This window comes from Mchenga conophoros, linkage group LG16 (genome assembly GCF_057382185.1).
Source record: "Mchenga conophoros isolate Kocher_MC1m ecotype Shallow Benthic linkage group LG16, M_conophoros_male_GT1.1, whole genome shotgun sequence".
Classification (NCBI taxonomy): domain Eukaryota; kingdom Metazoa; phylum Chordata; class Actinopteri; order Cichliformes; family Cichlidae; genus Mchenga; species Mchenga conophoros.
The window spans coordinates 21,540,001-21,684,179 of NC_140541.1; the positions used below are offsets into that span (position 1 = coordinate 21,540,001).

At 39.8% G+C, this 144,179-nt stretch overlaps 6 protein-coding genes across 13 annotated transcripts; 4 read left to right on the plus strand and 2 right to left on the minus strand.

Moving 5' to 3' along the window:
• Positions 1-467: 467 nt before the first annotated feature.
• On the plus strand, positions 468-33,924 carry mid1 (midline 1). 7 transcript variants are annotated; one of them, XM_085249363.1, is made up of 11 exons: positions 468-581; positions 21,774-22,495; positions 23,702-23,761; positions 27,583-27,678; positions 28,124-28,231; positions 30,485-30,633; positions 30,730-30,857; positions 31,480-31,623; positions 32,173-32,334; positions 32,425-32,632; positions 32,909-33,924. In XM_085249363.1, the coding sequence occupies exons 2-11, from the start codon at positions 21,830-21,832 to the stop codon at positions 33,255-33,257; spliced, it is 2,070 nt and encodes a 689-aa protein (XP_085105489.1). In that variant the 5' UTR covers positions 468-581; positions 21,774-21,829; the 3' UTR covers positions 33,258-33,924. The 7 variants fall into 7 exon arrangements, with proteins under 7 accessions (XP_085105489.1, XP_085105484.1, XP_085105490.1 ...); XM_085249358.1 differs by lacking the exon at positions 468-581 and adding an exon at positions 7,689-7,794; XM_085249362.1 differs by lacking the exon at positions 468-581 and adding an exon at positions 11,423-11,553.
• Positions 33,925-36,506: 2,582 nt separating this feature from the next.
• On the plus strand, positions 36,507-51,910 carry cog3 (component of oligomeric golgi complex 3). The gene is made up of 23 exons (XM_085248854.1): positions 36,507-36,713; positions 36,957-37,103; positions 37,204-37,265; positions 39,093-39,258; positions 40,296-40,370; positions 40,691-40,783; positions 41,784-41,909; positions 42,011-42,091; positions 42,178-42,221; positions 42,343-42,469; positions 43,102-43,193; positions 43,466-43,605; positions 45,636-45,796; positions 47,644-47,752; positions 47,845-47,963; positions 48,077-48,166; positions 48,781-48,901; positions 49,201-49,289; positions 49,415-49,549; positions 49,989-50,064; positions 50,174-50,301; positions 50,786-50,884; positions 51,051-51,910. The coding sequence occupies exons 1-23, from the start codon at positions 36,546-36,548 to the stop codon at positions 51,078-51,080; spliced, it is 2,478 nt and encodes an 825-aa protein (XP_085104980.1). The 5' UTR covers positions 36,507-36,545; the 3' UTR covers positions 51,081-51,910.
• A 1,681-nt stretch (positions 51,911-53,591) lies between these two features.
• LOC146556733 (endothelin receptor type B-like) lies at positions 53,592-70,632 on the plus strand. Its single transcript, XM_085248857.1, has 9 exons — positions 53,592-53,704; positions 66,121-66,867; positions 67,018-67,469; positions 67,595-67,707; positions 67,894-68,098; positions 68,306-68,446; positions 68,535-68,668; positions 68,904-69,012; positions 69,723-70,632. The coding sequence occupies exons 2-9, from the start codon at positions 66,711-66,713 to the stop codon at positions 69,888-69,890; spliced, it is 1,479 nt and encodes a 492-aa protein (XP_085104983.1). The 5' UTR covers positions 53,592-53,704; positions 66,121-66,710; the 3' UTR covers positions 69,891-70,632.
• Positions 70,633-80,096: 9,464 nt separating this feature from the next.
• On the minus strand, positions 80,097-83,092 carry cnmd (chondromodulin). Its single transcript, XM_085249344.1, has 7 exons — positions 83,011-83,092; positions 82,706-82,849; positions 82,001-82,141; positions 81,770-81,883; positions 81,484-81,637; positions 80,882-81,072; positions 80,097-80,324 (listed from the first exon to the last, which is right to left on the minus strand). The coding sequence occupies exons 1-7, from the start codon at positions 83,068-83,070 to the stop codon at positions 80,097-80,099; spliced, it is 1,032 nt and encodes a 343-aa protein (XP_085105470.1). The 5' UTR covers positions 83,071-83,092.
• Positions 83,093-90,748: 7,656 nt separating this feature from the next.
• pcdh8.2 (protocadherin 8, tandem duplication 2) lies at positions 90,749-94,931 on the minus strand. The gene is made up of 3 exons (XM_085250293.1): positions 92,270-94,931; positions 91,965-92,163; positions 90,749-91,670 (listed from the first exon to the last, which is right to left on the minus strand). Exons 1-3 carry the CDS (start codon positions 94,733-94,735, stop codon positions 91,357-91,359), a joined length of 2,979 nt encoding a protein of 992 aa, XP_085106419.1. The 5' UTR covers positions 94,736-94,931; the 3' UTR covers positions 90,749-91,356.
• A 26,689-nt stretch (positions 94,932-121,620) lies between these two features.
• Positions 121,621-125,327, plus strand: pcdh8.1 (protocadherin 8, tandem duplication 1). 2 transcript variants are annotated; one of them, XM_085249423.1, is made up of 4 exons: positions 121,621-124,056; positions 124,191-124,261; positions 124,539-124,684; positions 124,823-125,327. In XM_085249423.1, exons 1-4 carry the CDS (start codon positions 121,693-121,695, stop codon positions 125,149-125,151), a joined length of 2,910 nt encoding a protein of 969 aa, XP_085105549.1. In that variant the 5' UTR covers positions 121,621-121,692; the 3' UTR covers positions 125,152-125,327. The 2 variants fall into 2 exon arrangements, with proteins under 2 accessions (XP_085105549.1, XP_085105550.1); XM_085249424.1 differs by having other exon boundaries at positions 124,539-124,672.
• Positions 125,328-144,179: the final 18,852 nt, after the last annotated feature.

Consider the following 144,179-nt stretch of genomic DNA (forward strand, 5'->3'; position numbering starts at 1 on the left):
TCAGGAGCAGCTGCAGGGAGGACAGAAGAAGGTCACAACCAAAATGAGACTCAACAGTCAGAAACAAGAGAGCCCTGGCCCTGCAGTTTCAAGGTCGAGATTGATACACAGCTCTCTGCAGAGGAAAAATAGAGCTCAGTGGAGCTCATTAAAGTGTTAGTCATGCACAATCACTCAGTCCTCAGTCCTTTTTCTGTCATTTTAGGCACCAATTCTGGACCACTTAATATGCAGCTGCACTAACTGCTTTTCAGCTATTCGCCATATATCTGAAGCCATCTAAAGGAGATATTCCCTGGCTTGTTAAAGCAGTCGTGAGCACACGTAAATGTAAATGCTTCCTCTCTCCTTGTGAAATTTAACTTAAAATTAGAGGGTGTGCCTTGAAGTCAAATCTTGTGCTCAGTCACTTGCCAGTGCCAAGGTAATGTGCTGCATTTGCATTCCCAGGAAGGTGAGGCAAGAAGCTGTTTTGCGCTGACTTATGATTCGACTTCTTTGGATTTCGGTAACTTTAGCAGAACTGTAAATAACTGATGATGCCCAGCATTTCAGCTAATGGAAAAATGGATAATACACTGGTAAGTAAATGCAAGAGTTACACACGGCCCTAATGTCAATAAAAAAGAGGCTTATGGGAGTCATAGTCCTGACTGGGTAATGAAGTTTATTTCAAAAGAAAAAGAAAAAGTTCCAGATTAAAGGGATTAGCAGTGATTGCATTAAGCCTCTCATCTTAGTCCACCTCCACACTTGATGACCAAAATGTGATGGTTTAGATACCAACTGAGTCACTGATAAAACAAGCTTAAGCAGTTTTGTGCAGTTCTTGACTTGCTTTGCATTCTGAGCAACTATCTTCTGTGGAGGGGTTGTTTGAAGTAATGCTTAAAAGTTACTTTTCTAAAATTTTAATTTAACATCAATGCTTTCCAACTCAATTAATCTATGTCTGATTGCTATGATCGGGCCAGTATACTGAGAAAAAGTCTTCCCCTCTCCAGTTTGCCACAATCTCCGTGAAGCAATGCAAGAGCAGCCTGCAAAATCTCATTTCATTCTTGCCATCTGTTCTGCCTCATGTTCCAATTGGAAATAAATGTGATTAATATTTCCCCTTTTGAAACAGAGACCACACTGCACCTAGAGTAATGGATGAAATTTGTGTTTTTCTTTTTTTTTCTCATTCTGATGTTTGTATTCAAGTCCTATATACATGTTTGTCCCGAACAAATAAGTGCATGGACCTGAATTTGTTTGTGATGTCCGAAAAATTATATTACCAGCGATTCCTCTTCACTCCCTGGGTCTACAGGACACAGCAGAGGGATGCAAGCTGTATATAGGGTGGGACAAGGGCTCGGGTTCAAGTCAGGTCTTTGGCTGTGTTAGACTGTGAATGATTCATTGTTGAAGCTGCGGTTACAATACCTTTTGGGAAACAAAATCCAGTTTTCACAGGCAGTTTTGTTCAGTCTTCAAAATTGCGCAACAAACAGAAAACTGCGTGGCTGGAAAAAAAACCCCACTTCCATGCAACACCAGGCATCAGAGCAACCAGATGTTTTCCTCCATAGCTCATTGTTATCAAGCTTGTTTTATGGGACAACTACACACATACTGAATCTGTCTGCTTATTAGTATTACTGCCATCTCTGTCTCTCTTTTTTTTTGTCTGACAGTCTACTTGAGACTGTCAGAATGCCATTTAGCGGTTAGCATATGCGCAGAGATATTTCACAACATATGTTCGGTGAAAATATGTGTGTGTGAGAGTGTGTGTGAAAGACATGTGACTGTTAAATTTAGACGGGGAACTATTTTAATAATTTCCAACTCCTTTCACCTCTGTTTATGCCCTCTTACTTCTGACTAGCTGCAGTTTGCAAACACAATATTTGCTTTAAGTCTGAGCTGTGTGTCTGAGATGACCATATTAAATATATTGTCTGTCTGTTATTTGAGCCAAGAGAAGAAAAAGCTGAACTGGAGAGTTTAGAGCACTTTGAAGCTAGAGCTTTGGGCTCATAGGGATTACTTGAAAATGTGACTCATGTTTAATATGAGCATTCACCACTGCAATGTAAAAAAAAAATATATATATATAGATATATATATAGATAGATAGATAGATAGATAGATAGATAGATAGATAGATAGATAGATAGATAGATAGATAGATAGATAGATAGATAGATAGATAGATAGATTCCATTTAATATGTTTATTTTTAATCATAGTCTTATATGTAATCCTTATTTAGGTGGCAAAAATGGGGGGTGGGGGGGTGGGGTGGGGGGGGAATCTAATTATTTTCTGGTAAAAGTGATCAGTACCAGAAAATGTCTTGAAGAGAAAGTGGTCATTATCAATACTCTGCAGGGCAATTTAAAGCTCTGTTTAATTCCCCTATGTACACAGGCTGCACGCAGGCAAAGCTAGTACACACAGAGTGTAGAAAACATGTTAAAACAAGCTTCAATTATATATAACCTTTCTTTGTTATGAATGAAAGAGGCTGCCAGCAGTTAATGATTAGGCAGAGAATGGACCGTGATAATTACTTCAAAAATGTCAGTGTTAAAGTGCAAACATCCAAACACCTGGTAATATGACTGTGTGCCAATAAAGAAGCCAAGCTTTTAATCAGCACCCTTTAAGGTTTCGCACTCTCGTCTCAAAGATGACAGGGAGCAGCAGCTCCGAGGCGAGTTTTCTCTGCAGCTTTTTTTTTTATCGCCGTGTCCTCCTATTTCCTTCTAGACGATTTTTTTTCTTTCTTGTCGTCTTGGTTGCATCCTTATTCCCTCGGGTCTTCATTTTCAGATATAGCAGATTCTAGTAATGTGCTATCTCATATGTTATTCAGTTTGGCAGTCATTTGATGTATAGGATTTGTGGAAATACTGTAGTAATCATCATGGGGAACTTAGCAGCCAGCTAATAACAACCAATACCGCCAGATACACTGAGCCAAAGCTACCAGACACTTACAAACACAGCAACAAATAACAAACGCCAACACTGTCAGGCTATAAAATTGATTTTTAAGCTCTTCCAGGTTTGATTGAGGTGCTCAGTTTGTAAACAGTCTCTATTCTGCTCTCTTCCTTAAACATAGTGAAAATACAAACAAAACGAGTTTGAATGGGAAAACAAAGACAGCCAACGTGTTTAACAAATTCTATGTTAATACTTATTTTATTCCTAGACTACAGGATAAAAGCCATGTTCCCTCGCTCCTAAGCCTATCTTTTATCAACTGTAAGCTGCTAACAAGTGCCCATTGATGATAGTTTTCTTATAAAACATGAAAACAAACATCCATTTATTTTCTTAACCGCTTATCCAATTCAGGGTGGCAGGGGCACTGGAGCCTATCCCAGATGTCAAAGCACACAGGGCAAGATTATTCATCTAAAGCCAGTCTAAGTATAAAGCCAATTACCAATTATAAGAATTACCAATTAACCTAACAGGCATGTCTTTGGACTGTAGGAGGAACCCAGATTATCTGGACAGAGCCCATGTGGACACCAGGAGTACACATTAACTGCACATAGAAAGGCCCCAGCCACTGAGAGGATTTAAACCAAGGATCTTCTTACTGTAAGACATCAGTGCCAACCACTGAGTCACTGTACTGTTAGTTAGTTGTACAGTACTGTACTGTAAAATGTCTTGAACCACCCCTAAATGGGAAATAGATCCAGGAGTGCAGTATGTGCAGTATGACCTCATTCATGTAAACTGTTTGAGTAGTCTTCAGTCTTTTGTTCCAGTGATCCCACACTGCTTCAGTAACATTGCTTGGATTCCAGAGAGCTCAATCCATGACCTTATTGGCATTGTGTCTGAGGTCATTGCTTAAGATGGTATTGCATGGTGAATGAAAATCTGATGGTATTTTACTGTGTTCCCCAGTGGTGCACGCCAATGGCTGAAATGCACCCCGAATGATGTCAGAGCCTGCACCGTGGTTTACAGATGGCTGTATACACTCACTGTTTTACATCTCGATTGACCTCCAAACATATATATCAGTTGATTTGAACAAAATAATTCAAATTTGGGTTCATGGTGCCATCAGATGTGCTCCCACTGTCTTTCAGTTTAGCTCTTTTATAAATTAGCATAGTTCAGTCTTTGCCACCCTTCCACTGAGATAATTTCTGATGAAGCTTCAGAGAATAGTAGATGGATCGACTGCAGTTGTTGGTGACAAATGCAATTTTATGCCTCTCAAAATGTGTTATTTTGGTCATTTTATTCATGGATTCAACTAAAGAAACAGGATACAACTATTACTAACAATTACTAACAAAGTACATAAAGATGCAATTAAAAATTGTCTCTTTGCTAACTTGCCTGTTATGTGCAAAACTGGTTCATTCATTCATTGGGTGCCCTTTTTTATGCTTGACTGAGATATAGGTCAGTGTTCAGTGGATTAACAAACAAACAAAAAATACTCTTCTTCTGAAAATGGTCAGGTACAAAGACTGGACTGAAAATGAGTGGAAAAGCAACCAATGTCTAAAGAAAAGATTTGAAATACCTTTAAAAAGCCTTTAAAAGCTGTTGCTTAAGACCACTCTAAAAATGACCAGAAATCCTGGGTCCTTCGATGCAAAAAGCTCAATACTAAAATGTAAATGTTTTTATTTAAATTATTTATTTATTTCACTAAAAATATGATTGTGGCATCTTTTATCTTGATCCGAAACATTCTGGCATTTTATTCTCAAAAGGCAAGCACATTAGCTCCTCTTTAATCCTATACTGCTGGTAACCTTAAAACCAAATTTTCAGCAGTATGAAACACCATCTCACACTTCAGGTGTCTCATACTATGTCTGATGCTCCACAGTAAATGTTCTGCATCCCTGCCCACTCACTGCTATATTCTGGAAATTTGGTGAAGTCATCAAACTGTATTCTGCTCAAAGAAATCATAAAGGTGTAATCATCCCACCTCAACAGGTGTGTGAAAAGTCCCTTGTAATTCCTATAACTTTTTCCTGGTTTCATCATATGTAGGCAGATCTAGGGAGTCAGCTGGCCTGTGGAAAATGCTCTCTTATCATAAAAGCACACAAATAGTAGATGTTTTCAAAGTAGATTGAACCTTTCCCCCTTTACCAGCTTTATGATGATTCTAACTATTCAAATATTCCATCAGTCCACCAGGCACAGTTAGATCAATTCACTACAGAGAGCCTAAACTTAGTTTTAAATATTTAGTTACGAGACTCCAGTTCAAAATTCCTGAACATCAACACAGGTTGGAACAAGAATCCGTCCCAGCAAAATTTTCCACCTCTAATAAGTGCCACTTTCGTACAGGAAGGGTAATTATAAGAGAATGAGGTGCTAATCAGAAGATGGAAGCAATGACAGATGGAAAGAGTGAGATTTAAATGGTGTGCCGGTTCGGGGAGCAACTCATTCATCAACTCTGTTAGATGCTGAGTTAGCTGATGAGCTGTCAGCTTGATCATTCTGTGTTCTCCATCGTGATCATGGCAGAGTTAACAAACTCTGATCATGTTCATCTCATCCTCGACCGAGCATCAACCTTTGCCTTGTAATCCAGCGCTTACAAAAGCTTCCTCTTGAAAGCACAAAGTCACAGTGCATGTTACACAGACAATCAAATCAGTCTGATGTGCCACAGTCGTCACTGAAAACCTCATCAGAGGCGTCTCGATCAGATCCAAGATTTTCAAAAAAGGATCATTGCTGTTAAAATCACCAACAGGCAGATGCATCATAAGATTGAAAACTCAGATGACTTAGTAAACATATTCAGAGCAAGAATTCAGTCTATGTTCTGCACAGCAGAATATATTACATTATTATACTATATAGTAGTAGCAGTAGGTAACAAGAGAGGGCATAGAGGGCTATCCTAAAATGTTCATGCTTTATGAAGTTTTTATCACAACATGCTGATGTCCGCCTGCTTTTATAACAACACGGTGATGTCTGACCTTTAACCTAAGACCTTGAAGCATTACTAAAATTATGTATTTTTATTATCTTTCATATTATTATATGATTGGAGCAGAATTGCCTGAAATCTTTGGCTTCTATAAGCTGTAAAAACTTTAGCTTTTAGGACATAGTCATGCAGTGTGTGATTATTTCAAGAACTTTGGCATGTTTGTGATGTCGTAGCGCGTCAAACTGAAAAAAGAAAACGTGTGTTCTCTCCTTGCCCTTATATATCATATATTACACTCGATATGGATTCTTGAAATTTGTTTTCAAGAACAACTTTGACCTTGGGCACTAACAATGAAGGTCATGGTTAAATTCTTTTAATTGACATAGCATGTCCCCTAGGCCTAGTATATTGTTCGAAGGCGATTGATAAAAAGTTGTTTTTACTGATTTTCACATATGGTGTGAACCTGACTTTGACCCATTTTACCAAAATTGAATCAGCTCGCACTGTTATTGGTATCTACCATAACACAACATTTTTAAAATGACATCTTAAAACCGTGGATGTTAGCCTCACCTTCACACCATCAACAGGTCAAAGTATAGGAGATGTGGTTGCGTTGACAGATATCAGTCCTTTGTCCCTGCCTTATTTTTTAGGTTTTCCCAAATCCTTTTCTATATGATACACAACCTAACCGAACACTTCCCCCAAAAACTAAAGCGACTCTGACTTTATTTGAACTCCTACATGATTTGTAACTTTCCTTTCTCTGATCCAAAATAACCTGCGTAGGCTTGCAGTCTTAGGTTTCTAAGTTTCCTCTAAGTGGCAGCTTCCAGAACTTTCCAGTCCATTTTTCAGTTTTGTTTTGTGTGGCCTTTTTTTAATTACTTGACCAGATCCTAGCCACACACGCTTTAAAATCTCTACCTCAGTAGAACTGGGTGAAGAAAAGCAAGGTTCTCTCTCTGTTTTTTCTTCCTTCCTGTTATTCCTTTTCCTTACAGCACCTTGTTTGACATGTGCGTACTGTGAATGTTAATACTCAGTGATTTTATTATGAGTTGAAAAGTGAAAATTTCATAAGATAAGGTGAGGTCTAGCTCAAACCCTTGACTTTTTCTTCCTGCTTGAAAGCCGTACACCCAATTCCTCAAATATGATCTCATTATTGCAAGTATGGAATTGTGTTTTGAGACTGACTCATCTATCTCAAAGGATGAATTCTCATTATGGAGGAAACCAATTCTCTCTTGCTTAATAGCGAGAACGATTTTTTTTTTTTTTTTGCCTTTGCTGCTGGCTGCTGCAAATCCTTAAGCTTAAAACTTATTTTCTCTTCTTGCCAACACAAGCCACCCATGGTGAAGAAGTAGATCTCTTTATCAGCATTGTTATGATGCTGATTTACACTATATCTGGTCACCCTTTACACTCTGTTTTTGAAAGCTGGAATGCTACTCATTAACGGCCATTAATATCATTGCCACTATCTTAATGGACCAAGAATAGAGTCCACAAGCTTTTGGGTTAGGTTGGATTTTCAAGATAATCAGTGTCTTTAATGCCAACTCATCAAAGGGTTAAGTTTCTTCTCAGGAGCTTTCCGTGCTCCTGTGCAAACCTGTACAGCAGATGAGAAGCAGAGTGAGTGTCAGTGAGGTATGTGTAGGTACACACCCCAAATGAAGGGGAGTATACATGCAGACAGAACACCTTCAGCCTTCTGTCTCCTGTTTTACCTCAGGGGAAGTACCAGCTGCCTGACAGTAACACTCAGTTTTAGCCTAATATTTATTCACCAGACAGAGACACATACCACTGCAGCCATGGGGAAGCAGGTAAGATCTGTTAAAGAAACACTTAGTGGGACTGGATCAAGCGACTTTAATTAGTGCTGAGTCTTGACTTTAGATTTTGTTTTGTTTTTAATTGCATGACCAGTGCTAATCACCTCAAACTGAACAGCAGGGAAATTGATTAGCACTGTGCTAAGTCACAAAGGGTGAAAGTTGGGGCCTTTATCCTTTCGTAAAAGGTTTCTGGCAATTTTTTCAGCTGTTCCTTGGAATCTGCTATAGTCTACATAAGAAACTTACACACTGCAGTCTGCACAGTGAAGGAGAATACACGCATGGATGCACAGGATTGCACAAACAGGTTTGCATAAGAAGAAGACGTAAGACACTAAAAGTGTGGGTTGTTTGTGCTTCTCAACATAAAAGTTAATTTAAAAGGGAGGGAGGCCAGATATGTTGTCTTAATATGAAGTTCACTCATGCGTGCACATGCATCAAATCTGCTGACAACTGAACAAAACAACTGTTGGTAAATTATTCAGCTGGCAAAAATAAATAAATAAATCTTTTGCTATTCACAGGAAGAAATGTGGTGCTAAGGTTTTGTGCAGTTTTGTGTATTTTTCCTGGATCGCTCATAAGTTTCGACGAGAGGCATTTCCCTCCCTCAAACTTTTATTTTGGTGGGAAGTGAAGCAATGCCATGTTGTTTCAGACAGACCAGAATGTGCAATTGTGCCAAATAACTGCGGATAGGGAACTCTGGTGAATTCATTTAGGATTTTAGTACTTTCCTACATGCAAGCATCTGGATCTGTTTTTTCTCTGAAACACCCTGCTTGCTACAGTTTTAAGCGACCGAACTATTTCTTAACATCAATCTTTTGTGCCTGAGGTATTGAATAATAATCATATTATAAAGACACAGAAGAAGATAGCTTGAATGTATTATTATTCCCCTGAGTGCTTTGGATGTCTGCTGATTTTAATATATGTTTTAAAACTCCCTCTCGCCTTCATTATATAGCTCTATTTCGTCAGTCCTCACTCCAAATGATAAACAAAACAGTCTCCATCGGCTCAGCAGTGCCAACTCCATCAGCTGTGAATTCTCTGCGCCTCGTTGTTGTGACAGAGCGAGAGCTGATGCTAGGTCACTCTCATTGTCAGAGCCAATAACTGTAAATGGGAATGGGGTCTTGTGGGGAAATGGGGCCCGTGTGATTGTAATGTGTGCGCATGCATGTGTTTGGACTCGCTGCACAGTGCAGCTGAAGCATATCCCTCTATCAGTGATACCTCTGCAAATGTTCATCCAGTTTAAAACCTTGAAGAATGCGCTTCACAGGCCAGGGTTGAGTAATGTGTCCTAAACTGTCTCGAAGGAATGTTTTGTTGACATGTAGATGGAGTGTAAGGGAAGGTTTTTTGTAGGGCCGCACCAAGCCAACATATACAGCGGAGCAGTAACACCTCAGTGACAGACTGTTATGTGTACGTTCTCTACACGACGGCGGTTATCATGGTCAGTGCTAAATGAAACGGCGACGGTAGTGTCAAAATTTAATTTAACCCGCAAAGATAGTGTGTTGAAAACATCGCTCAGCTCAGACGCAGCTGACCCAGATCACAACAGCTGCACTTCTGCTTTTGGCTCCAACAGTCTCTATGAACGCATGAACACAGTGCACCAAAACAGATGTTCAGAGCTCCTCAAGCATATCCTGGCGTAGGATGTTTGAGCACAGTGGCACTGTGTCTTTGTTTCTCTAACGGAGAACTGGAGAACAGATAAGTGTTAAACCTCTTCACTGGAGAGTAGACGGTACACTTTTATTCCTTCCTGTGTTGGATAAGTACTGTCTTTAATTGCTGCCTCTTGTGTTTGTGGGGGTATTTAGCTCAATGCTTCACTATCTTTGATAAGATAACTCCAGTGTTGTCAGTGAGAGTATAATGATAAAGACGTGACACTAGTTTTAGTGGGTCCCTCAGAAGCTGGAAGCAATTACAGATTCCTCCAAGCAGCAAGAATGTAGCAGGCGTTCACCATGCACTCTTTCAGAAAGATACATTTTTGTCAGGAAAAATAAAAAATAAAATAAAATACAAGCCACGACTTTCAGGCCTTGGGGCTGTGGTGTGGACTAAACATAAAACATGACCTTACTTTTCCAAAAAAAAGGGGGGAAAAAAATCCTCAGTGTTTCAATTCAATGAGAAAGCACCAGACACAGTAGGCTTTGAACAACGCAGTATAAGTAGTTTCCTCTGTAAATGATATATGAACGTTTCCTTTGTTCTTCCACTTTTTTCTTTTGATCCCTTGTCATAATTTTCAAAACTTCATGCTCATCATTTCAGGGTGGAGTGTAGTAAATATACGCTTTATACGTGCCGAATAAGGTTATTACTATTCAAACATTAACAGAGTCTCTTAAAAGCGTTGCTTTAAAAGCACTAAACAGACATGCTCTGTAGGGAATCCCTTAAAATATGCCTGTTTATGTCAATATTTTATAATAAATTCAGTCCCACCACTTAGGATCACAGCATGTATTCGTTTGATACACTATAGTAGAGAGCAGAACAGGGCTGATAATTGATTCTGTTGCTGGCATAACTGAACGTAGCATCAGCGAAGCCGCAGAAAACTAAGAGGACAAGAATCATTTCTAGGTCACGGCTCACAGCGGCTCTATACGTTCTGCCAGTCTATCATAAAGCACAGTGAATGTGCGTATGTAGATGCTGGATCTTCTACAGTTTATATCCTTAAACCTCCTACACTCTAAAAATGAAGACGTGCAGATTTTCTTTGAGATACCAGCTTAAATTGCACAAAATAACACCTCCGTTGAAAGCTGAAGATAAACTGCAGTGAGTGTTAATTGGCCTGGTACTAACGGGCTCGTTCATTTGGTTGATGTTTGGATTGATTGTGTGTTGCTTTGTTGTGGGCATCATGCCTTGGGGATGAAAGCAATTAAAGTGTTGAACCTTTGCCATGGCGGGGGCAGTCTACGCTTTCATCTTATTGTTTATTGGCAAAATGAGAAGTGTTTTGGACTGTCCTAGTTAGGAAAATAATTATTGCTGCTTAGATCACTGTTTGCACTCAAAAGGACAATCTGGATGCCAAAGCATGCGCTAACTCAATTGGGCATGTACATTCAGACTTTAATTACCGTCATTTCTGAAGGCTTAATGGCAAACATAACATTGTAAAGATATTCTCCTTTGTGTTGCCTTTCACTTGCATGTGCTCTATGAGGTGATGCATGCCATTTAGTGAGCAGACCTTAACAATTGTGAGGATGTATATAGCTGTGTATTAAAGCCAGCCATGCAGGATAGCCCTGGAGACTGATCCCATCTGTTCAAGGCCTGGCTGCTTAGTTAGAAACTCATCAAAATGTGGTCCCCCTAGGTTTGTGGACCCCCCTTTGTCTCTCCATTTGTTACCTCTTTGTCTCATTGCTGAGAGGGTGGGGTGCCAGGGGCAAGAGCTCAACCCCGGAATAGGGGAGGGGTTGGTGGCATTAATGGAGACAGTATCCATGAAATAGCCCAGTGGAAGTGACGCTTCCTGGACATGTTATACGCTTGCATGAGCATACGGCTGGGGTTGGGGTAGGGTAGAGAGCTTTACCAATGAGGGAGGGAGTGTGGAAAGAGACTAGCCAGGATGCTACTGTATGTTTTGTTTAATTTCCCATGTGCTGCTGAAAAACAGAGCTGAGCTGTCAGTGGGAGTTGCATCTTACTTCTGCGTTTTTGAAGATTATTCTGCTATACCATGTAAGTCAGATTTACTTGTTACTGTTTGGCTGCTAATGAAATACCCTGACTCTTTAATTAGTCCTGATGCTTTAGTGAGCATTTCTCATCATTGTCAGAGCATTGTTTGGAGCATATGGTGTCTGTCCTCTAGTTCCAAAATGTCACCTTAAATTTTATTCTCTGTTTAATGTATATTTAAGAATTTCTTTGTTAGGTATGAAAGAAGTTTGAACTTGGGAAAGAATAAACACCAAGATGAAACATATGATGATGATGATGATGATGATGATGCAGTTTAAAAATGTCTGCTCATTTGTTCACTTGGATAGATCCTGTTTTTTCCCTCATCAAAGTTTATGTAACATTCAATTTCACAGCCTATTTTTTTCTAACTTCTTATCTGCTTTTTCAGGAGGGTATTTCTAGCCCTTTTCAGGGCTTTCCCCCCCCAATTTATAGAGCTTGATGTGCCAGCCATCATCAAGAGAACTGCCTCAGGCTGTAAATGGCCTTATTTAGTGAGGATGAATATTCATTTGTTTAAATAATTATTCCAGCCATGCTGTTATTTATTGATAAGGAAATATATGGGCGCTATAATATGACCTTTTTTTTAATTCTAGTAAGATTACACTAAGAAAACAGTTCACAAAAGGTCACATATACAAATGCATTAACAAAGGATAACCAAAATTGCTTCTGTTACTCCTCAAACATCTGGAGTCCAATTTGATATCAGCTTGATAGAATGAAACTGCCAGTTTATATTTCAGTCATGTTGATGCATTATGACATAATCCGTGGTAAATATTTGGATTTATACAGTTTATTATATCTGCTTTTAGTGGAAAGCAGAGCTACTAAGTAACAAGAAGATACCAAAATAAATATGGATCAATTTGCTGGACTTGAAAGCCCCTGAGAATTTGTGTGTTAACAAGGATCAGATTGGGTTTCCAGTGGGTGAGGTGGGGACAGTTGTTAAAACCACAGCCCAGACAAGTTTTATATTTATGGGATGAGTAAAACAGAAACAGACATTTTTCCACTTCGCGTTTATTACAGTTCAGAATAGGGCGTGACTTTAGACTGACCCTGAAGTAGCAAGTCATTTTCATCTTTAAAAAGCACTGGCCGCAAATGTCAGGATGACTCTAATGTCCTGAGTTTTATTGCCTTTTACTGCCCTAATAAGATTCTCAATATGAGAGCAAGCAGTGAACTAATTATTCTGCAGACAATTTGTGGATATATATATAGTACTCAGAGCAATAGCACTTTCCTGCTGATTTTCTTGCTGTTGGAAATTATTGAAAAGGTCGTGTGCATCTAAGGACTGATATGAGGAATACCTTTGCTGTGTTTTGCACCCAGACTTAACTTTAGCATTATTATTGTTTTCTGCTCCCAGAAAGAAGAGAATGTAAGGAAGGAGTGTTAAAAGAGTGCTAAATTCTCAGGAAATAATAGCTAGCTTGTTTAGCAAGGTCCTTTTACAGACTTTCTGGTCGCACAGTCACATACAAATAAAATATTTTAATTGTAATCACCAACTGGACAAATTATTTGTCCAACTGCAACAAGAAGTCAAGAAGAAGTTCAGTGACTCACATTAGCGCAGGTAAAGCTTAACAGCAAGCTAGCAGCCTTATTGGTACTAGCTCGCTGTACCACCCAGAACAGCCCTGCCATTAATTTTAAGCCATAAAGTGAATTATTTAAAAATGATGCCATAAATGTGTTTATTTCTGCTCTTTGGTTTGGGAGCCGGCCTTAAAATGCCACTAGGTTTTTGTGACAGTCATATTAGCTTCATCTTTATATGCCGCTTGGTAGTTTTTTATGTATTAAATTGATTTGTCCTGTGACGTTTCACATCCATTAGTATGTTAGTTACATGGCCATAGGAGTCACCCGCTTAATTTGCCTTTTGTTTCTCAATTTAGTCATGGTCACCGGGAGGAGAGCGACCTCTCTCAGGTATTGTTGTCTCGCTAACAGCGTCTTTACACATTTTTGCTCCTTACAAAACGTTGCAGACTTTAGATTGGCATGGGTTGCTGGAAGGAACTGGACAGTGACAGACAGCAGTAGGCTTGACTGAGAAACAAACAAGCTGTGAAGAGAGAGCTGAAGGTTTGCCAGTGAAAAGATTAGAGTGGCATTTGGCTGGAGCGCCAAGATGCACCGTTGCTCTTGCCACACTGTCATGGCAACGGAAGCTTTATACTTGCCTCGCAGTCCCCCCGCTGAGTGTCCAGACTGTACCAAAGAGTCATTTAAAGATCCTGGGATTATTTGTGTTGACAGTAGTTAGCCGTTTACAACATAAATTACATTTTCCTGAATTCAGCTGCATTAAATAGACATTTGCTGCCCTCTTTGATTATTCATTACCATGGCTTTACATTCTTTTGACAGGTGAATGAATAAGACGCAAAAGGTCTATTATAAAAGAGCATGTAAACTTCGCTGAGCATCTTCACAATTCAATCTATCCCAGAGCTCTCATTTGTCATGCAGAGCACCTCTGTTCCCTGGTGACCAATCAGGAGTTCTTCCCTGTTGGCTAAAAGCACCCCCTTCACTGCCTCATCATCATTTGTGATTGACAGCCTCCCACAGGAAGGAGGGGGCTTATTTACCTCCTTGTGTTCTCATGGGACTAAGTTAATGATCCCAGCCAACAAAATAATACAAAGAGGGAAAAGCCTGAGAAGTCGGCGCCTGGTTGAACCATTTGGAGCAGTTTCGACTTCTTTTATAGAGGATTAGAGAAAAAGAGGCTGTGTGAAGAGAATTTCAGAGATAGCAGTGAGACAGATGAAGCAGCAGAACCCAGACAGAAAGTGGGAGCTGAAGGGAGGCTTCTGAGGAAAGCCGGTGTTTTGAGAAAAATCCCTTCCTGGGCTTTATTTCTGTATTCATCTGTCACCCTGGCTGTGAACTGTGTGCTTGACTGAGTAACAGACAGCGAGGTAAGGCGTGATCTGTATTTCCAGTGGATGACACTTTAAAAGCTGTTTAGGTTTCTTTTAGACTTTGGAGTTTGGCTTTGTGTGGAGTTTTAGTGTGCTAAATTAAATACGGTATTCTGCATATTTTTTTTGTCTGCATGTTTGAAATGTAGATATAAAAATGTAAACAAACATCAATGGTGATTTTATGGCCCAGTGAATTTTTCTGTGGTGCTCAGTTAAATATTTTTGCACTTTATTGCATGCTTCCACACTGCACATGGTGCTGACCTAACTGCAGCTGCAGTTATGATGCATTTCAACTCATTATTTGAGTTAACATATATAAGAATCTAAGTGTTTTTGTCATTCCCCTACATTTCTTTTGATCCTTTTTTATACTGAAAAATAAGATCTCACTGCTCCTCCTCCGGGGTTTTGGCTTAAAGTTAATCCAAACCAAGCCATGCCTTATATATTGTGGTTTAACCCCACAACATAAACGTCTGCTTTATATGGATGCCATTTAAAAAAAGAAGAACAAAAACCACTCTGACCTTATGTTGTTGACAAGGTTGTTGCAGGTAATGCCCTGCCTCAAAAGTAAGCTCGAATTCAGTGCTAATAAACGGATCAAACTTGATGTTATCAGTCTCACTATTTGGATGCCAATCCTGTCAGCCAGCACATGTTTGCGTTGGAAGCGTTTCTGTGAGACTGGTGAACAGATGCCAACAATCTGAGAAAACTTTCAACAATATCTAAGTCAGCTGTCGCAGCCACATTACATTCCTGTGTGTTTCCATTTCAGTGAATGTGTTCACAAGAAAAAAAAGGAAGAAAGAAAAAAAAGGTGTTATTGCTTTAAGAAATAAGCTTTCTTCTGAGCGTTTTCCAAGCTAAGATAAAGTAACCTTCCTACCTTGAGCAATGTTATCAGCATCAGCATTGAGATAATGAAGATAGCAATTCTTAATAGTTATATGGCATAAATGACTGACAGTCTATTAATATACCTCTGCTTAGCCATGATAGCATTTGCAAAGTGTCGCTCTTGTACTTTCTGAACAGTTGATTAATAATTGATTACTGTGTTTCATGAGGCACTATTCCATTTGGCTCCATTGAACCGTGACTTAGGCGTGAAGCTGCATTATTCTAGACTAATTTTAGCAGGGTTAACTATAAAGCATTGCAAATTTTGGTTTATATTATATGCAAATCTCATCGTACGAAACATGCAATGAATCTGAAATGAATCTGTTTATTAATGCAGTGCATGTTGTTTTTGTGGCATGCAGCTCAGCTATTTGGGGGGAAAAATCCATTGGAGGATGACAGCAAACCTCTTTCCGGAGTTATGGTAACACCCTATGCTCTAACAGTTCCGAGAGACAGACCAAACCAGTGAAAGGCCTGCCCCTTTCTTATGATTGGCTATCTCAACAATTTGCAGCCCACTACTTGTAGATGGGATAGGTGCAGTTCTCAGTGAGGGAAGAGAAAAGGGTGGTAAGTTTTGATCTTCCTGCTGTTTTTTCAGTAGGCTAGAAGGAAAGAGTTAGTGTCAGAAACTCACAGAGATTCAGGGGGCGAGTGACTTTGCTTAAAGTTCAGACCGCTGCAGTGGATCAGCTTGGTAGAGCCTAACTATCTGCTTGTTTATTGCTGTAATCATGTGGCAGGTAAGTCAGAGGGTCATTCTTAGCTCTGTTCACTGTGTTTCTGTGCCTCTGTATTTTTCTACCAAAACAATGAGTCATATGTTTCTAAGCCTGTAGGCAAGGATCTGTGCAAGAGCTGAGGTGGTTTGGCCTTGTGGTGCTCACAGATTCCTTCATGTTATGAAGTGTGGGTAGAACTTGTGGAATAAGATGACTAACTTGGAGGGCCAACAGGGATTTTGTAATTAAAAAGCGTCAAAGAGAGTGGGAGCAGACAAAGTCGATTTCCAGTGTTAAAGCAGCAATTCAGTGTAGCATTTCCTAAAACACACACTTTTACATGGCCTCTGCCTGAAAGAATATATCTTTTAGCCTTATTTTCTTTTCTCCCTCCCTCTCTCTCTCTCTCTCCTCCCACTTCCCTTTTTTTTTCCAACCCTTGCTCAGACTTAGAGATCCACTGCAGCACTGAGGAAGATAAAGCCACTCTTCCAACCACAATCTTGTGGCCTCGTGACCTACAAAATACCATTTACGGAGCTGATAAGATAAAGGATACAGACATTTTCCCTCTGCAAAATCTATCTCTATATATATTTATATAGTGTGTGTGCGTGTTTGTGCGTGCATGCGTGAGCCCATTTGCATCAGCCCTGCATACATAAAAACAGAGCAGAGCTAATGAAGAGTGAAGCTGAGTTATTGCATTTGAGTCTGTGGTTGCCCCTGTTAATAAGTAACTTATCTCATTCACTTGAGGAGGAATGTTAGACATCTTCCCACCAGAGCACTGCTTCTGATCACTAGTGTGACAAATAGATATCAAGCTGTCACCATGGTAACTCACGAGGTCTTTTTATAATGTATAATAATTAGAGTTTAGGAGAAGGAGCTGCAAGTGGTGGACGCTTTGGGAACAGAAGTATTAACTGACTATTAAATTTTTACACGTTTCTTAAGATTGCAGTTATTTTTTATTTTGGTGGGAATTTATAGGTCACCATTTAATTTCAACGTCAGACCGGACACTGTGCTTGCTGTAGTTCACAAATCAGCCACACGATGTCGCTCTTTGAATGTTTTCCACAACAGTTAGACTCATTCTTGTTGAATGACGTCTGCAAACTGGTTGTCCTTGCACAGGGGACAGACGGTAAACAAGAGCAGGTCTAAACATTATTTATGATTTCAGCAAAAACGTGCAGATTGAGATAGATCCGAAGTGAATGAGACATTTCTTCTGTGTGGACGTTTGAGTCACAAAACCACAGCTGCATACTTGGAAAGTCACATTTTCTAAAGTTCCTGTGGTGGTGGAAAGGATACAGTGTTTCCCCGCTGATGCCACCTGCCAAGCCGCCGAGAGGAAATGAGAGTTTGGTGCAACTTCTGATGTTGACCGGGATGACCTGTGTCAGTAAACATGCAGAGAAGTGACAGGCAGGAAGAATGAACATATTTCAGCTGACCTCTACACCTCCGTTTCCATTTCTTACGCTGTGAGAATGCCATTGCTAACATTAATTGGACCTGGTTTCCAGCTAAAGCTTTGTTTGCACAGCCACAACACCAAAACTTATAACGCTGTTATTCTTCTCCGTGCAGTTGTGCTTGACAGATGCGTTTTGAATTCAGTTGCCGAAATATTTAGATTTGTAATTAACTTGTCCTCCGTAATCATTTAAATAACAGCATTTGTAGCCCTTGGTCAGGGCCAGTTCCCATTAAGCTAATCTCAGTAATGTGTGCAGCTGCACATCAGGTAGATTTGTCAGTCTAATCAGCTGATTTGTGCTGCTGCAGCTGTAAATCATATTAGGCCAGAGTGGGCCGCTGCTGAGCTGGCTGCTTCAGGGAGCAGCAACAGGCCACACATTGGTCACAGCTACGCTGTGAAGACAGGATTATAGATAAATATGTTAGGTGTGTGCCCCAGGAAGGAAGACAAAGAGCAATCACACTCTTTCAGACTCCGAATACAGGGTTCAGAGCTATCATTAAGGGCGATAAAAGACCATAACCAAAGGGATTAGGCAGTACTTGAACAGGAAATTGTCTTCATATCTGAGACTTTGTAATTGTTTCATCTCTTAGTGACCCATTAGGCAACTTCCTAATCAAATAAAATTACACATGTTCAGTTAATACTTCAGTTTAAAGACAATCACACATTTAATTTCTTATTTCCCATACCTGTGATTCTTTGGATACCATACCCTAAGCATCTTCCTCAGTATAGAGTATGAAGAGAAACTGTCAGCTGAAAATGCTGCACTTATCCAAAAGCAATCAGTTTGCCAAACGTAGCTGTTAAAGTGATGTATAGAGTCAGATGTTTTTGTACAAGGTTTTATGTAGTATTCTGGTTGTATGGTCGTATTACTCTCCAAATTTAAGGTCTCATCTTATTTAACCATTATTGTTGAGAGAACTGAACTTTGGATCTCATTTGTTTTCATATTTAATGCTTTATGGTCTCAAAGTATGTAACTTCATAACACCAGAATACTCCCATAGCAATATTATATCAATACAATGTCTGTCATTATTAATGCATGTTCCAATTGGTGTGGATATGTGATATAACCTAATACAAAAATCCCAAAAGGTAATGAAATTTTATGTAGGCAATGTTACAATGCCCCATAGACAGACAGTAAGTACCAGAATTTGACTGTTCCCCTTTTTCTCATTAAATGGGAACAGAAGTCAGAATTTTGCCTTACACTTGTGAATACTTTGGTAAAGAGCAAAAAAAAAAGAGGTTATTTTTAAACTTAACTTTGAATCTTTTCAGTCATCAATGTGCATTTTTCTCCTGGTTTCCCTAAGCGCTGTTTATTCAAACTGATCAATTCTCTGTGCGATCTTATGATAGACACCAAATTCCCTGGCAATACCAGTGACATTCCAATATGTATCTCGCAAGCAATGTACCTTCTACCCAGTCCTTTGTACGAACTGTAGCATGCCTTTAATAGTTATAGTGTACCTCTCTCTCAGAGAGAAAAGTCACCCTGGGGACTCTTTTGATTGACAGAAGAATTCAAATGGAGCGCAGCAGGGGTGTGTCTGGAAATAGAGGCACATGGTAAGCAGATGGTACCTCAGTGATTCCCACATGAGGGCCAGCTGGTACAGACTGGAATGTAGCACATAATGTTAGAAAGTGCCAGTCTTTATTTGTAATTGTATGGCAGATTCTTCGTGCCTCAGCATTTTTTTTGCTGAGCAACTTTACAGTTATTTTGCAGCCTGTAAAAATCCATTGCATCAGATTTGTTGCATATTAAATAACAATGGCCTCAGAGAGGAGGGATAACAGACTCCGATAGATGGTGAACCAGCGATTCCACATAATTTTCTTGACTGGATGCTGCGGGAATCCCAAACCTCTGTCCCACATCACAGATGAGTCCCGCTGCCTCCCGGGCTCCTTCTCATCTGTGTTTGTGTCTTCAGCCTTTCTTTTTGAGTCTCCGGTGGAATTGCCAAGTACCTCAGCATTGTGCTGCTTGAAGCAGAGGTACAGTCACACAAGGGAACCTGAAACTGATCCGAACGCTTTGAATTTCTGAATGGGCAGGGCTGAGGGGACACTGACCTGCCTGTGAGGATGTGAGCTAGGGCTCTACATGATACTGTGCCTCTGCTTATTTGCTGATTTTGACTCTCGCTCTCTTACACGCGCACTCTCTCTTTCTCCCTCTCTCTCTCTCGCTGTTGCCTGCTCTCTCTCTCTCTCTCTCTCTCTCTTCTTCCAGTACTGGCCTGAGCTCCAGCTGTAGGTGGAGCTGGCTTTCCTGGAATTGTCGGGCAACTTTTCCTGTTGTGCTTGCTACCTCTTGCTCAATCACTTGCTTAATGACAGCTCTGCTGCAGGACTTATGGGGCTCTGAAAACTTGTGCCATCTGGATGCATATCTCTACAAGCATGCTGGAGTTAATGACTGGTGCATTTTGTGGTATAAAGATATTTTCATGATTCGAGTCAGAAGTTCTCCTTCAGCAAAAATGTCTCGGCAGTACAAAGTGGGGCGAAATCCATCGGTGGGTAAAGTAAACTGTGTATGAATGGGAGCACTTTCAGGAGTGAGTAATGTACTTGGGGCTGTAACGCACTTTGCAAGGGCTCTTTGCCACAGTGTTGTTTTACAAGCTTTTTATAATGTGTGGATATTTTATACCATAAGCGATGACATCAGAGGATAAGTGTCTTTTTGCTTTGTGTTTGTCACACAAAGCCCTTTATTTAGTTTGTATTTAGGGCATCCTATTGAAAATAACAACTCGCAAAAGCATTATGTTTATCCAGTTGCTTTGCTAAAAAAAATATAATGTGTGATTTTGTCTTTTCTCTTGCTGCGGAAAATCTAACAAGAGGATGAAATTTTGAACAAGAAGTTGTTGTTTTTTTACCATGTTTTACTATCATGTTGTTACCCTGTAGAGGTTTATTTGCTTTAGTACAATGCAAAAATGACTTCATATCATCTGTAAAGTTAACATAATATAGTATTGTTATTAAATAACATTTGTTCCTGAAAGCATATTTTGTTCACACCAGAGGGGTTTGGACAATGGAGCGGTATCCCTTGATTCTCAATTTCTAGGCACCTACATTTGCTGCTTTGCCTTTAAAGAACAAAATAGCACTGAAACAAAGGCCCGCAGATGCATCAGAGTCACAAGAGACACGTGCAACAATTGCTTCTTTTCTTGTGCAGTACAGTGGGATCGCTGAATGTCTGCGAGGATTTGAATAGAATAGAAAGAACAAACCCAGGTTTGTAGCTCATAGGTAATTGCTGTATCCTCATAACTTCAAAAGGCTACTTGTGCCCGACTGTCCTGATAATGAGCTTTTGCCTTCTTCACACATAATGAGTGGAGGTAGAGAGTTCACATAGAAAGACGCTGTGAGCACAGTGTGTCCACTCGCAGCTGGGGTGTCTGACTGGCCGGGAACAAAGGCTTAGTGTCTGTGATGGTGTGTAGCCCCAGCCATCAGCAAGCAGGCCAATACACTTCTGCTTGGCTGAGTTGTCAGTCCTCACTGGCCTGCTGGCCTACGGGCTACAGTATAGACAGGCTAGACTATTCCTGTGCCAAATTAAAAGGAGCTGCTGCTGCATTCTTTAAGTTCTCAGTTGAGCCACACAGACCAAACTGAAAGCTGATACATGTTTATGTATTATGTGCAAACACGTGTTTTTGCCCGAGAATTCTCCTGCTTGCTTGTTTTATTTTTCCAGTATTCTTCATTTCCATAATCAGATATCTCTTACAAATATTTATGTAATAAAATATTAATGTTTTTTACGTTCAGTCGATTTCTGGTGCATGCTGAAACTCAAGTAGAGATGAATAACTTTGTTTTTATTATCATAAATACTGGTAATTAGATCGGGTATGCGTAATGTGTTTTTTATTGTTCCTTCCAAAGAATATGTTGGATTTGATTGTGGACATTAGGACTCCAGCTAACTATTGTTTCTCCATCAGTTAATCTCAGAAAAATAACTTGATAGAAACTAATAAGCAACAGTCTATCATTTTTTTAACCTTTGTCGCTGCTGCTAGCATTTCCTGATTTATTTTTGTGTCATCTTTACAGATAGCTGATCAGCTTCCCTGGATTTCGCTGAACATCCCGCTTTGTTTTGCTTGAAAATGGAAACGCTGGAGTCTGAGTTGACCTGCCCAATCTGTCTGGAGCTTTTCGAGGACCCACTGCTGTTACCCTGCGCTCACAGTCTTTGTTTCAATTGCGCCCACCGAATCCTGGTCTCCCACTGCACCCCCAGCGAGCCAATTCAGTCCATCAGCGCCTTTCAGTGCCCCACCTGTCGCTATGTCATCACCCTCAATCAGAGGGGCTTAGAGGGACTCAAACGCAACGTCACTCTGCAGAATATCATCGACCGCTACCAGAAAGCTTCTTTAAGTGGACCCAACTCTCCTAACGAGACTCGGCGTGAGCGAGCCGTCCCTGACAGCACAGCCATGACGTCCCCCTGCAACCGGGTCCAGTGTCAGTTCTGTGAACAGGACCCTCCACAGGATGCCGTGAAGACTTGCGTCACCTGCGAGGTGTCATACTGCGAGGAGTGTCTCAAGGCCACCCATCCAAATAAAAAGCCTTTCACGGGACACCGTCTAATCGAGCCCTTGCTTGACTCACATCTACGAGGGCTTATGTGTCTGGAGCACGAGGACGAGAAGGTCAACATGTACTGTGTGACGGACGAGCAGCTGATCTGCGCATTGTGTAAGCTAGTTGGCCGACACCGAGACCACCAAGTCGCAGCCCTCAGTGACCGATATGACAAACTCAAGGTAAGAAATAATTTTAGAGAAGCTCAGGGATTTAGGACACAGTGAGAACAGATTTTTCACTAATGTTACCAGCACATAATTGAGAGACGGTTTCTGAATTTTTCAAAAACCTCTTTCAGCTTCTCAGCATGACAGGTTGGCAAGCTGATAATGAAAATATTGAATTTCCACATTATGATAAACTTAAGTGGGCTTTTTGCACAGCTCGATTTTGGCAACGCACAAACACACAGAGATAAATTAAGAGTATTGATTACAGGAATGTGAAACTAAATCTCATCGATTTATTTTTTAAGTCGTTTATCTGAAACAGACAGTCAACAAGAAAGTACTCCATGACGGATTTGCTACTCGAAAAATACAGATGATTTACAAGAATAAGTGCAATAATACTTCGCAGTTCTAGTAAGAGAGATAGAAGGGTGTTTTTGTGAAGCAAGTTTAGAGTTGAGTTTTTCTGTAGCGAATTAGCAAACACTACAAAAGTTCCTTTATTCGGCATTGTGAAATAAATAATTGTACGAAATGACTTCCTCTCTAAATTACGCTTAGCGATAATGTGTTTACTTTGAAGCTGTTTCCCACTTGGCCAGTCAGAGACTGCTTTCACACTTTTAGGTAGTACTGCTCATTGTCAGTAGATGGGCCGACATGAATAAGACATAAGAAGATGCTGTTTGCTGGAGTATAAAAGGGCGGTTTGGCTTTTCTTCACAAATAAGCTTCTATCATAAAAAAACTAGCTTAGGTAGGTGTATAAAGTAACTCGCAAACTCAACAGGATGATTTTATCGTCCACTATAAGCCAGTTGTTCCATGGAACTTTAACACAAAAAAGAAAGTTACCATACACAAGGGAACATCAAACATTTACTGTTTTAATTTGGGAAAGTCTTAAACTCGGCTGCAAAAAGCTTTTCAGTTCAGTTAAAGTTCACCTTAAAGTTTGTCTGCATGGCATAGGCTGCATAACAAAAAAAGAGCACCCTTATTCTTTTCACAAAACACTCCCTTAATGCATGACTCACAAAAGGATAGTTTTATGTATCACACGCAGCACTGAAAGCCTTTTTTGTCCCCATTCCTTTCTTTCACAATGCTTGGTCACAGTGGAAGTGGGATATAAACAATCTTTTTGCAACATATTGGGAAGATAGGACCAGCCTTAACCTCTCTCCTTTGTTTGATCGTGCTGTCATTGTGCAGAAATCTCCCGGCCGCTTTCTCTGTGTGGGGCGTGATCATTCGTTCCAGGAGGCAGAGCAGGTGATCAGCATCATTTCTTTAATTACACATTCGGGGCAGATTTACTGCGTAGATCTGCCTGGACCTGAATGTAACTTTTGAAGGGATCGATTACCAAATCAAGACCAGTGAAATGAAAGTGAAACGCTAGTTGCAGCTGGTCTGCATAACATGAAGTAATGAGGCATGGCAATATGGCCTGGATGGTTATTAATGCTAGAGTTAAAGCACTCAGCATTGTGAGCCTGGTGTGTTTTAATTATTTCACGAAGTAGTTAATGTGTGCTGTGACATTGTTACTTCCCTTTTAATGAGAATAAAATCCTGCAGATGTTTGCAGACATTAGGATTGTGGGTGAATTAAGGCGAACCGAATCATTTTCATCCTCTTGCAGACTGTTATAAGCAAAGGTCTATTTTCTCTCTTGAAAAACATTAACCAATTACCTTTTTCGGTATCCTATCGCCGTATCTCATATTTTACTATTTCATGTGTTTACTCTTTTTTTCCCCCTTGATGCACATGCACTGTTAGTTGCATTGTTAGCCCAAGTGAAAGAGGAAATGACAATTTTCAACAAAGAGAGAAATAGTTTTTTTCTCATGGCATAGGACAGGACCCAGGTGGCATGCAGCTTTGCTTGTTGATAGTTGTTGGCTTTTTTCAAGCACATGTTTATAGCCACAGTGCCTCACATTTCTCGCAAATTCCCAGACAAAGGGATACTGGTGACTTGTAAAGGCACACATGTGCGTCTTTGTGTGCGTGTCTGTGTTTCAGCCTTAATTATGTTACATGATCCCAGTTAAATAATTATAAATCTTATATATCCATGTTATATTTTCTTATATCGCTGCATTCCTATTAAAGTCATAGGAAAGGCAGAAGCATTAAGGAAAACCCCCTTTTTTGCCAGATAATCACAGAGCTTATATGTAAACATACGAAACAGTCATGCAGACGTTGTAAAGCTTGAGCTGATCAAACCAGCTAGATTAAAACCGTGGGAAGAAACCCATGTAAACACGTGGAAAACAAGAGGAGGAAATGAAATTAAGACCCAGGACTACTCTATAACGAGGTGACGGTGGGATACTCAACCACAGCGCTGAAATATTTATTTTCAGTGATAGTAGGAAATGGATAAGTTACATTTTCTTCATTTCACTGTTATGACCTTGTGCGCGCCTAATTAAAAAGAGATTGCACTCATGTATTCCGCAGGTATTAGTTTCACCTCTTGACTTTGACGTACGCCTCGCATGTTCTCGTGATATAAATTTCCAAACATTGTCATCAGAGAACTTATACTAGAACAGCTCGGTCGCACACAGTATGTGGGTACTTTTAAAGTTCTATAAAAATCAAACCAACTGATATTTAATGTGGTATTTTTTGTGAGGAAAAAAAATCTGCATCATTACAATCAGTGTTGGAAAAGTTCTTTTTGAAAGGTTATAGAATAAAGACTACTAGTTAACCTGTTCAAACATAAATATGATTGTATTAATTACTAACTTACTACATTTGATGTCTTCAGTAAAACTAGTTCAAGTCCATTGCATTTTGATTTAGAAAGCACTTTCACAGCTGGTGAAGAAGCTTTATTCTGTTTAGTGTCAAAGCCTGTTTCTCATTTTAGAAGGAAACCATTGTTGAATTTTTAGCAATATCCAGCCCTGAGAGGCATTCTTGTTCGCCAGCGTGGTCACTCACTTTGGTGTGGTTGGCTGGTCGCAGGCATAGCAGGCTCGGTTGCTTGGAGCAGTACGCATTGATTTGACATTTGGCAGAGAAGAGGTGGTTTAAAACTAAAACAAGAACAATCAAAAACAGCATTCAAGATTTCATATTGCCACATGAATGGAGCCTGTTAAGATGTAGAGGCAGCTGACCTGCTTTTTCTGGAAATCTTCCAAGGCAGGACTAAAGTGAACAATGAAAAGCAAAAAATGGATTCTACTTACAAGCTCATCAAAAAGTAATTAATAAATGTATAAGTTGATAACTTATTACAATTGCATCTATTTTTGATTCATTTACTTAAATACAGCACAGATTATACACATGTATGTATACACCAGAGTTACCACACACACTATGGTACAAATACAGTTACGGTGTTCTCCAGCAAAGTAATGCAAAACACGGCCTGTGTTGCTCACAGGATGAGGAGTCGCACAGTGAATAAAATTTCTAATGTTGACACAGGATAAAAGTCTGAGTCCTGACGTTGACCTTTCAGGACTCTAAGAGGAAGGAAGAGAGGCCAGCCAATGAAAAGGTGTGGAACCAGAAGCTTTCCCATACAAAAGGAAGCCACTATTCTTTCCTCTCATCAGATTTAAATGATTTTAGGAAAGAGACCTCCATTAGACAGAGCTGTCTAAACATGTGAAGAATATTCACGCTGCAAGAGAAGTTATTTTAGCTTAATTGAAAATGCCTGTACAGCAAAAAGTTTCGCTGAGGTGATTTTACTTTGTTGTTTTTAACGGTCATACTGTATTTTGCTGTATTCACCATCAGCTGAATATCTTATGTTTCGTACACCACTTAGGAGGTTTCAAAGCCGCCATAACCTGGACCTGCAACGGATCATCTGAAATGGCTTTCATCACATTTTCTTTTCCATATAAATAAATTATCTTTGTAAGAGCAGTAAAACAGAGGCTCTGCTATTTTAGTACAGTGACTCACACACCTTATGAAATCACAATGTGAGACTGAACTAACATGACAGAGCCTCTCCCACCATCTATTTGCTTTAAATCTTTGCAGGCTTCTTGTGCTTGTTTGGTCTCATCTCAAAGTATTTGTGGGTTCTTTTTTTCCCTTTTGAATAAAGGGATGTTAGTCAGAGTTATATTTTTGTGATTAGTGTTTATGGTTCTCTACAATAATTTCTTTTAAATCAATGTTTTAGGAACCAGGTGCTATAGTTACAAACAGTGAAATTCAAAGGCAGTTTGTAACTGTTTGACTGTAAAATTTCAGATCCATTCACATGTATTGCTGAAGACTTAATAATAGATTGAAATACGTTGTTCTGCTTGTATTTGATTTAGCTGGAAATGCAGGTTTATTTTATTTTAATGTCTGGTGTCAGTTTTTTAAATGATGCTAGTATAGAAGTACTTTTAACTGCTTTTTTTCCCTAATGGGAAATTTGTAAATCATGGTCCAATTTGGAATAAAATAGAGATCATGAACACACTATAATTGACAAGTGGCTACAGCATGGGTGTGCAGTATCCTTAGTTTGCAGTCTAAATCTGTCATCCATATTTGAAGTTACAACCTTCTCCACCCATCTGCTTTTGGTTTTGCAAGACCACAGTTTTGTTTGAATTGAAATCATTTTAATATAATCATGCATTAATCTTTTACTTCCTCTGAATAATGCTTATAATATTAGACATTCTGTAATGTCACAGGACACCATCATCATGCTGCCCGATTATAGTAAGAGCTTAAGTTCGAAACATCACCCTTTGATCTGACTCGGTGATTAGCACACCCTGGGTTCAGTTGTCCAAATTACTGGCAGATGCTCTGCTTAGCTTCATGGCCTCAGTGGGCAGTATGATGGGATCTTTGGCACAAAGCTAGGACTTGGGGGGGGGGGGGGGGGGGGGGGGGGGCTCACACTGATCAGAGCCCAAATCTGGCCACTCATATCCAGGGGCAACCTTGTGTGTCCTCTCACGTGCTCATTACACTTGATATGGTCCTTATGTTCCTATTCACCTAACTCTCTTCCAGGATTTATTCAGCTGTTTACAGTTTGATTGGGGAGGCAGTGTATAATGAAATGTTCCCTTTCAATTTTGTTTTGCAGCAAGCCTTGGATTCCAACCTCAGCAATCTAATCAAGAGGACCAGTGAGTTGGAAAGTCTGATGGGCAAACTTATCCAAACCTGCCAACATGTGGAGGTGAGGTTATTTGTCTGTTCCTTTCAGGTTGGGGGTTTTAGCTTTCCCGGCAATCCGTGGGCAACAACTCATTAAATTATTAACACCGTGATGAATTACTGTATCCGAATGTGGAATTGTATCATGTCAACAAGACTGAGTGCTCATTACTCACAAGCTCAACAATTATTGTTAAATGACTGCAAATTTGGTATTTTAACAGCATGTGTAAGCTAAATATGAATTTATTTATGTCTAGATATAAATAAATAAATATGTATAAAGTAAATAGCATGTGATTCATTGAAAAGCCTTTCAAATAAAGGATTAAGATACTGCATTATGTCAGTTATCTCAAAATGACTGTGCTTTAAATGAATATATGTGTATGTGTGTGTGTGTAAACAAGGACAGCTGATTGCAACTCTGCTCTAATGTATGTTACCTGTACCCCTGTTTTGTCTAGGTAAATGCATCGCGACAAGAAAACAAGCTGCAGGAAGAGTGTGACCTGCTGATTAATATCATACAGCAGCGAAGACAAATCATAGCTACCAAGATAAAGGAGGGCAAGGTACCGTTTATCACACTTTGTATCTCGATAGCTTTTGTTTGTTTGTTTATCACCTCGTCCATGTTGATAACCTTGCTTCTTCACCCTAGGCTGCTGTTCTTATTAGAATACAGCAATAACAAATCACAGATGATGGGTAAAAAAAAGACTCTTCACACGTCTACTGCTCAAAGGGAGAGTATGTAACGCACGAAGGACGCATAAGTGATGTAATGCAACGTCTACAAAGGAAGATAAAAAAAATATGAAGAGTTAAACATATATGTATTGTCTAATACAAATCAGCAGTAGGAAAAGCATTGTAATTGAAAAAGCACTGTACAGTAGTTTAGTATTAAAAACACTATGATTTACTGTATTAATGATGTCCCAGGGATCTTCCAGGAATGGTGATACTATCTTCCAGAGAACTGATTGGTCAGTGGAACTGATTGGTCAGTAGGCAATGATTTCATGCCTGCTGATCTCTAATCTTTAATATAACCTGCTCTAGAGGCAAAAAGTGAACTGCCTTTATCATAAAGCAAACCCATGGTAACCCTGAAGTTACCTGGATAAGCCAAAATCAGGCTTTCACAGTGTAGGCCTCTGATTTGACTGGTGGCCAGTGTTAGCTAATGTGGGCAGACACATACTGCTTTGTAATCTGTACTGATGTTAGTTCTCTAAATGTGACATTTGGCTCCATCTGGACACATGTTACACTACATAAAAGCAGGTCTTGATACATAGTTTGATTTCCAGGCAGCATAAACTTTTGTATAGTTCTAATAATTCATGGAGGAAGGTTGACATTTTTTCCGGTTTCTGGTGACCATAATGGTTCTCAGAAGTGTTTTCTTTGTTAGTAGCAGGGACTTTTCCTGCCAAGAGGAACCGTGGACATCAATAAAACAAAACAAACAAAAAAAAGTGAACATTAGCTAAACATCAGCTATGCAAGCAACAATTTTTTACAGTCTAACAAATTTGCAATGCATGGAGAAATGAGCAGTCTGTGAAGTGTTTGGCTTATTGAAACTCACACTGTGTTGCAAAGTAGAGAAAAAATAAAGAAAACTGAAACAGGATTATGGGAAAGTGAAAGTAAAGGAACACAGAAAGCGTGGATGGTGCTGTAGCCACCACTGGTCAGCTATTAAGTCCCTTCAGAGTTCCTATTAGCCATGTAAATGCAAACAGAAGGCAGGCCCTGAAAATGTGTTGTTCTCAGCGGGTAGCTTCTCTCCCCTGCCCCCCAGCAATCACCACTGGCTTTTCAAAAGCAGCTTTTATCAAAAATATACAAATAGTAAAACGTAGCACACATTACCGTGATGTTTACTGTTTCCTGCTTCACATCTTATTGAGTATTCAGTCAAGCTGCCTAACAGTGGGGCTGTTTTAGCAACTGACTGAGAAGAATCTTCAGGGAAAGAACAAAAAACATATGTGGCAAAGAGACATGCTTCAAGAACTAAAATGTAATTGCTTGCTATCCTGTTAATGTGAACAATTATAGGGCAACAAGCAAATATATTTTTGCCACTGTTTAGGAAGATTTAGGCACAAAAACAATTTACTTGGCTATGTTAAGGTTAAAGAATACAATATAGAATAGTTAAAAGAAAAGCTGACTTTGGATTCTAAAGAGAAAACAAATTGCAGTTCTCTTCTGCAGTGTGGACCTGTGTTTCAACATATTGATGGCCACTTATACTGACGAGAGTTTATTGCTTTGTTTTGTCCTCAGTATCAGGAGCGGGTGTCCATAATTTTAATATGGAGGTGTTATGCCTCTTGAATGGTTTCCCTTCCTTTTCCCCTGTCCGCCTTAGAGAAGCGGGAGCATGCTGTGCCATGTTCAGTGTCAGACTAAGATGAGTCTTGCTTCCTGTGATGGTCCACTCTGGAGGGGGCCTCTTTCCTTCCACACCTCATGGCTCATGACACAGGTTGTGAGGTTGCTTTCAGCCACTAAGCCATTGAGCCACAGAGGGGGGTTAGAAGGGTCTGGTTTCTATGACAATACTGTGTAGGATGTCTCATGAATACCCCTCTTATGCAAGTATTGCTTATAAAACAGGTTGTAGGACAGACTCTTGTGACTATGACACTACTGAAAAATCAGAGTTTTTTTCTCCCCAGCAGGATTTCCTTATTGGCAAAGTGAAACCCAATTTTACATTGGATAAGTTGCCGTCTCATAGGTCATGCATCGGTTGGTAGTTTACTAAGCTATTCATCTGTCTGCATATCCTATTTTCTGCCCAGTCTGTGAGGCTGAGGAAGCTAGCCCAGCAGATAGCCGGCTGCAAGCAGTGCATTGAGAGGTCCTCCTCGCTCATCACCCAGGCTGACCAAACCCTCAAGGAGACAGACCACGCTCGCTTTCTTCAGACAGCTAAAAGTATCTGCGAGAGGTGAGACACCAGCGAAAGGCAGACACGGGAACAAACAATAGAAACTGTGTGTAAAACTGTCGCCACATATTAATGTTAATATTTTCTTTGTACCAGAGTGTCTATGGCAACAGCATCCTCCCAAATCCTGTTACCAGAAATTAACCTGAATGACACATTTGATACTTTTGCTTTGGACTTCACAAGGGAGAAGAAAATGCTAGAAAGCTTAGATTACCTCACAGGTGAGTCGGGCCACGCATGTTAAGCACAGAGCATTTAATTGTTTGAAATGAATCCTCCATGTAAATTACTATAATCTGTTTGCTTGTTTAGTACCGCCTGATCAGTTTCCCCAAAACTTTCTTTTTCATACGATTTGCCGGCTTCCTTTATTGAAAGATGCACTTAAAATGAACCACAGCTTATCCGTGAATTATGGATTTATAAAATTACAGGCTTCGGCAAGCATAACAGCGGTGAGTTCATATTTAAACTATGTGATTGTGAAGGAGTGGCAGAAAACTAAAAAGCTCATATAATTTACAGCAATAGTTTTTTTGCTGCTGAATGAAACAGGTTTGATTGTTTATGCACGGCTCCTGTTGTGCACTGTGAATTTAACTCAGCGTGGGGGATGTAGCTGTAATAGCTGGAGGAACTCCAATATAGATTAATTACACTTGTCAGAATAAAGGACACATGCAGACACTCACACAAACACACACGTGCATACACACAAAGGGCTGGTGCTGTTTATCCATCACTGGTCTCTGTTTGTTATTTTGATGTTGTGTGCAGAATGAAATCAACACTGCTTTCATTATTTTCTCTGGGCAACATTTACCTTTTGTTTTGTGTTTGAAGCGCCAAATCCACCAGTAATCCGCGAGGAACTCTGTACAGCTTCATATGACACGATCACGGTTCACTGGACATCAGATGATGAATTCTCTGTTGTATCATACGAGCTACAGTATGCCATCTTCACCAGCCAATCTAATGTTGTCAGTAAGTCCATATGTTGTTTTCTAAAGGAACCACAGTCAAATGTTTGGGGTGGAAAACACGATAGTGGTGGGATTTGAAAAGGATTTCTGAGAAAGATTTTCAAATAGTTCGAGGGGGTATGCTACAATATCCAAACATAATATTGTGTTTTAGCTGCTGGAGTGGAGAGCATTGTCCTGGCTCTCGTGGGTAATGAGATGTTTCCAAAATGCACTGTAATTTTTGCTGCATCTCAGAAGGGAAAGGAAAATAACAGTCAGACTGGATTTACATCCAGATGCACATCGTAAGCTGGATATTATCTCGAGGTTGAAATAAAGAGCAGACTGCTCGAATTGATCGCCCTAATTAGCCACAACATGCTCGATCAAGCATTTATTCTTATCTGCCTCAGCGCTCGAGCACACTTGAGTAGCAGTGCAACTATACTTGATGAATTAAAAATAGCAGCCTTAGATTGAAAGAGTTCATGTTGTTATACTGTGTTGTCTCACTCCTTAGTTTAAACTTAGTAATAATTCTCATGGTGAATTTGTGCTTTGTCTATAGGTTTGTGTAAATCTGCTGATAGCTGGATGATAGTACCAAACATCAAGCAAAATCACTACACGGTGCACGGACTCCAGTGTGGCACCAAGTACATTTTCATAGTGAAAGCAATAAACCAGGCTGGAACCCGCAGCAGTGAACCAGGGAAACTCAAGACAAACAGTACGTCAGCAGCTGTTCAGAAATGCTTGTGTTACTAAATAATTATTAATACTTGACAATTGTAATTAATACTTTTTTTTAAATCGTAAGGTCAGCCATTCAAACTGGAACCAAAGTCTGCTCACCGGAAGCTGAGGGTGTCCCATGACAACCTGACAGTAGAGAGGGATGAGACATCGTCCAAGAAGAGCCATAGTCAGGACCGCTTCTCCAGCCACAGCAGCTACGGTGTCACGGGAAATGTCTACATCGACAGTGGGCGCCATTACTGGGAGGCTCTGATTGGGGGAAGCACATGGTAAAACATTTAAGTTCGTAGCATGGCTCACAGGTAGTTCAGTGTCAGACTCCTGGTTGGCTGGACTCAAGACTAAACAAAGATAGGCTCGCTAGTCATTGGATAGATTTCCATGAAATTTGCTACATTGCTACAGTTAGAATGTCTGCTCTTATTTCTGCTTAAGTCTGTAGATGTATTGTTTTTATGTAAGCGTGAATGATGTTTCAGATTTAGAATGTTACTACTAAACCTGTATTTATGAAATGTAATTATTTCCTCTCATTGGTTACGCAGGTTTGCAGTAGGAATTGCGTACAAGTCAGCGCCGAAACACGAGTGGGTCGGCAAAAACTCAGCCTCCTGGGTAATGTCTCGCTGCAACAACTCATGGGTGGTGCGTCACAACAGTAAAGAGATTCCCATCGAGCCCTCGCCCCACTTGCGGCGTCTCGGGGTGTTGTTGGACTATGATTCTGGATCTCTGTCTTTTTATGACGCTGTTGGTTCTCAGCACTTGTATACGTTTGACATTGACTTTGCTCAGCCAGTCTGCCCTGTGTTCAATGTTTGGAACAGATGCCTAACAATCCTGAGTGGACTGCCTATCCCCGATCACTTAGAGGGAACAGACTACAATAACTGATAAACCTGCCCCGTCTTTCCTGGATTTTCTTTTTTGTATCCAGAAAGGGACTTGATAGTGTGCACCTTTGAAAAAAAGAAAAAAGGATACAGTGACATTGGTGTAGATTTCCAAAACTAATCTGAGCTATTTAATAAATGTTTTCTTTGCTTTGCACATTTATGTACATTACTCTTTTGGTTGGTGACAATTCCAAATTCACTAGCTGGCTCCACATTTTTTTACATTCATATTGCACACTCTTTTATTAATATACTTTTAAGGAAAATGGCGAATTTTTAATGACATCTATTAAGGGGGCTCATATGTTTGTGGAAGGTTGATTTAGAGGCCATTGGAAATTTTGTGTTTTTGAACTTTTTTAAGTCGTAGCACTTTGATAAAGTTGTCATTATAATATAAATGATTACTTGTCAATGTTTCTAAGAAAAAAAAAAACATGTAAATGCAGGATCTAAGAATAATAGTTAAGAACGGTTTCACTTTTTTTTTAATTCTAATAAGAAATCAGTCAATTCAGGGGTTTTTATGTATTTATTTCTGAAAATGTTCTAGTATCTCGGGAATATTCATCTCCTCATTATAGCCGTTTTAAAATGGATCTTCATCATAATTATGCCATTTTAAGTTTCTCTGACAAGATCTAATAAAAGTGACTTCGCATGATTATTTGCGTGACTATCCTCCTTGTGTCATGAATAATGCAATCCACAAATGTGTTTCAGTAGGGCTGTCACCAAAGCAGATTTGGACAGGATAATAGCATACTGAAAAACAACTGACAACAAAGGATTCACTGCAAGTTCTATAGAAATTTTGAAGAAAAGAACAATTAATTTTTTAAAAATCTGTGCATTGACTTTTCTCTCTCTTTCTGACTGACTGATAACCCCCCCCACACACACACACACACACACATATATGTATATATGTATATAAACGCACCATTCTTTACAATTTTGTAAAATGTGTGCCTCCTATAATATATCTGCTTTTCTACCTCATTTAATCATCAGTAACAGTACATTGTAACTTAACACAATGCACCATCATTTATTTTTGAGTTTTATTTTAACATTGGAATGCTTTTTTTTATGAAAAGATAACACAGCCATCATAAAGAAAAGTGTCAACGTTGCTTTGCAGGACTGACTTTAACCTGCATTGAGCCACAACACAATTTTTGACAAGATTTGCTCTGACATTTCGTTTTGTATTGGAGTAGCGTGGCTTGAATTCTGCAGCGTTTCCTTTCAACAAAGTACAAGAGCAAAAAAAGAAAAAAAAAGAAGATCTGAACTCTCTGTGACCTCCCCATGAGACACCCTGCAGACAAAGCCATAATAAGTGAGCACTACCTCCTCCATGTAATGTCACCAGAGCTTGATTTTGTGATGTGTTCATTTTTTGCGTGGGAAGAAATACTTGAAGCTATTTGTGAAGAGGATCTAGTCAACCAGAAGTATACTAAATGCTACACATTGCCAGTTGTCACTTCACCTCCTCAATTAAAAAATAAATCGTTAAATTAAAATTAATTATTGAAATTTGTCAGTAGATTTGTTAGCTGTAAAATAAACAGTGGTATTAAAGTTCCTTCCTGTTAAATAGTAACATTTAACTTAAGGACAGTTTTTTTCTACTGATTAAAAAAAAATAGTAAAACCTGCTAAGCTTATATACATCAACTTTAGTAAAGAAACGCTGTAGCATGAAAAACACAAGTAGACACATTATTGTTTTTACTTTTACTTCTGCATGAATAAATGGACGCAGACATAGAAGAGTTAACGGAGTGAAAATATCCCGGAGCCTGAATTTTTGTCTATTAAAAATGTTTCCCAGGGCTCCACCTGCTGGATTTATTTATTTTTTTCTGTGATAGATTGCTGGGTGCCATTTTTTGTCCCGCCCACAAATTCCATCTGCCACGTTGATCTGTTTGTTTTGTGGTGTTTGTTTAGTAAAACCTACAATGGGCCTTCACCATAACCTGGATGATAGCTGAAATTTCTGGTTAGGCATCTAACATTTATTTATTTATTTATTTAACGATCAAAACCAGCTATGCACGAACAGTTACTTTCAAGTGGTTCTGTTATGACCAGTACATGCATACACACACTTTTCCCAGAGAAACAAAATGCAATAAAACACACAAACAGGAGTGTTCCCAAGATTTTTTGAAATGAGGTGGCACTGGGGGACCAACAATCAGCTGGCAGGGGGCATGAGAAAACAGAAAATTCTATGAGAAATAAATATCAAACCACATCACTAAAAGACAAACTGAAAATTCAGCACATTAGAAAAACTTTAGTTGTTGCCTTAATAAATGTGCATTGGATGTGGGTGACCCTTGACCATGGAACTGAAACAAAACATTAAACACTGAGTCCCAAGGTAATGGAGCTCACAAATTGCAGTCTGGTTGCAACCATTAATGTCTATTGTTCTGCTGAGTGGTAGAATTAAAGACAGATCTCCCATTATTCCTTTGTTTTATGTTAACCTGTGCAAGGTAAAAAAGTAATGTTAGGCAGTGGACCAAGTCACTGTGAAGTACATATATGAGTCAGTTTTTTATTAGCACACCCTTATTATTCAGTTGCATATCGTTATATAGCTGTATTACGATAACTCACTGAGGAGCACAATACTGTTTTTCCTCAAAAACAGATGATGGTGTTGCAATGTTATGACAACACAGCTTTGGAGAGGTGACACAGGAGGCCCAAAACTGTAGCCACGTCCTTGAACATGAGTAGTTATAACTTCTATCCCTCCCTCCATCCATCCATCCCTCCATCCATCCATCCATTTACTTTCCCTTATACAATTCAAGGATGTGGAGCTGGATGTCTGGAGCAGCTAATCCCCACCTGGCAGCAGGGGTGCATCCTGGCTGGGTAGGTTATCAGAATCCATTACGGACAGAAAACCTCAAATTCACTGTCAAATCCACATCTAAACCAGTTCAGGAGAATGTCTTTGGACTGTGGGCGGAAACTCATATGATAATATCTTCCATTGTACCATTTTGCTTAATAACTCGTTTTTTTAATACTGAAAAAATGTCATTTTGTAATTTAAAAAAATGAAGACAGAGAAGTTCTGTATATTATCCTTTTCATGCTTTTAAAATATATTTGCAAAAGTGTTTTAAGACACGGAGCGAAACTCACCATCGCAGTGGGATCACCGACCTCTTTATCAAGCCCCGCCCACACTCCCGGAACAGGAAGTACCAGCGCGTTGCTGCTGACGTTGGTGCTGTCTAATCTAACGATGGCGTCCACAGATCAGTCCCTCTTGGACTTAACAGATAAGGAAACCCGGGAGAAACTGTCGCTATGGGACCGCCGTGCCGATGCCACGGCTCCCCTCACGGAGAAACAGATGGACTCCGTCCTGGAGATCCGAGCCGCGGCCGAAAAGCTCTCTGTGCCCTCTGAGGTGAGCTGGAGCTCTGGACTCTGCTAGCTAGCTAGCAGTGCTGCTAACTTACTTTCTAAACGCAAGTGATGTCAAATAAAAGTCGAGGCTGCCACTGTATGACCTTAATTCCCCCTTTCATTACGTTACAAGTTAATTTATCTGGCATGTATGTATTTGTGCTTCACCACCTCGTCAACATGTCCAGGTAGTTAGCTTGAAATCAAGGAGCTTAGAAATAATGAGCCTTGTTTTGTTTTGCAGCTACCCATTGAAGACTTGTGTAGCTTGTCATCTAGATCCTTGCAGTCCCCTTTCACTGCGACTGTTCCCGATTCAACAGAAAACATCCTGCTCAAAGGATTTCAGATGCTCAACATGGAAAACAATAGAATAGAAACTGCACAACAGGTGTCTGACCCAGTCAGCTTTAAGCAGTTATGCACCCAATCAGATTTATCATACCTTAATAAGATGCATGGGTGTAATATAATTCCTTTTTTTTTTGTAGTTTTTTGCCTGGTTTGCCAAGCTGCAGGCAAACATGGGCCAGGACGAGAATGCAAAATACAGGTATGTAAATCTTATACTCCTCTGTAGTGTCATGCTGTGTGTAGGGCTGGATATTGATAAGATTATATACAAGTTATAGGCTGGATCCTTTACCAGTTGTCTAATTTATTCCTGATCAGCTTTCCAAAAAGATAGGCCTTAATAGGTCATGAATCAAGTTATGTATTAGTCTCAAGTGTACAGTACAAATAACCTCACTGAGGTTCGCATATGCTTCACTGCCATGTGTTTTTCATAAATTTTAATATTTGGTATTGCTCTGCTCCAGAACACCAGGCATTTTTTTGTTTTCAAACCAGCTCTTCATCTAAATAATCATCATTGCATGTCTAAAATCACAATTTTAGTCACCCATCATGCTTGGATTGAATTTTCCCTAATATCGGTTTTCCATCACTTTTATATCAAGAAATCTTTTTGCTTGCTCATCGCTGACATAACCTAAATTTGGTGGAAAAAATTAGAGATGAAAATGTAAAACGTGCATCTTCAGTGAAATTCTGGCCCCCTACCCAGCATGTTGGCCATAAGCTCAGCGTTATTCTCTGCTCTGCAAAAATTCTGGACAATGTGCACCAGTGCTTCCAAAGCTGCAGATTCATTTGGTGTCATTTTTCTTTTTGAACTTGTCACCGAGTATCCGTTCAGTTTTCTATCCAGTCATTCTCGTTGTTGACTAATTGGAAAATAATAACTTAAAAAAAAGAACATATACATGAACCAGCAAGTGAAATTTGTAAAGGTGTTGGTGAAAGTGCTTGTTGAACAGTGTATCAGATGTTTGCATTCTGAATCAGAGAAACACATCAGCTTTGATTTAAAGGCGTTATTAAACATGCATAATTCTATTTGCAAGGTTCAAGCTTTCTGTTCGGTCAGACAGTCAGATTTATGTTCACCAGTCATGTTTGAGAAGACATTTGCATGCAGCTTAATAGTTGGTGAGGGCAGCAAAAGAAGAAACGATTGAAATGAGATTTCTAACCATCGGAGATACTCCAACAGTTTTGTTTTTTAAAATCACTTTTTATAAAAGAACTCATTGGCATTTTTAAACAATGACTGGCAGACTGAACAGGAAGGTTTGACCCGGATATCCACTAACTCTGCGAAGGCCAGCAGACAATAGCCAGAGGTTTTCCAGATTGTGTGTGCGTTGACTGGGTGTTTGTTTAGAGGAGGACAAGGTCAAATTACATGTTTTTGAAAGAATAAATCAGAATCAAACATGATGCTCTGTGATGCATCCATCCTTCGTCTGCTTATCCAGTTGAGGGTCGTGGGGGGTTGGAGTCGATCCATCCTACTGTTAAAGGCAGGGTACACCGTGGATAGGTCATTAATCAGGTGTAACACACAGAGACAGATAGCCATTTAAGCTCACATTCACATCTACTGTCAGTTTAGAATCACTGGCCTAACGCCATGCGGGAGGAAGCTGGAATATCCAGAGAGAACCCACGCAGACAGATGTGTGACGGTGCTAAACACTGCATCACCATTCTCTCCCACCTCTGTGCTTTATAAAATGCACCATCATACACTACTCACTCAGTTTTCAGATCTCTTAATTGCAGCAAAGTTGTTTCAAGAGTAAAATGAATGAAGTAAGAAATGACAGCTCACAGTGTGTGCTGCTTTCACATATCATCAGGCATGCGCCGCTGTGTTAGTTTCACTCAGCCAAAAAAGTGCAACCATCAAGTGTCACCTTACTGTTGCTGTTGTCAAATCTTCTAAAGCATGAAGCCAATATTTAGCTTCAGTGCACTATGCTGTCAAAGTTGAATGAAAGGAAGCAAAAGATAATGTCTGCTTTCCACTTAGGAAAACCAGAGATGATCTAAACTGCTACCAGGAACACTGTGATGTTATACTAAAAGATGTCAACACAGCTCTTGAGCACTTGGATTCCCTTCAGAAACAGTACCTGTTTGTGTCCAATAAGACTGGCGCCCTACATGAGGCCTGTGAACAGCTTCTTAAAGAACAGGTGAGATGCGCACGGGCACATCAGACTGTGAGCACTTTCCTTTATTAAAATCAGAAGATCCCTGGTAATCAGAAATTGTATGTACTTTGATGCAATATAAAGCATATATAATTATTAAATAAAGCCATTTTTGGTGTCATTTTGTAAAGATTATTCTTATTTTAAGTTAATCAATATGTGCTTGAAATACTGATTTCCTGCTTTAATTCAAGTTGTTTTACAATAAAATTGTATTAACTGTTTATGAATTCAAGTCAAATTTATATGAAGTCCCCAGTTTTCAACATTAATTGAACACTCACAACTGCCTGAGAAGTAATTTCATGGCAAGATGAAGCCTGTTCCCTCGTTATTTCATGACAAATGAAGAAGATAAAAAAAGCTGTTTTAAATTTGTAATTAAAAGCTTTTCAAAGGAATATGAGGATGTCAGAGAGATGATGATGATTCAAGGGAGGGAGATCATCGTTAGGATAAAAAACAAAACAAATGAACCTTCCAGAAAAATAACATCATCTTTGGAAGTGGTCAAATCAGCAAACTGGTGCATTCTTAAAGATAATGAATGCACTGGCCAGCTCAGCTATGCCAAAGAGCCTGAAAGACCACAGAGAACTAAGTGCGTGATGACAGAATTATTTCCATGATTAAGAAAAACTACTTCAAAATATCTAACCAAGTCAACAACACTCTTAAGGTGGTGGATGTATCATTGTCAAGGTCTACAAAGAAGAAAATGAAATTATGGACTATACCAAACCAGGGATGGTAATAATTGTTTCGCCGTTCTCTGAGGAATAAATTAGTACATTGTTGAGTCTGCTGTTAAATGTCTTATAAATGTGTTATAAACTCGAGCTTTTTGCTTTTTGTTCTTTTTTTTCCCCCCACAAGTGTTGGAGATTTGTGCTCAGGCTCGTAGAGACTGGACTGTTGTTAGAAGCTGAACTGAAATTATTAAGCTTCTTATAGCATGATTTTTATTATCTATTTTTGCTTGTTTTAACAATGGTGTTTTGTTTTCTCTCTGTTTGCAGGCAGAACTTGTTGACCTGGCAGAAAGCATACAGCAGAAACTGTCATATTTTAATGAGTTAGAAAACATAAACACGGTAGGCTGTGTCTGTTTGTTTGTTCGTTTGTTAAATGACTAAAACTATGCACTGAAATATGTTTAACTGGTTATTAGATATAGATTTTATTTTCGCACTCAGTTGCTGTAATTTTAAATAAGAAATTATTCTCAATTTTTACATCTTGAAAAATAAGACGAAGTAAAATCTGTAGTTTCTTGTTTTTTTTCTAGATATAGATTTAATTTTTACTGATCTGAAATTATGAATAACACACATAGCAGTGTTTACCAAAAACATTTTTTTAAAATTATAAAAAAGTATTAATTAATTAAAATCGAATGTCTTTGCCTTTGCAGAAACTGAACTCGCCAACCTTGTCTGTAAATAGTGAAGGTTTTATACCAATGCTGTCTAAGTTGGATGACTGCATTGAATATGTTTCATCACATGTAAGTACATTGTGCTGTCAGTTTTGCCTTTGAAGATCTCGTTTTACCTTTTTGTAGGAATATCAGGGATAGAGTAATCAGTAATCAGAAGGATGTGACATTTTTGTTGGAAGCGAATTTCCTTTTATGTAGTGAATGCACATTTACAGCGTGTGATGGAAAAGTTCTGTAAAAAGATCCATTAAAATCAAAAACATGCCCTATATTGTGTTAAAGGTCTTATTCTTTTACACCTCTAAAGCATTTTTAGTGCAGATGGTATTTTTTACAACTTTTAGTGGAAGTCTTGTTATTGTCCCTTGCACTTGTGATCTGGACCTCTACCAGCGTGTCAAAACTGCAGACATTGTTGCTGGGAGACAAATCTCATGAGTGGTTCTGATGGTGAGGGAAAATTGTTTTGGTATACCTCCAAAAAAGTGCACTGTGAGCCATCCCGCCGTGCACAATACTTTAGATTGTTTCCTCAAAATGTTCTCCGTCAGACACCTCAGGATGTTACAGTAGAACTCGGCATTGATAAAATTTATGTTGAGCAATAAGCTGCCTTCAGGCTTGGACACTCAGGAGTCATCAACTTAAAAAAATGCTTGCTCATACCCAGAGATCCAGATGTCTTGATGAGCCTCCAGATGAAATCATGTTGAAACAGGAATTTGTGCTTCCTCTCTGTGTGAGTTTGAGGTCCAAAGTGAAATTGCAGAGTGCACAGTGCATGTGGTCAGAACAGGATTTACAGTCTAGAAATAGCACCATGGACACGACCAGCAAGGTGACCTTGAGCGCGTCAAATCTTTTGATTATCATGGAGGTGCTCTCAGAACACTTTAATCACACCTCATATGCTCAGTGTACATTTACAGTGAGTAATCGGGCACCGGTGAGTAATCAGGGATGTAGACAAGGGGGTGGGGATCAGGGAAACGCAGACCAAAATGATAACCTGTGATAACTCCAGAATGAATGATGTTTAACACTTGCTTATCTCTTTTCATTTCAGCCAAGTTTCAAGGACTATCCTGTTTATTTGGCCAAATTTAAACAATGTCTCTCTAAAGCTATGCATTTCATGAAGATTCACATTGTAAACACTATGCAAAACCTCACAAGCCAGTTAACAAAAAGGGTAAGTAAGCATTCTGTTTTTCTTTAGTGCTATTGACCACTGGTACACACACTGTATGCGTTTAGTGGAGTTTAATTTTGATTTCTTTTTGACTCCCACAGGATCCAATGGGTTTAACTAATGCAGACAACGCCTTTACCCTTTACTATGTAAAGTTCAGAGCAGCTTCACCAAAAGTTCGGGTGAGTTTAACGTTCTGTTGCCTGCTATTTATGCAGATCATAATTTTCTACAGTAAAAATCAAAATTTCTTTTTTCCCCTCTTCAGTCATTGATTGAACAGATAGAGCAGCGAGCAGAGAAGATTCCAGAGTGAGTATTTCTTTAGAAAAAGGCAGTAGTGGCAGCGGTAGCATTAACCTTTTATAAATGTATATTTTGTTATAGTTAATGTGCTAAATGAAGTCTTCTATATTTATATTTATGCAAACAGATACCATCAGCTTCTTGATGAAGTTCATCAGTGTTATCTTGATCAAAGAGAGCAGCTCTTAAGTCCCTGCATTACATCCACCATTACTGACTTGACCAGCCAGAACAGCAAAGACCACTGTGCTTTGGTAAGTCTACTTAAAGGCTGGAATGGCTCTTTAGATATAGTAAGGTGACATTTGAGTTTGCTAAGAATGGACAGCTTGGGGCCCTCTGGGATATTTTCTGCACTGTGTTGAAGCACAAAGCTGTGCACATTATAAATGACCTTAACTTGAAGTTGTGAACAGCAGGGGTCCAGAGATTTCTCCTGTTTTATTCAGAAGTGGATTGCTTTGGAGACTAGGTGTTGTCAGTGTATCCCTAGTCATCCATAACAGTGCTGATTATTACGCTTTGTGTCTGAAATTTTAATAGACCCAAAAATTGGCACAATAAAAGTAAAACTTTTTTCTTTTAGTCATCTCCAATTTCATACTTCCGACAAACCCGATCCAGTTTTGAAGCCTGCAAAGGTTCAGTATTTTGACACTATCATGGCATTTGAAGCACTTCTCTAATTGGCTTGATGGGGATGCTATAATTAAAGCATTTCATGCAACAGAACGTCATAACAGCCGCACCATCTGCTCAGGTTATGCATCTTGTTAATGACTGCTGTAATAGGTGGCTGTATCATTTATGTGTGTTTGCTTGTTTGAGGTGAAGCCAAAGTATTTGCAGGCAATACAGCATGTGATCATTATGTGTATTTGTACAGGTTCGCAGTGGCTGTGCCTTTATGGTTCACGTGTGTCAGGATGAACACCAGCTGTACAATGAGTTCTTCTCCAAACCTACACCTAAACTAGAGTGAGCGGTATTCACATTAGTGTTTAGTAGCTCATGCAGGAAATGTGTGTTTGTTTAAGGTGTGGCATTTTAAACAGAACAATAGGCATTTCCAGTTTTGCTTATTATGTGCAGTGTTATGACAGTTTGTATTGTAGTTTAAGGGCTTTTTTTGCATATTTAAATATCGAAATGCCATTACTTAAGTCTTTGATTCTGCCAATGGAAGCTTAGACAGAAAGTATCGCATATGTTTCTTACAATGCATTGAAACAGTTTTTAATATCTGACAGTGAGCTGCTGGAGAAGCTGTGTTTGTCCCTGTATGATGTCCTCCGGCCTCTGATAATTCACATCATCCACCTGGAAACCCTGTCTGAGCTCTGTAGCATCCTCAAGAATGAGATGTTGGAAGATCATGTTCAAAATAATGGTATGTTGGAACTTGGTTCCTTTTTCTTCTTTCTGTAGGCGATTATTTGACTTGCACAGTCATGAAGAGAAGTTAAAAAATAAATTCTAAATTCTGCCAGCTCATCAATATTTCTGACAGTCTTCTTCAGTGCCACATCTCATATCACAACATGTCAGCTGAGTTATTGTCAGGACTCTTTTTCAGCCACTGTTCTGTGTTGTTGATTGATAGACTTGTATCTTGTGGATCGATGTTTTTGTTGCATCACCCAATATTTCTTAAGCTAGAGTTCTTGTACTGCTTGGCTGAAATTCTCCCATAAAATTTAAAATTTCTTTCAAATAATTGCAAAGCCTCTTGGCTCCTGCTCAATCACACTCCACAGTTGGGATGAGGTTTTGATATTGGTGTGGAGTGCCTTTTTTCTGTCCTAACACAGCAGAAATGTTGTGCAGCACCGAGGCAAACTTGAGACATGTTTCTTTTTTTAAAAACTCTTGAGAGCAGTGGTATTTTTTTTTTTGTAGTGTTCTTTCATTACCGTCATTTTCATTTACTGCTTTTCTTCTTATGGACATGTGATCAGAGACAAAGCGAGCTGTGAGTGAGGGTCCTTGGGTCCTTTTTCACATTGTGCTTTTGGCTTGATTTTTGCCAGACACCCACTCCTAGGTAGAGTAGCAACAGACCTGATTTTCTTCATTTTGTGGTGAGTTTGATAAACTCCCAGGTCTGCAAAATTCTGGGATAATTCTGGCTGGATTTGTAGAGTTGATTGATATTGTTTAGTTTCCTGACACCGACCCAGCTTTTAAACATAGTCAGCAAGTTTTCAATAGGGTTGAATTCAGGGCTTTTGGAAGGCCAATCCAGAAGCTCAAGTCTAGGCTGCTCTATCCATTCTGATCCCAGTTTTGATGTGTGTTTGGGATCATTGTCCTGTTGGAACACCCAACTTTGTCCAAGCTTCAGTCATCTAGCTTTTGATTTGAGGTGTGAAGTTGAAGTTTGAAACTTTCCAACTTGTATAAATCTATAATTCACTTTCTTAGATCGTCACTGGGTTTCACTGGACCTTTCCATTTTGTTTCGGGGGTTTTTTGTTATATCTGTCAGCCCAGTGAGAAGTGTCAAATAAATTCTTTTTATAGTGTTAAAAAGAAACTGACAGTTGTAGTCAGTCATGATCCCAAATAAGAAATTAATATCACTTGGCCTTGATAAGTTAAAAGACATTGTAGAACCTTCAGTACTACCTATTAAAAGACACTTATGTTTAGTTTTGAACCTGTGTGAATGACAGAAAATCCAAATAAAGGTGTTTGCTGTAAAATCACTCCACCCCACCTCCACCACACTTCAAAGAAATCAATAAAAGCCCCAAATAAATTACCATGAGAGTAATGCCCATGGTGAGAGTATGGAAACATCTGACCACAACTCTACATCCTGAACTTACTATATTAGTATTTTAAACTTTTTAATATTTGAAATATTAAAAACTATTTGACGTTTTAATATGAGCGCCTGCATCATTCCAGCTGCATACTGTGTATCTATCTTACAGACAATAATTAAAAGTATTAAAGATCCCCTTTAATGAAAATCCACATTGTTAAAAACGGTAAATTATTTTAAAATTACAAATTAGGTGCATTTATTAAATGAGATGTATTGTTCCTCACAGAGCTCGATTGTATTTGTTGCGCTATCGAGGCACTGCACATGGATGTGTAGGCGAACGGAGGCACAGCACACTTTCTCGAATGGATTAATGAATCATAGCAAATACATTTCAGAGCAATAATCAGCTATCGCTGCAATAAGTTTATCATCCCATGGAGGAGCTGCAAGAGAAGATAGGATTTATTTGAAGCTTATGGGGCAAAGAACAACTGATTTTCCCTTTGTGCGAGACCAACACATTTTAAATCTTTTTACATAATATTCAGGTTATAGTTCAGACCCTAAAGGGACTTGTATTTGTTGAATCTTTTCACAGCAAAGTAGTGGTTGAACTGTAAACTGACCTGCGTGCTTTCATGCAGCTGCTCAGCTGGGGGCCTTTGATGCCGTTGTGAAGCAGATGCTGGAGGACGTTCAGGAGAGGCTGGTCTATAGGACTCACATTTATATCCAGACCGATATCATAGGCTACAAACCAGCTCCAGGGGATCTGGCTTACCCTGAAAAACTGGAGATGATGGAGGTAAGGTTTTTATATGTTCCTTTTTAAGATCTCTGTTATGTAGTTTTGCAGGCAAGCTTTAAGGGATAATTTGGTTTGGTTCTTATTCAAAGGCAGTGGTCCAATCCAAATATGTGCCCTAAGACCTAAACAGTTCACCTAGTATGTGATTGAGTGTTAAAAGATGCAATTGCTCAAAATATTACGAGTAGGAGTAAATAAGACTTTTGACATGTCTTATTACTTTTGTAGTGACCAAACATGTTATATACTGTTGTTGGTTTGGGACTTTATACTTTTTTTGTCTTAAGAGTAAAGATACTTGAGAAATAACAATAACTTGAGGTTAAATTGGTTCCTTTGTGTTTGTATAACTTTGTCTAAATCTTCTGGAGCTCACCTAGTTGGTGCTTTGATGTCTGGGTAACATCTTGCTGAGTGGGGACTTTTTTTTTTAAACACAGTGCTAACCTTTGGCATAAAGCTAAATGTATCTCTCCCTGTAATTTATGATATTTTTGCCACTTAATTTTCCATTAAAGGTCTATTTTTAAAAAGGTTTTGGTGGAACTGAAGTCATTATTAGTCATTAACCATCTGTGCCCTCCTCAAAACCACCAGTCAGAAACAGTCATTTCACCTTGCAGAACATAGGAGTTACCCTTTAAAACATCACAGCTGAGGCAGCTGTTTTAGCTGCTGATTGGAAAGGCCTGTCTAACAAAAAGAGGTGTAGAGGTGAAAGTATTCCTGAATACGGCATGCACTTTAACTGATACAATTTTTGGGTTAGCTGGCTGAAGCACATTTTGCTGCTGATGTCTTTCACAGCAGTAAAGTGCTTTTGCTTCCTTTTTTTTGTAGGGAATACGCTGTGAATGAGTTCCTCATACAACGTCCTTTCAAAGAACCAGAACTGTCATTCTAACTTATAAATTCTGTTATGTGCTGTGGTGTCATAGTATATACTTGTCCCTCTACATATGCTTTTTTTAAATAAATAAATACTGCTGTAATACTTTCAGCTTCTATGCAGTTAGCTGCTATGCAACCTCGATGTAATTAGTGCTGCAAAAATAGTATTTTCATATACTGTGTATGTATTTTATTTATTTCTTTTTTTATTGTTGATACACTAGTTTAAATTATATGTCAGTAGAGTGTTTTTTCATACGCACCATTAGCACTGTCTGCAGGTCCATGAAAATATATTTTAAGTGTGAATTTAAGCCTTAGAAAACTTAAGTTTCATGAATGTCTGAACGTGTTGTTAAATATGCCTTTGAATTGTTACTAATGTCTTAAAATCTTCTAATGTCTTGCATACATACACTTTCTCAAACTCACACATTCTCTGATATTTCCTCTGATATTTATGAGTCTTTTTGTCTCGCTTCTTTGACTTTTTAAGTTTTATTTTATGTTAAACTTTCAAAGACCCATAGATTTCTTCTGTAGAAGAGACATCTAACGCTTTCTGTCTGCAGCTTCATAATAAGTTTGAATGTTTTAAGCTGAATTATGCAAATTTATTACTGTGGAATTTCTTTGGTCTTGTGAATACTCAAATGCCGTTAGATATGCCTTTGAGTCCTAACTTTTATTTAATGACTTTTAAATGTTTTGCACCTACACTTTTTTTCCCCATTAACATCAGATCACCCTGATGTTCTTAGTATTTCTTAGATGTTTATCTGACTTCCTGTTTGTATACAAACTTGTTTTGCAAGTAAAATTTTATATTCATTTAGCCTTTTCGAAACCCGTGGGCCTCCCGTTGAAGCAAAAGTGGAAGAACATGACTTTCCAGAATCTTAAAATGTTCCTGCCTACCAACTCTCGCGTTTTACTTTCCCTGTCTTCAATAGAAAATTGCTCAGAGCTTGAAGGAAGAGCAGATGAAGCAGATGTCACAGGAGTCCGTTTTTTCTGATGTACAGCTTGACGATTCTAGTGGAAGAAGAAACAGCAGCGCTGGTCTGTGTTTCCAGATTGTGACACTAGCTTCCTGACAGTGTTTGGTGTTGCTGTCATTTATTGCCCAATGGCTTCTCCTCTTTTGAATATAGGCAAAGTAGAAGCATCTCGCCTCCAGACATCCGTCTCTCCTGCAGATCTGCATGGCATGTGGTACCCTACCGTCAGACGAACACTGGTTTGTCTGTCCAAGCTCTACAGATGTATTGATGTGAGTTCTTTGTGTTATTAGTTGTTGTTTTTTGTATGGAAACGTGTACAGCGTTTATTTTAACGCTTTTAAATTTCTTATTCGTGCATTTCCAACTCTTGGTCTTTTTCCAGAAAGCAGTCTTCCAGGGTTTATCTCAAGAAGCCTTATCTGCCTGCATCCAGTCCCTGCTTAAAGCTTCTGATATCATCCTTAAAAACAAGGTTGGCATGCAGCGTAGAGTATGCCTTTGTATTTCTTCTGAGCTTTTAAAATTGCATTTTTATTAAAAAAAATAGTCTGGAAAGTGCCTTTCTTTTTACGTAGTAAATAAGATGTGGTCCCCGCTAATGAAAAATTCCTTCAGGCTACAAGATCCTTAACTAAAGCAGCTGGGATGTCATTTAAAGTTTATTTTAATCGGTACTTTATTATGCTCCACAGAGTGTTCAGCAGACCATCCCTTATTTATGGGCTTCTCTCACCTTCAAATTTGCTGTCAATATCTGTGCTAACTGGCCCATTTCAACCTAACGCTTTAAATTAAAGCAGCAGCATCAGTCTCAGAGGACACATTCCCACCCCTTGTTGATGTCTTTTTCCAATGTTTTAGTTGCTAGTTGAGCAATAAATGATTTCAGATGCCTTTTTCCCCCCCTCACAGTAATATGTCTCTTTCTGGCTATGGTTAATCAGCAGTTATTAATTAGGCATATTCCCTTATCGTCACTGAGCCCATGCTTTTTATGTTCTCTGTAGTTTGGATAGTCATCAGATGTCCTTTTGTTCTTGGCTGCCTGCAGTGTGGATTTTACCGTGTGCCTTTTACGTTCTGTAGACACAAATAGATGGGCAACTTTTCCTGATCAAGCACCTGCTGATAATGCGTGAACAGATTGCCCCATTTCACACCGATTTTGCCATCAAGGAAATCTCACTGGACCTGAAAAAAACGCGAGGTAAGATAATTAAAGGTGGAGGGAACATTGACGTTCAGCTCCATAAAGCCACTCATTACATTTTCATGCTCATTAAGCAACTTGTGCCTATCACATGCACCGGTGGCAACAATTAATGTGGAAATTGTAATCCAACACTATAATGTACATTAACCAGTGGCACACAGGGCAGATTTGCTCCCCCATCACCCTTCTCATAGTCAGTAAAGTATTACATGTGGCCACTAGAGGGCAATCTAATTCTGCACCAGCACAGATTTAGCGTCTCTTCTGTTTTTTCTTCTTTTTTTTTGGTTAAGATGCTGCCTTCAAAATCCTGAACCCTAAGGCTGTTCCCAAATTCTTCCGACTTAACAGTCACAACGCCATACTTGAATTCCTGTTGGAGGTAGTGTTTTTTTTTCTTCACCTTTTTTGACTAAATATACCATACACTTTATGTACTTTGATAGCACCCTGCCTGAGGGAAATGCCACTTGATAGTCCTAAAGCCTTTTTCTCTGTGGCCCCCAGGGAACACCAGAGATAAAGGAGCACTACATTGACTCTAAGAAGGATGTGGACCGACACCTGAAGTTCAGCTGTGAGCAGTTTATTCAGCAGCAGACTCAGATCTTTGTGGGGAACCTTGAGGAGTTTCTCACCAAGGTAACTGTTAGAGCGAAGGCAGAGTTAGCCTCAGGCAGCAAAGGCTCATCCTGACCTTCATTTTTTTCAGCTTTTACCTTTTACAAACATTATTTGCTTATTCAGTGATCACTGAAGGTCTCGGCACTTAACTGACAAGCGAAGATAAAATGACAGTTTGGTTTTTTTTCTTCATCGAGAAAATCTAATTCAGCGTGTGTATATATGTGTTCTTGTGCTTTGTGTTCTTTAACTGCAATAATTCTACCAGGTAACACACTGCCTATGCCTTCTTTCTACCTACCAGACTCTGTTTTGTGCTATTATTTATGTAAATACCGCTGTGATTGAATTAGTTTAAATGGCAGCAGACCCTCTTGTGCTTGTTTTCTTACCATAAATGACACAATTTAAGCCTTTTCAAATTTTTATGTTTTACCTTGGCTGCGTCTGCTTTCAGGTTGCAGCTCTTAAAACTATGGCCATCCAAGGTGGTCCCACGTACAGTATGTCTCAGCAACCTTGGGCACAGCCAGGTAAGATTTGTCTCAGGAAATGCCATAAGCATCGTACTGTAATTCATCAAAACCTGTATAGTAAATGCTAGAGGGCATGTCAGTGTTTTTTTTCTTTCTCTCTTTTCAGCAAAGATCAACGATATAGTGATGGCTACCTACCGCGTGATGAAGAGCAAGCTGCCAAGCACTTTACAGAGCATGTCCTTGTACTTGGCCAATAGAGACACAGAGTTCATCCTTTTCAAGCCTGTCCGGGTGGGTGGCAGCAAACCAAGGATATAGCATGTTACTACATGAGTCACTTTCTTTTTAAGCCATTGTTAAAGCTCGAGGAATCCAAGAATCCTTTAAGACTGTCTTTACAAAGCAGGGATATTATGCTCCCCAAGGTCCAATCAGCAGTTTTTAATAATATAAATAACACTGTATTTGCATGTATCATTTTTCGAGAGCTATAGAAAAAGGTCACGTTTGAAATCTACTTTTGGAATGACTCTTGTTTAAATTTTGGCTTTTAGATTGTGCCTTTAGCTGTAAGTTGTTAGTGAGATTGAACTCTAATAGAGAAATCTTTGTGCTGCCTGTGTACTATTCGTCAAGGTGCCAGGTGAGGCTGAATGAGAGAGAAACAAAATTCAGCGGTTGACATGGAAACAAGATAGCGAGGGGACATAGGCCAGATGGAAATGCGGTTTTAATTTCCTTCCAGCACTCAGTAATAGGATGGCTTTTTCCACAGAATAACATCCAGCAGGTATTCCAAAGACTGCACGCTTTGCTTCAGGAGGAATACAGTGGAGAAGACCTTCAAATCATTGCATGTCCATCTATGGAGCAGGTACAGCACTGTGGGATTAGCACTGCCTAAAGGCATCTGACTTAGTTTTAATAACACTGCTGCAGCATCCAAAACTGCTGAAAGCAACTTGAGTGAAGAAACATTAAATAAGGTATATCAGCTAAGGCACGGTGAGCACTCATCATTTTTCACGGCTCTCTTTCAGATTAACCTGCTGCTGTCTGTGAATAAGTAATGTGGGGTGTAAGGATTCTGATTTAACTGCCTCTGGATAGTGATGGGCTGCTCCAGCGCCGGCCATGACCAGGAGCTTTGAGGTTGAGTGGGCGAGATGACCAGATGACTGCACCTGAGCTGCATGCTGGACCAGGAGAACTGAACCAACAGCAAAAAAAAGAAAAATCAGCACAGGGCCAAAGAATTTCCTATAGAAACTCAAGTAGCTACAAGTATGAAGGGGGTTCAGGTGAAGTCTACACACAAACTGGGAAGTGGAGATTATCCTGTGGGTTACTGAGTTGATCATTTTGTTTGACTAAAATTAAATGTGGTGTTGGGGGTTTTAAGGTTGCTTTGTTGTAGAACAAATCCACTTTGAAAAGGGCGGATTTGTGATTACAGTTGCATCTCTCTGTACACCAAATTGAATTTGCACACTCTGTGATGGTGGGGTGCAGGCAGCGGCGCTTCAGGTGCACGAATGGAGCCACTAAGCAGTCGCTCATCAGCGCAGGTAGCTAACAGCCAGTAAAAGGGGCTCACATTCAGAGCTCCCTTGAGTGGTTTGGAAGGGTAAGAGAAAATGCTGCAAAATGTTTTATTCATCTATTTTAAACTGTAAGAGTCTTTGTAACACAGTTAACAGAAATATGATGACCTGTAGTACGTGTGTCTCAGATCCAACAAAGTTTTCCCCTCTAATCAACGCAAAATCCAAGCAGCTGTTTTTTCACCTCCTTACAAATTGTTTTCTTATTTCTATTGCAAGTGTGTAAAGACAATGGAATGTTATGTTTTATACTTTTTCCTTTTATAACTAAGTTTATTAAAACAAATATACTTCTACTCTATCACAATAATAGACTGTTGGGAGCTGTGCCCTGCACATGACTTGTGGGTATGTTTCCTGCAAGGTAACAAAAGTAACAGGACATTATACATGTAACTTTTGCGTAGCTCTGTCCGATGTAAAATGATGTGTACAGTTATTATATTTAAGGACATTCTGATTTAAAAAAAAAAAAAAAAAAAAAAAAAGTTGATGATCTTCGGCTCGTTTTATAAAGCTCTTTGTCACTGAATTCAAATTCGGAGCACACTGCAGCTTTAGTCACTTCAAACAAATGAGAAACTGCCATTCAAGGACATCATCGGCTTTAGGGGGTCTTCTTGGCAGACCGTTGCTGTTTCACTGGCAGCTGCCGTCTTTCCATGTGAGAGATGAAGCTTTGCTGGGGCTTGACCTTCTGTGGACTGACAGGCTTTTGATAGGTGATGAGGGACTGGATGTTCTGGAGCAGGACATTGATCTCTGCACTCTTCTGCTGCAGATACCTCTGAAGCATGTCAGGCTCTGGCAGCATTAGACCTTTGCCTTGATTCAGCTGCAACAGCAAGGCAGTAGAAAGGAGAATCAATGCTTTGGTCTAAAATTAGGTTTGCTCTTCGTATCTTGTATTCCTGCAATTCCTAAAAAACTATAATAATAACACAAGCCACACTAACTTACTTTCAGTTTTGTCCAAAGTTTACACTGACTTTATCAGTGTTTTGGATTGAATGCAGTTGTGTTGGGCAGAAGTGCTGTCACTGTGAAACACTACATGATGCTTATTGTCAAGACAGCTCCGGTGTTTTGCTTTTGTTTTGTTTTCCTTAAAATGTTTTGAGTTACTACAGTACGTTCCTCCACATGAAGTCAGATTTACCCTTATAAAGAGAAGCAGCGGCTGAACAATAAACCCCTCAGGGGTCTTACTGTCTCTTCCAGATCGTTTGTCATTTCCTTCTGCTGCCAAGTTTGTCAATAATTGAACAGTGAAACTTGAAATTCTTCAACAGAAACATGCTGAGAACAAAACAGAATTTAATTATATAGTAAAATGCTCATTTTATACCAATTACATTTCCACTATGAAGAAAAATAGGAAAAATATTATAGAACCAATTATAGCCATCTCCTTGGTAACCAGTAACCTGTCCTAAGTTGCTTCAGTGTGAAGCTGCTAATTTTTGCCTTTAGAGGATCACACATAGAAGACCATTCAGCTGTCAGAATAGCTGATTTTATATATATTTATATAGTTAAGGCTGGTAATCAAAAGGATGTGCGATTGTTTGGTGAATCTCTGATCTTCAATTAGATATACACTAAAGACTCACATGAATTTTCTATCTGAAAATTTTTTTTTAAAATGTTTCGTAAGTGGTGCAACCCCTGATGAGCCAAATTTATTCATCAAAGAAGAACAAAATTAAAGGAACACACAGAAAACACATCAGATCTTAATGGGGAGAAAAAACAATATTGACTGGGTAATGTGTTAGGAACAAAAGGATGCCACATCATCTGATGGGAATGAAAATGAAAATGGGTGTGTTTGATTTCTACAGAGAGCAGAAATCAAACACACCCAAAAAATTCAAAGTGAAAAAACGATGTAGTAGTCTACTCCATGTTACAAAATGGAACTCAGTAGTTTGTATGGCCCCACATTCATTGTATGTGTATTGTGTGCATGCCTGACAGCGTCGGGACGTGCTCCTAAAGAGAAAACAGATGGTGTCTTGGGGGATCTCCTCCCAGGTCTGGACCAGGGGACCACTGAGCTCCTGGAGAGTCATTCCAGCTGCTGGATGGTAAAACATAATGTCACAGAGGTGCTTTGTGTTCTTTAGATTTTGCAAGCATGGATGCCAGTCAACAGTATCTAATCCTTTATCCAACTGGAACTTTCTCCATACTCTCTTCACATAAGACTGGGCTTTGTTATGCACTTGGAGAAACCCAGGACCTTCTGCACCAGGTTCTAAGCATATGGAGAATTTTTATACATGCAATCAGGACATAGAGGTCTATGCATCCCTCCAGCCATCACACTGGTCATGCTGATCGATATTACAGACAGCATAATGTTCTCCACGGCTTCCTTGGAGCCTTTCACGTCAGTCGCATATTCAGGGTGAACCTGCTCTCATCTGTGAATAGCACAGGGTGCCAGTGGTGAACCTGCCAATTCTGGTATTCTATAGGAAATGCTAATTGGGCTCCACAGTGCTGGGCAGTGAGCACAGGAGCCACAAGAGGAGGTCAGGCCCTCAGGCCACCTTCATGAAGTCTGTTTCTCATTGTTTGGTCAGAGACATTTTGTGCCTCTGGCAGTGCTCACTTTGTTCCTCCTTGCACCAAAGACTGCTGATGGGTTAAGGAGCTAGAGTAACTGTCTTGTGGAATCTCCTCCATGGTTTTGGGATCGCTGGAAGTCACAACACAACCTTCTGGCAATGGTTCATATTGATGTGCGTTCTTGGAGGAGTTGGACCTGTGTGTGCTTCCTTTGCAGTGTCGAGGTAATCACCTCATGCATAGAAAGGTAATACAAAAATGTAATGTTGGAAGCCACCAGAATTGTTAGCAGTACTGACCTTTGATCTATCTACACCGCTGGGTCCCCATCAGCCACATTTTCTTCAGCAATAACTACCGCAGGCTTCAGGAAATCCTCTGATATCTCACAAGCTGCCTTCTTCACAGAAGCAGTCGTTATTTATTCATTCACTCATTTTTATTATCATTTGTTTGTTAGAGAGGCAGAGAAGAGCGTTTTGGTAAAAATCTAAGCGGAAATGTTTTTATTTTAAAGGCCACGAATCTGGATTGATGTTTTTTGAGCTCTTGTCTTTTAAGAGTAATTTCAAATGGTGCTTGATTTAAGATTTTATTTATCCAGGCAGACAAATCCAAATTATTCCAAAAGATAAAGAAATGGAGGTGATTTAATTCTAATCTAACAATCATTGTTTGGTTAAAGCAGACTCAAACAGAACTTCTTGGGATACCTCATGTCTTTTAGTGAATTTGGATGGTTGGGTCACAGAGAATGACTGAGAGGACATGCTCACACCGCAAAAGCACTAAAATTTGACTTATTCAGCCTTGATAGCTTACTTCTGAACCTGAATCACAGGCTATTGGCATTGTAGCTTACATAAGAGTGCTCCAATCGAAAGCTGCCAAATCCAAATTCAAAACTTGGAGTAAACTCCAGATCTGCTTAATGTATCACTGAATAATGGGGGAACAGGCTTCACCTGGCTATAAAACTGTTAGTCAGTTGTCCGATCATCTTTGAGGCTCTGAAATAGTGCACGATGTATAAAAATGGTTGTCTTTTCTAAATGGCTAATGCATTTACTTAGGTTAAACCCGATGGATTAAAGCTGAAAGACTTATCCAACCCAGTTTACTGTGTGAAGCTCAACTGAGGCTCATTGTTAAGTCACAAATTCACTAGGTTCTAAACAAAGTAGTGCTCATATATCAGAATTGGATATTTGATGTTTTAAATTACCTCTGTTTGTTTGATATCCCCAGTAATCGTAACTCACTGCTGCACACAGTGACTTCTGTGAGCAAAATCACTTATTTTCACTTCAGTCAGTTTTTATTTATCATGAGCTGCACACACACACACTCACACACACACACATTCTTACCTCTTTTGGGTCATTGCTGTTGACTATCAGATCGCTGGTCACCGGGGGTTTCTTCAGCGGCTGGCAGCACTCACATCAAATGTTCAGCACGGTCTGCGGCAATGCCTCTGATCCACTTGACGTTGGGGGTCTGAAGACATTATTTGAATAGATGCTTTTCATTCTCTTCTCTCTGTCTTTGTCTCTAAAAGACACTGTCAGAAACACAGCATCTAAATATCCCAGCAGCTAATGAGGTATTCAAAGACAGGGTCGGAGACGGACACATTTTAAAACAAGCAAAAGCCCCTACAGGCAAGCTTTGATGCAAAAAAGAAAAAGAAAGAAATGCACACTAATTGCATGGTCCATAAATGAATTCACATTTATAGCAGGGGATGAAAACCAGCAGTTTAAAAGTAGTACTTTCTTGCATACCTTGTCCAGACTAGTTAGCAGCTCATTCGTTTCTCGTTGGCAGGCTGGAGGAGCTGGGGGAGTTTCCGTGCTGAGCAAATCCAACACTTCATTATCTGGGGATATCTCCACCTCAGATTTCGTGTTTTTAGGAACACTCTGAGGAGAAAAAAAAAAAACAAAGACACTTCATAATTTATTAAATTCTTTGAGGTCTTTAACTTGTGCTTCATGAATAAATCAAAACCGTGAAACTCGGTCTCTGGATACCATGTCATATCATCTTTCACAAGATAAAACTTACACTGTGACAAGGATAGACAAGGCTCTGAAAACCCACATTCAGTATTTCTTTGGCAATAGGAAAAAGATCTCTGAAAAACACAAAAAAGCCTCCGTGTATGCTAATTGTATCAATTCACCATTTATTTCTCGACTCTCCAGAAAAAAAGGGTGTTTTTAAATGTTGGTTTAATAGCATAAAACACTAGAATCTAGCTACACTAGGCAAATTAGACAATTCCTCGAGAGATTATTGTTGTAAACATTCTCCGTAGTATATATCCTGATTATAACCTTCCTTTTTGTACAAATGTTGATTTTTTTTTCTTCTTTCTTTTGTTGTCTCCATCTCACTTGATTTGCCTAGCGAGTCAGGTTTTTGCATCATTACTGTGATACTTTTGGAGATGCGCAGAGAAACCACAAAAAAAGGAAGAAGCAGACACAGAATGGACGGATAAAAACAACAATTTTCACCGCTAGTGTAAGCAATTGTGTCTATAAGACACCACAACAGGGAAAAAACTTTACCTCAAGTTCTTTAAATCCTACCTCATCTTCTGTTTGATCTCTCCTGTTCTCGCCACAGCCATTAGTGTACAGGACTGTGCACAGTATATGGTGTGGATAAAAGCAAAATCAAAAGCTTTACGGACTTTAGATGTTTAGAGTCTTATCCATCAAACAGGTACCATTAGCTTGGTATATTTGATTGGTTCCAAATTCATCCTGCTGCATGACAACAAGGCAAACACGCAGCCAGAGACATAAAAGACTATCGTCAGTGACAAGCAAAACAACGAAGCATGCAACAGATGGTATGATCCTCTCAGAAGTCTGATCTTAATATCTACTTAGTAGGAAAGAACACAAAGAAACTAAGCAACCGAGTCAGTCTGAGTGGGCCTACCGTCTTCAAAAACCATGTGCATATACAACTAAAGCACAACAACTGCATTATTCTTAAATTAAGATAATTAGTAGTGTCTTATGTGTAATTAAAAGCTAACATTTTAGTTAGAATACACTGCCTGGCATGTCAGTGTGTAAGATTTTTCTACAGTGATACATTTTTCATTTACAATTTCAGTGATTTGCACAGGATATGCCAGTTTCACTACATGCTGAACACTTTTCCAGTTATTTATATATACTGTATATTTAAATATAACATGTGATAGTATGGATCCAGTTTGTTGTGCATTTCCAATGACACTGAAAACCTTGTTAAATATACTTTACACTACTGTACTTAATCACGCTCATGCCAACAAAGCAGAGGAGGGAAGAGCCAAAAGAAAAAGACATTGCTACCAACATTTTTGCCTCAGCGCTGTGTTGTGTGTCATGATCCGTACAACTTGGACAAGTTAACACGGCGTTATGGTCATGGTTAGTACATGCCATTTAAATCTCTGGGGAATGTGTTAATTGACACATTGACAGTTTTTATTAGCGGGAACAGGAGGTTGAGATGGACGTGGCAGAATTGATGATGCTGAGCTTTTCACTGGGAGTGACCTGGAGGGACAGGATTAGACGTGGGTAGACCTGAGCTGTTCTTCTGACAATTTCCCTACAACTTGTCCTTCTGACAGCTCAGGTTGAGTGGATTGGTGACAAAGTAAGAGCGGTAATGTTGAGATGGGTTGGACATATGCAGAGGAGGGATAGTGGATATATTGGGCAAAGGCTGTTGAATATGGAGCTGCCAGCCAGGAGTAAAAGGGGACGAGCACAGAGAAGGTTTATGGATGTTGTGAGAGACGAAATGGCGATTTCTGGGGTGGTAGAAGAAAATGCTAGTGATAGCAGGAAATACAGGCAGAAGATCCACTGTGGCGACACCAAAAGGGAACAGCCGAAAGAAGAAATGGTCAAAATCAATCTTCAATTACTGAAAAAATAAGTTTCATTTTAACAGAGTGAAAAAAATGCAACGAATTTGAGACTCATCTATTTTCAGTGTACATTTACAGGAATGTTTTGACACAACATGTATGGTAGTATGGAGACTGAAAAGTTTATAGTTGCCTCACAATGTATGTATTGGGATGCTACGGACATGATTAATTTATGAAAGGATTTCTACAAGTTTGATTTTTATATGCTCTGCACCAAAAACAGCCATCCCTTATACCTTTCTAGAAAGACTCCTAGATAACAAATGAGATGAAAAAAATGTCAGAGAGGAACCTAAGTGGATAGCAATTATGATGAAAATAAAATCTTTAGTATTTTTTTGTTTATTAACTTTAGAGAAATTGCACAAGACTGGCAAGTATGACCTATTAAGAATTAATTCAGACTGACTCACTACAGCTGGGCAGACAGAGCAAGAGTGCATGCAGTTTAACCATTTCATATAAATTAGAAATAGCATACAGAATGTGAAAAAAATAGTATTGCGATGTGTCCGGCTGAATGGTAACGTATTAGCAGTCAACAATTTATTGCAAGATGACCGGTTGTTATCTGTTATGTTTAAAAGATTTCGTATAAATGGCGAATAATTCATAGAGCTAGGAAGAACGAGGAAAGACAGAATGGACTGTGTTTACCATTTAATGTGTGTGTGTGTGTGTGTGTGTGTGTAGCTGCTGATCAAATCTTTTACAATCTGAATGCAACCGTGAATGACTTTGCATCATATTATTCAAACAAATCTGAAATAATGCAATGCTGTAAAACGCCATCGCTGCCATAAAAGAGGCGAGCTTTTTGCCAATTCTGTATTTCTCTCTTAATTTACATCGGCCTTTATCTTTCCGGGTCACTTCTCCTTCTCCATTTGTTTGTTAAACCACTGCATCTGGGGAAGGAAAATGTAATGTGGCTTAATGTGGTGCAGATTTGCAGAGTGGTGGAACTTGCAGGTCTGCATCAGGCCAAGCAGAAAGTAAGTCTCTGTGCTTGTCATTTGGAACACTGTGCTCTGGCTTTTTATGATTCTTTAGAAACGAAAGACAAAAAATGCTTCATTAAAATCAAAATGACACATTATCCCTTTTCAAAATTATTTTTCTTTTCTTTACAACTAATGATTATCATGAATGGCTGCTCTGATATACTGCGTGGTTTATAATGGAGGCTCCCGCTGTATATTTTTCACGTATAAGAGCGGCATATCAAATCATCGCAAGCACAGTTTGTAGTGCATAAATTTACCATTAACAACTTTAAGCTTTGACCTCAGATGAAGCTTAATATTTCCATGATGTGCGAAGGTGAAATAGGTTACGTGCATTTTTAGGGGGATATGCACACACACAAACTGATGTGCAGCCCAAGAGTGAAGGTGAGAAGCTTGAAGGGAAGGTTGCATACTTGTGGATAAAAATACAGCCAATTCCTGCACCTCCTCAGATCTCCGGTCTCACCAAAGCAGAGACCTCTACCAGGGGTCAGATTCAACCTTTAAACATACCACAGAGATTAGTGAGGCAGCTGGTCCAAAGGTCTTTAAAGAAACCTATCAAAAAAACTGCAGGTTTGAATTGGTTTTCAACATTAATTTTATATTTGGTTAAAAGGAATAGTTTTACATTTTGGAGATCGCACTTCTCCTCTAATAAAATAAATTAGATGAAAGCTTAGGTAATCTTTTACTGAGGTCATATACCAGACTATTTATGTGGGAGGAAGTTTTACTACATTTGGAGACAGGAGGCAAGTTGCAACTAGTATTTTACTGAGATGAGCTAAGAAGCTGCATATTTGCTATAAAGACAGGAGAGTGGTATCCATCTGCACATCTTCTTCTAATTCTCCACCACAAAGCAAATATGTTTCTTAAAATGTCAAACCATTACCTCAAGGCCTCATTTTTAGAAAGCCCTCTGTTTAAATCCATTTCATAACCCTTATAGAGTAACAATTACCATATCATTCCACTGGGATGATAGTATGTGGAACAGCTTTTATTTTGCAAAAATGCCTTTGATGCTGGGCGCTACGTCCTTTCTACCAGGATTATGTAAGTGAAGTCAGCAGCTTCTGCGGAAGATATTATAATGGCTGCTTTCCCAGAAGGACAGCTTTGTCTATTAAGGATCATTAACACTGTGCAAACCTTTTATCAAAGGGAACAAATGTAGTCTCTCATTTGTACTTTGACCTTGTCCTTGATCGTCCACTTTCAGCACTGCTTAAAAGGATGCAAAACATTATCCGTTCCATTCACGCATAAGGTCAGAAAACATTTCCCACTTTTGTGGAACTTCTTAATTAGCCTGCCTCCTTTAGCTGTGACACGAAGCCAAATAAACACAATCGGCTCAACACTTTGGTCTGCCCTCCTTTTCCGAAGCGTACAGAGCTTTTTGAATTCTGCAGTGATGTCCTTTTTTTTTTCTTCTCAATTTTGCCACAGATGATCAAACACATATGCTTTAAGATGGAACACAACAACAGCAATGTCATTACAAATGCATGAGCATACCTTTGGATCATCATCATCTGTCTGTTCTTGTAGACACAATGTAAACATGCTAGTAGTAATTTTTGTTTTTAAATATTACCCCAGGGATGAGGCTCATCAATGATCTTTTTTGACATCCATTTGAAGAGTTTGTTTGATCTTAATACAACCTTAAGAAACAAAGGATACTATCTATGTATTCGTATCATCTCCATGGGAAGCATAAAAGACCACATGCTTAATATTGCTGTAATTTATCTTGAGAAGTCTCGAGGTTGCATACATAATTATACCTTTGTACAAGTCTTGGGTTTTCTATGGAGCTTCAAATGTTTCAGCCTACTTAAAAAAAAATACAAAAAAATCTGCAGATAGGGGGAAATAGTACTCTGGTGTTGCCAGAAAACTGTACCAATTAGAATTATTAAGGAACCTTTCAGGTCTAGTGTTGCTAAGTGCAGGGCCAAATGAGTAGGGTTTAATGTAGTCCAGCTAAATCTGTGTGGACCTGGCAACAATCTGTTACATCTTATCATATTGCGAGTTTGGAGCTATTAAGTGCCAATTTCTTTCTCAGATAGATTCTAATGGGAAGGAAATTGCAAGAACTACAATTAATTCTATAGATAATGCTTTCAAAGCTTCTTAAACAGTTTTACCTCTCCCTATGTCCTACATTCCTATGGCCTATAATTTCATGATCAAATTGGTTGGTTCTGGTAGTTGGGTAAACACTGATGTCTTTTTTTTAAATTAAATGTTTTTAAATGACTGCTTCAGTATCCCAAAAGGACTTTACATATGATTTTTACTTACAACAGCTGAACACAAATAGTGGCGATAGCAATCCATACCAAAACAAAAAAAATATGCGGAAGAAGACAATTTGCCAGCTACACAATTCAAGCTTCTCCACTAAATAAATATTAGTAAACTCGACTAATAGAACCAAAATAGGACTGCCAAAAACAGCACTGCCAGAAACTCCCAAATTAACTAATAATTAATAAACAACAATGAAAAAGCAACTGAGGGATAACACCGTTGATGGACTTAAGGGAGAAAGAGAAAGAGAGAGTGAACCTTGCCCACCTTCATGCACCAGCTTCTCTGACTACATATAAGAGTGCAGTCAGCTTTCTGCTGCCAATCATTACTTGGGATGACTCAAAGAGGAGAGAGCACCTTAATAAGGATGACAGAAAATCAATGATGATATCAATCTATCTATCAGTGATGATAGATGTGCTGGTGCGCTGAGGCATGTAACAGGCAATCACTTCTTCTGCGAGAAAAACCTACAGTACTGTAGGCTTGGATAACTTGGAAAAGAGCTTTTTAAATTTACTCTGGTTATCTGGTTGTCTAATATTGATGTTTTATGATCTGAAACATGTAAGCGTGACAAATATGCGAAACAAATACATAATAATAAAAAACTTATGTTGTATCTGCCGCTACCTCTCCCACATGTTTGGACCCAGAGCTGAAGGGGGTGGCTGGACCAAGACAGCTAGAACCTATCGCTAGGTAGAGCTAGCTGGCCATAGATAACCCTGAACCCTGAGTTGAATATGTGGAACTGGATAGATGGATGTCTCTCCATCTGTCTGTCACTCTGTCCATCAGTCCTCGGTGGCACTAAAGGTTCAGGAAACTGCTGGGGTGCTTTTGTCTCATGGGACACTGTGTTCCTTTCTCTTTTGCCTTCTACCACCATCAGACTTGTCGTCAATGAAAGATATCAAGTAGCTTAGCACAGACAACACAAGACAGTCAAAGCAGCCACTGATTTAACAACGGTCTTATTATTTTATTTAACACACTGAAATGTACTGGGCAGCTTACTAGATGCCAATTAATGTTGTTTTAATTTATATAGAGTTTTGTTTTCATCTTAAAATATAAATTAAACACCAAATGCTACTGAACATCTGGATTTTGTGCAAAAACTTTATTTCTTATTGTTTATATTGGTATGCTGCCTGTCTTGTCTTCCTTTTGACTAATCGCTTTGCCATCATCACTCTCAGCAGTGACAGAACCATTTAGTTAAAGAGGTCGTACGTCACATTTTGTTAAGCTCTTGTTTTGTTTCTTTGTTCAAATTACTCTTTAGACAAATACTGTGCGATACTGAGGTGCGGAAATAAGGTTATTTGATTTTAATGGGCGTTTTTCCGGCAACAGTTGGACAACATCATATTCAATAATAATTACAAGACTTGTCTTCATCTCTGGTTGCTGTGGGTTCATGTGTCCGCTGACAAAAATATCTGTAATGAAATGAGTTGGGATGAGTTGGGGAGGGCGAGAGAGCTCCCTCAGATTGTAGTCACGTCCATTCTGTTAACATCCAGAGGCCGTAGTGGTGCAGTTATAGAACGAGGAATGTGCAGCTTACTTTTTGAGTAAAGCACTGTTAGAGTGGAATAACCACAACGTGGTGATTGTGAAATTAATTTACCCTATTTTTGTGTAAGAACTGTAACCTGCCCCAACAATTGGGGAGGTTTTGGTTATGCTCTGAAAGCTTCCTACAGCCACTCGTACAGTGGGCATGAACCCTTTCTTACCAGGTGAGTCAGTCATTCTGTAAATATTATCAGAACCGGAGTGCTTCCCATTTCATTGACTTTTAATTAACAAAACTACATCCACACTCTAAGAATATGCCTCTTTTTCTAGCAGTTGCCAGTAGTTTTTTTTTTTAAACTTTTTTCATGGCATAGATTCAACAGGGTATTGTATTGACGTCATAGCATTGTACAATTTCTGCAGACTTGTTTACATCACATCAATGATGCAAACCTCCTGTCTCACCACATCCTAAAGATGCTATATTGTATTTGAGACTGGTGAGGTGGAGCCCACCATGATCAACTCACCATCATGTTCAAGAAACTAGTTTAAGATGATTTGTGACATGGCGTTTGTCTTGCTGGAAGCAGAAGACGGGTACACTGTTGTCATAAAGGGATGGACGTGATCAGAAGCAACACTCAGGCTGTTTTATTTAAATGATGGTACCAAGGGACATAATAGTGTGCCCAGCAAAAGCCTGAAATGTTGATACAAGCCTGGATCTTTGTCTAATTCTGACCCTACCATCTGAATGTTGCAGGAGAAACTGAGGCTTGCCCAGCTTTGGTGAGTCTTTTGCTTATGTAGTCAGTCTCCTTCATAGTTTAAGGTGTTGTGTAATCAGAGATAATCTTCCATATATCTTGGTTGTGTTGACGGTTTAATTGAGATACAGTTGAGTTACTTCCTACTAGCTCACAAACATTCTGGCCAGTCTCCTCTGACCTCTGACGTCACCAAAACATTTTCCTCCAGAGTATTGTCGCTCCCTGGATGTTTTCTCATTCTCTGTGAACCTTAGAGATGATTGTGTAAGAAATTCCCAGTAGATCAACAGTTTGTGAAATATTTATACCAGCCTGTCTGGCACCAACAACAATGACACATTCAAAGTCACCTAAATCAACTTTCTTCCCCATTCTGACGCTCAGTTTGATTTTCAGCAGGTCATCTTGATCCTGTCTACGTGCCTAAAAGCACTGAGTTGCTGCCACATGAATAGCAGATTACATATTTGTGTTAACGAGCAGTTGAACAGGTGTACCTAACAAAGTGGCTGGTGAGTGCATGTGAAGGGCTAATAGAAGTGCTGGCAATAGACAGACTGAGGGGGAAAAGGGCCATCTTTTTTAGATTCAACACCTGGAACCAGCAGCAAAAAAACTGATTGATAATCACCTCTGCACCTCTGATATTATAGCCACCACATGCAGCTATTACTGTGGGGAAAAAGCCATCACTGTCATTACCAAGTTTGTTTTGGCCTGTATGCTAGGAAACAAGAATGACCCACACGCTTTTCATCATCTGTCTCCTAACTCTGCCCTTGCAGAGGAATCTGGCAGTGGTGACAGTGGTGATATCTGATGCATTAATATACAATGTAAGCAGTGCTTTAATGCTGGTGGGCACTTTTCGAAAAAGAAAAAAAAAGGCTCTATATATAGAGAGATTTGCAGTTTATAAATAAAATGCAATAATCTCATGACGTTTACAGTGTCTTAAAGCAAATATGAAGAAAATTGTATAAGATATCATATCAAATGTCAACGTTTTTTTTTTTTTTTAATGATTATTATTATAAAAAATGGTGTTGGTGAAAAAAGTGCTAGAAAAGAAAAGTTGGGTAACAACAAAAGGTGAAAAATGTACAACTGTCTTTGAAAGACTGTGTTGGCAATTAGTTCATTTTAAGAACATAATTTCTCAGTTTAAAAATGTCAGTAGTTACCATCTAGGTTCATAATTTTATTTCAAGATTTCAGGAATGCTTAAAATATCCACAAAACCACAATACTGAATGGCTTTGCTGTTAGAGCCATCAGCCAGAACTGCATTAATAACAGCAGCTAATTGGGGACACTGTCCACGTTCACCTCTGCATGCATCAACGGGATTCTTCAATTTCCTTTTGAACTACACAAGAGAGAAATAATTAGGATTTTGACAGCTGTCTAAGTCATGAGATCCAAGAGGGGGCTGGAACAGGTGACCCAATCTTACATACATACTGATGACACAGCTTACCTTGACAGCTGAAAGAGGGGCTCTGCTCCACCCACTCCCAATCTGTGTGTGTTTGAGTACTCATCAGAGTGATAAATCTTCCATCCAACAAACAAACCTTCATGAACTCTGGTGGAACTGAAGAAAACAGCGATGGGAGACAAAAAAAAATGCTTCACGAGAGCAATTTTATTCAGTATTTTTGGTGGATAAGCTACAAAAGAGCTTCTTGCTCACATGACTTACCTGCTGTGATAAGCCATGTAACCGAGGCTGCAATCTGTAATAAACCCAAGCATTTTGGTTTCCAAATTAAACTGTGTCCAGTGCAGATATGCAGCTGCGGTAATGGTGGGTTTGGCGAGTCATTACATCTGACAGCAGTGGTAGGGTTTGTCAGGTAAAAAGCTCTTTAGCCAAACCGACCACCAAGATAACCGTCATATCCATTAAAGCACAACTGAGGCCAAAGACCAAAAAACAGCTGGTTTCAGATCAGTTTTACCAGCAGTTTGACTCAAAATGGAGTTAATTAAAGTGACAAATGAAACAGAAATGCAAGGTGCTGTGTTTAGAAGTCTTTACATATTACCATAATTACTTCTATGGGTCCTGCATGAAAAAGATACCAAAAAAAATGTTGTATTTATTTGGAATATACCGAAAACTTAGCTGCGAACAGTTGTCACAGTCTTTTATTCTCAATTCACTTCTCATAATCTGTACTTCTTGCAAAAAAACATGCCAGCATGTAGTTTCCCAAGGTCATCTGTGAGCAGCGAGGTACAGATTTCAATGTTGAAATGAGTAGTTGTCAAGTATGTTATTAACAGTGGGATCTTTCTTGTCGTCACGTCTCCTGCTCCTCCAGGCTCTTCAGGTTGTCGTTAGACTGTCGAGGGGGAGAAGTCACCTTCACCGGGACCCTCAGGAGAGGCAGAAGCAGTAACTCTGGTAGGACTGAGACCGAGTCATGTTTTCAAATTGATATGTGTCAACTGAGGCAAAAAAATGTCAGCTGAAACTCTCTAAATGTTGTAGTTAAAATTTGCATCATTTTCGTTATTATTCAAGTGCGTTTGCCTGTCAGTATTTATGCATCAGGCTCATGTACATCCAAAATGTAATATAGCTGCAGAAGATATTTTTCCAGTTCCCATTGCATTCATTAATGATGACTCGATAGAGTGTGACTTAGTGATAAAGGCTTTGTGGCTCTAAGCAAAGAAAATCTCTTGCTTCACTAAAATAGACATTTTGCTACATTTAGATTTTGTGAGGATATGTCAAATAAGATAATGGACAAGTTTTAGTAACAGAGGGAAAAACTGTAACACAATATCCCTACTGAAGCCTATAAAATGATCTCACTCTGCGATAGCAGACAATACACTTCAACACCATCCTTTCATTCAGGGTGATGCATCAAGGGAAGTAATTACAGTCACTACTGACAGATCGATGACTAATGCTGACAACAGTACCTTAGTCTATAAAACCCTGATTTTCCTCAGCCGGGTTATAGCAGGCAACAAAGAACCGTCCTTTGTATTAAACATACAGCCTGTTTATTATTACAGAGACTATCTGCAGGCAGTGTGTATGTGTTCATCTGAAGGTAAGCTGGCAATCATAATCAATGCTATTATTAATATTTTTTCCCTTTTAAATAAATAAAAATAAGTTAAATGAATCATTTACATTGCACTAAATCGTAAAGCTAATTAGCTGTGCTGATTATAACAGCTTTCATTTTTCCATTCCACAGTTGGCAAAAAGGCGTTTTTGAGGAATTTTACAACAATGTGGATTTTCACTCTGGTTCTGTTTTTGGGAAATCTTCTTGTCGGTGAAACGGCCAACAACCAGGACTCAGAACCATCTCCTGTAATTGAGCTCTCTGCAACAACCTCCCCTGGTTTTTTAATACTGGAAAAGGAGAAATCCAACAGCTCAATTCATCCACCTCAAGTAGCAGGACCAAATACATCACACCCTCCTATGTGTTCAGAGTCAGCTGGAATCAGAGTCACCTTCAAATATGTCAATATTATAGTTTCCCTGGTTGTTTTCGTTGTTGGAATAGTCGGGAATTCCGCCTTACTTCGAATTATCTACGTAAACAAACGCATGAGAAGTGGCCCTAACATTCTCATTGCGAGCCTTGCTTTGGGAGATCTAATCCACATTGTGATAGACATTCCAATCAACGCTTACAGGGTGAGTTATTTACCACATGGTGTGCAATTATTGTTTTCTTTTCTGCACTTAATTTCAGCTGGAATTGATTGTGGGTGTTTTTCTTTTTTTAAATTGCCAAAAATGCCCTTTTGTTTTTGTTGCAGCTCATGGCAGAAAATTGGCCCTTCGGTTTAGTACTTTGCAAACTCATTCCCTTCATACAAAAAAGCTCTGTTGGAATTACTGTGTTGAGCTTATGTGCCTTGAGTGTTGACAGGTAAGGAGATAAACAGCACTGTCCTGTGCCCTCCAAGAAAATAGTGTTCCGTGCCTCCTATCTGTATTTCATCAGGCAGACAGATTTATTTAGCATTAGCCCTTGAAATGTTCTTGAGCTGAAAATGCATCATTGTTACAGACAAAAAGTTCCTCAAGCCATAACATTTTCTCATTGATTTTACAGATACAGAGCTGTTGTGTCCTGGAATCAAATCAAAGGCATCTGGGTTTCAGTGTGGACAGCAATTGAAATAGGTCTGATATGGGTTATTTCTATCCTGCTGGCTGTCCCTGAAGTTGTGGGCTTTGATATGATAACAATGGACTATAAAGAGAAGCGTCTCACGATATGTCTACTACACCCAATGCAAACCACGGGGTTCATGCAGGTAATGTAATTGTCTTCATAACATTTAAGTTTTCATGTCAATTGTCAAAGATAACTAAAAAATGTAACAATTATCATAGTTTTTCTTCTGTCTTCAGCCAGCAGATGCAAAGTACGCTTGTTTTCAACCTACACGTGTGTCAAATATTGTTTCTTGAATGGTGCTCTCGCATCCACGACTGATAGCCTTGTCGTGTTCAACCAACAGATTTATAAAGCAGTGAAAGACTGGTGGCTCTTTGGCTTCTACTTTTGCATGCCACTAGTTTGGACTGCAGTGTTCTACACGCTGATGACCAGGAAAATGCTGAGAAAAACTGAGACTACATTATGCGAACACATCAAGCAGGTAGCATTGTGGTTTTTGGCAGATTTTGCATCATTCTGGCAATGTTTCCTTTTTAAAGCTTATTTTGATCATGTCCTTTCTTTTGAAGAGAAGAGAAGTTGCAAAAACTGTCTTCTGCCTGGTGATTGTGTTTGCACTCTGCTGGTTGCCTCTGTACCTCAGCAGAATCTTGAAATTAACAATTTATGATGAAAAAGATCCTAATAGGTGTCAGCTGCTGAGGTGAGCACAAAGTACTAAGAACCTTTAATTTAAAGTTTATATATATATATATATATATATATATATATATATATATATATATATATATATATATATATATATATATATATATTATTATTATTATTATTATTATTATTATTATTATTTTTTTTTTTTTTTTTTTTTTTTTTTTTTTTCTGCTGTTCACTGGCCAGCCTATGAGCTTTCCTGACATTTTCTGACAACTCTTTTTCAGCGTCTTTCTTGTCCTTGACTATTTTGGCATAAATATGGCATCCCTGAACTCATGCATCAACCCTATTGCATTGTACATTGTCAGCAAAAGATTCAAGAGATGCTTTAAGGTAAGCGTCATGCTCTTATTGTTATTCTTATAGATGGCACTATTTAGTTTAAATAAATTGGGTATATCTTGAAAACATATTGGTCCACATTGTATGAGCTATCAGGGGTGTCATTAAGGACATATGGAGTCATGTCTGTAAAATAGCCAGACTGCAGCAAGTAATAACCTGAGGGGGTAATAAGTGAAAATGGTCTGAGAAAAAAACACATCATCAGACACTTGGCAATCTACCAGACAGTTGGTCACTGAATCAAAGTGACGTGCTATAAAAGAAGAAGAAAACATCACTTCAAGGCAATTTTTAAGGGAAAAAAAAATCAAGAGCCTTTATTGTACCACAAGTTCAGAAGAAGATACCTAAAACATTCTTTCATTTATTTTATCTATACTTACATTTTTTTGCACTGCACAATACATGGATTTCTTTCTTCATAGCAACATATTTTGTTTAATGTAATATTTATGAAACACCCAAAGCTGAAGCTTGCTTTAAACAACTGTCTTTCCAGACTACATTTCTATTCCCGATAAGGTTTGCGCTCTCTGAATTAATGAAAACTCAATCTGTGGATCATTAGCGATTGCTTTACTGTAGATTTGGACAGGAAATACTTCACATAAAAACGTCATAATAGGCAGTTTTTGCCAGGTGAAGCTGATGGGAAATGTTTGTTGTCCTCTGACCAAATTTTCCGGGTGGTCCTTCAGGCATGTCTGTGCAGGTGTCTACCTCTTCAAGCTGTTGCCCATGACGAGATGCAGTCTGTTTTGAAGTCCAGAATGCAGGATCAAGCCTCAGAGCAGAGCTGCAACATCAAAGCTCACAAGCAGACTCCTGTACCTGAACCTGAGCAGGAGAACACCTTACTGTGCTAACAAAACTCACTTTGAAAACACTTTGTGAGATTGTCGATATATCTTTATTAAATATACATGGCCATCAAAACAGCTACAAAGGCAGCTCTATCGGCAGCTCGGCAACCTTGACATGCCATCCTAATAATATAAAATACCTTCTGAATAACATGGAGCCCTGTCTTTTGTAATGCTGTCGTCAGTTGAACATCTGCTTTGGCATGAGCAACCTGGAGTCAGACTGTTCAGACTATTTGCCCTCGAGGCTTGACTCACTCCCTAACATTACATCAGATTTTACCTAGTACCTATCCTGTATCATGCATCACAGTTCTCAAATCACTGTTTTGGGCACGATGTTAACCTGGCACCCATCAACAGAAATCTTGTCACGGCTTAGTGCCTGCATATATATATTATCTTAATTCTGTTTCTGGATTCTGGAAAGACACTATGCCAGAGGAAATTAAGCGAAGGGGAATTCAGAATTATCATGGTGGGTTTTATGAGGTACGGTGTATTATTATCTCATACTATTTACATATCTGTTAACTTTCATATGCCGCACATCATTTCAAGAGTTTATGGCATTCTTTTCCTGCATGAACCTTGAGAAATATATCAAATTGGTGCCACAAGTAGATTTCGTCTCCACTACTGAATGACTGATTGATGGTGGCCTATTTTTAATGCATTGTTAAATGTGTAATGCATGGAGACACTTTATGAAAGACCTGTGAGTGGGGGAGAAGAAAAACGAAGATGACAGAATGAGGTCAGGAAGAGAGAGGGATTGGGGGGAGTCTGAGGGGGGCACCTGATAGGTCTTCCTGTCACAGGACAAGGCAAGCACAAATAGAGTGCTGCTCTCCCAGCTAACGCTGTATCAGTCTGCAGAAGTGTCTCGACGCTGTGTGCTGGAATGCCTATTAAAAGTTTATCTCGTGTAAGTAAACTTGACTGTTTGCAAAAATGGAGTCGTTTGTTTGAATAAAAGCTTCTGACTTCTTGTTATGCTTTGTGACGCTTATACAAAAGAGAGGTGCATACTGATCAAAGAAAGCCTTTATCTGAATGCTTTTTATTTTTTTGAACTGTTGTATACACCAGCGAAAATAATAAAAACAGTGACAGGTTAAATGAATTACAGTGATTATCCTATATAATCATAAGCAATATTTTTTAAACTGTCCATAACTGGAGTTATGAAGCCACAGGCTGAGTGTTTTTGCAGTTGCCATGTTGGTGTTTTGAACAGGACATGACAGGTGATGGGTAAAATCAGTGTTAAACCGAGGACACGACGCGCTTATTGGTTAAGGACTTGTCAATCACAATCACAAGTGACTGACAAGTCCTCTTTGGCTAAGGGCTTGTCAATCACAAGTCCTTAGCGAAAGAGCATTTCCTGGATTATCCTCCTGTCTGATTCTAACAATGGCATTACAAAATGAACTTCATGTTTTATTCAATATGACCTGAAACTAGTGACTGAGCCAATAAAGTCATTGGAAAGTGTTCACTGAGGTCATAGAGCTGTGCTGTTTTCCAATATCTATCCAGCTCGTCTTGTTTTTGTAAACAAAGGAGTCGCCCCTTGCTGGACATGAAGAAGAATGCTGGCTTAAGTCAAATCTCCTTTCAGACCTTTGCTACAGTGCCACCCCCGTAAAAATATTGCCAGGAAAAAAACGCATCACAAATAATTAATAATTTGCAAAAATATAACTTGCAATACAAATAAGTACATTTTGTTTATATAACATGTGTGGTTGCCTTCACGTGTCTGCCAGAATCGATTTTCTACTCAAACTTCACCACGTTATGTGTTATGAATAATATAATTATGTATCGACTTGCTTGTACGGACAGTGGTCAAAAAGGACAGACTGAAAGTTTTTCAGTAATAAGGGTCTGAGGGTGAGTTTTATTTGAAGCTTGGAGTTCAGCCGTCGGGGCGCAATTTTGTGCATCCGTGACCAATTGGCGTTTATGGATTTCCTTGTTTATTGCCTTGTTTGAGAATTTGATTGGACAATTTAACATCACACATCCTGACAGCACAGGCACTCTTGTCTTGTAGAGGAAGAAGAGGCACTCGCTAGCTAGCTAGGATGGCAATTTCGAGTGCTGCTTGTGTTGAAGTGTTCATGTTTATTTAAGATTTGTGTTTTTAAAGGTTTTTTTTATAGCAACGGTTTAAGAAATATTACTATTGGTGTCAGATTTGTGTTTTTTTCCCCTTATCTGTAAGATGCTTTACATTGTCCTGTCTGACCCAACTGCGCCCCCACCAATATTTTTACCTCCACTTATCACTGGGGTTAACCACTGGAAGCTGCATCTGTTTTAATTTATTGTTTTTTTAAATTCTGTTGTTATAATGCAAAGCTCTGCTTGAAAACCGTGTGTCCTTGCATGTCAGAACCAATGGTGATAGCAATTATTGTGGACTGAAGCAAGACCCCAAACTCTCAGTGTGCAGTTTAAAAGGTTTATTTGACAGGAATTCAAATATAACAACAAAGACTTGCAGCTGGGGGATTATGGTTCTCCACACAGGAAGTGACTTCTGTCAGAAAGACCAAGGAGGTTAATCCGTGTTGCTGGTAAGTTCTGAAGCCTTTAATGTTTGAACTGAATTGGATTCTTACTTGAGTATTCTAAGCAAAGAGGCAGTGAGGAAAGTGACCGGCCAGGAGGCAGGTGTTGGTGGAGGGTTGAGAGGCAGGTGAGTAATTCCACAATTCCTTTGTGGAGGAGCGGACAAGTCCAGAATATCAGGTAAGTATTTTCCACAGGGGGAGAGCTCTTTAGTCAGCATGATGATGTTAGCTCAGGCAACTTTTAGTTTTTTCTCTCAGTTTTCCTTTTAATTATTTGACTTTTTCTATTTGTTTATTATTTATATCCTATGTGTTTTTATTATTTAGTTTCAATGTACAGTACTTTGTGTCAGCTGTGGTTGTTTTAAAGTGCTCTATAAATAAAGATGGGTGGATGGGGTGGAACCTGGACATCAGAAAGCCTGATTTTAACAATCAAACAATTATAGTCTGGCAAAGAATCAAATCCTGAGGTGGTCCTTAAATACTGTTGAGTGATGATCAGATAAGAAGCAAGCACATTGGCTGAAGAGCAGGAAACCAGTAGGCACTGCCAGCAGGAGCCCAGAGTTTACTCTGCCCCCCTCCACCTGAGAGAAGAGGAAAGAGCGTGACGAGAGAGAGAGAGGGAGAGAGAGAGAGAGAGAGAGAGCAACAAAGGACAACAACCCTGACCATTCTTGGACAGTGACAAGACATTCATACGGCCCTTACTTTGATATGTGTCACTCACCTGAACTTTGTTGCATACTTACCAATTAATTCACTGAACTGGTCTCAAAAGTCCCCAGATCACAGTCCTTTTAAGCATCCTTGGAATGTGAATGGAGCAGCTACCCAAAGGACCCAAAGGATAAGTTGCCAATGCCCTGATTTCAGACAATACGAGACACCACCAGAGGTCACCTGTCCACACCACAATGGCTCAAAACTGAGTTTAATGTTGATCATCGAGTATCTTATATATTTACACTTTTGTGAAAGCCTGCAGTTTAAAGCTTTGTGTTTGTTTTGTAGTCAGGCAAGAGACAAATGAAAAGTTTCGGCATTTACTCTAAAATTTCTGTTTAAAATTCTGAAAACTTAATTACATTGGCACTGGTACCAATTAACTGAGGTCAGCATCCTCCTGTTTGTGCTAATTTTTATTGCCAGCTAACCGAAGCCAGATCTGTGCACTGTAGAACAACTGCTCCCTAACGTTTATTCCGAGCAAAATGCCGTCTGACTATTTTTTCTCTATTTACTTTTTCTTTATCCGTCTGAGGAAATCAGTCTACAGGCTGTCAGAAAAAGCCATGTAAGTCGGGAAAGTACTTCTTTTTAAAAATCCATTAGCACAATATAAAAGTTAAAACATAAAGGTTTGACATCCTTACACACAGAACTTTGAAAATAGAAAAAAAAAATTTTTTAACAGTGTGTTCCTTTAATATTTCTTAATACATCACATACATTCAAACCAGCAGGCTGTCATCATTATGTGTCTAATCAAATAACTATGAATACTAGAATAAATCAATCAAAAATTAGAATCAGGTTTCGATTTTAAAGCCGATTAACTTCTATAATATTTTCTGTTGTCTATGTGCAAAAACATAGAGCATCAGAAAAATGCTTATTTAGACTTATTTCTTGTAATCTTTGAAGATCACCTCATTTTTAAATTGCACTTTATTAGAACCATCTGACTCAAAATGTGTTTGTTTGTGATTAGAGATGCCAAAAATATGCTTCAAGAGAACAGAGAAAGTAACGTACACGCTTTTCAGCCCACGCTTTTCATGCATCTCTTTCTGTTCTGACATAAGAGAGACCGTGTCTCTGAGGCTTTGACTGTTGGATGCAACAGCATTGGACAGGACACAGGAGTTCAATATGCTCATTTATACTGAAGCCAATTTGTACAGTTTTTGATCTATGGCCCACATTTTTAAATCACTCCTGTCTGGGTCTCCTGTTTCTTCTTACTTTATGTTTTATGACCCCCTCAATTCCACATACCTTTCTATAGCAATGGATTTGCCATTATAATTCATCATTATTTGTACTGGTAGCTAACTTTAGGGCGATGAGGTTTGCATATATGCAGTAGCACACTCAATCAGATGCTCCTGTCAAATGCTAATTTGTGTCCAAAGCTGTCAAATGCTCAACTCTCTTTTGTTAATGTAAACGCCAGCAGATAATTAACAAATGGGCCATTACTATCATTTCCCAGCAGTAAACGCTCACAACTGCCAGATGACACTGACACAATCAGGCTCCGGTATCCAGAGGAGGGTGACGTCAGTGTCAACATCAACCGGAGAGCACGAGTCTCAGACCTTCTTTAGTAATCTCTGTGCACACACGGCTCAAATATGGCTCCCCACAGTGCTTCCCAGACTCCCCAGACTGTGAATTTAATTAAACAGTGTGAAATTAATTAATCAGTGGGGTGGCAGGTAAAAGGACTTCTCACTGGAACTGCTCACGCAACCAAGACAGGCATTTCATGTGTGCTGACAGTTATTAATTTGCTGTATGTTTGATTATAATGTTTCTATATAGAGATGCTGAAATTCCGAGAGATTAAAAGAGCTTGGCATGGGAAAAAAAAGTCATGCAAATTATCAAAATAACAGCTCCCGAAAATCAAAGTGTAAACCTGTGTTTGATCTGTTCTATCAATTAATTAAAAATTTCAGTTCTGTATAATAATGTGGTGCAAATTAGATGGAAATGAGATAAAATATTCATTTAGTTATCTGGGGAATCTGCCTGGAGGGCTTTTTAGTCTTCAGTCTGGCTCAAAATGCTGTCCATATGGCAATTATGTACAGTAGTGTTGCAGGAGGATTGGTCTGATGCCTACTGGCAGAGAGGAGCCTGCCTGTGACAAACTGCTGCTAGGATCTGATGTGAGTTGAGGGAGATAATGAGGCTGTTGTAAGCCTTAAGTATAGAGCCTGCCCCCGGGGTGGCATATCTAAGTGCTCAGGCTTCTTCATTGTTGCACGTGCTGCTGAGGATTAGAAACACATTTACTTTTTTCTTCATAAACTTTGTCAGTACTTCCTGCAACTCTTTAGACAACTTCTGCTTTCATGTGGAAAGCCTCTTGACATTGCTTTGTGGAGGAGCTTTTTTTTCTTTTTCTTTTTTTTTGTGGTTTGTAGATGTGAAGTCTTGATTTGATTCTGCTTTGAGCTATCTATAGCTCTTTTTAAGCACCCCACCAGAGAATGTGAATGTTCTGGGGTACATCCTACGGTGACTGAAGTTGAGACAAACGGCATATTTCAATTGAGAATCTTTTTAATATTTATTACATTGGCATGGCATTTCAAATTAAAATTTACTGACAAGGTAAAAAATGTGATATGGGTGAGGTGGTTTAATTTATATTGTTGATTATACAGGATCCTCTCAGGGAGCCCGTGCCTGCTGTGATTTAATGATACCTGCCCACCTCTTGTGAGAAACATCCACTGCAGGTTGGATGCCTCCACCACCGCACTAACTGTCACATATATACAGCGTGTCCCCAGGAAACCATTGGTGCAAACTCCAGCACTGTGTCCAATTTAGACCTACAGCACACTACAGGTTTTCTATTTGAGTGTAACAGGGACACCATGCAACCAAGTGCAATACACAGAAAAAAAGAAAATCCCTGCAATGTGTGCAGAGTACTCGAGTGACCCAGGAGAATTGCCGTAATGTTTCATTACATAGAAAGCAATTTGTGGAATGCAGGCAAGTCTGCAGACATTATTTACAGACATTAACTTACTGAAATAAGCAAGACAGACTTCTTTAGACAATATTAGCAGGCATTTAATTAATAGCCATTCGGGAGTTGCATAGGAGAGTGTCTTGAAAGAGAGGGAGAGAGGCAAGCAGACAGTGTAGCCAATGGCAAGGAAACTTCAGAGAGACCTACTGGGCAGAACTGCAAGTGGTCACTCAACCATGGGATTAAAAAGCATTTAAGCCTTGTACCAGGACACCCCAACCCCCACTTCATCCAGCCGTGTATATCTGACCATTCAGGAAAAAAGAAAAGACAAATGTTTGGAGCCTGGTGCAAAACTGTGGGTTACAGGTTTTTCACAACGCCAGCATCTATAAATGTATTGCGGTGCCTTCTTGGAGAAAAAACATAATGAGCCAGCCTAAAAGGGTTTCTGTGTTCTGGTTAAGGTGCAAAATGGGCTGTCACTACTGTTTATTTCATTCGTGTCTGCATGTAATGAAAAAACATGCAATCAAATGTAGGACACGTTGACTAGAGTGGTTCACTTCACACTCCTGTTCACACTTCTAATGCCTCTTGGGTAACAACTGGCAATTTATGACAGGCTATTGACATATTTATAGGGGGCTCTAGTGAGCGCACGGGCTTGATTAGTACAAATCCATGCAGCAAACTAGCTGGGTTTCCCAAAGTGATTTTTTTTTTCAGTTCAATTTTGGTGCCAAGAGGATGTTGGAGAAAAAAAGCTTTTGATTCGGTGATCACCAGCGCACCACAGCACCCCACCTGCCTATACTTGTTCTGATGGGCAATGATGAAAGCGCAGGTGGACGCGAGAAAGCTCCCCTCCCTCGTCAGCTACCGACTCCTCATCTCTGTGGTTTCCTATTAGCACAGGAGTGGAGGTTTGCAGTCTGGCTGCTGGGCACAGTGGGTCAGTGCTCACAAAGCTCTGTTTGTTCCCTGGCCTGCAGGGCTCCCAGGGTAAGCTTGGCTCCAGAGGGGAGACAAACAAAAAGGCACCACTGTCTCGCACACTGAAGTGATCTCCAACACATTCGTCTTTTCTTCACAACAGGGGTACATTTCTCTTCTTAGGAGAGGAATGGCAAAAGGAAACAAGTTCTTTAGAAACAGGGCCTGAGGATAACAAAACTGCTGTTGTTCTGAGCTATGTATTTTTCTCAGTTTAAATGCCATTTTGAGTTGTTGCTTGTAATATATATATATATATATATGTGTGTGTGTGTGTGTGATACATACATATATATGTATATATATATATATGTGTGTGTGTGTGTTTTCTTTGGTTGTCATTTCTATTTGTCTAGCTTTTTATTGAGCTACAGTATCAACACATTCTGAGTGAAACCAGTGGAAAATGACAAAAATACCATGCACATCGCCTGCTGTACCTCTGTCTGTAGAAAGCCTATACGTATTATCTATTGCCGCATTGAACTATAGCAGGTGGAAACAGTACACAAAAAGGTTCCTCCTTTGATTAATAATTTCAAGGTGTCTTTTACACCCGTATGTGCTGTCTGCCTGTGATTTCGAAGGATGAAATAATGTGCAGGATAGTCTTACAGCTGCCGTCAGGTCAGACATTACTGTTGTGCAGCAATCTGCAGTCCAAGTATAACTCCATTATTGAGGAGACTTTAAAATGGGAGCTGTGTGACACACAGCGGGATGATTTAGTTTAATGACCATGGCAGTGACAGCACTGTGATGGAAATTGGACTCCCCCTGCAAATTTACATCACTTGAGGGTAGTTGGGGCTCTTTTAGCGGCTGCACTCCAGAGCACGAGCCATCAGGAGGTCCTGGATATGTCATGCTTGTCACCTTCCTTTAAGTGTATCTGTAGACGTGGGAGAGGGATTAATATTATATTGCCTACGGAAGCACAGAGGCCGTCTTATCAGCACTGCAGATGTGATAAGCACCTCTACCCCCATGAAAACCAAAAAGAAGGAAAAAAATCTCCAAGCAAAAAGACAAGCATCTCTTTGTGTTGTTTCCGCACACCGCTTCTGAGTTTCAATGCAGCTTTAGTGGCAGATATGGTGTAATTTCACATCTGTTGTAATTTGATGTGCCTGGATCAACCTCTGTGAAATCGTCTTGATCACAACATGGCTCCTCTCAATTATTTAGAAAGTGGGCATATGGCTTTAGAGATACTAATCTCATTTCTTTTGATTTTTGAGGTATTCGGAATAGGATACTACACCACAAGTCCCAGAAAGAGGTACTAAAAAAACAGTTTCTGTGATCATGTTTTCTGGAGGCTTTGCATTCTGCCTTTTTTCATAGAAAAAAAATATTTAATAAAGAAAAAATGTCACTTTTATGGAAACATTTTCCATCATTGCCATGACACTCATCTCACATTAGTTCACATCAATGCAGATGTCAGTGTGCACAAATTGTATTGCCCTCAAACTGATTCTGAGCTGTGAATGGAAGTTATGGCAACCATTGCTGTCACTTCAGTTTTATCAGGAAAACATGCAGTGGAACCATGGTAACAACATGTGACACAAAAAGCATCTACATCAAAGCCAGCATATACTGTAATTAGAATTTATTGAAGCCTGTCAGAAAAGGTATATGATCTGCTGAGCCTTTGGATTCAGTCCAGTGCCTTCCATTAAACACAGTACAGTGCATTAAGCCTGGTCATGACACGATACAAAAATGAATGCACTGATTTCTGAATCCGCATCTGCAAATAAGAACATTACATGTATGCATTTCCGAATAATTGTATCTAAAAAAAAATGTAGCATTCCTATCAAGATGAAAAACTTGTCATGTATAGTATACGATCATTGGCCACTTAGGTACATGCATTCAGCTGCTTTGTGCTAAAGAAAATTTCTAATCAGCCAATAGTATGGCAACAATGGTCAAGATGACCTGATGAAGTTTAAACTGACCAGTGACTTTGAATGTGGTATGGTTGCTGGTTACAGGTTGGCTGGAACTGTTGATCTACTGGGAATTTCCTACACAATCATCTTTAGGATTTACAGAGAAGGGATTTTTTTTTAAAAGCGAAAATGTCCAGTGAGCATCAATTCTCTGGGTGAAAATGCACAACCTGAGTCTCTGTTTCTGCTGATACATTCGGATCATAGGGTCAGGTGTAAGCACACATGAAAGCATGGATCTATATTGCCTTGAATCAATGGTTCAGGCTGTTGCTGCTGGTGATGTAATGGTGTGGGGGATGTTTTTTTCACACACTTTGGGCCCTGTAGTATCAAATGAGCTTAACTGATCAATTAAAGACCAGAGCCTACCTGGTCTTTAAATGCCAATCTCTTTATCTTTATCTTTCTTTATCTTTTAATAGCTGCTTCCAATAGTATAACACCCAATGTCGCAAGGTTAAAATCATCTCAATATGTTTTCTTTTTTTTTTTTAACTGAACAGTACGTTTACTCAAATGGTCTCCACAGTTACCAAATCTCAATGCAATAGAGCAACTTTGGGATGTGGTGTAACAGAAGGGATCACGGATGTGCAGCCAACAAATCTGCACAAACTGTATGATGTTGTCATGTCAATATGACCAAAAATATTTTAGGAATCTATGCCATGAAGAATTAAGGCACCTCTGAGGGCAAAAGAAGGGTCAACCATGTACTAGTAAGGTGTACCTAATAAAGTGGCTGGTGATGGTATATATGCTACAATAAAAATGGTCACATTGAAACACTTTGCATATCACGCTAGCAGGCATAGCTTTCTGGTAGATGCTAATAAAAAGAGAAATCTGATATTTGTGTGCAGATCTGAAAAAGAAGCTGAGCTGCAAAGCACACATGTGCACACACATTTGCTCACATATGTTGTGTGTTCTTTTACACAACTCCAAAAATGCGTGCCACCCACCAGCGACAAGGCATGATGACTCGACAAGCTACCTGGCACCCTCTGTAGTTGTAAGGCCAAGGCCAGTAGCCCCGCAGAGGCTCACACACTTTCTGGCAGTGAGTGTAGCTGCGTTGGCATTCGGAGCAGCAGATCCCCTGGTGGTCTAACATGGTGTCAAAGGTCAGGGCGCTTTCCTCTCCGGCCCCTCTGCTGCGCTGCATTTAAAGGAACCAATGTTGATTTTTAATAGCAATCGTGTTTAAGAAAAAAAAAAAATATATATATATATTTTTAATATTCATTTGCAATTCAAATGTTTTGAAGAACTTCTCATCCTCTCAAGTATGTGACTGCAGTTCTTGAAGGCAGCATGAATTTTTATAACCGGTGGGAGTTTTCACTTCAGTTCATAAGTTCATCAAGTTGGAACGGCAGATATTACCCAAGTGACCTGTAATTACAGCTGCCAGTATGACACCTTAACAACAGCAGCAGTAAGTATGTACCTCCTACAGCCAGCAGAAATACAGGAACCACTTAAACACATTTCCACGCCTTGAACTTCTATCAGTGTGAAAATACATTTAACAAGGCTGCCATCTTCAGAGTCCTGATGTAGTCCTCTATTAAAGTGTTGACAAAACAGAGTGACGTAAATTCATAATGAGCCTTAAAGGGTTGCTTCAAGGCTCTATATAAGCTTCTTGATCAAAAATTCACCAACTCTTGAGACTTGTTTACCATAAACAGCACTGTGGATGAAGAGACTCACTTGATAGGGGTTTTCGGGGTTGTCTGCTGACCCCACAGCTGACTGCGCCCCCTCCTCCTCTTCTTCCACAACTCTGGAGGTGTCATTCTCTGCGTGACTCACCAGGTCCCCCTCCTCGGCAGCTGCCTCAACCTCCTCCATGTTAAACTGCCGCTTGGCTCGATGCGTGTCTCTCTTTTTCCTCTCCCCATCTGTTAGAGCAGTCGCAAGAGGCAAGAGTATTGGGTCAACATACACAGGAAGCCATACATGTCCTCAGAGCTCAATCCTACATAGCTGGAGCTGTCTCAGATGTCTTGAATAATTAAATTAGCAGCAGTGATATCAAGCAGTCTTGCATATTTCAAGATCATTCTTTTTTAATACAAGACTCTGCGAGTCTTTTTTTGGTGTTGGGCTCTGAATGTGGTGTATGTTCAAGATGTTCGAGTGCTTTTCCAACTTCTAAGACAAGACTGTAAATTTTACAAGTGTGTCAGCAGATAAGCAGGGCAAACATAACTAAGGTTTTAATAAGCAATGAGCAACATGCAGATTGATCGAAGGCCAGTCTTCCTAGATTATGATGCTGTGTACAGCAACTAAACAGAACAGAAGGAAACCTTTTAGATATGTCGGTCTGAGCCAGTAAATGGGAAGCTCCTCACAAAGATCCAGAATTTTCTTGCTCAGAAACCTGGTGTCCTTCAGCGGCTGCTCTGCTGCAACCCAAATAAGGAACTCCTCATCAAAGCTCACTGGCATTAATTCATCTGTCTGACAGAGGGCGAAAAAAAGACAGACAATGTCCTTGAATTACTTAGAAGGAAAAAGAAATTTAAGCTGTAATCTCTCTCCTTTTTTTTCTTTTCAATATACAACGGTCTGTATCAAGTAGTTTGCACGTACCAGGTCAAACATCACCATCTCTTTGTCGTGAGCTCCCATGGGAGGAAGTTTGGCTTTGATTTGGGATTTTATATAGCACTTGTCTCCTCCAAAGAAGCGGATTCCAGTCACTCCCTGCACCAAATCACAGAGATGCCATGTTTACACTCAAGGCTTTGCGACTTTGCTAAGCACACAGAAGGTCTCAGCTGAGCTACCTTGGGAAGCGAGAACAAGGACAAACTTACTCACAATTTGAAAGTCATGAATTTCCACAGCTTCCTCAGCTCCACTCCCGGTTTTAAATCTCTCAAGATTGTTGTCAGAATCAATTTCCATGGAGCCCTCCCTCACCTCCCCGTTGATGTTCATACTGTAATGAACATTATAAACCTGGCAGCATTCAAAGTGGGATGTTAAAATGACTGATTAGTCGAGTTATGTAAATGACACAGTAGCGAACACGAGAGAAGAGAGATAGAAAACAAGCTTCACGTTGCTTGTGTTATTCCCCAGCACAGTCATCAGTCACAAAATCCTCTGTAGTTTTACCACACTGAGAATTTGAGTAAAGCACCACAGGAGATGCTGTTACAGACCTTGATGGGGATGTTTGCCCTACAGGTGAGCTCATTAGTACACAAATAAACATTACACTATTTCTTATAAGATGGAAATGAATTCCAGGATCAATTTATGTAGTTTCTATGTGTTGCAAACAAAATTAAAGATGCATTTTTACAGTCCGAATTGTGATGGTTGTTGACGGCGCTTCCAAGAGATTAATATACATATCACAGAGCTGAAAACAACCATGCCCATTTAAATTTCCATCATTAAAGGATTCTGAAAAGTACTCGTGGCGTGCTCCTCACCAAAAGCATCCCTGTCACATTCACTCACAGATATTTGTTATTGAAGGGGCAATGCAATAACTACCTTTTTTTCAACGCTTACATTTTTATCGCTCCCCTTCTGCAGATAGAGAGTAGCCACGGATGCACACAACATTAAAACTGCACCAACAATGACAACCACGGCTCCAAATCTCAGGGGACGGCTGAGTGTAGCAGAGGTTGGTGTGCTGCAGGTGCTTTGTCCCTGAAAGTTCAGAGTAAGCAAAGTAAGAAGTGACACACACACTGAGCCAGGACAAGAGAAACATCCCTGGAAAGCTTTAGGTTTTCCTTAGTCGACAGCTTTATTAAAATGTCACAGATGTCAGTTCTATTTCTAATAAAAAGCTAATAAGGTTTCCTTACCGGAGGCCTGCAGTGCTCAAAACACCAAGATCCACAAGTTGTATTTTGCACTTTTTCCATAATCTCTCTTATTGTGTCTTGTATGAACCGTTCTCTGCTTGCTTCTCCTCCGAGAATAGGTTTGTCCACCAGAAGAGTTTTTTCTAGCCCTTAGGTGTGAATGACGTAGAGTTAATTTACTTCACTTGAGCAAAATTCTTCATCTGACTGTTACCTGTATTTCCATATTGCTCAAAGCAAGGTGGCCACCCTGTGGTATCAAGCTAAAACAAGGCTTAAGCAGCTCTGAGTTCACGACAGACGGACTGGTGCCGTGTTTTATGGACAGGGATGCAATTGTTGGTCAAAGGGATGTTATGTGACCTTTGAGTCAGTGATTGTTTGGAAAAGAATATATAACCTGTCACGACAGCTACAGATGAGGGACAGATTAAAGGAGGGAAAAATGCCTTAAAGTCACTCAGTCGGGTGTTGGTACACTGTGTGACACCACAGTTGCATCAGAATTCCTTTGTGTTACAGGTTTAAACGAACTTAAAACACCTGAGTTTCCTAACGTGTTTGCAGCCGGTTATAATTCTAGACAACGGGGAGTAGCAATTTTAATACATAAAAATGTTAATTTTACAGTACTCGATACAGTTATAGATCCAGAGGGTAGATTTCTAATTATTAAACTATCAATATTGAACAAAAAACTATGTATTGTTAGTATATATGGTCCAAATGTTGATGAACCCTCATTCTTCCACGGTTTTTTTAGTGCACTCTCTGAGCACCTTGATTGCACACTCATTCTTGGCGGTGACCTCAACCTTGGACTAAATGAAGAAATGGATAGGCTCAACACAACAGGAACTCAGCGTAATTGGCAGTCCACAAATATAATCAAACAGTATATGAACGACTTTGGTCTTTGCGATGCATGGCGCTCTCTTCACCCCACCAGTAAGGAATATACTTTTTTCTCGCATGTTCATCACTCTTACTCTCGTCTGGATTATTTTTTGGTCAGCAGCTCACTGCTGTGTGACATTTCAGACACTGAGATTCATCCTATAGCTGTCAGCGATCATGCTCCTGTATCTTTAACACTAATGCACAAGAATAATACTACGCCAAGTAAAAACTGGAGATTTAATATATCACTACTTAAAGATGAAGTCTTTATTAAATACTTTAAAAAGGAATGGACTTCATATTTAGACTTTAATGACACTCCCGGAATATCTGCTTCTGTTCTATGGGAAGCAGGGAAAGCTGTGATGAGAGGTAAAATAATTTCTTTCTCATCACACAAAAAGAAAGAAGAAAACAAAAATATTCAGGAATTAGAAAAAAACATCAAATCACTAGAAGAAGCCTACGCGTCCCACCAAGATCAGGAAACATTGAACAAAATATGCAAAACAAAACTAGAATTAAATGAAACTATTAATAAAAAAACACAATTCCTTATACAAAGACTTCGCTTGCAGAATTTTGAACACAGTAACAAATCAGGTCGATTTCTAGCTAACCAGCTAAAAATAAATAAAGAAAAAATAACTATATGTGCTGCTAAAGATTTATCGGGGAACACAATATATGATCCTGGAAGAATAAACAACATTTTTAGGGACTTCTATGAAACTTTATACTCACCACAAATAAACCCATCTAAAAATGAAATTGATCTGTTTCTTGACAACGTAACTCTTCCAAAATTACTAGACAGTCAAGCAATGGAACTGGATTCGCCACTGACGCCAAGTGAACTCCAGGAAGCCCTGATAAGTATGCCCAATAATAAGGCTCCAGGTCCAGACGGCTTCCCTGCAGAATTCTACAAAGAATTCTGGACAATTTTGGCACCAGTATTCCACAGCATGTTGCAGGAAATCGAGGAAAAGGGCAGACTACCACCAAATATGAATTCTGCCAACATTAGTCTCCTGCTAAAACCAGGCAAAGACCCTTTATTTCCCTCAAGCTATCGTCCAATTTCTCTTTTAAATGTAGACCTTAAAATAATCTGCAAAGCTCTCTCAAAGAGATTAGAGAAAATGACCCCCCTCTTAATTCATCCTGACCAAACTGGTTTCATAAAAGGTCGGCACTCCTCAACAAACACTCGTAGATTACTTAATTTAATAGACTACTCATACGATAAAAACATCGAAGCCATAATATTATCTCTAGATGCAGAAAAAGCATTTGACAGAGTTAATTGGAAATTTTTATTCGCAACTTTACACAAATTTGGTTTTGGAAACTCTTTCATAAACTGGATAAGAATATTATACAATTCCCCAACGGCTCGTATCAGAACAAATGACCAGACATCCTCCAGCTTCTGTCTCCTGAGGGGCACCAGACAGGGATGCCCACTCTCCCCTTCACTTTTTGCAATTTTTATCGAACCTCTAGCAGCAGCATTTAGACAGGCTACAACAATTAAGGGCATAAAATGTAAAAACATAGAACATAAAATCAGTCTCTATGCGGATGATGTGTTGCTTTTTCTGCAAAACACACAAACCAACCTCTCTGAGGTAATTACTCTAATAAACTGGTTTTCAAGAGTTTCAGATTATTCAATTAACTGGCCAAAATCTACAGTTCTCCCCATTAACTGCTCCTTCCATAATTCTTCCTCTGCCCCACTGCAATCCGGAAATATTAAATATTTAGGTATTAATGTCTCTCCTAAGCTTTCAGACTTAACTAAACTAAACCACATCCCACTTCTAAAGAAAGTAGAAGGCGATCTGACTAGATGGAAATCTTTACCCATATCACTCATGGGAAGGGTCGCCACTATAAAAATGATGATCTTGCCAAAAATAAATTACTTATTTTTGATGATCCCTAACAAACCATCACAAGATTGGTTCAGATCTCTGGATTCATATATTTCCAAATTCCTTTGGAAAGATAAACCCCCGCGTATTAGCTTAAAAACGCTACAAAGAACCAAGGATAGAGGAGGATTAGATCTGCCTAATTTTCACCAATACTTCTTAGCCAACAGACTTCAGTTCATCTCAGAATGGTTAAAACATACCTTCTTAGTTGAGCCCTGGCTAGATGTTGAACAGGCACTATGCAAGGATCTAGAGATTTCAGACCTACCATTTATTAGCTCAAACATCAAAAGACATGAATGCTTTAAAAGTATCAACATCAGCTTTTCTCTAACAGCATGGTGGGAGTTTCTAAAAATAACGGAGTCTTCATTAATCCCATGCAAACGTACACCTATCTGGAATAACCCTGACATATTACAAAACAATAATATGATTAATTTCCCAGAATTGAGTTGTAAAGGAATTAAATACTTAGAACATATATTAGAGGGAACAGAATTTATTCCATTTGACAGACTAGTTGAACAATATGGGATCAACAAGACAAGGTTTTTAGAATATCAACAAATTAAATCCATAGTAAAAAAGAAATTTAACCTCAGTCAAGTTGAATTACAAACACCACTAAGTGCGGCACATTTTCTTACTCTTAAATCCCCCAAATTATTATCTAAAATATACAGAACACTTTCTAAATTAGATGAATCAATATCCCTTCCTACTGCAAAGTGGGAAGCAGATTTATCAGTCAACCTAGACCAAAACTTCTGGTCTCAGATTTGCTTAAAAACTTTTAAATTAATTAAAAATCCCAGTCTGCAATTAATACAATACAAAATACTTCATAGAGTGCACTATACAGGTCATCGGATGTTCAAGATGGGCTTTACATCTTCCAACAACTGCTCACACTGTCAAGGCAATACACCAGACAATTACATCCACGCTCTTTGGTTCTGTCCACCAGTGCAAAAGTTTTGGCGCGAGATATGTGAAGACTTATCAAAGTGTCTGAAATGTAACATTCCAACTTCCCCCTTAGTGTGTCTACTGGGCAGCTTAGATAATGTCACTTCAGAAAAGAATATAGCCCATATGATCTTCACTGCCCTATGCATAGCCAAGAAAACAGTCCTCATGAACTGGAAAAATAAAAATAATCTTAATTCTAACCAATATAGAAATTATCTATTAGATTACATTAGTCTTGACACAGCCTCTGCCACCACATCAGATCAATTGCTCTGGGCCCCTTTTATCAGCTCCATCACCTAGTGGGGGTGGGGGGTCATAGTTTGGTCCCGCCTTCACTGTTGTGATTGGTGAGGGGGCAGGGACAGGCTTAGGGCGTCGGGGGGTTCCCCGGAGACATCTTCCTTGGGGGGCTCAACCCGGGGTAGCGGTCACGTCCGGTTGGGGGCTCTGTTGGCTCTCACGCGGCTGCGTGCAGCGGGGCTAGGGGAGGGTCTGTGCTGACGGACGTGGGTTACTGACCTGGCAACCTGGCTGCCCCTGGGTGGGTCCGGGATGGGCGTGAGGTTCTGGGGGCGCTCCGTCTCTGGGCTGGGGCCCGGGCCGGGCCTCGGGGGCTTGGGTCCTGGTTGGTGTGTTGCCGGGGTTGTGGGCGGGTGGGTGCATGGGGGCCCGGCCCTGGAGCAGGGTGCCGCCGGTGCGTCGAGCCGCCTGGGGGGCTCTTCAACTGGTGGGGGGGATGGTCACATCTTGCAGGAGCTTTCTTCTCTTCAGGAACTCTCTGCAGGAGGGGGAGATACAGGAGAGGTGGAGGAAGATCTCAGCCTGGGCGTTTACCGTCTTATGTAGTCTGGAAGATGTGTGGATGGTGGGGTGGGTGCAGTTTTCTCTGTGGTGGGGTTGGGTGGACTGTCCAGGGCTCTGTGGAGCCGGAGGGCGCTACTGCACTGGGCCCCGGTCTGATGGGCCTGGGCCCCCCTTCCCTGGCGGGTCGCGGAGGGTGGGAGTGCCTACTGGGGTCAGCGGGGGAGCTGGCCCCAGGGAAGGGTTACCTGCCCCTCCCTTCCTTCCCTCCCCATCTCCAGCTGCCTCCCTCTTCCCGCTCCTCCACAACCACCCACACATGCAGGGCCTTGGAGTGGGGGTATGTCACCAGGGTGCAGAGGAAGCTACCCCCCCCCCCCCCCGTCCCCTGTCCCCTTCTGGCTGCCTCTGCCTCAATTTTATCCCACAACTTAGACATTCACATTATTCACACTCTCATTACACATACATATAGGATCTTGGGGGTGGGCACAATCACGGAGTCCAAATTACCATCAGGGTGTATACCTCACCCCTGACGTCGTTGCCCACCTCTCAATTTTAAATACACTTAGTCATTGAGGGCTAGCAGGAGGGACCATGCGCTTACCTGCTGCTCCTTGGCAGGTAGCTCCATGCCCTCCTGGGTTTTAATTGCACCTTAGAACACATATGCATCAACACTACAATGAGCGGGTGGAGGGAGGTTTGGAGTCTTCTCCCACCCCCATTCTCTGCGGCCTGCTGGAGCGGGAGGGCTAGTAGGAGGAGTTGGCCGTCCGACTGCGGTCTGGGGTGTGGGGCCTCCCTGCTGCTGCGGAGTCGGGGTGGTCTGCCTCTCCCCACCGCAGGGAAAAGGGTAACACCACCTGGGTCTGGGTGCAATTCCCCCCTCCAGGGGCAAGGGTACCTAGACCCGGTTTGTAGAGTACGCTTGGGGAGTGTGATTGTGTATACAGCGTCTCTTTATGTCTGTCTCCACGTTGGTTGAGTGTGGAGTGAGTGCATATGAGAGCATGAGGGTGGGAATGGATGTTTGTGTCTGTGTGTGCCTGTATGTCTGTGTCTATATGTCAGGTTGGGTATCAGACGCCACCTCTCTGGGGACACCTCAGGCCCTCCAAGGTTTGGAGGCCTATCTCCACCCACCACCACTTCCCCTGCCGGTGGCGGACTCCCTCAGGTGTCGGTGTGTTGGTGGTTCTTTGTGTCTGGGGGTGGGCGTCCGGGTACACACCGGCTCACTCCTTGGCGGCCGCTTGTCGGGGCCTGGGGCCTGGGGCTCGCTCGGGCCCCTTTGGAGGTGGGGTGCCCCCGGCCTCTCGGCCTGGGGCTCGGTCACTCAGGCACAGCTGGGGGCCGGCGGAGCTCACGGGCGCGTCACTGCAACTCCCCCTGACTTCTGCTCCGCGGCTGCTGGGCGAGCCCTCATCTGGGACTCTCCTCAGCGCTTACTGGAACAGTGGCGCGGCTGCCCCTCTGTTGGTCTTCCATGGTCTCTTGTGTTCTGGGGGCCTCTGGATGTCTGGAGTTTTGATCTCCTCCATACCCGCTTCACACCCTGGAGGACGGGGCTGTGGCCCCCCCACACTCCCTAGCAGATCATTACATGGAGAAACCTTTGGAATGCAAGCATGCTGATCCACACAGGTATGCACACATGGGTATTCACAGACGCGGACTAAAGCTTTCTTGGCTGCTACCTCAAAGCACACTGTGCGCTGTCTATCTTGCGTGCTGCACAATATCGTTTATTATTTAGTAAATATTGATATCTATGACTAGCTAGTTTATTGTGATGGTGCTTTGTTTTCTCTATTATTATGTTGCTCTTTGTTGTTTGCTGTCTCCTCTGTTTGTTTTTTTTGTTTGCTTTTTTTTTTTCTCCATACAGGTGACCCAGGAGTTCTTTTTTTTTTTTTTCTCTCTCTTCCCCCCCCTTCTCACCGTCTCTTCTCCCCTTTGGTTTTCTTTCTTTCTCTCCCCCTCTTTCTCTCATTCATTCCCCCTGTCCTATTTATTAAAAAAAAAAAAAAAAAAAAAAATGACAAAGGATGAACTGAAGCTCTGCCATCACGTAATGTCGCATACTGCTGTTTCTGATGTCATTTAGAAAAAAAAAAAAAAAAAAAAAAAAAAAGAATTCCTTTGTGTGCTCATTTGAGTTGAAATCTGGTGATTACACTGGCCATAACAAGAACACATTGATGATTTATTGCTTCCTAAATAGCAGAATTATTTTTAGATGCTATGAATATATTATAATCATCAAACGATTCACTGACATATTGCCATTTTGGAAGAGACCACCCAGGATGGAAATGATGAAATTTATATCCGAACAATGTCTTAGCTTTAATTTCTCCCCTTTTCTCACCGTTCTGTGTTCTTGTATGTGTTTGATGCCGATTTTCTGCATTTGCTTGGCTGTTAGAGATTCCAGATTAAAGTAATGCACTATAATTCTAGTAAAACTTGGATAGAGAAGCTTTCATGCTCTTTGTAAGTCTTTATATTACGAGATGATACAAGAGCACACAGACTGGAAGTAATGTACACATTCATGCACGCACACACATAGACAGAACCTTTGCTGAATTATGAATTGTTTCATCTGACTAGAGGAGAAAGGACATTTTGCGGTGATGTAGTCTTTATCACAGCTTAAAGAAAATTGCATGAAAAGAGATTTAAATGTAAAGTGCTGCTGTTTCTTAGAAAAAGATAAAATCACAGTTTTAAAACCACATAAGCTGAGGGGCAATCACAAAAGGTGAGGGGAATATTTGACCATTAAAATAATGCGCTCACGGAATAGAAAAAATACTCTTATTACTTTAGAAACAATGATAAATCACTGTGTTCTTTACAATAGTTGACAATATCTACACAAAAACAAATATTGTTTGTTATATAACACTTTTATTTTTAAAAAAACAACCTGAATAATGGGGGTGTTGCTTTTTTAATTCCCCGAGTGACTGTAAGTACATTTGACTGGCAATGCATTATTTGCATGCTAATTGAGGCAGCACAGTAAGTATATTGTGTACAATGACAAGACAGTGACATTGGCTTGTGCTTGTCATCAATTTTGCTGTGATGGTTGGAGAACCTCATTTTATTTATTGCAGCCTATAAGCCTTTAAGGGAAATTAAATGCATTCAGTTGGCTAATTGAGGTTATTCTGTATGCTTTGTGAATAGGACAAAAGGTTGTACTCTGCCTGTAAGATTACAGCTAGGCCCTACAAGCCCAGGATTTTTTTAATAGTACTGAACAAAAAAAACAAAACAAAAAACAACTTCTCTTTATTAAATTGAAACTGTTTATTTGTGCAACAATGTGATAAAATCTACCACAAACATGGTAATCTTTCACGTTGATTGTTTTCCACAGCAGAAAGGCCCTTCTCAGCCTAAATGTCCACAGGTCATGCCCCTTAAATATTAACACATGCTTTTAAAAATTCATAATAAAATTCCTTTTTACATTGAATCATTATGAAAAATATATTATTAATAATGTAAAAAATCTTGCATATTACACATGATACAATGAACAGTCTTATATGAGTCAAAAGACACATGACTTACTACAAAACACTGCAACAATCCAACATAGAGTCTATTAAGATTAAGAAGTATTATACAGTATAGAGACAGCACAGAGGAAAAAAAATCTCCCTTAGTGACTGTTTGATCTGTCATTTAAGCTTTCTTAAGTTTTTGTATACTCTGGGATGGAAATTTCGTCTGTTTCCTGTATTCTCGCTGGTGTCGGTGGACCAACGAGAATGTAATCAAATTCCTGGTGTTGAACTTTTTCATACACACTCTGAAGACCGCTGGTTTTGGGCATGTGAGGTGGGTAGTAGTTTTCCCTTCTGGTGTCCCTGGGAAGTGAAGCTGTCTTGGAAAATGTTGACAGATGGGGACCGCAGGCCAGGCTCGTGTTTGGTCTTGTAGCTGAAGGGCTCCAGCATCGGTCCGAGTGTCCCAGCACTTTGCACTCATTCGTACATGCCCAGAGACCTGTGAAAAACAGTGGTGCTGTCAGGATGTGATATGAATACAGTTGCTGGCTCACCTAGTTGAGTGTGTTTGATAAATGAAAGATCTCAGCTCAAGTCCAAATGATTCGTCACAATGCATCCAGTGTACAGTTAAATCAGTCAAAATGTTACCAGTGAAGTGGTAGAGAGGTTATGTTTTTATTATATCCAGTTATAAACCACATAATCTCCTTTTTTTTCTTTGTACCTCAAGAAACTGCTCTCATATGCTGTTATTTGACTTATTTTCTCTCTAGATATATGTTTCACTTACTGTTCGTTGGGGGTGACTCTTTTTTGTGCACATCTCCACTTATATCAGAATCGCTGTCATTGAAGTCACTGTCTCCTTTTCCACTGTCCTTGCCGCTGATGTGGGGATCTCTTGCTGAGATTGTTGTGAATGAATTGCCCTTCCATATTGTTATCGGCCTGACAGTTTCTTTCCCATATCCTGGTAGTGTAGAATATCCCTGCAGAGATTTAAACACATTCATGGAGATTTTGAGTCTAAATACAAAGAAAACAAAAGAAAACAAAACAAGAAAACAAATTAGATTACCTTTTAAATGGACATACCTTTAATTTACCCTCCATAACCCTGTTGTTTGAATCAAACATCCCTGCTGTCTGTCTGCCATCCTCGCAGCCTGTCTCCATTGTGTTGCTGCTGGCCAATGGAGGATTCTCTGGAAATGGATGGGCATCAAACACTTTGCCTTTGTGGTTTTGATTTAATGAATCAATGTGTCCACTTTCAACTTTCTCCACATTTGGAATTTCTTCTTTATCATCACTTCCCCCATCCCCTGTCTCCTTTTTCCGGCGGCTGCAAATGGTTGTGATGAGAATGATAGCCACCAGGAGAACAGAGCAACTGCCTGCCAGGACAATGATTATGGCTACGGACATGTCCCATTCAAAGGGCTCCTCATTGCCATTTTGAGCTGAGGAAGGTAAACTTGGTAGAGCACCTTCTACGAAACTGAAATGTATTGTAGCTGTGGAGGTAAGTGCGGGGGATCCATTGTCAGCGACTGACACTGTGACTTTGACATTGTCTGCGATATCATACGTCAGCTGTCGACTCACATGCACCTTGCCTGTGTCTTTGTTGATAGAGAAACCCAGGTGTCCCCCCTCGGTGATTTTATAGGACAGCTGTGCATTTATGCCTTCATCAGCATCTGTTGCCTTTATCTGGGTTACCACATAACCTGCAGGTGCATCTTTAGGCAGGAAAACTTCAGCAGATCCTTTGTAAAGGGGGGGCTCTATGATAGAAGGCTGGTTGTCATTCTGATCAACTATTTTTAATCTGATGACAGCTCTGCTCTGAAGCTGTGGTGACCCCCCATCACTTGCTTGAATGTGTACATCTAGCTGTTTCATAACTTCGTAATTAAAGCTTCTGAGTGCATATATAGAGCCAGACACTGAGTTAAGAGACACAAATGTGTTCACTGGGGATCCCATGATAACGCTCTCCACAAGCCTGTAAGTAATTTTCCCATTGTTGCCCAGATCCGCGTCGGTGGCCTCAACTGTGGTGATGTAAGCACCCGGAGCGTTGTTTTCTACCACTGAAACTTCATAGACAGCTTTAGCGAAGTGAGGGGCGTTGTCATTCTCGTCCGTGAGTCTTATGGTGTACTGAGTGATTTTTCTCAGTGGGGGTGACCCGAAATCCTCAGCCATGACTGTCAAGTTATACTCACTAATCCGCTCTCTGTCTAGGGCTGCTGCTGTAACTATCATGTAGCTGTCCTCGTACGCCTGTCGGAGTTTGAAATGGTCGTGGCCGTATAACGTGCAGTAGACTTGGCTGTTAACTCCAGAGTCTCTGTCCATGGTGCTGATGAGCGCCACCAGACTGTCCTTGTCTGCCGCCTCGCTGATGTATGCAATGCCAGTTGTAATGGAGGTCATAGGGGTGATGCTGATTTCTGGGGCATTGTCATTAACGTCGGTGACGTGAATTATGATTTTGCACACGGAGGGGGTGGGGTTGGGTCCCAGATCAGTCGCCTGCACGTCTAGCTCATAGGTGCTTTTGTCCTCAAAATCCACGGGGCCCCTGAGAGTGAGGCGACCTGATTTGTTATCCACTTGGAAAAGTTGTCGGATCTCATGAGAAACCTGTTTTCCGAACCCGTAAACGACCTCTCCGTTTAAGCCCTCATCAGCATCAACTGCGTTTAAGTCCAGTATAACAGTGCCGACAGGCGCGTCCTCTGGCAAACTGACTGAGAAACTATTTTGGTCGAAAACTGGACTGTTGTCATTAAAGTCGGTCACTTTTATAGTTATCTTTGTTGACCCCGATCGGTACGGATTTCCTCCGTCTGTGGCGACCAGCTCTACAGTGTATGATGATTGAGTCTCCCTGTCTAGCTCTTTCATTAGTACCAATTCCGCATATTTAACCCCATCCGCTCTCAGGAGCACATCAATGGTAAAATGACTGTTTACGGAAATTTGATAGCTTTGGATGTAGTTTGACCCGACATCAGCGTCCACAGCCGGGTCTAAAGGGATGCGGGACCCAACAGCTGCATTCTCTGAGATTTCCACTATAGACTCCTTGCTTGGAAACTCCGGAGAGTTGTCATTGATGTCCTTTATTTCCACCTCAACGTGAATCAATTTGTAGCGATCTTTTGAGAAATTAACCACGTCAAAAGCAATCAGACACTGTAGAGAATGTCTGCAGATTCTCTCCCTGTCAACTCGTTCTCCGACAGTGAGTTCCCCGTCGCTTTCTCTCACCCTGATGAATGAATCGTTGAATTGTTTCATCATCCTGAAATTGCTCTTGGAGGAATGAGACAGACTCAAGGACATGTCCTTGGCAAGGTTTCCGATGACCGTACCTGGTGCGTTCTCCTCATTGGTCTGATATCTGATAGTATTTCCCTCGGACCGAACCCACGAGGCAAATAAAAATTGATGGATTGAGAATATTAAAATCCACCGGTGCCAATAAGTTTTAAATTTGCCCCCTATCATCTTCGTAGTAATCTTCCTCTCGGTAAGCAGCCTCATTGTGTGCAGGAGAGAGCAGTTCACCTCTGGAGCGAGCTCTCCATACAGCTCCCGCTTTTATGAACTGAAGTGTGCTGAAAGTGAAAGTTGCTTGCTCCTTGCGCGCAGCCAGTCAGATACGCTTGTTGCCTCGCCTTCAACAGCTCAAAATTCTGCAGTGGCGGGGTTTATACAGCTGCTGATGCTAATGAGACGAAGTGTGACCAATCCCTCGCTTTAGAATTAAAAATACCCCCTTATGAAAAAGGAAAAAAAAAAGCTCTGAGCCTTTTCTTTTTTTCTTCTTCAGAGTGCACACTGAAGGAAGTTGCAAAACAGAAATAAGGGCAGAGAGATATGGCAGTCCTTGAAGATAGTTCCTGTAGTGTTTATCGTCTTATTACAGCCATTACCGAGTGATGGTTTTATTCAGTGAAAGCCTATTTCTTTTTCTTTTGATGTCTAGTGTATTTCTGTTGAGCGTGCCTGTGCGCGAGCAGATATGTGCAAGTGTGCGCGCTCTTACACAAATGTCTGCATACACTCACAAGACCAGCTCAATTGTTTTTGGTGAACTGAGCAAGGTTTTTCTTCGGGGCTCAGTTAACACGAGAACAGTTTAATTATCTAGAAACAAATCCGCATTAAATTGTCTACGTCTCCCCTCTGAGTAAAGGGTGGCGCTATATTGATCTCTTGGTGTGGCAGGAGCTGAAACATCTTTTTCTTATATCTTACTTGTATAAGGGAAAATAAGAAAAGAGGAATATACAACCGCCTGCACCCCTCAAATTTGTCAAATCAATCAATAAAAAGATACCAGTATACATTTTAGGGGTCTTTAGTCTTCTTTCTGTTGCTTCAGAAAGACATCTTAGCAAAAAAAAACAAACAAAAGCATTTTAAATTGTATCTACAGGCACTTTGTTGCTAGCAGAAAAACACATCATTTGTTCCAATTTCTTTAATTGGATCTACAAAAATGCCAAAGATAGCACCGTTTGACAGGGATAAAATTTTATTTTTGCACCAACAAGGTGACTCCCAAGGATCTGCTAGGTCAAAACGCGGCATATCTTGGGCATATATCAACATGGTGTGCACTGTGTATAAAAAAAAAAACAGAGGAAACTGGACAAATGGGAAATAAAAGCATATCTGCATCGCATCTAAAAATATCTACAGAGATGAGCAATATCTAAAGTCATGTCCTTAAAAAACCTGACATAATACTCGAGAGATGCATCTGCCCCTTTAGTTGATCCATCTATTGTTCCCTGAAAGCTCATCAGAAATGTTCTCAGTGGAAAGGCAGCTGTCAACAAGCCATTTTAAAGCAATGGAACCAGAGAGAAAATCTTTAGATATGCCAAATTATACAACAACTGGGCTGAAAATCAGTGTTAACAAGTTTTATTGAGTGATGGATTCAAGTTTGAAAGTCTTGGTTTGAAACATCATCAATATGTACAGAGGAGGTCAGAAAAGAGATACAATAATGAGTTTCTACTGCTATCTGTAAAACATAGTGGAGGCTCTGTCGTGGCTCGGAGTTGAATTTTTGCCAGTGCTTTCAGGGATTTGTCGAAACTGAACATTACAGTAATCCCACACAATATTAGAAGCAATAATGGCAAACATAACTGTTAAGTTGTTTGGTATGGGAACACTGTTTAGTTATACAGACCTATTTTTACTTTACACTATGCTAAAAGCAGCAACGGCCCAGATGAGCATCTATTCTGCATCTAGTTAGCTAGCTATTATCATTTATTTTTGTGATTAGTGAGATTATATAAAATATTAAAACTTAAGTAAGTGCTGAACAACAAAGCATAATGTTAATACTTCTGATGTCTGCATCTATGAAAAAATAATTTTGGAGGGAATATTTATTTTTCCATTTGTCTCCCCTGCAGGCAGCCAGCAGCTACATTCAGGTACTTGCGTCACATTACCTCTGCAGATGTTCCTTAAAATTGCAACTAAAGCATTTCAGCCTCATGTGCTTCCAGTTGGATGCTTTTAGAAGAGTGGCTGTCATTTTCAGCTGGTACACAACATTTTAGTGGACATAACCACAAAGTCATAAACAAAGCAGAGAAAACAATTTAGATAGGGCTTCAATTTTCTTCTTCTTTTTTTTTTACTGCTTCTATAATCGTTTGAAATTCATTTCTTTCCCTCTAATAACACAAAGACAGAGTTAACTGTAGACAGTACTTTCTGTGCAATTTAGGTTTGTGGCTCTTCATGGCACAGGCTGCAGCTCCTTAGTTCTACTTAATGGAAATTTTATTGCTATAGCATACACTGGTATTTTAGACCACAAGGCAATACAAACATTATGGCCACAATTTGGGAAAAGGACTTCCATTTTTCAAGATGACTGCACAAATTTCTGACCATTAAGCAAGTGTTTCTCTATGTCTGAAATGGAAGCACTTGAGTGGACTGCACAGAGCCCTTATCTCAAACCCTTCCAGCATCTTCGGGGTGAATGTGGAATGCCGAGTGTGAGACAGACCTTATCACTCACTATCTGTGTCGCATCTCAGCGATAACTTTGTGGCTGAATGAGAACAAATCCATAAGCCTTGTGAATAGCCTTTCCAGATGAGCAGAGGGAGATAAAGGCATGATATTAAAATCAATGTGCCCCTCCCCACTGTTCGTGAGTAACTTGTTGATATGATGTTCACATGCTTTCTTTAGGTATCCACATATTTTTAAACATGAAGTGAACTATGTAAGTATTTTAAGTGCTAATGTTTTGCACAGTACAACAACACTTTAATGTTTAACCCCAAACGTCAGCTTTTATGATTGAGTCTGTAAACTATGACTTTGATTTAGTTTCCATTAAGTATGTGTGCAACCATATTAACTGTTTTTCAGTGTTCTGCCCAGCTCCCGTGGGACCTTATTAATTATTAGAATGATAGAGTGCATTTTTGCAGTATAATTATGTTCTTGCATTTCTTTAGAGGATACATTGATTGGAGGATCCCTTGGAAACACAGTGCAACTGTTCTATTATCCAGCATCTGGATAGACATCCAACTACAATTAGTCTCTGACAATTTATAGCACTTCATGCTTATAACAAATCATCAGTCAGCTACGGAGTCCACAAGTGGCTATGGTTGAACTCCTTATAATATAATCTTATACAGTAATGCTAAAAGTGTGAATAATGATCAGAGACATTGCAAAGAGCCCACACAGACACAGTTAAATAGTTGCGGCTATAGTAAATAATAATGATAGATGGGCAATTTCATACTATACGCTTTGCAACACAGGGAGAACAAGTGTGACAGAATGTTTTTCGCTCTTAAGGCAGATGGCACTGGAAAATAAACCAGGCTTATATCATGCTTTGGTGTAGATGTTCTATTAAGACCGCAGTAAATGCAGATGCTGATTTACTTCTCCATCCTCTAATCAGATTCACTCCAAGGCTGCCAGTATTCTTTTTAACCTGACATCATAATGTCATTTCTACACACATCAGGTAATAGTTTTTACTAACAAACAACACACACACACACACACACAATGAACAGCCAACGTTAGAGACGATCTTTAAGACCGCCCCCAACAAATGGTAAATGGTCTGTATTTGTATAGCGCTTCACTTGGTCCTAAGGACCCCAAAGCGCTTTACACTATACACAATCATCCACCCATTCACACACACACACATTCACACACTGGTGATGGCAAGCTACATGTAGCCACAGTCGCCCTGGGGCGCACTGACAGAGGCGAGGCTGCCGGACACTGGCGCCACCGGGCCCTCTGACCACCACCAGTAGGCAACGGGTGAAGTGTCTCGCCCAAGGACACAACGACCGAGACTGTCGGAGCCGGGGCTCGAACCGGCAACCTTCCGATTACAAGACGAACGCCCAACTCTTGAGCCACGACCACCCCTAAACAAGGCAGATACTTCCTTCAGGAAGAGACAAAATTAGATTTAAAAGGGAAGTGCATGTGGCCTTATATTTGTCATGGTGGGAAACAAGATAACAGAAAACAAGAAAGGTCACAACTATTTTCTTGACAGGATGTGGCAAGTTAGCCATATTAGTTTTGTATGGTGTTAATGCAATAGGTTGCTGAAGTGATATTAATGCAAGGCTATGACTATGAGGTGTGCATTTGTTAACTGTCCTCTTGTAGGACAGTCCTGTCCTTTTTATTGACTCACTCCATTAAATTTGAATCCAGAATCTGTGAGAATTTATAGAAGTTATTCTTCCTCCTAGATACATAATGGTTTTTTTTTTTGTATTATTAGCAGTTAAAATGACTCAAAATTGATTTTTTAAACTACAATGCTGAGCAATTGGAAGGTCCTCATTTTGAAATGCTGTTTCTTCTTCTTCTTTTCTATAAACCTGCCTGTGCCGTGGATATGGTCCAAAACTAATTTTACCTTGTTTTTTCAACAGCGCATTGTTGCCTTGCTACTTTTAAACAACACTGGCTGATCCAGATGTTGCTTTGCAGACTTCATACATTGAGTTTTTTGATGAGGTCACAGGTAAGGCTTTCTTCTGGCCAATCTTACATGATGCACCATTACTTCTGTACTGGCTAAACCTTCCCTCAGGTCCTTCATGGTTTTATGGAGGTTTGCTTGCCCAACAGACATGCATGCAGTTTTAAAGGTCTTTCCAGGTCCTTTCTTTGCTTCCACACTTGCCCTTAACCGGTATTTGTTTATGACATTTTGCACAGTGGAAATTGCTACCTGGAAGAACTTTGAAAGCTTTTTTAGTGACTTTCTCTGCTTTGGAGACATCAGTTAGCTATATTTTTAGACGCTCAGTCAACTCCATAAATGTATGAATTTTGTAATATATGTTTTCAGTAATTGACAGCTCCTAACCTCAATTCTCGATTTGCTTTATAAGTCATAACAAGTCAGTTAAAGCAGAAGAAATTACTGTGTTACAGCAACCAATAAAGTGAAAAAAGTGATTCATTTATATATTATAAAACTATTTATTATAAAAACTATTATAAAAAAAATATATGTTAGAGACCATGTCAGAGAAAGGGTTCAGCTGCATGTCCAGTAAATGGTATGGTGTAGGGCTCCACATCCCTTCACAACAGCCACAGTCATTTGGTTAACCTTTTCATGTGATAATAGAGGACACCAAACACTGTGTTGATTTACACTGGTTTCAGACAGTAACAACAATGATGAATTCCTTCCGTGAGTAATATGGAAACATTCCAACAGCTGGCAGTACAATATTCAGGCTCCGCTTTGCCACAACATGTCCAGGATGACACCTCTTTTTAGTCGAGTCTGTTAAAGCAGAAAGGGTGTCTGAGACTTCACAAGTGGGTAAGGTGCCCACACCTTTGCAATGTATGTTTTTAATTCATTGAACAAAAGCAAAAAAACAAACAAACAAAAACAATTTTTTTTGCATGCACTAAGTTGCATAAGAAGGTTGAAAAATGGCTAATCTGTGTATGTTTGCTTAGAGGATTAAATTAGCTTGAATTTACTTGAATGTATATGAATTGGTGGTTGGCAACCATTGGTTGTTTTAGAAAAATTTCCCAACCAGATGCAAGTGCTTGCTGGAGGTTGCTCACAATCACTTATTCCTTAATGATTACTTGATTAAAGCCCCAGTCACGCAGACAAATATACCAGTCAGTGACCCACTTATAACCCCCGTGTATGTGTTTTCCCCGACCAACTGGCAATTAAATGGTCAGTGGTAAATGGACTGATCATACTCTACTTGAACACTCAAAGCACTTTATATCACATACCTCATTAACCCATTCACATCCAATCATGCACCCACTTTTTTCTATCCTTCTCCTACCTAAGTGCTTTATATCTAACATTCACATCAGAAAGCAACTTAGGAGTCAGTATCTCATCCAAGGATGCTTTGGCAGACAGACTGGAGCAATGAGGAATCGAACCACCAACACCAAAGAAATGACCTGCTCCACTCCTGTAGTTGTACGAGGTTGTTGGTTGGTGATAGAAGTAATTGTTCAGAAAAAAATATTATTCACTAACTAATAACAGAGTGCTAGTGAAACTTAGAAAAGTGCAATGCAAACTGGAGAATGTTCACCTTCAAATTTTTAAACATGCTGGGATGCAGTACTGAGGCTATTTTTTTTTCTTTTTCAAGTTTTACTACTGCTTGGTGGTTAGTTAACAAGTGTGTAGACAAGTTGGAAACTTCGATGCAAACTATGGACGACCACAGCAATCTACAAACAACCAAAGCAAACACAATGAGGTTTTTAGTGCCGTAGCCTCTTTGCAATAGATTACAAGTTTGTAATCCTCTACCACCACGCATCCACCACAAACACTTGCATAAATATTGTAATTGTTATGAATTGTAATCCATAATTACCTGACCTATAAGTTTAGACCAATACGGTAAACTGACTGACAGAGCGCTGGACTCACATTATCCTCTCTGGAGCCTTTACAATATTTCATTATCTATCAAATCTTAGTCTCTTACTTTGAATGCCACAGTTTTAATGTTAACTGTCAAAAAATAACATTGTAATGCATTTTTAATACAAGAAAGGAAAGAGTGAAAAACTACAAACTGTTCACTGAACTTGCTGATAAAGTCGTTCCATCTCTCAGCTCAATTCAGAGGCACATGTTGGACAGGCTGATTTTTACTCTAGTGAGAACAGAGGTGACCGTGGATTCAGTGTGGGCGATTCTCTTTGGATTTCATTAAACCAGTTCAAATTGTTGTTGTGATAGATGGATTATTTCACGACAATACAGCATTATTTGAAGTGGCGTGCGGAGGAGTTTATGTGACTATATAAGTAATTGGTTGTTTACGTCTGTGAAAGGTTATTTAGCAGATGGTTGTTATTCATTGTGATTTGAATATTCCGCAGTTTGTTGTTGTTTCATTTGCATATTATATTTAATTGAATTTCCTAGGGAACATAAAAGACAACATATAGTTTGTTAAATTCTTTTTAGTGCTAGCTTTTCTGCTAATTATGACCTGTCACTGGTTCAAGCTTGATATGTGAGTTTCTGCCTTAGGGTTAGATATTAATAACCCAGGCAGCAGAATGAGATTTTACAGTATATCCTAATACATGAGTAAAAGGTCAGTGCTGCAGAAAGATTGCACTGAAAGGCTCTGAATTCTTGTTGCATTTTATATTAATATTTGACTTTACTTCTTTGTACAAATGGCTCTGTTTTTATCCATAGTAAAAGCAATTCAAGTGTCAAGAATCATCAGTAATAACAAATGTCTGCACGATGCTGATTGGAAAATCGTGATAGCAATTTTGTGATTGATGTTATATAATTATGTCGGGCGTAGCTATTTCCATTAAAGTTACTGACGGATTATTCACAGCCTCAAACAGATTCACCAAGAGAGTGAAGGAAGCAAGCAGCAAACTGAAAAATGCATTAAAAAAAAACTGTTGCAGGCAAAGATATTTCAAAATTACTGTTGGCCCACAGACACAATTCCATATTTAATGGGATTGTAAATGCATTCAGTTTCAAGGGATGCCTGTGCATTTTAAGTTCTCTAATCACTCTGGTCCATAATGTGCCCGAAGAAATGCCATGATAGCGTGCATTTTTGTGAAGGCGTTTAGCTTCGCATTCTTTCACAAAGATTAGAAATCAGAGGCAAATTACACTGTGGTGGAGCTCAGCTTCAACTGAATATTGCTCTGGTGGGAGATCGCTTGCCTTAAAGAACTCAATATTCAAAGTCTTTGAGAACCAGACTCTATTCTGCCTCTGAATATGTCTCTTTCTCCAACTCCTTTTGCTTAAAGAATCATTTGACATTTTGGGAAATACACTAATTCATTTCCCTGCCAAGGAACTCATAAGATGATACCACTATTGCCAGCAGCTGGTTAGCTTATCTTGGCAGAAAAAAAAGGCTGGGGGAGACAGCTAGCCAGGCTCTGTCCATACCAAATCCAGTTATGAACAACTCCACACGTAAGAGCAAAAACAGATACTGTCTGACCTCATTCGTTTGTTGGCTCTGTGATCAGGTGGTGACCTGTCCAGGAAGTACCCCACCCTGTCACCCTAGTCCATCCACAATTGGATAAAGGTTTGGGAATGAATGTATGGATGGATGAGCTCTCAAGAAACTGTTTTTTTTTCTGCAGATTAGAAATTCATGATCTTAAGATGTGCTGGCTGAAGAATCTTTTTTTAGAGCAAGGCTAGTTTTCCTGTATTTTTTTCTGTAGCTTCACAGTTTGAGAATGAGACTGGTATCAATCATCCAAACGAATTCTCTGTAAGACAGCTTTAAAAAAAAACAAGTCTACCAACATGACAATTTATCACTTTACAATATTTTAATTGACACTTTGCTGACTGAAGCCTGAGTTCTTTCTTTCCTTTACCCTTTTTGTTCCTCGAACTTATATATATATTTTTTATATAGCCTTGAGATAACACTGGCAATGGGGTCACGCTCCCCTCCCATTGAGCTCTTCCCTTTGTCTTCTAGTAGTAGCTACATATGTTGACCTGATCGGCCTCATTCTATTACAAGAAGTGACACACTTCACAGTTTAACCTTCACATGAAAGTGATGTTTTAACATGCTATGCAGTGAGGCTATTTCAGTCAACACTAATTTTTTAAGTCTCTGAGGTCAGTCAGTTCTGTCCACCAAGGGAATAGATCAGTACATTTAAAACATGTGGCATGTAAAATCGGGGGGAAAAAAAGACAGGCTGAGTTTGGCACACCACATGCGAGAGGCACCATGGATCATCTTAGGTTATTATGGGCTGTTTCTTCAATGCGTTTCTTCAAAACACGCTTTTAAATACAGGCTTTGAAATCTCTGATGGCCGCAGATCCCACAGGCAACATCAGATCTTTTTGTTCTGAAGATGCTCTCTGCTGATTAATTCAAACATCAAAATAAAACTCCAGTGTTTTCATATGCGAGAATAAAGCCTCCAAAGTCACATGGGGGTTTCAAACCCCACTGGAAGTCTTAAACTCAGAGTGGAGACGGTTTTATGTTTTATTGATTCCTCTCCTAGAGTTTGGAGACAATAAGGCAAGTGAATATTTCATTTCTATCTTTATGTTTGGACTGAGAGCTGTATCCCAGTGTTCAAGGTGTCTCTCTAGACATGTCCCATAGCAGACATAAACAAAGTTATTAGATGAGCAAGACATGATTCTGGGGAGATTCAATGCTGGGAGCTTTGGAGGAGCCCTCTGACAGTACCTTTTGGCAATTCAGACTGTCATGCTTCATTGTTCTTTGGGGAAGATGGGTGTTGTTTGACTTTGAATATTACCAGAGAGCTTATGGACTCACCGGTGGCGTGTCTCTTTTTGCAATATTGTGCATCTAAATGAGAATTTATGTTTTGGAATGAGGTGGTGCTCTTTGGGTTTTGCATATTGAAGACGGATCAACTTAAATATGTACACTAACTGCAAAGCTTTGTAGAAATGTAGGTCATCTTTCCCGGGCATTGTGAATTTTTTTCTCTCTCTTTGTGTGTGTATGTTTTAAGAGGATGGGGTTACACATGTGTGTGCGCATATGGGGAGGAGAGCGCTGATGGTGGGGGGTCACATCTTTAATGTAACAAAACCATCATGTCTCATACAATGCAGATGGAGGAAGGCGCTTCGGCGTTCAGTGTTTTCTTGCCAAAAGCGTTAATATGTCTTTATTTCCTCGTGCAATTTTTCTGCGAGCAACATAGTGTTTAAGGCATGTGCTTCACAGGCCTGGATGAGGTATAATTATGTAAATTGCATTCAAAGGAATCAGCAATAGCTCATGTGGAATGGATGTGTCAACAAGGTGTCCACATTCGCTGTGAGAATTTGCTAATTAAACTTGACACCATTTCTCTTTCAACACATGGGCACGGAGAGACGCGGTGGGATTAAAAAAATACCGGGGTGTATATTGTATTGCTGTCTGAAAAATGATCTTCTCCCTAAAATAGGCTTTCATTTTGCTACTTGAAGTGTAAAAAAAATTGCCCTCCAGTTCACGGCAGGACCATTAAACTTTGTACATGCTGTTGACATGTGTGTAATGAAAGTGCCTAAACTTCAAAAAGCCTGTCCGTGAGGCAGTCTCTCTGATGCCCTGCTACACAAAAATGGATGATTTATTACACTGGTTATTTGTCTGGCCCACTAAATGCCTGAATTCTATTTGACAGCATGTGTAGATAAACTACTTTGCTTGAATGTCTGAAAAGCAGTGTACCTGAAAGGGAAAGATTAATCCAGTCTATAAGGAAACAGAAACACATTTTCTCCCCTTTTTGTGCGATATCTCACCCACCTATTACTTATCTTTGTGAACTTATCAACACGGAGAATGGTGCAGTGGGGCACAACCAAGGTACCATTGCGCCTCAGCTTTGGTTGTCGTCAAGGCACGTGACATATGTGAAGCCCTGAGACAATTAATGAAGGAGTGCTCTGAAAGCTTGTGAATGACAATCGAGTGCTGGCAAGGAGTGAAAAAAAAAAGAGTTTTGAAATTTTTCTTTTTCTCCCTCCTTCTTATGTGTTTGCCCAAGATGAATTGGCTTTTCAGATTTAAGAAAGTGCATGGCTGAAATACAGAGAGAGGCTCATCTATCAGCCCCTGAATAGTGAGAGAAAATCCTATGGCACTGTGGAAGGCGGGGGCCCGGGGAGGGGTATGTTGTTGGTCTCTGATTAGACCCTGGGCCAGTTCTACTCAGGAGCTTGCAGCGTAAACATCAATCCTCTCTTCTTCCGCTTCAAATTCCTTGAATCTTTTGAGACAATTTCTTAAATGTAAGCCCCTCCTTTGAAAGATTTTCTTCATCAAATGGGGCAGCATATGTGTCAATGATCACTTATCGCAGGCCGCTTTCTTTATCGGTGAAAAAATTCCAACTCGACAGAGGAAAATCAGTAAATAGAGTGAAACAACTTCCAAGCTCCATTTCCATCATTCAGATGCACGCTGTCCAGAGTCAAGAGAGTGAAGACAGTGAAGCTGCAGATGAGGCTGTTGGAAGAAAAGGAAAAGAGTGGTTTTAGAAATGGCTCTACAGTATGTAACAGTATGTCAGTCTAAACACAGAATAGAGAAAATAGTGATAAATTTAAAAAAAAAGCCTGCTATCCTCTTAATGCACTCTCACAAAAAGAGCCAATTACACACAGAGCAGCATTATAGAAAGCTTTTATAATGTTTCCTGGGCGTCAAGATCTTAATTTTTGATGCTGCTTTATGTGCATCCAGAGTATAAATTGGCCTCTCCAGTTTGCTGAAGTGATAAGAGGTAAACACCAAAAACCAATAACTGTCAGCCGAACATTAAATCAAACTGACATGTCTCTTAAAAGGTACGGCCATGAAAAATTAAGTGGAAGATTTTTGAGAAGACTTAAAATATGGAGTATTTTTTCATCTATCTTGGCTGCTGTGATCTACAGTTTTTTCCCCCACTGTGACTGGCTCTAGTCTGAGCATGAATACAAACAATTTGGCTGACATTGCTTTAATCAGCGCATCTGCAGCAAAGTGAGTTAAAAAAGACACTTATTCCACACAAGATATTAAGGTCATCCTTTTGATGTGCTTTGTGACATTTTTTTTTATTTGCTTTGTAATATTGACGCGTGTTCCATTAAAGCATGTCGAAAAAGGTTAACTTGACATTGGATGCACTACCGACTCGAGCCGAAATGGTCACCTTGACTTCCTTTCACTCGGGCTCTGAACATCCTGTTCCTGCAGAGAGTGAGTCTGTGACCCGTGAGAGGAGACTTTAAAGATTTCATGGGCTCAGTCAATCTCAGCTGCGTCCCGAGTTCAGGAAAACTGAGAGTGAATCAAGTAACACTCCGGCAGAGAGCAAGTGACATTAAATCCTTAATAGTTATTGGTGAGATATTAAAGGATTACAGCACTGTGGGATCCTGTGACCGAATGGAAAACATTCTGTCAAATATCCTCTCTCAGATTACCGTGTCACATGCGGATGTAACTAACAGTCCCTCTGCATATACCATAAATCTCATCAAAATGTGCATGTATGGCAGTTCAGGAAATGCAGACTAAAATAAGAGAAGGGAGAACTTCATTGCTCTGACACATGTAGGTCTTGAGTCACTTGGCTTTTCCACAGAGCAATCACACTAACTTTGAGCAAAGGTATGGCAAATTTAAACATGTCAGCCAATTTCCAATGTGTGAAGCAACAGAGTGCTTCACCAGCGCTGGCGGCTCATGGCCTTGGGCCTTGAGATGTCTGAATCTGAAATTCACAGTTCAGAGCACACCCGGAGATGGAGCCTTAGAATCCTTGATGCCCTGCACAATGAGGCCATTTCATAGTAGTTCGCGGTAGTCTCTTGCTGGTGTTGAAGGGAGAGGAAAAGGGATTTTGACAGGCCAATGAAGAATTTATTTGAAATGTCTTGTGGTGTTGAGAAGATTTGCATGCTCTTCAAAAATCTGAAACACTGGAGAGAAGCACATAGATATGAGTTTATACAACTAGTCCTCCAGCCTGAATTGAGCTCTTTATCAACATTTATGCCAACTAGAACCGAAGATGATCAGCCCTTCATCCATATAATCTTGGGGTATTTTTTTAATGTCTGAACTGTCACTTTGATGCAGCGCATCACTGTTGACAGTTTGTCCACATAGCCTAAGCAAACTACACAGATTTTATCGTGTCTAGCTGCGCACAGCAGTTTGTATGGAAACATGCAACCGAGAGAGATGCTGAACATGAGGGAGCATCGGAGAAAGTGATTTAGGTTGACAAGAGCGTTTTCTGCTTGATTTTTTGGTGACAGGCTGTGACAGTGCTCACAGTGTACAGGAAACAATTGTGGAGAAATTTGCTTTGACTATTTGTACAAAGCGCTCTCCTTGCCAAATATAAACATGAGCAGACTATGTGGTGCTTTAAAGGGTTAGTTCGCCTCATAAATACATTTTCTTACTTTGAGGCTGATTATGTTGCTGTTTTTTTTTTTTTTTTGTCAGTCAACCATGTGGAAAGAGCAAAACCAAACACTGTTTGGAGTTGTCAGCCATGCCATTCATTTGTTTAATTAATTAGAAAGCAATCTTGGCACTTAGTGCAAAATAATATCAGCTGGTTCAGACTGAACTCATAGCCCATTAAAAGATGTTATTACCAAGGTGTCACACAACAACACAACAATCTCATGATGGGTAAAACCAATGAGCTCTCTCAAGACCTGTCCAACCTTATTGTTGTTGTAAAACATACTGATGCCATTGGTTGCCCAAGAATTTATAAACAATCGAAGGTGCCAGTGAACAGTTTAAGGACCATAATCCAGAAGTGGAAAGAATATCATTTCACTATAAAGAGGCCTCGACCAGGTGCTCCCCACAAGTCTTCAGACAGAGCTGAAAAGAATTATCTGAAGACTTGTCCAAAAGCCAAGGACTACTTGTGGAGAGCTACAGAAAGACTTGGATTCAGCAGGTACAATTGTGTCAAAGAAAACAATGAGTAATGCATTTAACTGCAGTGACCTGGATGCACGTTCAAGACTCCATTTCTGAAGAACATTTTATATTTGCTGACCAACTGTTACGTCCCTCTGCAGCTTTTAATCGTCTCAGTGTTTTCAGCTGGTGCTAATTGGCCACACCTAGTCAGGTGTGGATAAAAGCATACCTGTGGCAAGCTTTCCGGCAGTGCACTAGTCTTTGCCTTGGTGGCACCAGCCATTTTAGCCAACCTGGTTTTCCATTTTAGGATGAAACCTCTTCTCACCCACACTCTGTTATTCATCTCCTTTTTTTTATGTTGCGGCTTTTGAGCCGGGTCGTAACACCAACATTTAGACAAGCCCATGAAATACTGGGAGAACATAGTCGGGACAGATGAGGGCAAAGTTGAAATTTTTGGATGCCATAATGCACACTGTGTTTTGAGGTCAAAAGGTGCTGCATATCACCCCAAAAACACCAGACCAACACTGAAGTGTGGAGGTGGGAACATCATGGTGTGAGGCTCTTTTTTCAGCATATTGCACTGGTATGCTTTGTATAATTGGAGGAAGGATTGATGGAAAAATGGCTGCCATTTACCAGGATGATGATGATGAAACAAAGGTGGAAGTTTCAGCAATGATCCCAAACCCACAGGAAATGCTCATTTGGTTTCAGAGAAGGAAAAATAAAGTTGCTGGAAATGGCCCAGCCAATCACCTGACCTGAATCCAATTGAAAGTTCAGGGAAAGAACTAAAAGTCAGAGTTCGTCGAAGGGACCCAGAAAATCTTCAGGATTTGAAGACTGTTTGTGTGGAAGAATGGACCAAAATCACACCTGAGCAACACATGTGACTATTTTTTCCATGGAGGAAGTGTCTTGAAGTTGTCCTCACCAACAAAGGCCTTTGTACGAAGTTTTAGATCAATTTCAACAAGAGTGTTCAATACGTTCACCCTGTCTCATTATTACACATAACTAAGATCAGTAATCAGTAACTAATTTATGTACATCTACAGTTTTGATTTCTTTGTGTGGATTGAAGTGTTGTTACCAACCATCTGGTGAGAATTTCATATCAACAGCACCTTTAGAGCATTTTTGGTGCCCTTTGCATGTTATTCAGGCCAACCCATAACTATCCAAAGATTAAAAAAACATCAATACCAATCCAAGACCTACAAGATGAAGTGAGGTAGTGATTCAGTACAGCTGTAAAAGCAAAGCTTAGGTCAAGAAGACCTGTTTTCTTGCAAGTCAAGAAAAATGATGCTGCATGAGTAGAAATCCTTTGTATCATATTCCCAACAGGAAAGCTGCCGATTTCACATAGTGAGTCCCAAGTAATTATTGATGGTGCCTCAAGAAAGAGACATCCTATTTATTCCATATTAAGTACTCTGCATTGACTTTGCAGAATTTGGTTTCAAATATTTCTTCTAACATAAAGAATTCAGAGTGATGAGGCCTCATAAAACCTTAAAGATCTCATAGCAACCTGTTCTCCTAGTAGAGCACTTTGCTCTCAGAAAGAGGCTTTCCAGCACTTTCCGAAAGCAGACTGGAGGGCAGAGCCGTGAGCTTATCAAACTCCCCTCCTGTCATAGGCTCAGGCTGCTTCTTCTACTTCTGTATTTTCACTTACTGTAAATGCCATTACTGCATGTCATGGACTTTTTACTTTTTCACATAGTTTGTGTTTTCTTGTTTGTTTTTTGTGGTCTAGTTTCTTCCTGTTAAACTAGAGTTCTTCCTCCCCACTGTTTCTCTTAGGGAATTTTCTGTACTTGTATTTGTTTTCGCTCTATTACTGTAGGAGCTTTACAATATAGTGCCTCAAGACAATTGTTGCTGTGAATTGATGCCATAAACAAAATTAAAACTGAACTGAATTAAAAGCTAATTATCCCTGCAGCAGCTTCTTAAAGATAATAATAGCTGTTTAACAGGCTGTGTTAACCCGTAATAAAAATCTAAAATCAATCTAGCCTATACGCGGAAGTATGTTGCAAATATGAAGTGTTGGTTGGTTTACTATTTTGCTTCTTCTATAGTGATTTGTGAAGACCGGAGCTGTGCCTTGAGGACATGCAGACCTGTGGCTGCCTCTGCTGGGTGAATATCTGTGAAACAGACAGTATGTACAAGCCAGAGGGCATGCGAAATAATTTACTTTCATGCTGTACTTCTGTCTAACTGTCAGTGTCTTTTATTTCCAGTCAGGCGCAGATCATTATCTGCTAGATTGTTTTTTGGCACTGTGGTTTTTAATATTTTAAGGCCAGTTCTTCTGTTAGGTTTCCTGGTGGCAGATTGTGGTTGCTCTAGAGACAGCTTCCATTTTATGTCTTGCACATGCATTTACTGAGAAGTGTTTGGTAGTAAATGTGGGTCACATACAGATGAGTGTTTTGATTTGTAGTGGTAGGTACACTCCCTGTCAGAGTCACTCTTTTTAAACCAGTTTTCTCGAAGTACATTTTTTACTTTCAACTAATCAGTAAATTTGCTTGTAGCAACCCTCCAATTGGTATTTTTAATTGCAAAAAGGCTAATGGTTCTCTGGCCACTAATGGTTCCTAACTAGTACTAATTATACCATTGTATCTTAAATTACTGAATTACTTAAAAAATTACTCTTGCAGATCTTAGGGTTTAATATTTTGTGTTAGTGGTGATATATAGGTCTCTGTGTGTGTTTCTACACAAACAGACACACATGCACAAAACATAATTAGGCACAGGTGTGCTTTGCTGACCTGCTGGATTGCTGGTGGCTCTGTGCCCTGCTGGCCATACAGCTTTAACCCAAGACCACCATCTCCCAGCAAAGATTGAGGCAGCCTCCAAATGTCAGATTTTCTCCAGAAATATGAACCATGCTGTTCTCCACTGCACAACTGATTTAATAGTACTCTAAAATCTAAGTAATTCTTTTGTTCGTTCATGCATGTTGCTGTTAACCTATCTCTGTATCTCTAGCTGGGGTTATTGGATTAAGATTTACACGGTATGTGCAGCAAAACCAGAATAAATGAGGATTATAAATTCTACAATGCATGCATTCTGTTTCAAGTATAAAACACTGGATAATCGAAGCAGGATTTATATGCATTATGTATGGAAGTCAATAGCCTTTCTCATGTGTCTGTCCAATTGATTGTCATGTCATGACCATTCAACTTACTGGGTGTCATTGAAACCAAGGAGGAGTCGACAAGGCAGGGTGAGTAGTATACTGAGAGCTACCGACTGTGGAAGGTGGTTTAAATATTAAAGTACATTTCTGCCTGTACTCAAAACATAAAACAGATCTCCCTCTGTTCACTGTCTCTGTGCGATGTTGAATATATTCATGTGGGCTGGCTGACTGTGCTGATAGCAGGTGCATAAAAATCAAAAGTTTATGATTGAAGAGAGGGGCACGGTTCAGAGTTCTCCTTGATAAGGTGAACAGAATTAGCTCACGCACAGCTTATGGTTCTTTCTTTTGAACAAATATCTTCAGGGCTCAGTTTATGGCCAAGGACAAAACATTCAGTGTTAACCTAATCTTAGGGTTGAATTAAATATTTATTGTGCTTTGCAAAGATGCTCGTTTCAGTTTTGCTCTCGCAAGCTCCTCTAGTTTATTTTCCGTTGCATAACTCACAATGGAAAAGCTAACAATAGTTCATTTCCTGCTCCTGAAGCACCAAAAATGTACTCCAATGTTTATCTACTGCACTGTTTCTGGGTTTACACATGAAAATTGTAAACCGGCTCTGCTGTTTGTCCATGGCCCGTACTTTACCCTGTATGGTAGTAACATCTATAACTCACAGCCTCAAAGCCTCCACATTCAGCTTCTGTATGGCAGGCACATTGATTGCTTGGAGGAAAACGATGCGATGCAGATATTGCTCTCGTGCGGTATTTGAAATGTAAACATGTCCGACGTTTAAATCAGATTTCAGAAAAACAAATCATGAATATACCTACATTTCCGGATTTGTCAAACAGTGTGTTTTTGGCTCAGGATTCAACATACTAATTAGCCCCTAGGAGATTCATCTAACAGTTTGTGATTTTTCCTGATTTTTAATCAGTCTAATTTCTCTCTCCAACACACAGGCACGTTCAACAGCATACACACAAAAGCCTCTGTTTGCATAATGTGTTCGCTGTCTGCTCCTTTGAGACTAGCCATGTTTGTGCATGCCTGCATCTATGTGTATCTATGGTTGTGTGCTAGAGAGAGAGAGAGAGAGAGAGGGAGGGAGAGAGAGCACGCGTGTGTGTGTGCAGGCACGAGATTGTTCAAGTTCATTTGTATGTGTTTTGGGAAAGAGGGCTCCACCCCCACCCGACCAACCCCCACTCCTTTTAGTCTGCTGCCCTGGCTGTGGCTCGGCCGTGATTGCTCTGACAATTCAACAGCAAAAAAAGGGGGAAAAAAACCCACCTTCTGCCAGACTGTTTTTCCTGTTCTGTTATGGAAATGAGATTTTCCATCTCACTTCATCTTCAGTACTTAAATACCTCTTTGCTCAGAATAGGGCTGTCTAGCCTGTTAACACATTTCCTCCCATAATAGTTCTCTGTTGTTCTGTAAAGCTTAGTTGAATTTCAGCTCCTGAGCCTTCACAAAGAAATAGATTTTCTACAAATTGTGTAAAATGTGAACTGTCCTATTAGGCATGCGCTGATTGCGCTCTAAATCACAGTTAGTGTATGTTGTCTTGAGGGCAGACTGTTGAATATCCTGTTTGCATTATTCACAGAAGCCATGTCCTGTTGTCTTGTTCATTCAGTTTTCCTCACAGACGTGCTGCATTGTGACTTTGATTGTGATTCATGCTAAATATTTTCAATCGTAAAAGCACATTATGTAATTGTATACTCCATAACACTCGCTTATTTATAGTGCACTTTTTCAGATTGCATTTTAAAGCGCTTTAGCGGATAAATATAAAAGACGAGATCGGGGAAGTTAAATGGACCTAAAAAATAAATAATAATAATAATAATAAAGTAGGAAAAGTAATAAAACATTAGCAAGTATAACATACAATTCCCTTGTGTTACTATAATCAGCAGTAGATCCTACCCTGAAATTTGAGGCACAGGAGACATCAACTGCCCTGTCACAAATCTGCAGATTCAGACAAGAAGCACCATTCAGCAGCCTCCTAATCTGTAAGGTTTTCAGCTGAATGTGTGAGTTGGGGTATGCTGGTGGTGTTATCAAGTAGTGCCTGCCTTATCAGATATCTTCTTGAGTTGAACTCACGAGAAAACCAAACTTGGCTTTTAAAACATCCCGGAGCTTGTTCACTTCCAGTGCCAAACCTCGGTTGTGCTGTAGATGAGGGTTTCATCCTTAGATGGTGCTATCAAGTCTGTCAACAGACCAACACAGCCATTTAATAAGTTACTACAAGGCAAGCTGAAAATTGATTCATTAGCTAAAACAAAAGAGTGCCTGAAAAGTTTGTTTAGCAATGTGTCCTGCTTTAATGACAGGAGGGCGATAACGTACCAGCTAATTTGTGAAAGCAGATGTCATTGACTCACATTGTAAAATTAATTTAATACTCAAAAATCAATTAAGCTAATCTGCCCTTTACAGCAAACAACGCAGACATGGGGGAACATAGTGGCGGAGCTATAAGAGAATTTCTTAATCTCAGATAATTAATAACTAGGGCTCTATAAAGCACTCATTTGGTTTTGCTCTGGAGGATGTGGAATCACTTCAAATATACACCAACATTATTCTTTATCAGGCCTTTTTTTCTGTAAAAGCACAGAGCCTTGATTCATTTTTATGAGAGCTTACAGTTTTCTATTCATAGAGCCCTTTAGAAATAGCAAGCATTCATAATGGAGCAGGGATCTGATTAACCTCCTTGCTTGCCAGCACAATGGCAGGCTACCCGGAGACTCGTGCTGTAATGGAGTCCGCTATCACCGAGCATACTCCAAACATTCTTCGCACCGCAGGACTCGGCGACCAGATTGGATTCTCTTAACTCCCCTCTGCACTCGGCACTCAGTGGGGAAACAAAACATCCTCTAAGCTGATGCCCCTCAACATTAATCTATCTCTCTGCTCCACTCATGCACTTCCGCACATGCACAAGCTATGCACCGTAGGCATTCTCTTTAGTGCCTTTGTTACAATTTTGCATTCCTAATTGCGGACTCTTATGAGCAGAGGCTGAAAAATAAGGGGCTATTGTCTCCATATGGAACCTTTAACTGGTCGGAGGACTTGTTGGTCTATGAATATGCACCTTTAAGATTATGATCGCCATGCAAGAGGGTATGCACTATACCCTCTTGCATGGCGATTAGTGTCTTTTGCAGTTTTGCTGAATTGTGATTATATTTCATATATTGTTAATTTGTTATCTGGTGGAAAATTGAGAAATCATCTTGACAGCAAAATGCCCTTTACTACAATGACGACTAATAGAAATGATAAAATAAGCCTTATTAAACTCACAGGGTGTAATTCATATTAATATTTTCTCAAATTGGATTTCATAATGCTCCTTGCCTAAATTGACCATGACTTTTCCATCCCTACTTCCTTTCCCTCTTATCTTATATGATATGAACCATTACAGGGTTGGAGTATACAGAGTTTTTCAAATGTTTATCTCCCACCTCAATGTTGCCATCTCCTGGCCTAACAGGATTAAGCAAGGCAGTCATTCAAAGCTTTCTGTTGTGGAGCAAATGGATGGCTTGTGCCAAATATGTCAGAGGGAGTGATTACACCCCTCAGTGGCCAGTTGGCCCAACAGTCTGCCCCCAGTGGCCAGCCCTGTGGGGGCTGTCAGGACCAGGCAGACTGGAGCTTGGTAAGGAGCCAGTGCTACGTTTAACAGCCAGCTCCTGCACAGCCCAAGTGTCATCCGCACCTGCCAGTGGGAAACAGTTCTCACCCATCAGATAATGGCTGAGAGGAAATTGCTTCAAGGAGCTGACATTCTAGGATGGCAATATGGAGATGTGAAATGTATTCAAGAAGGAGGAGAGGGACCTGGCCCTTGAAAAAGGCACAAATTAGCATTGACACACATACGCACACATGCAGACCCATATAAATACTCCCATGTAGAAACACACAAGCAAAGCGGCTGTACTTTATCTTCCCTGCTTTGAATAATATAACCATGAAAGAGGGAGAGAGGGAGAGAAAAAAAATCACAGCCGGGACTACCGAGCAAATTCTTATTTACCTCACCTGATAATAAAAGCCAACAAGCCATGGAAATATGAATGGCAAGTGTTTACACCGTGGCTGCAGACACCCTGAAACGGGGAATATTTTAGTATCTACAATGACCGGTTTAAATGGTGACGTGGAAAATGAAAATCAGAGTGAAAGTTTGATAGGGATATTGTCACATCAAATATGTGCCTGCAATCAGCAGGCACAGAATATGACTGGAGGTTAACATGTAGGCCCACTGATCTTTTTTGGGGGGGTTCATCTATGTCGCTTAGGGTGGTAAAATTCACTATGAGGCATGAAATGTGAAGTAGTCATCATAATTGGATTGAAACTCATAGTAGAGTCTTTACTGTGATATAAAGCCCGCACAGGGCCACACTTCACACTAAAAGAGGAAAAGCAGATTTTTTTGTGCAGAATCCAGTTGTTTGCTTCTCTATTTTGAGGTTCCTGATCTTTGCTCTATATTTGCATCTTAGATCCTCTGCTGTGCCTGTGTGTTCCCTCAAACGAAAGGCAAACGGTGCAGATTTATTATTCATTAGTGAGAGCAAACAATCTGTTTCTGTGTGATAATGTTTTATTTTAATTTACTTGTTATCATTTTCTGTGAACAAGTGTGGAAATTTGAAGTGTTTTCAATATTTGTTGCTGCTTGCAAGTCGTCTCTCTTAACATGGCAGCATTTCAACCTGTAGATGGCACTCTCAGCCACTGTTTTAATCTAAACCTTTAGGGTGACTCCCTATTTTGAAATGACTGGCCTCAATTCCTAAACCTGTTTTCCTTTGTTTGCTCATGTGATTCTCTTGCAGGTATTTTCTTAAATGCTGTGATATACTGTATTCAGTTTTTTGTCCTCTCTGTGGTTAAATTCGAAATGCCAAACATCTTTGTGCATACCTGTTTCATGCATATGGTCAAAGCTTATTCAGAAATGCTTATGCATAATAAAGTGCAGCTAGCAACTGTTGTTCCAATCGTTTTCAGGCAGCGAGCATTAGTTACACAGTGGGGAATGGCTAGAGTTGAGTGGGGGTAGAGGAACCTCAGCCAAACATGATTTGTCTTTGAATACTAATGCCTCTTTTGATCTGCCTCGGCTTTTAGGAGATTTAAACAACAAAATCTGTCTTTCCAAATTTCTTAATAGACTCAGCCTTTGTGGCCAACATGAAGAAATCCTGGAAACATGTTTACACGGCACTGATATTAATTTTCTGGATTTGTTTAAAACATGTAGAGTCCACCGAGATCTAATTATGGGGAAGCCTTTATTATTCATGCTTTGCCCTAACAGACTAATTAATTTATCATAAAATAGTAAGGCATTTTCTGATTTTCTTATGTTATGCATTTATTTCCATAATTGATCTTTGTTTTACAAATATATCTTTTAAGTTGCCTCTCACATGTTCTAAATTCAGCAGCTGTACTAAAGAGATTTCATCCCCCCTGAAATGATCTGAATGCATTAGTCACTCTGCTTCAACAGGAAAAAAAATGAAACCAACAGGAAAAGAAAACAATTACCAAAGACCTAATCATGGCCACAAGTACCTATGTGATTTATATGGCCCTAAAAGCTGTTTAGGAGCATATCGTGACAGAATGTTAAGTGTGATTAGGGACAGTATGTTAAACATTTGGCCTGTTGTAATCGGTTGGAGAGCTGCGAGGATGGGCTTTGGTTGGGAGGGGTGGGGTGGTGGTGGTTATCTGTGCCTGTAACGCTACAGGAGGTGCCAAAAGCCACAGAGACCACAAACCAGTCTGAGTATTTGGCACCTCTGCAGCTGCTGCTCACATACTTCCACCCTCTCGTCTCACCAAGGGCCACAAGCAAGCACAGGATAATCTTATTTTATCTGCCTTTCAGACAGCCCAAATGGCTGAGATTAAACCTGCTACATGACCCTCACGACCAGGGTACTGACATGTATACCCCCAGTTTATTAGAGCACCTAAGGTTAAAGTGAGATGAGGAAACTGATAAGGGACTGGCCTGAAAATGCCTGGATGAGTTTCTAGCCGTAGCAAAAAAAAAAAGTCTGCACCTATCTAAATTTTAAAAAAGCTGTGTCATGAATACAAATCAATGAAGACTCCACTGAGGCGCTTAGCAGCAGGGTAAATGTTTAAACAACCTGATGCCAGGACATTTACAGGTGGTTAAACATACCAGAGAACAGCGTTTGTCCATACTCTGGATTCACACAGCTGGTTCTTTTAGATGTGAATCAGTTTTAGGAGAAGGAAGACGTGTTATGATTGTTTTGAGATTCCATATAAGAATTTCAAAGTCGGTGTAAAAACTTTTAATTAATGTAAATTATCTAAGCTAGAATACATGCAGTGTCTGTGACAATATGCAACGCCTGGTGGTTGCAAAATTTGCATGACACGACTGTCATTTTATTCAATTATGTAAAATACAACACAAAGTGTTGTCATGAATTCGAGCCAGATCAACAAAGGAAACCAAGCTGATTAGTGTTTTTTATTCTGTGTCATGCTTTAGTTTTACGCATAATAGCTCATTTGTGTTTCCTACCAAGTGTCAATTTTGTAGTTTGTCCATACACATACCTGTATTTCCGTGCCTCTTTGTTTGTCTTCAGTATTTGTGCAGGCGTCTTTTGCAGTCAAACCAAAAACATTGTTAAGAAAAAAAATCCCTACACAGAAACTTTTTTTAAAGTAGTTTACATACCCTCTCAGCTTTTTATTGAAAACAGCAAAAATATTGGCTGAATTTTCTAACTCTGGGTGACGCTGTGGCTGTTTTCCAAAAGGTGGGCTTTTGAGACATTTGGTCCCAGTGGCATATGCCAGGATTACTGCTTCCAGTGTCACCAAATGCCTTTCCTGCCTCCATACCTGGAGGTGTGTGAAGTGGGCAAGATGCAATCTTCAAATGGCTTTCATGTGATGTTGAAGACTGTCTGGCAATCAGATTGATTTCTGACCATCATTGTGATTAATGTGATGCTCACTGCTATGGGAAGATTAACAATATTCTTACCATTAATTAAAATCACCTCAGTGAGAGAACAGATGGCAAAACCCATTAATCTGCTGTAATGTTCTTACTGTCACCACACACATCTTAATCAAGCCGTGATCTGCATTAATCACCTGACTTAAATGGCAAACAAGTATCACTCCTGTGTTAGCCTGGCTTTGTTTGTGGCCAGACCTCTGGTGACCTTGTAATGATGTATCGATCAGAAAAAAACACTCGGGACACGAGTGGCTGAGGTTTCTCATCGAGCCAGTTAGCTCATTTACACTGTAGGATGCACGAAGAAAATCGCAAATGAACAGATCATCACAACCTGTGGAGCTGCTCTTTTAATCGCTATGTCTGTACCGACTAAAATATTTTATCAACAGCTGCTCAGTTGTTACCTTGAATCCATTGCAGCACAGAGTGGTAAGTGTGTGAGACATTTGATAAGATTAAAGCATAATCCTCTTAGAGGCAAACAACTAATTTGCCTGATAATTCTGTATTACCTTCTGACTCCTCATAGCCATAAAATCCTGGATTTTAACACCCAGCCAGCATGGGGCCATTGTGCTGAAGGCTTTGTGTGTCTGGTAATGGCAGAAAAGTATCTTATGTTTGAGCCCCTGCTGGCTCAGTGTTCATATGTTCAGCATGATCTTGTTTTTAATAAAGGTTGAAAATAGAGATGCGGACTAACAAATAGCCAAAAATGACTAGATATAGAGGCTACATTTAATTTTTACGCTTAACTCCACGTCATAACATCTCTCACTTAGTGCTGAGTAGCACAAATGGTGACGCAATGCTGTTACACTTGCAAGATTAACCATTTAGGTTAGATTTGCATTGGCTTGCCTTGGCGTTTAGCCCAAAATACCACTTGATGTAATCATTTGTGGCAGTAAACAGACCTCAGCATATAGGAAAACCCACTTGTTGACTCGATGCCTTATGGATTGGAGGGCAAGTTCTGAACATCCATTTCTGTTGTAATGTGATCAGACTGAGGCACGTTCCAAGTTCAATATGGATATACTGCAGCTTTCAGTGCCATACATTATAAATTAGCCTTCTCTGCTACAAAGTGTTGGAACATTTTGTTATTGTTTTTTGTTAATGGTGCCTGGTGTTCTTGCCAAGAACAGCAGGCACCGTTATTTGAAAGAAAAAAAAAAATCAATTTTCACATTTAGCAAGCAAAATTGGGCTTGTATAACACTCTAACTATGGCAGCCCAGAGCTCCTTATCACCTCTCACTGACAAGTATCTCCGGTCTCTGTGGGTCTTTATTGCGTGCTTTTTTGCACCTTTCAGTGTGTGCCCTCTTGGGGGGGCTCAGACAGATTTAACCCAAACTTTTGTGAGGCGTCAAGAGCCCTTTGAAGGGTAATAGACGCCTTTTAATCAGCAGAAGCTAATCACCCATATGGTTGACAAAGGCCTGGTTGACTCATGCTCTTTTGTTATCACTGTGAGGGCTGTTGCTGTTGTGTGTGCGTGTGTGCGCGAGTCTGTGGAAGTCTCTCACTCTGTGTGTGTGGTATGATTGGGAATCAATGCAGTCCTTTATGACTTCTTTATTTTTCAGACTTCCACAGTTCCTGTTATAGAACCATTGTTGAAAAGGGTAAATTAAGTACGACTGGGTGTTTATTACAATACAGATGGTCTTGATTATACTGGCAGTGATATTCTATGTGTAATTAACATTGTGGGTGTCCAAAACACAGCACTAATCAAATGACACTTGTCTGGCTTTGTGGGTTTTCTCAACCGCATTACGCTGAAATTCCTCCTCCACTATTTGAACAGATGAGACAGCATTTGCAGATGTTCCACCCCAAAATAAAAAGAATATAAAAAAAACCACATGCTTTTCCTTATGCATCGTGTTTATTTGCAACATTTACACGGATAAATGTGGAAGGAGAAAAAAACTGCAAAAATAAATATGTATGGAGTTTTATTAAGTTTAAATGTCAAAATATGAGCACTATGTGATTTTAATATGTGTGAAAATGAATATAAATGAATGTCATTAGAGATGGGACCCTCCATTATTAGATCTTTCCTAGTTCCTATTTTGCATTTTCTCCTGCCTTTAAAGACAGGCTGGAAATAACTAAATACATTAACTCACTATTGTGTTCTGCTGCTTGTATATATATTACATTTTCACGCTATATTATATTTCTACTTAGTTCAGAGGGAAATGTAGAACTTTTTTCCTGCATCACATTTAATTGACAGCTATACTCATATGATAATCTTGGGCATATGTATGTACTAATGCATTATTAAAGAGCCAGTAGGTATAAACGTGTTCAAAATAGTACCACCTCCACAACATTAAGATGCTCCTCACTGTTAAAACATCCACAGTAATATTGCTGTAATAAAATGTTTATAAGAAAACACATGCAGGCAATCATTCTGCAACATTTTTATTTTTTACTTTATGCATTTGCTCCTCCTTGTGTAATGAGTTTTTTTTTTTTTTTTTTTTTTTTGCATTGTGGCTTTTCTACTTCAAACATCTTACATTTCTTCCATCACTACCTTTATTCCTCACATTTTAAAAGCATCACTCCCCGCAAAGCAAAAACTGCACTCAGACTGCCAATCATGCTCATAATATTTTCTTATGTCATGCGCCCCTGTTAACTTTTTTCTGTTTCTCAGTAATTACCACCAATGTATAATTTCACTGGCATATGTCCATTGCGCTTTAATGTCTTTACATCCTAGCTTCTGCATAATGTCCTTTAGAGAGGCAACAAACTCGCCCAGTCATTTATTCTAAGTTGTTAATTTTAAACTTCCTCTTGTGGCATGAAGTCCTATTATATGCAGTCCTCCAAGTAATTTAGTTAGTTAATTAATGGCCCTATGTAGATTTATTTAGAAAACAACTTTATCAGCCTGCACAAAGCCCCACAATTGGTTTATTCAGTGAACCATTTGCACCCCAAACAGTGAACAGAAGTGGCAAACGTGTTCCGTTTGGTGCAGGACTGGAAGGCCATTGGTCGACTGGGCAGACTATTTGCATATACCGGAGCTTATAGTCCCGCAGCAAAGTCAGAGTTGAACACCGTTGTGATTCGACCTGACATAGCACAAGTGGCGGATTGCTTGCATGATTTATGACTTTTTTTGTGCAGCATTCAGTAGCCCTTCAATATGACAGTTTGCAAGATTGCAGCAGCTGGGCTGTGCGTGGCGCTTGTTTTATTTTTAAATACTGCTCAGTGTACAACTACAAGGTATTTCACCTATGAAGAAGACGCACCCGGGACAGAAATAGGTAATTTGTCTCAAGATTTAAAGATTGATCCAGCTGATGACCCTGACACTTCATTCCGCTTTATGCAAGAGAATAACTTTTCTGTGATTCACATGAGAGAGAACGACGGACTTCTGAGTGTCGCAGAAATAATTGATCGAGAGCAGCTCTGCCCCAGGACTCCCCGTTGCTTCATCACCTTCGACATCGTGGCCTTCTCCAGGGAGAAGTTTCAACTCATTCACGTGGAGATCGAGGTGAAAGACATCAACGACCACTCTCCCAATTTTCCTCTCAACGAGACAACTCTGGAGATTGTAGAAAATGTGCCACTGGACTCTAGATTCCCTCTGCAAATCGCGCTCGACCAGGACGTGGGAGACAACTACATCCAAAGCTACAACACTTCCTCCTCCAGTCATTTCTCTGTTGAAGTACGCGATCGGGAGGATGGGGTGAAGTTTGCTGAACTGGTGCTGGTGAGGCAGCTCGACAGGGAGGTGGAGGACTCCTACACTATTGAAGTCACCGCATATGATGGGGGAATGCCTGCAAAGTCCGGGTCAATGACTGTGAATATCAAAGTGTTGGACTTTAACGACAACAGCCCGACTTTTGAGCACAGCTCTCTGAAAGTTGAGCTGAATGAAGACTCTCCGGTAGGCCACCGTGTTCTCAGAGTGCACGCGTTTGATCCCGATGACGGCATAAATGGCGAAGTGATGTACGCGTTCTCCGACGGGCTGTCGTTAGAAGCTGCGCGCCTTTTCCACCTCGACCCCCACTCCGGTGACGTGACCCTGAAGGCGCTTGTCGATTTTGAGAAGAGGAGATCATATGAGCTGAGCATCAAAGCGTCTGATTTAGGCGCGAACTCTGTCCCCTCCACCTGCAAGGTTTTGATAGATATCGTGGACGTGAACGACAACGCACCAGAAATCAGCATCAAACCCATGACCTCCAGCAGTGATGGAGTCGCCTACATCACGGAAGCTGCAGCGGCAGAGAGCTTCGTGGCTCTGATCAGCACCTCGGATAGAGACTCTGGCTCCAATGGGTACGTGCGCGTTAGTCTGCTCGAGCATGTGCATTTCACCCTCCAGCAGGCATATGGAGACACGTTCATGATCGTTACCACCACCACTTTAGACAGAGAGAAGATACCAGAGTATAACCTGACTGTGGTTGCAGAAGACCTGGGAAGCCCACCTTTCAAAACTATCAGACAGTACACTATCCGTGTAACAGATGAGAATGACAATTTCCCTCTGTTCAGTAAGCCACTTTATGAAGTTTCAGTCCTGGAAAATAACATCCCAGGCTCATATGTGACCACTGTTGTTGCTCGAGATCCTGATATGGGAAAAAATGCCAAAGTCTCATACAAACTCCTCGATTCAGAGGTACCAGGCGGCTCTTTAGTGTCCACTTATGTTTCTGTGGATTCCCTCTCAGGGTCTTTGTATACTTTAAGGTCCTTTGATTATGAGACGCTTCAGGAGATTGAGCTGGTCATCCAAGCAGAAGACAAAGGTTCCCCTGCTCTGTCAAGCACATCAACAATCAGGGTCAGAGTTGTGGATCAAAATGACAACTATCCATATTTCACCTTCCCTGTCCTTGTGAATGACTCTGCTGAGATTCCTTTGCCCTTTAATGCACCTCCTAGCTATCTTGCCCTTCGTGTAACAGCTGAAGACGAGGATGATGGAGTGAATGGAGAACTCTCATACCAAATTGTGCAAGGTGATCTGAAGCTTTTTACAATGAACAAAGACACTGGAGAGATTGGTTTAAAACAATGGCTGACAGCTGAAATTGGGGACGTGCTGGAAATGAAAATCGCAGTGAGTGACAATGCCAGGTCCCCGCTCTCTAGCAGTGCCACTATTAGGTTTGTCGTCTCAGACACAGAGCCCTCCGAAGACCAAGTTGTCATTGTGCTGCGGTCAAGTGATGAAGAAAGCGCCGGCGTTGATGGCTCACTAATTATCATCATTATGCTCGGTGGGGGTTGTGCATTGTTGCTGATTGCAATAGTGGTTGTAGCTGTGACATGTAAACTCAGACGTGGGGGGAGAAGCCGTGGCGCCAAGAGAGAAGTGTGTCAGGGCCTGTTTGATGGCAGGCCCCTGCCCATGCTTAGTTCAACAGAACCAAACATTTACACAGGTCAAGGAGGCTTCTTCCACGAGAGGACCTCTTTGTCTCTCGATGATTCCTGCCTGTATGAGGAGAGGAGCAGGGACTCTGAGACGAAGGTGAGTAAACTACATTTAGTGTTGTTTTTCTGTTTTATTTTCCCTCATATTTTTATAGGATGTTTCCTAGTACTGCTTTGATCTGTGTGCCAGAAATGGAAACTAAGCTCTCTCTTGTCACTTTGTTCTCTTAGATGTTCCTGCCCTCCAAGCATTTCCAACCAACATCTGTGTGGCAAGGTGACAAATACTGCTTGCAAGTGAGGTAAGACAACTAAATGAATGTCTTTTCTCAGATTTGATGCTTTACAAACAGTGAAATCAAACTAAAAAGAGTTTCTTAAAAAAAACAGTACTTCACACACACGCGCGCACACAGTCACAGACACAAAACATACAAGTTGCTTGTGGCATCTATGCAAAATGAGGTTAGATGGGCAACAAAGTCCCGTGCTGTGTATGCAGAGAAAAAAAAGTCATCAATAATCAAGCTAATGTGATGCAGTTGTGCCTCATACTGTATTTGTTGATTGCATTTGCAGTGGGATGAGCAACACTGATCAGCTGAGCGTGAAGGACAGTGGTAAAGGGGACAGTGACTTCAACGACAGTGACTCTGATATCAGTGGCGATGGAGTCAGAAAGAACTTCAGAACCTTCCAGCCGAGGCTAAAGAGTGAGTTTTCCTGTATGTGTTTAAGTTCAGATAAAGCAAACCTTCACCAGAAATATATAAATGATCAATTATTTTAAAATATATGTAAAATCTTAATCTATAAATGCTCACCATTATTATTTTATTAAATTCATATTGCTTCTATTTCAGGTGCAGCTAACGGCTTATCAGAGGATTGCCAAGGCACCTACTGTGCAATACAGCCACAGAGCTTCCGAGCCCCTAGAAACACTGCATACACAATAGGCTTTTCCCCAGCGCCTGTCTTCAACAGTCCTCATGGCTGCCCTGAGTCTTGGAAGGACTCTTGTTATGGCACAAGTCAGCCCAAGTCCCGGAGCAGCATGCAGACCTTCTCCAGGACCAGAACCCTTCCTTCCTACTACCCTCAGCAACAACACGAGGCTCGTGGTGCAGTCAGGCAGAGCCCAAATATTGTGACTGTGGCTACAGGTTCGGAAGTTGCAACTGTCTTTTAAAAAAAAAGGTTATTCCAAGTGTACATAGAAAGTGTAAATATTTTTTGTTGTCCATGTGGGTCATTAAAACATGGACATATTTATGATAGAAGACATTTTTTCACAACTGCAAAATTTTATTTTACATCTTTGAAATTCAGTTTAATGCACTCTGCACGCTGCTCATTCTTTTTCCAATAAAGGTGTGATTGAAATACCAAAAAGGCTCATTCATTACAAGATTTTCTTCTCCAAATGTGGTGACACGGCAAACATAATAAAATATTGCCAATTAATCTATTTTAATTGAACAAAATTTAGTTTTTCAAGATGAAGTGGTATCCCCTTGCCATCAGAAACCACTGCCTGAATTGGTAAACACATAGAACTGTTCCCGCAGTTTGAATCAACATGATCAAAACTCCAGTCAGATATGATCAGATGTAAAACCTGATGCTGCTGCATTACCTGAGAGACTGGCTTTGAAGACTCCTAGGTTGCTCCGTGGAGTTTCTTGCATGCAAATGAGAGAGTAGAACTGGTACTCAAGTGGAAAATAAAGTACGAACCATTATTCCTACAAATTCATGCTGGGTGCTGTCACACCTGCTTTTGCGCTTTGAAATAATTCACATCACTGTACACAACACAGAACAACAGGTATTATGGTGCTTGACAAATTCCTGCCTGTCATTGCTGTGAGGGACAAATCCTTAGCCCGTGAATATAAATTCATGTACATTCATTCAGAAAATAGCACATAAATATACAAGTAATATACAGTTTTCTCATGCAACTTGTCCTCTGACACTGATAAACCATGTTCTTGCCAAGCTACTCTTACATTTGCCACACTGGTTGCTATTTTTCAGCTCACTTCAACCAGAAATATTTAGTGACAGTGCGAAGTGCCTCAGGTCCCAAATAGTTTATTGATGAAACACTGATGATTTTTAAAAGCCAGATATACAGAAACCTGGCCTACAATTAGCCAACCTTGACATGATTTTCAATCTCAAAGCTGTAATGCTTGTACTGTTTGTCTCCTCAGAAAGACCCATCATTGGTGAGTACAAGTACAAATCCAGGACAGCTACAGGAATCCAGAAAGCCTATACCTAAATTATGCAGGAAAAAGATCAATTAAATACATCTCTCAATCAAGAGACCGTGTCCATGGGGAAGTGCTTGAGTTTTCATCAACAACTTCAAAAGTACGGGCCAATTTTAATACTGCTTTTCATAAACATTTTTCCAAAATTTCTTCTGAGCTGCGTTACTGTACTTACTACTCATGGAAATGAGCATTTTAAACAGTATTCAATACCTGCTGATTTTCATCTGCTCATGTCCAAATTTGTCACAATATTCTGTCCTCGTTATTTTAAAGGTCGATTTAAATAAGCATTTGATTTATGGAGGCAAATGAGACAAGAGTTGAAGCTGTGGCAAGTTACATAACAGCCGTTTAAGGGACATTACTTAAGAGGAAATAAAGAGTTGTGGAAAAAAAGCTGTAGAAAAAAAGAGCTCTCAGTGGAATCTTTTTTTTTTCCTGTTTTCTGTTCATCTGCAGGAAGCGGGGGCTAAGGGCAGTGCTCATTTGCATAAGCATAAATACCTGCTTTTTTAGTTTTTGATAGCTGTGATAAAAGCTGGAATGGAGTGGATTAGATGCCTTTTACATAACACCTAAAGCACTAACAGAGTTCTCACACATCACCTCAATGTGCCTCATGAATAAAGGACAATGTTCAAACCTTATTCCATATTTAATCTGTCATGGCCACCTTTTTTTATTGAATGCTTGTATTCTGCAAAGTCACTCCAGTTCGAATATTGCTAAGTTATTCAAGGCCATGCAAAACAAAAGGCAAACGATTAAAAAGAAGGTCATATTTGTGCCCCCAGTGATGTGTACTGGTCTGACAGATATCCAATTGTACACAGAAAGAAAATGCATTTATCAATCAATACAGTATGGTTCCCTTCGTCATTGCTTTGTATGCTCCTTGTAGGTCAAATAAGTTGTGCACTGACCTGACAATTTATGCCACAAGGTACATTTATAAACACAGTTTGTTATAAATTGCGTGTCTGTCAGAAAAAGCCATTGTTAGCAGGCACCATGTTCATTTATTTTCAAATGGATTTCCCATTAATGTCCTGCAGCAACTCTCGCAGTGCATTTGAAATCTCCTCATAGTAGTAGAAAGTGAGCGTTTTAGACCTGGTTTTCAGCTCATCAGTAGTCTACGGACAAATGAGTCAGATCTGCACACGTCATTTCTAGCCTCAGCACCTGTGGTTTATTTTTGACAAATAGCTAACTATGTGACTGTGATTATGCTGTTATGGTCTCTTAGCATTTCAACTTTGAGACACAATTCCCCAGTGTACCCAGCATGTACAGATGGAGCTTTTTTGAATCACTGTCATTTTGTGCTTCAGGCCGATCCCAGAATGCAATGTTTTGTACGTCTCACACCTCATCTTCATCTTTGTCTGAACTGCCAAGTGTGGGTATTGACTTTTGGATGCTTTGAATTGTGAAGCTGGTGTGAAAAAAAAATAACACCATTTGTTTTCCACTTGACAGTTTTTTCTAGAAGCAAAACTTTTGTTTATGTTCATTTACTATTAAGATGTCATCTGCATCATTTACATGTAAGCCTATGTCAAACTATGGCTTTTTACTCCTGTGTAAAGTAAATGCCTGTAATTGTGACAGTGAATGAAAAACTGTTATTATGATTATTGAGATTATGGATTCAATTTAATCACCGACTAGCAGAAACCTTGATTTTATGACTCACTATCCAGGCCACACTGAGATTATGAACAATCTTAAAGGACGGTGTGTCACTTTGGGAAGAAAAAAACTGATTTGTTTTCTTGCTGAGAGCTGAAGAAGATAAGATAAGAAGATCAATATCACTTATATCAGTCGGTGGGATCCAGAAGCTCATTAGCTTAGCTTAGCTTAACAAGGCAACAGAACAGATTTATTGCTTGACCAATGCATGCTGACATGTGGCCTTCATCTGGCAATTCTTAGCTTAGCACAAGGAGCTGAAATTGGGAGAAACAGTTAGCCTTTTCTCTTTGGTTGCAAGGCAACCAGACTGCTAAAGGTCACTGTAATTGTAATCTCTATAAACAGATATCTGCATGTGAATATGCAGGCTCTGCATGCAAGGGACAAGATTTTTCATACCAGACATTTTCTGGTTTCCATCTGTCGTCATTTTGTAGTCCGAGTAATACAGAACAGTCATTTTTTTGAGTTTGCATACAGAATAACTGTCTGTGCAGAGAGAAAGAGAAATCCATGGTCTAAAATGAAATCTAGAAACCATCAGCCATCAATTTCTGACAGTTTAGCTTCTTAATAGCTTTTTTTATTCAGCATCCATCGTTGGACAGCAAATAGCGATTGGGAACAGGGAGTGGTGACCTGAATATCAGGTTATCCCTTATTTCCTGTAGCTGCTGGTTACACCTCAGACCCCCAGGGGCAAGTCATTAGCCGATACTTGATAAATTCTCTGATAACTGTATTTGTGGGATACCGGGACAATAAATACTTCTTCACATAGATGACTGCAGATTGTTTTATTCTCGTTTATGTTATTGCTGCCGAAGGTATGTTCTTAAAATAGGGCAGAGCCAGGATTGCCGTTTCCCAATTTCTCATCTTGGAGCGAGGCTAAGCTGATTGGCTACTGGCTTCCGGTTATTATTGAATGGACAGATACGAGTATGGCATATCTAACCTTTTATGTAACCTGCAAAAAGAAAATGAAATGCAGTATATTTATCAAAAATGTGGAACAATTACCTTAACCTAGAATTCTCAGCTAGCCAACTCCCCCTTTCCTGCTCTGTTTGATCACACATTGCATAAAAATGAGTCTTGAAAAGTGAAGTAAAAAAAAAAAACTCGCTCTGGATTAGGTCTCTTGCCTGGATCACAACCTGTAATATTCAGTACCCAATGCCAGACACTCAGACTGTAACAAGGGATCACAGTGTGCTGCCTTCAGTTGCACTGCTGCCATTCCTGCACTCAGCCTTAATTAATACAAGGTGTTCTTTCAGTTCTAGACTGTATTGTTTTATATATGTGTCTTTACCTTATGAAATAGTGCTTTTGAATATTTTTAGGACTCAGAATATTTGTTACTTTTCAATTCCTATAAACACTATTGCCACGGTTGACGCTGGCCAACCGTGGGGATGTGAGGAAGGAGGACCCAGGCGTGGAGCTCTGAATGCAAACAGTGCGTTTATTTACAGTGAAAATGGAAAACATAACAATAGATCCCCAGTGCGTTCCCAACTCCGGTGACATGTCCTCTTCCCAGTCTAGTATCCCTGTCTCCGCTTCTCAGTGTCTGAGCACCCCATGCTCACTGCCCTCTCGTCTCCATGCTTCTCCTGGGGAAATAACAGAGAGGCCGCCGTCAGACACACCACCATGCAGCAGACTAAACTTAGTAACTGGTCAAGAGACTAACGTGAAGCCACGCAATGATCCAGTGTCGGAGAGAGCTCCACCATACTCTTAAATAGCTCCTCCAACGGGGCTTGATCAGCTGTGTGATGGTCTTCAGGAGTGGTCAACCACCTGGCAGGGCCACACCTACCAGGCCTGAAGGCGCCTGTAAACAGGTGCTCCCAGACACACACACCCACACACACATACCTGCAAGCAGGGAGAACAAGGGACAGCAACACCAAAAACACATATAATATAATACAAGTCCATAACTGCTCAGGGACCCTGGATCGCTCAGATCCAGGGTCTATTTTAAACGATAAGTCCAGATACCTCTCAAAAAAGGTCTTTTGGGTTGTTTTTGTTGTTCTTTTGTTTTAAATGAACAGCCTTTAACTATTAATTCAAACCTTTAATTATAAATTGTTAGTTATAAATCATAAATTGTTCTCACCTTGTGTCTATTTACAATGTAATGAAAAGAAAAGGCAATTTTAAGAATTTAAAAACAGCTAAAATAAGAACATAAAAATCCAATTCAGTGCATGTTTGTGTATCCTTTTATTTTTTATAAAGAATATATTGCCTAAGGCCACATACAGTCATGTGAAAAAGAAAATTTTCTCAGGACTCTATGCAGTCCTGTGAAAAACTGAGTATACCCATGATTCACTAGCTTGGTGAATCACCTTTAGCAGCAATAACTTGAAGTAATTGTTTTCTCTGTGACTTTATCAGTCTCTCACATCACCGTGGAGGAATTGTGACCCACTCTTCTTTACAACGTTGCTTCAGTTCATTGAGGTTTGTGGGCATTCATTTATGCACAACTCTCTTAAACTTCTGCCACTGCATTTCGATCAGGTTGAGGTCTGGACTTTGACTGAAACACCTTGATTCCTTGCTTTTTCAGCCGTTGTGTTGTAGATTTTTCTGTTTCTGCTTGAGATCCTTATCCTGTTGTATGCAACAGTTTGGGCCAAGCTTTAGGACAGATAGACTCACTCATAACTCTAGAATACTTTGCTATACAGAGGTGTGCACAGTCATGGTGTGGCTACAAATCGAACCTATATCATCACATCTCTGCCACCATGCTTGATAGATATGAGGTGTTTATATTGATGTGATATGTTTTGCTTTTACCAAATGTGGCGCTATGTATTGCGGCCAGATACCTCTACTTTGCAACGTTGCAAACCTAAGTTGTGCTCCCATGATGTTTCAGAGAGAAGATTTCTTCAGGCAGTCCTTCCCAAGCCATGCTTTTTCAGTCTTTTTCTAATTATACTGTCATGAACTTCAATATTTAAAATGGCCTGTATAGTCTAAGATGTAACTCCTGGATTGTTTGCAATTTCTCTGATTGCAAGATTGTGGTATTTTGTTAATGCACGCTTGTTGCTCTGGACCATGCTCTGCTTTTGCAGTTAGACTCATTTTCTGATCTTTAATCAGCCAAGTGCATTTGATTAGCAGACCCTGGTTGTCACTCACTCTCTTAATTTCTATGGAAACAGTAAGAACATACTTTGTTTTTCACAGGACTGCATAGAGCGCTGTCAGTCAAGGCAATGCCAAGGTGCAGTGAAACTGTTACAGCCCCACATGCTGGTACAACGACTTATTAGTACACCTTTTATAATTTTTTTCTTCTTTACGTCACACAGCCAGTAGCGCCTCTGGGGTTTTTTCATAGGGCCACTGAGAATATTGGGGTGTCACACCAAAAAACAGAATTTCCAGTTTTATTATGCTGTTGCCCAATATAGTTTATTTAAAGAAAATATGGCAAAAATGAGAAACAGAAAAGAATTATCTGCCTATTAAAATTCCTGCTATGAAAGTTGATATCACTGAAAACAGGTACATATGAAAACCAAAGAAAAATTTGAAATCTATAATAATTTATTTTAAGCAGGAATAAATAAAAAGTGAATGTTTCAACTCATTGTAGGTTGTCTTCCTCTCTCTTGTGTTCAAGTTTATTAGAATTATTACCAACACAGCAAGCTACTGCAAGATGCTGTAGCCTGGATCGCTCTCTTTATTTTCAACTCTCTCAAGTTAGCATCAGTTACTTACAGATCATAAACAAAACAAATTATACTTGCAGGACAAAGGATAAGCACATAGTATTCACTATATAATGTGTTCATCCTTTTTGCTAAAATCCCCAATTTGTTAGAAGAAATTGGTGCAGTTTTTTATGTATTGATTAATTTGGCAAACAGCATCATAAGTTCAGAGAAACTGTGCACTGAAAGTCATTATATTCCCCAAAGTTTACTAAAAATGACCAAAATGATACTCTGTGGGTTTACAAATAGAAATATTTGCTGTATTTGTCACAGATTAGGAAGTTGGTACCATCATGTATGATATGTGTCAGAAATTTTACATGAGGAGCACATTTTAAAGGCGAATGTTGCTATATAATACAATATAGAGGTCATCAATTCATCTTGGCTCCTTCATCAGTCATTATTGATTTTATATTATTACTCTAGTTGAATCTGAAATGTATTAACCTCCTAAGACCTGAACTCTTCGATGGCGTGCATTTTTAATTTCTCTTTGATATTTGGGCATATTGGGGCCCGATGAATGTAAAAACAAAGAATTACCAGATTTTTTTTTTTACCTTATTTTTGTTTTAAAGAAAAATAAGAGCCACATATGAGGAAATTCATTTAAATTTTTGATAGGACAGTAGCAGTATAATGTCCTCGTAAGTGGATATCAGGCCCTTGTAGAGCAAAATTGAGTATTTTGGTCTAAATAACCCAAAATGTGATGTCCACATATGTGGACGCCAGGTCTTAGGAGGTTAATGTTTACAGCATGAACCACAAAGAACAAACAGGAATGCTTGAGCTAATTTCTTTAAATTTAAAGAAAATAAATGTAAACAGGCATAGGTTAGTTAGGTTAGTTAAGATTTATTATATGTTTTAATTCTGTCAGTTTCAATCAAACTGGGGTGAAATTGAGTCCATATAGATGAAGTTATCTTACACAGACCCTTGCTTTTTATCTATAAAACTATTACAACCTGAATAATTAACTGCACTCTATGTAGCTTATGGCAGCACTAAATAACAGTGCCAGTATCTGTCTGTTCTATTTTGGTTCTTATACCACTAGGGGGAATCATCATGCTATGGAACCTCAAGAAATTACAGTTTGCCCAAACATCATTTACACTTATGGGGCGCAGATTTATGTACTGCAATCTTGTTAAAATGAAGTCTCAAAAAATATATTAATAATCAAATAAAAAAATAGGTATTTTCATGTATTGTATTGTGACTGGTTCACTCAAAGTAGAAAATGTTTCTCTTCAAAAGCAGGGCAGTGTAATCCATGAGCTCTCGCTATGCTTTTACAAAACATCCGCTTTTAATGGAGTTCTAGTCTCACACGGAGCCTGTGTTCAGTAGTAACATCACGCAGCGTGGCATTAATGTGTCAGTACTTTTACTTTCCCACTACTATTTCATCTTTTTCCATTGTATAGCTCGAGATTTTTCAGTGCTGTTTACATAATTCTGTTAAGAGCTTCCACTGATTTAAATCTGTCGGTCCAATGTGGCATCATCTGGAGGCTACGAACGTGTTGCATTCAAGTCTGATGAACAAACAAAGGATGAGTACATTTTGAGGGGCTTCTGCAATCAGATCACTGAGTGCTCATTTTAAGCTTGAGCACACCTAAGAGTAATCCAGTACCATGCAATCCATATTCTGCTCTTTTATCTTTATCTCAAACAGAACCCCCAAAAAAAGGAAAATCAAAATTACACGCAATATAGAAATAAATATATATTCCATTTTCTTTCTTTTTGCTTCAACTGTAATTATTATTCATGGATTAAGGGGAAAAAAGTGGAGCACGCTAAAGACCATTACAGAGAATATTCACAGTGATCGCAATATAAAATATGCATTTAAATCCCAATTCAGCTTGTATTCTGGATGAGCTGTTATTATCCGTTTTCAAGAAAACAATGATCATAGCATTCTCATAAAGGACCTTCTTTTAAGCATCTTTGTTATGTAGCATCTATGCAAACAGAATGTTTTACCTAACCAACCAACAGGCACAGTCAAATAGGTTTTTTTCTGAATACGGAAATGCACACAAGGGCTTGACTGCATCTTTGCCACCTCAGAAACTGTGTGGTTGACCTGCCTACAGTTCTGTATCTGCAGACTGATTCTGCTCACACATCGAGCTTTGGTCCTGTGCTGATGATGATAAATCTGTGCCAGTTGTTCACCAGTTGATTGTGGTATACTGCTGAGCAGGGAGAGTGTCTCATTCATTGTGTCAGTGTGGGCCGTCATGGAGACAGCTGCCAAAGGAAACACGGCTTTTATACTATTCTCCGCTACATGGGAGAGAAAATTAGGAGAGAGAGAGAGAGGGAGAGTGCAAGAGGGAGAGGACAGAATAATATGTTGCATCAATCAGTCTAAATGACTTGCTTATAATTAGCTAACAATGTTTTGTTTCTTCGGTTCCCTGAAGTTATTGGTTCACAGTTAACCTTGAAGTAATTGGAAAGGCTCCATTGATGTTCCCCAATCTGTATGGAACTGACAGTTTATTTTTCTTCTGCGGATGGCTTCCCTCCTCTTTCATGTTGCTACAGTATTTATGAATTAGTTTCCTGTCACTTTACAGTACAGCCTAATACTAATTGGTGGCGAGATATATGGGTTATTCACATCCCACTAGGTGGCACGCAGTCTTCCTTCCTTCCCGACATTAACATGACTGAGAATTGTCGAAACTAATAACATGGTGTTGCGCTGGTAATACTGCTGCACAAATTACACCTTCCTTGAAAATGGCATAATCTCAAACATAAATTTAAACACTAAGGCTCGGCAGCCTCTGCTTCTCCAACCGGTCCCTGACATTTTAATTTGATGCTTCATCTGCAATTAGACATGCACTGCACACAGATTGGCTTATTTTTATTTAGTGAGAATCAAACATTCACTTTGGATTCCTCTTAATTTAAAAGGAGAGACTGAGAAAGACTTAGTGCAGGGGTTTTACCCTCAGTTCTTATTAAGTTTTAATAAGTTGGACAGTGTCTCGACTGAAAAATGAATTTAGCTGTCATGCTTTTGATGGCTACCATATTAGTGGCATGCTAGGACACAAAATCCTAGTCCAGTTGTCAATAAAAAAGGCCGAGTGTGTTGTGAGAGAGAGGATGATGAGCCGTGAATGCAAGAAAAAAAAGCGTCGCTCCTCATTGTTTAGATTTGTGAAAAGAAAAAAGATCCACATATAAAAGAAAGACAGTCTGTCAGTGAACATCTTGGCATGTTTATGCTTTGCACAGTTTTGTTCCATTTCAATTTCACACTGAAAAGTGTTATGCTTTTTTAATTTTCTGATAGTCCCTTGCCTCTGTCGGCCACTTTGCAGGATAGATATCTGCCCAAGAAGTTAATTTAAATGACTTTTGAGGATGGTGATTGATCCATTGCATACTAAATAACTTTCCAAGCCTAATATGAAGTGCCACAGCAGAAAGAATAAGAATATGTTATGAGCTCTTCCAAATCACTCCCCTATTGTAGCTATCTATTATCAATCTAATTATGTAAGCGCTGTTCGTTTCATGGCTCTCACCTTAATCCCACACAGAATACCGAATGTAGTCACTGTCAAAACCACTAATCTTACAATAAATGCACTGCAGTGTTGCATGCTGAATTTGAATACTTACGATTCATTTTTCAAGGGCTTTAGGCTCACATTCAAAATATATAAAAACAAAAAAGCGGTTTGTTTATTGTTTTGCTTTGGATTCTCAGAGATCACAGAGGCTGAGGAAGGTTTTCTTTTGTTTACCGAGGAAGATCACAGCCTGGGTCATATTAGAGATGTTTACTCCTCCTGTCAAAGGATAAGTTGTAAATTTTAGCTCACAGGAAATGAAAGATGTAGTGGCATGCTGAGTACAGACACCAAAGTAATGTCACCTTGAGTGAGCACTTCTCTTGTCTGGACTGGCAGGTGATATCAGAGGATAAACTCCATTTTGACCTTGTGTTCACTCATCTCAACAAAAACACAGGAGAAGAACAGCATTTAAAAAAAAGAAAAAAAGAAACACCCGTCACATTTCAAATATTATTGCTTCAGTCATGGCTGCCGATAACGGCGCTTCATTCTGTCTGGAGCAACGGAGCAATGTCTAGGCTTGATGTTAACGTTGTTTATTAAAAATGCAAAAAAAAAAAAAGAAAAGAAAAGAAGAAGAATTAAAAAAACAACAACTACTAAACATATCTTCATTAACATTCACTCCCGTGTAGGTGTGATTGATTCCATCATCAACCAAGTTATTTTCGTGACCAGCATAGGAACATCAAACACCATGACCTCCATTATTTCCCCTTTGAAATTGCATTCACTTTATTCACCTTTGTGGCTCTCCAATACCTTGAATCATTTCTCCTGGGAGGTGTTTTTTTCTAACCTGCTGCTTCTCTGCCAGTCCTAAGAGCAGTGTAACCAGCAATTCTCTCACACTGTATGTGGGACACTTGAGCTAAGAGTGAGATGAGACATCTGGCACAACCTTCCCGAGACTGTGCACTAGATTCAGCTCAGTGAAATTTAGACAGAGACCCCCAAAATAAAGTAGCACACATGTTATATTTATCTTGATAATATATGGCTCTTCTGTGGCAGGATTCAAATTCACTCTTTGATACTGAGTTCTGTGTCTGTGGAAAAAGATGCAAATAGATTTAAACATTTATATGTCTTTGTAAGTTATTCTGGGCCTATGCACCTCTAACGTCTCACTAAATAAATAGGAGTTAGAAAAAATAGAATGAACCTGGAAAAAAAAAATCTGACTTCTTTCCAGGAGTTAGAGGAAAACTTACTCACCACTCGTGTCTGTGCTCTAAGAGTGGATCTGAAGCCAGGTGGAAGTTAGATTAGCTTAGAATAAAGGCTTTTACCACTGGGGAAAGAGATGCCCTAGATATCACCAAAGCAAATTGTGTGCCTGCCACCTCTTTAAAGCCCACTAATTATCAGATTTTGTTTGTTTAATATCTACACAAAATGAAATCTGCTAATGAGAATCAATCATTTTGGTAATTACAAGCAAGGTTTGCTTGGTTATCTGAAGTCTTGTCATCGCAATCAAGATTAGACTCCAACCAGTAGGGACACTGCGCACAATACAACTCCACCTGCAACAAAATTTATGTGCAATTTTAAGCTCATTCTTTGTGTATAGATAAAACAAATGAGATATATTGTGTTATTCCCTGAGCTTTAGAAGTCTTGATAGGCTTATATCAGATCTAGCCGAACTGTTTTTTTTTCTTTCCTGCTCCACATGTATCGACACGATAAGAGTGGTACTGATCTTTTCTTTTCTTTTTTCTCTTAAAATGTTTGCACCAGTAGGATTACTGATGCGCTTATGTAATATGCCCATCTATGAGCACTCCATAACTTTTTGCCCTTTTCAAAGTGCTTTTCACTTCTGTCTTTATTAGCAAATACAATACACTTTTCTTCGTAGTTCTCATACTGGTTCAGTTGTCGTGTAATTGAAGAAATTACATCTTGGTGTAAGATGCTTGATGATGGCCTTCTTAAGCTTTATCCACTCATCTATTACTTTCTGGTTAAAAACACAAAACAAAACAAAAAAACCTTGGTTACATTGCAGTTTGATGCTGGACTTTGTAGTGGTTTTCGTATTTTGAGTGTGTGTGCACCTGGAGAGGTGTGCTCTTCTTATTCTTTTCTTTTCTTTTTTTTCCCAGCTCTTGTTCTGGCTCCTTACCATTTCCTGTAGTCTCCCCTACAGCTGTCCCAAGGGTTTTCATACACCATCCCTTGAGTTAAAAACATCAGTTTGAACTTAAGGGGTATCTTCTCCTTGGAGTGTACTTGGAAAGATGTTAATGTGTAAGCGCAGGCTGGCAGGATACTTATAGCTTCAAGACTTTGACTAGATATTCTTACATTACAATAGGAAAGAATGACTTCAATTGAGCAGACAGCCTTGTTCAAAGCCTGAATCAAAATGTCCAAATCTGTGATATTCCCAACATAATCAAAGACGCAGCAGTTGTGTTGCAGGCCTGTTTTGAAATTTGAACAGTAAGTTGTTGCTGGAGTCGCTAAAATCTGCCACGTGACTTTAGAGTGCTGAGGTCTAACGAGTTAGGACATTAGGTCATTACGGAAATGAATAATCAATGTATCTTCAGGAGCGTGTGATTCTTCCTTATGCTTGCAATACTTTACAGCTCAGGCTATTTACAATTATTGGACTCATTTGAAATACAAATTCCAGATCCCTTAATGAAGCCTAGCTGAATGGTAAATTGTATAGATTTACTGAAATATTAATAATGCGCGAGTGTTAGTATCTATTTCAATATATATTACCATTTTTTATGTACACCTGATCAAGAGGCAGACATGAATTAATGACTCTATTTGACTGCATTCTTTGACTGTTAAGTAGTTTGTGCTTAAAAATAACGTTAGCCTTTGTGTCGTGAACAAAGCTTAAAACCAGCAACTGTGACCAAGTGAAGCCAAATTAAAATGATTTAATATATTTGACTCACTGATGTTTTGGCTTAGTCAAAGGCAATTAGCACCAAATCCGACATGCCTTTAGGTAGCACTGACCCCCAAACAGAGCTCTTTTTAAACTCTGTTTTTCATTTACTGCAGAAACTCTGGAAATGTGCAATTGCAGGCTATGGCGTGTGTTTCCTTGTGTCTTATAATTGCATTCACGATTCCAGTCTGAAATGTTCAATGTGAACTGAATAGGAATTCAGCTCCACTAAAGTACCTGCGAGTTTTGCCATCCTAATGTGTTTTGTGTTTGGATCACAGCACAGCATTGCATGCTTCTTTACCAGACTGATTGATGAGCAGGCAATTTGTGAGGTTTTAAGGTACATATTTGCATAAACTCTTAAAAAGACTGTCATATTCTTAACTCCTTCCCCCCCCCCCCCCCCCCCCCCCCCCCCCACACACACAAACAAAAAAAATGGAGATTTGTTTTCAGAATTTATTAGGAACCAACAACCAAAACTGCACTGGGTGCTATGAAGACTCCAAAAATGATTTTCAGAATTTATGTTTTAAGAATTTGGCAGACAGATGCTGTAACTCCTGGATCCCTGGAGAGCTTCTTTAAAAATCTAATGCAAAAACATCAACGCTTTAACCCATACACTCTAGAGAGGGAGGCTTGACTCCGCAGTTGTGATTCAGAATTGAAATGTTGGAGAATTGACACACTGACCCTTGAGGATTTGCATTTACATGCAAATCCACAGCTGGTTTGTAGCAAAAATTATTTATTCGACACGTATCATGATAACAAGGCTTGTGAGATGTGTGAGTCTCCTTTTGTTGCACCCACAGAGAGGCAAGCAGCTCTGCTATAAAGGTGGATATGAGAGAACCACATAACAATTGTCAACCTGCAGTACAAAAATGGAAGAGTAATGGCCACTAGTAAAAGGCCAAGATGTGGATGTGCTGTGCAAAGAAAACCAGTGAAATAAAACAAAAACATATTTTTTTTATCCTTTGACTATATTTATTGCCAGAAATGAACAAGAAAAGTTTTTATTCCATATATACAGAAAGACACCTATAAATTAGGGAATAATACAAGAAAGTGGAGGGAATAACACGTAACAATGGTCTGGTATTTGAGTGTGCTTTGAACTGTAACATATTAGTGGAGATACTTGAAAACTAGATTAGCTCAAATAAGACAAGTCAGTGCACTAGAAAAAAAAAATCCTTTCAATTGTTGGACAACTTCATAAAACACCAAACGCCACAAATAACAAAGTCCACTTATGGGAATTATTATCGAAGGACCAAAGGAGGACATCAGGTGAGGTTTCTTACATCTGCTTCCAAGACTCGCTGTAAGGTTGGGGTCAGGTTAAACATCATCAGAGATGGATGATTTTAGATGAGGTCATGTTCCAGTTAATGAAAAGTTAAACACAGATACTTGGAAACAGATCAAATCCCAGTCCTTAAATACAAAGGTGGTCAGGGTTTATGGATGGGTCAACACAACACAACACCAGACAGTAACATGGATGGCTGCTGTTTACTTTCTGTTTCAAGCTGATTAAACCTATATTGTTTTTATGCAATGACAAAAAGTCCTCTAACCCTACAGAGAAGTAGTATCTTTCTTCTGCCGACCTTGCTCTTTCATGGTTGAGGTAAATACAAGAGACTAATTTAAAAATAAGTGCCTGCATGCCTGAAAAGATCATAGTTTGAATTAAAGCTAATCTAAAAAGGAATTAAAAATAACCAGTCCTTCACCACAGCACTGCCATATCATAAATGGCTTTTTATTTTTTTCAGCCAAGGTTGTTGACAATTTATCTGTGGCATTTCTTCTGCTTCAGGTATTCTCTTACGGGTCATATCACTGGGTAGGAACAGCTGACCTATATGGCTGTTTATGTTTGGAGACTCGTTGGCAAATAGGGCATTTCTCTGGGACTATTTTCAGCAGCAGATTAATGCACATTTGGTATGCCAGTGAATTATGACAGCTTGTGTATATGGGACTAAAAATAAACAACAGCTCCCATGTTAATCTTAATGAAGAAACATGCTACCCAGTGCAACAGTGTCAACCCGTCTCCCTATGAGATTGTATTTCTACAAGTAGCAGCAGCAAATATTTTAATATATTTTGAAGGAAATGTAAAGCTGCCCCAATTACATATTCTATTAACATATTAAGGAAATGTTGTTAACTAAGGTATTTGGCAAGTTACAAAAATGTTTTACATAAAAATTTCAGTGAAATGTTTGCTGACAGTGTATTTATTATCATGTTTGGTTTGTATTACAGTATATAATAGCGCATTTCATACACCTAAAACTAATCACACTGTCACTGAGCTTTGTTATGGTTGTGATTATGCACTGAAAGCACATGGTTAAGGTTAGAGTAAGTTCCAGTTGTGTCTCGATGCAGAACGGCAACTGCAGTCATCAACATTAGATGAGACCACAGTCTTTTCCTAATCTTGCCTTAGTCTAACCACAGATGGGGCTCAGGATGCAAACCTCTCCCGAGTCAAAGTCCTATGCTTTGTGCCATCTTTCTGCTCGTCCTTACCTCTTACATTCCAGGCATCACTTGTCAGTCAGATCATTTTTTTGGCATTGTTGGATTTGGTCTTTTTGTAGGATTTGTTGTGAAGAAAAAAATAGGGAATATGGCCAGACTTATGCTTTAAGAAGAGTGCAAAAACAGAATAGATGAAAATAGGACATGACTGGACTCACATGCAGATAATGTTTATTTTATTTGCTGCAGTTTCAAGATGTCTGCTGCTACCTTTACTGAACTGAAGCAAACTGAATTTGTTTTGGGGTGGTGAAAGAAAATTGCATGTCACCAAAAACAAACTTTTTTTTCTCCAAAAACAGTATGTTAGTCACTGAGGAAATATTAACCTTCTGAGGTGTAAGTCGTTATGGGTGGTGATCATAAACTAATCCTGTGTTTTAGAGAAAGGCAAAATTTATGTGTGTCAGTTAAAATGATGGTTTTCTTTGTTTACATATAAACAAGACACAGATGACACCACGGTGATTGACCTCATCAGTGACAACGATGAGGCCGCCTACAGGGAGGAGGTGGATCGTCTGGCTGAGTGGTGCGACAGAAACAACCTGCTGCTTAACACCGAGAAGACCAAGGAGCTCATCGTGGACTACAGGAGGAATGCTGACCCACATCCACCCATCCACATTAAGGGGACGGCTGTGGAGCGTGTGAGCAGCTTCAAGTTCCTGGGAGTCCACATCTCCGAGGATCTCACCTGGACGACCAATTGCTCTAAGCTGGTCAAGAAGGCTCACCAGCGCCTCTTCTTCTTGAGGACTCTGAGGAAGAACCACCTGTCCTCAGACATCCTGGTGAACTTCTATCATTGCACCATCGAGAGCATCCTGACCAACTGTATAACAGTCTGGTACGGGAACTGCTCTGCCTCGGACCGGAAGGCGTTGCAGAGGGTCGTGAAAATTGCCCAGCGCATCGCCGGAGCACCACTTCCTGCCATAAAAGACATCTACAGGAAGCGGTGTCTGAAAAGGGCTGGGAAAATCATCAAAGACCCCAGTCACCCATCACATGGACTCTTCACCCTCCTTCTTTTTCTGGCATGCCTATTGCATAAACAGGGAAAACTCAATGTCCTTCCTTCAACTTTTAGTTTCATTCTCCTGATCCTCGCCCCACTAGTAGATGGCATAAACCCCAGTTTAAGAACCACTGCCTTAAAATGTGGATATCATGTTGTGTGGAATGTACAAAACAGATTTCCCTTTAATCCCTTCGGCAGGTACATTGAAATTCAGTTTCAGTGTTTCGGTACAACTTTTTTTTTTTTTGTATTATATTGGCAGCAGAAGTTTCAGAGGCAGGCTTCTCAAAAATCTTGACACATAAAACTAAAATTTTCTGCATGAGTGGTTACAAGAATAGGGGGAAGAGTTTTTGGTGCTTGAATGAACTGTCCCTTTAAGATGGGTACTCTGCTGAAGAATCATGACACATCGATTATGCAGGGATATGGATCATTATTTCACAGTAAAAGACACATAATAGTGGGCTTTAAGAAACTTTACAGAAATACAGACTTCTTTTTATTGCAATATAGTAGTTTAAGTAGTTCAGAGTAATAATTATTACTGGATGTCACTGTTCTGTGTTATTTTGACCATCATACATAATAACTGTTGTCACTATTGTAACTTTTTTTCTTTACAGTTAATAGGGATGCTGTCCCGACCATTGCTGTACAAATTATTTTGTGTGCGCAATTTACATCCTTGCAAAATGTCTCTTGGAGGAATTTGTTTGAAGAACCTGCTTTTCCCTTTGTTTACACTGCACCAAGATTCATTGACTTGATCATCATTCCCACTCACCACCATCAGTATTCCGGTGTGCAGCTTGAAGTGTGGTGCAACCAGCAACGGGAGCAAAAACAGAATGATAAACAATTTAATCTCACCTCTAATCACGCTTGTGCAGAGTGGTAAGTGAATGACATCAAAGAGATGCCAAGATATTACAAGTATGCTTAAATGAGCAGTGTTTTGCCGTTTCAACCCCTGTGGAATACAACAGGTATGATTTTACACCAGCCAGATATTGTGCTTCCAGGTAAAAATCAATTCGTCATAAAACATCCCTGTGTTTTCACTGCAAGAAAAGCAGCAGAGATCGTGGTTCATACTCCAGGGCGGGGACAGTGGTCTCATTAGAGAAACTTATCCATGACAAAGTCATCAGCTTCTATAAGAACAAGGCAGCCAAAGCCTCACATTAGGATGTGGCCTATTTATTATGGATATGAACCACCCTCTCATTCAAAGTTCAGATCATATTAAATGGTATGACTGTGACAATGCACACACATTTGTCAATAGCAGTTCTTTCCTGAGGTTTTAACATAGACTGAATGATAATTAGTTTCCCTTTGTTGTCCTTATCTCTTACCTGCAGAAATGGCCAATTTATGCAGGCTGCACCCTGGCAAGGCAAAGTTGATGCTCCCCAGAGGAGGAAAGCAGCCATGTTTCAGACAATGAAAATGAACTCGGGGACAACTCAAGGTTGATTTAGATCCTGGGCAACATGGAATTAAATGAGAAACCGGGCCACACTAGTTGACACAGCTTCCTCTCAGAATGACTCTGGTATGGTACCTGCATCATCAAGGAGCCCCATGCGTCACTAAGATTTGGTCAAGTGAGGGGGAAAAAATGCAAATGTCATATTGTTGAAATGCTGAGTGAACTAAATGTCAGTCCATCTTTTTCCATATGAGATATGAGATTGATGTGGATAGGCTATTGAAAGCAAGTGTGATAGATGCAGAAGGCAGGTTATATCAACAGCTGTGATATTTGAGCTGGGAAATAAGCCTTGTTATTTTTTTTTTCAGAGGAATAAGCAGTTCTCTTATGTCCTTTGCAGAGATAATCCTGAAAACACCCACAGTCTGTCTCTTATTTTATGTCATGGTTAGATTTTCTCAAAACTAATCGCACTAATCGACAACAAGGTGCAATGCAAGAGACAGGTGGTCGCCTGCTATTTTTTAATAATTAATAAGAATCTTTAGTTCTGAATATCCAAAGATGTTCAATGACACCAAGAACATGGCACTGCAAGGGGAAGAAACCTTGAAACATTTTTATCAACTTTAATTTCACATTTTCCACAACATGTTGGCCATCTGATCCAATTCACCTTAAAAATGATCACTTGTCAAGTCCTCACCGCTTCTACTTCCTCCCAGCCAAACACATTTCACCTATCTTTTCATAATCCCTAGTTCACTTCCACATGTATTAGGAGCAACATCCACAAGCACGTTTTCCCTCTGATGCTGCTGCTCTGTGCGCGCACATCAGTAAATGAATCACGTAGCACTAGAACAGCCC

Excerpts from the sequence above, each read along its gene's own strand:
- mid1 (XM_085249363.1), top strand. The coding sequence starts at position 21,830 with ATGGAAACGCTGGAGTCTGAGTTGACCTGCCCAATCTGTCTGGAGCTT. Across the intron at positions 30,858-31,479 it reads AAGCTTAGATTACCTCACAG|CGCCAAATCCACCAGTAATC; the intron begins GTGAGTCGGGCC and ends TTGTGTTTGAAG. Across the intron at positions 32,633-32,908 it reads CTGATTGGGGGAAGCACATG|GTTTGCAGTAGGAATTGCGT; the intron begins GTAAAACATTTA and ends TTGGTTACGCAG.
- cog3 (XM_085248854.1), top strand. The coding sequence starts at position 36,546 with ATGGCGTCCACAGATCAGTCCCTCTTGGACTTAACAGATAAGGAAACC. Across the intron at positions 40,371-40,690 it reads AGTTAGAAAACATAAACACG|AAACTGAACTCGCCAACCTT; the intron begins GTAGGCTGTGTC and ends TTGCCTTTGCAG. Across the intron at positions 45,797-47,643 it reads AAAAACTGGAGATGATGGAG|AAAATTGCTCAGAGCTTGAA; the intron begins GTAAGGTTTTTA and ends TGTCTTCAATAG.
- LOC146556733 (XM_085248857.1), top strand. The coding sequence starts at position 66,711 with ATGACTAATGCTGACAACAGTACCTTAGTCTATAAAACCCTGATTTTC. Across the intron at positions 68,099-68,305 it reads AAACCACGGGGTTCATGCAG|ATTTATAAAGCAGTGAAAGA; the intron begins GTAATGTAATTG and ends TTCAACCAACAG. Across the intron at positions 68,447-68,534 it reads TATGCGAACACATCAAGCAG|AGAAGAGAAGTTGCAAAAAC; the intron begins GTAGCATTGTGG and ends TTTCTTTTGAAG.
- cnmd (XM_085249344.1), bottom strand. The coding sequence starts at position 83,070 with ATGGAAAAAGTGCAAAATACAACTTGTGGATCTTGGTGTTTTGAGCAC. Across the intron at positions 81,073-81,483 it reads CAGACCGACATATCTAAAAG|ATGGGGAGAGGAAAAAGAGA; the intron begins GTTTCCTTCTGT and ends CTGCTCTAACAG. Across the intron at positions 80,325-80,881 it reads ACCCCGAAAACCCCTATCAA|CGCAGCAGAGGGGCCGGAGA; the intron begins GTGAGTCTCTTC and ends CTTTAAATGCAG.
- pcdh8.2 (XM_085250293.1), bottom strand. The coding sequence starts at position 94,735 with ATGAGGCTGCTTACCGAGAGGAAGATTACTACGAAGATGATAGGGGGC. Across the intron at positions 92,164-92,269 it reads TTATGGAGGGTAAATTAAAG|GGATATTCTACACTACCAGG; the intron begins GTATGTCCATTT and ends AAATCTCTGCAG. Across the intron at positions 91,671-91,964 it reads AGAGTCACCCCCAACGAACA|GTCTCTGGGCATGTACGAAT; the intron begins GTAAGTGAAACA and ends TGTTTTTCACAG.
- pcdh8.1 (XM_085249423.1), top strand. The coding sequence starts at position 121,693 with ATGACAGTTTGCAAGATTGCAGCAGCTGGGCTGTGCGTGGCGCTTGTT. Across the intron at positions 124,262-124,538 it reads AAATACTGCTTGCAAGTGAG|TGGGATGAGCAACACTGATC; the intron begins GTAAGACAACTA and ends TTGCATTTGCAG. Across the intron at positions 124,685-124,822 it reads GCTAAAGAGTGAGTTTTCCT|GTGCAGCTAACGGCTTATCA; the intron begins GTATGTGTTTAA and ends CTTCTATTTCAG.